Here is a 140,325-nt window from a genome sequence, read left to right as displayed (position 1 = left end):
CACTTGTTCTTATGAGTCAGAGCTATTTATTTTCATGCTTCAGGGCATCGGTTGATCACACCAGCTGAGGTCAGGCAGAAATTCCCCATAGCTCCTGCGAGTGTTTTGCATATTGCAGGGAAGCGCGTTCTCACCAGTGCCTGCAGCCCAGGGCGCCTCTTGTCCTGCCTCCTTCAGCGCCCACCGGTTGCGGGGCCCAGCAGGAACAACATCTCCATCCAGTGGCCACTCGACCCCCCCAGCACAGCACAGAAAACCTCTTTGTGCCCTCCCCAGTTTCACTTCTGCCCACGGAGAGCACACATCCCACACTGTGTCCTGCCCGGAAGGTGCTGAGGCTTTAGGAACCTTTTGGGCACAGCACATCCAGACGAGAAGAGAGACTCTCAGTCCTCCAGGAGGTGAAAACAAACCCAACTCCTTTTGACCCGGAGCACAAGGGAAAACCAGGGGCACCGAAGCTCATTTCGGCAGCCGGTGACTCCGTGGCCTCTGCTGGGAGCAGACACGGATAACTGCTCATTTCCCACCACTTAGTGATTCACAGCTCTAATTGTGTCACCACAGACAACTCTCCCAAAAAACAACATTTGGCCATTAACAGAGGCGAGGAAAAAAAACACAAACAGGCAGCACATGCACGGAAGGGGCAGAGGAATGCGAGAAGGCAGCCAGAAGCACTGGACCGGGGAGAGCAATCCACCTGCCCTGCTCCCTCCCAGCACTAACCAGCCAGCCCGCGGGTAGCTCCAGTAACTCAGGAGCATTTAATAAAGGTCTCGGGAAGAACTAGCCATTGATCTCTGGGCAGCGAGCATGAAATGAACAGGCAGAGGCCAGCACTCACCAAATAAAAGGTTCCCCTCGCACAAACAGCAGCTCTGCTGCTCGTGGAGCAAAACGCATGCACGAAGCAGCTCTGCTCCAGGAATGACAGGGACAAGGGCAGGGATGCTGCCACGATTTGGGGTGGGTGCAGCAGCCCCGGCACAGAGGGATGACAAGGTGCTTCACCCTGCCCCACAAATCCCATGCTTCTGGCTTGAAATGCCTCCTCGAGCTCCGCAACCCAGCTCCCCTCCACCCTTCCTTTCATCAGCACTAAACCAAACTTTTTTTTGTTGTTTTTTTCTTTTCTTTTGTTTCCCCCCAGCTGGCCTCCCAAACCACCTGGCTTTGCCCCCTCACCCCTGCTCAGATGCTCACCAAAAGGCAGGGCTCCTGCAATTCTTGGTCTGTGCTTCGCCGATCCCTGATAGTAATTACAGTGCCGCAGCAGCAGCTCCGTAACTTTAATTATAAGACAATTTCTGTTACCATCCCCGGTTTTGACTCGCTACCCCAGACCCCCCTCCCCTTGCCCACAACCTCTCGGTCACATTTCGGCAGTGAAGTCGTGCAGGTAAGGAGGGGTTTCAACAATTAGGTGTAATGATAATACGGACACAGCTTTCATGCAGACAGATGTCTGAGCACTTCTTCAAGGGCAGGAGCACAAAACCGCTTGCTCTCTCAAGCTTTGACGTTACTTATATCATCAGAAACAGCATCAGGATCATTTTTTGTGGCTTAATTTTGTTTACTTTTCAGACAAATAATGTTATTCCCATCCTCTCCAGAGCTCTGCCATACCCTCCTGCTACAAGAAGGCAAAAACCCTTCATCCCCAAGTCTCAAAATCCCAGCTTTCGCACCCAGATCTGCAGCTCAACTCTCCCGACTTCACCCGGCAAGTCACTTCACCTCTCATCCCCCCACCTGTCACCGGGGATAATATTTTTTCCTGACACGCTTTGTTATCCAGAGATAGAAGATTCTGTAAATGCTGAATTATTATCATCAAATTATAATACTCAGAACATTGTCTCCCTTTGGGATTCACGCTGCAAGGGGAGAGAGCGCAGCGCAGGCACTCAGAGCTGCGATGTGCCGTGCTCAGTTCCCTTAGAGATAGCGGGGATGGATGCTGCTCCCCTGCTTTCTCTCTTCCTCAGCTGTCCTGGAAGAGTCTCTCTCTGACAGGTCTTCTGCCGGAGAGGATTGAACTATATTTGAAAGGTAATTTTGGAGCAAATGGGAACAGAAGTGTCAGAGTTGTCACGAAGAGATTTTTGGAATTTCCTTGCCATTTCAGGGAGCGAGGGAAAATCAGGACATTTGGCATTTCGCTGCTTTCAAAATGGGACGGATCCGGCATGGGACGGATCCTACACCGCTGCCTCCCGCAGGCTGTGGGGCTGGAGGACCCTGCAAAAGCCCTCAAAATGGAGCCAGCCCCCAGAAAGCCCCACACACTTGGGTTCTCTCCTATTTTCACCTTCAGAGATTAAAATAGAGCCTTTCAGCACATAGGATAGCTGGGTACCCTGCCGAGGCTCCCACAGGAGAAGCTGTCGCGCAGCCTCTTCCCAGCCCCACCAGTGGCAGCAGCACCGGCTGGGCGCACGCATCCCCAGACACACCGGTCCCATCGCATCCTTGGGACGTCTCAAAGTCAGAGCACACAAGCACAGAGCCAGCAACCCCCAGGTCTGGTGCGTGCCATGCAAGGCTTTGTGCCCCCTGCACCTCCACCAGACTGCACGTGGGACAGCCCAACGGGGGCAGAACCTTCTGGGACAGCCCACGGAAGGACCGGCACCCACCACCCCATCCCAATCCCACACAACAGGGGTCTTGGCACTGAGCACGGGGCAGGCTTGCTCCTAGAGGTGTCACCACGTCACCAGCTGGCTGGTGGTTTGGCAAAGCAGCATGACCTGCTACACGACGTTGGCTCGCCTCAGCATCTCCAAGCCCCTCCAATGTCACCTCTCCAGAAGTGGAAAGACAGCCAAATCTTCAGATACGGGTAAAGGCTAACAAATCACTAAGCACTGAGAAAAGTCGGGAGAATCAGACTCCCTGGGCAGCACAACCAGCGAGAGAAGGAAGGCGGCAGCCTGCACCTCGCTCGGCTGAGCCCTGGTATCGCCGCTAACACAGCTCATCCCGCGCCTGCCTGCGTCCGTAACTCAGGCCACCAGCCCCAAAAATCTTTCAATCATTTGGTTCATGCCAGGGCTCTCTGGAAGCCCACGCACCCCTCGGCACCATCCTGCCCCTCACCAGCTCAGCCTGGCTCCATCCCTTGTGCTGCTGCTGTCATATCCACTGCTGCTCCCTGGGGATTGTGGCGGCAGGTGATGCAAGACCTTGCATTTAATTGCAGGGGAAAGAAGGAAAAAAATATGCTCAGAGTGATGAAGAACCCCTATCATAAGCCACGTTATTTGTGTCTCTTTTCTGGAGACTTTCAGAGTTTGCTTGGGGTTCGGTTTGTGTTTTGCAATCCAGGTCTGCAGCGTGCACAGAAATAAGTCAGCCACGCGCCCGCGGGCGAGCCATCGATCCACCCATGCACGCCCTGCCAGGACAGCACGGGAGGTGCCCGGCACTGCCACCAGCTGGCCTCGCACACCCAGACAAACACCTCACCTCCTCATCGGCTGCTTGGCGCCCTCCTGCCTACCCTCAACGCGGGGAGCAGGCAGGTACAAACCTCCCCCACAACACAGACCCTTTATTTATCGTGCCAGGATCACTGCTGGACACCTCAGGGAGAGGGGAGGAAATTTAAAAATGAAAATCCCACACCCTTCCAAGCTCTGGGGTTAAACCTGCCCTTCCTGCCATTGCGCTTGCTGGTTTGCTTGCATCAGAAGATGCAGTCAGGGCTTTCCCATGCTCTTTGTGCTCCTCCGCAGACCCCGGGTGCCGATGCCGAGGGCAGCAGCGAGGTTGGCGGGCGCCGTGGGGAGGGAAGCAGCACAAGGGCAACAGTCACAGGAGCTCCTCCGGAGGACGAGCCGTGATTAAATATTTATAGATTTTAATGCATTGATTTGTTAAGTCGGGAAACAGCCCTTTAGGAGTTTGAAGTTGCCTTTCAAGGCAGCTCTTAATCAGCAACGCAGGTGCAGCAAAGAGGAGCTCAGCACGAGGCAGAAGCCACAAGGAAGGAAGGGCTCGGGAGCAGCGGGAGCAGGGCTTTCCCCTCCGCGGCTGGGAGGGGAGCCGGGCAGCTCAGAGAGCCCTGGAAGAGATTTATTTCTCTTTCTAATTAAGTTTCTCCTGACAGGGATTTATATTTGGGCAGCGCTTTTGCAGGAGAAAATTAAGTGATGCTGCTGAAGGAGAAACAAACTCCGGGGGCTGATGCCAGCCACGAAGCGAAGACTCCGCGCCCCTTCCGAAATCAGCACGAACCAAGGGAGGGAGGCTGCTGCCTGCGCCTCTCGCTGCATCCCCAGCCCTAGCCCGGCCCCTGGCCATACTTCGGGGGAAAAAATAAAAACAAAATAAAAGAAAAAGAAAAAGAAAAAAAGTGCCCAAACCAACTCTGCTTCAAAAGCACAAATAACCAAAAGCAGGGGGTGCCCAACCAGAGCTGGCACAGGCAAGGTCAGTGCTGCTGGAAGCGCTGCCAGGGGGGCACGGGGGGCTCCTGCTAGAGGAGGGCACGGTCACAGCTCTGGGCCCCCATCTGCTCCTCGTGGGCATTGAAGCTTCCCCCGCCCAGGCTGGGACGGAGCTCCAGGACCTTGGCATTTGTCCTCTGGAAACGCCTCCCCCACTCCATCGGAGAGTGGCTCATTTATTACGGTGCAGAACCAGACGCACGATGCCCGCCCAGCAAAGCTTCCTGGAATCCAGCCATGGAAAACAGTATTTCCAAGTAAAATGACAGTTTTAATTTTAATTCAGCCAACCAGAGGGTACAAATTAAGCATTACCCCTTTCCTCCCTCCTTTCTTCAGTGAAATTATGTTTTCTGAGAGGAAAACCGTGAGGAAAGCTTTGGACGCTCCTCTCTGGCTGGGAAGCACCAAGCAGTCCCAGGGCTGTCCATACAACATCCCATAGTCCATTGAATCCATTAGCTTACTTATCAATATGAGATTAATTATTCCAGTTCAGCGGGATGTTTAGTTATTTCCTTTACGCTCCAGCTACCACGCTCGGAAGAGCCGCGATGCTCTCGCCTTGCTTCGCTGAATTCGCTGGTCCTGGTGGTCACTTCCAGCTTTTAAGACACTACCAAATGCCTCCTCCGGGCTCACAAACAAAAAGGCAAATACAACGCCTTTCAGGAGAAGCTGCTGATGTCTCTATTAAAAACCGTGTGTTTTCCAGCGAGAGGATCAGGGAGCAGAGCCCTGTCCCTGCAGCCACCTCCCACCCCTCTCCAACGCACCCCAGGGCACTCCAAGAGCCAAAGCTCCCATCGGGGCTGCGCTCGCCTCCTTAGACGTGTAAGTGAAGCACCTGGAGTTTGGGTTCTTGCTGCCAAATTTCAACAGGAAAGGGTGGATGGTGGAAAAAAACAGGAGGGAACGTGCGAACGTGGGGAATACAAACTCGCACACGTTTTGTTCCCGAATCCTCCAAACGTGACTCACTTTGTTCTATTGTGACAAACTGAAACGCCTCTGAGGAGTTCATTTCACGTCTCATCCATTCTCTGAATAATGGGAAAATCCCTCTTTGTTTCTCTAAGATATCAGCACACACTATGCACCACGTATACCCAATTCCATTAGACATAATGGAACGAGATTGTCCCAGAAGTTGTTTTCAATTGCTTGAGTGCATCCTTCATTTAGGGAAACAAGAATATATGAGCTGCTCTGCCCGGGCTGACGTGCGGACGCAATCTTTAAGCTCAAGTCAGGGCCATTTGCTTCCCGGCAGGGCTCTGGGATGGGACGAGGGTTGGTCCTCCCTATTCCCAGCGCCAGAGCTGCCTTCAGCAGGATGCCCAGACATCCTCCTTGGGGAAAACCCCAGCGAGAGGAACTCCAGCCAGCACCCAGCCATGCGTGAAGCTGGAGGGCGAGCCGTGCCACAGCCCAGGGACCCTCCTGCTGAGTTTCAAGCTCGGGTGCTCCTAGCAGGCACTGAAGCCTTGAGATGTTACACTAGGTGCAGTGCAACACCGAGGATGCTGCAAGACACACCAGGGATGCCCCTGATTCCTCAGGCTCCCCCACGTGCCATTACACAGTCCATAATCGCCGACAGCTGCACAGGCAGGGGGCTGGAGGAGAGCAGCACCGAGACCTCAGCGCATAACAAAAAGCCTGCCTATCTGCCAAGGAAAAGTGATCCCCAAGGAAAGCACGTTCTAGCTGGCTGCCTACAATTTGCTTTGACTTCTTGGGACAAAGGAAAGTTTGAAAGCCTGGGAGACGAAGCGGGGCTGCCTTAGAGACACCGCGATAAGACCGCGGTTGACTCCACAGCTGGGGCTCGGTGGGATCACAGCAGACAGTTCAGGTTTTGTTTTTTAATTGGCTGACACCTTGAGATAGCTCTCTTCCCAGCATGAGAGCAAACTGCACCTTAAGCCTCCAGGATGCTCTTCAGCAGCGCATTTGCTTGAAGCCTTCGCGGCACAGGCGCTTAAAGCAAAGCGCACGTCGGAGCCGCGCTGCTGAATGGGACGGATGCTCGCAGAACAAACACACCCGTGTACCTGCTGCGTGCAGCTACCCCCAACCACACTCCACAGCACGGACTTCGAGCATCTCAAGTTTAACCAGTTTTAGATTTTCCCCTTGGAAAAATAGGCGCATGATCGGAGCGCAACCAGAACGACAAAAAAACACACCTCAAAGCACAGAGCCGCTTCCGAGCTGTTCTTCTCCGCTGCACGTTTATTTTCTTTTCAGATTTGCCTCCCCAGCCCCCTAGGGAAGGGGCAGACCAACGCCTGCAGGAGCCAAGTGGAAGCCCAGCAGCGTGGCACAGGGGCTGCGGGGAAAGGAGCAGGGCTGAGCTGGGAGGCAAAGGGTCCCAGGGCAGCCCCCGCGTCCCCTCCTCGTGCCTCTCCCCCTGCTGGAGCTGCCTCCTGCCCAGCCTCTCACCTTGGCCATGGGACGGGGCTCAGCATCTCCTCCCCGCCTGCCCAAAAGCTTATTCCAGCCCTGTCCTCGCCTGCAGATGGATGAGCTCAGGGCCACAGTGAATCATACTTTTTCCCTTGAGCTGGCACCCAGCCCTCCTTCTATAGCTTCTCCTGGCTTGGCTTCAACAGCAATAGGTTTTATTATTATGCCTTGCTGCCCTAATTCTCTCCGCACTCAATTTTCCACTGACATGGTGACCCTCTGCCACGCTGGCTCGCTCCGGGCAGGCAGCGCTGGGTCCCGCGCCCCCTCCAGCACCTGAACTGGAGCAGAGGGGCAGGAGAAGCATCCTCCTGGGGGGGAGGAAGGCTGGGGAGCACCTGAAAGGAGAGAGATACGTGGAAGCTAGTGAAAGCGAGGATACAGAGCAAATGAGCAGTCAGAGGAAGAGAAAGAGGAGAGCCAAAAGCAGCAGAATTTAGACAGGTGGGGTAGGAAAAGCTACGCCAACACACGGCTATAAAATAGATGCGTGGTACCAGCACGAGGCACCGGTCAGGCTATCATTTTTTCACCCCGGTTGAAACTCACAGCTCCAGATGTCACCAGCCCAGCCCCACCTGGCTCCAGCCCCCCCCGATGCCTCGGTGACCTTCCTGTAGCTCCCCTGGGGCACCCGGCAGAGCGGAGACAAGAAAACCTGCCTCAAACCTGCGGTACGGCTTGGGCCACACCGTCCTGCCTGGGCTGCAAGGCAGCTGGAGGGGAGCCTGACAGCTTGCTCCTTCAGGCTCCAACCAGGCACGTCCCAGCCCTGCGTTTGGGGAGGGACCCGGCCCCGCAGCACCTCGCCACGGTGCTGGCAGCTGCCGGGAGCCAGCTCAGCCCCTGGCTGCTCCTGCTCCATCCCACCCTGCTCCATCCCGAACCCGGCTCGCAGGAGGCACACGAATGCTGTAGGGAGCAGCCCCACGGGGGGCGAGAGCAAGGGGACGGTGCCAGCACGGCCGGGGGCTCCGGGAGGAGGAAGAGGAGGATGAGGAGGAGGTGCTGGTTGCAGCTGCCTGCCGAACACAATGCGGAGAGGGAGAATGGCCTATGATTACAATTTGGAGGGCTTCTATGCACTGAAAGGGAACTGATTCAATTGTGCCACAACTCCTGAGAAGCTGTCAGCAATCAAGGCATTCTCCCTGCTACAATCATCGGAGGCAGGGTGCGCACAGAGCAGAAAGAGCGTGGTTTAGGTGATGGCAAGGTAGGGCTGCGAGGCTCATTCTGCAGCTGTAATTTCCTTCCCAGAGCAGATCCATCACAGGAGGCAAGCAGGGAGGCAGGAGGCAGACAGGGGACACGGAGGAGCCCCCGGGTTGCAAAACACTGCCCTGGTGAATGCAGGTAGCACTGAGACCCACCACGCCACTTGCAACCTTGCTGCAAACCTCAGGCCAAAAACATGTTAAAAAAATAATAAAGCAGACAAGGTAGAAACAGCCCCCCAGCTCCCACCCTTCCCTGACACCCGCTATTCCCAGGAGGGGATGAACCTCCGCTGGAGCGTACCCAGAGAGGATGGGGCTGAAGCTGCAGAGCTGACGGGCACCGAACAAAACCGGAGCCTGGCAGAGCCGACCCCAGCAGCACCAGCAGGCTGGGAGCAGCTCAGTGCTGCAACCTTACAAAACTCACTTCACGCATCTGGAAAGCAACCCCAAGATTTCAGCTTTTGTGCCTGCAAGAGACCAGAGCTCGTTGTAAAGCATAACCGTGCCAGAATTGCAAGGGCTCTGCTTTGCTGCTGATGGCAGAATCCACCGGCGTGCTGGGAGCAGAACTGCAAGTGCCGATTATTTCAGAATTTATCACGAGTGCAGCAAAAATGTGACTTTTGCAATTCCGCTCATGTGCGGACCGAAGCCCACACCAGCCTGTGCTCCTCCCAGCGAGGCAACACCCAGGAAACTCTTCCCTCCGCGTCCCATAAACCAGCTCCCAGCCCCGAACGCAGCCTGCACCAGGGCGCTTCTCCCACCACGAACCTGCCGTGCCAGGCACGCATATCCCACCGGCTCCGTGGCTGCAAACCACCCCGCAGGGGCACCAGGAGGAAGGGCAGCACACGCAGCATCGCCTGCACGGGGCCGGCCAGCAGCCAGCCGGGGAGAGGTTTGGGTTTGCACTTGCACCCCAGGAAGAGGAGCCGCTCACCAGTAGCTCAGATGCCCATCGCACAAGGCATCGTCTCCCATTTTTGTAAACACCAGGACTCTCATCCTCAATCACCCATTTGCAGAGCTCCCTGTGAACCTAAGTTGCCTAAAACTAAAAGTTCTGTGATTTTTTTTTTTTTTTTTTAAGCTTCGGGGAACTATCACAGAAGAACACGCAGATCTGCAAACATTGCCTGAAATCAGGAAAATTCATCACGTGCACATGGATAGGTAGGAGCCATCCTATTATCCAAGGAGACTGTAATTACCTCGTTTGCCTGTTAAAAGGACACTGTGACAATATTTAAGTTGGAATGCTTTGGTTATTTGCTAAAAATTATGTGGTAGCAATCAAGTGAAAATTTAAGCTGTAATACAGTCACAGCAATATTGCCAGTAATTTGTGTAACCAATAACAATTATTTTTAATGTATTAGCCAACATACTTAAATATGCTTTTACATATACATCCACACAGATAAAGGTATGAACTTTTCCTATAATGTTTCTCAAATGGCCAGAGCACGTTAGACCATGCAAGTAACAGTGTTGGTGTAAGCAATATGGGGCATTAACCCTTGCTTTTGATTTCTCCTTCTGTAAACCCAAGTTTTTCTACTGTCATCCTACCACAAGCACACACAGGAGGCCACAGCAGCCCTGAACCAAGGCTCTCAGCCAGGAGCATTCATGAGAGCAGTGGCCGGGCAGTCCCATGGGGAAGGACCCAGAGCATGGATTTCCCCTTTTAGGTCTCAGTTTATGGGACCAGGAGGCACCCAGTCTCCTGGGCTGGTGTCACCCCACTCCACCAGGAGGTGGCCCAAGCCAGACCCTACAAGTGGATGCAGAAGACGAAGGCAACCAGGACAGCATGATCCTCCCTTCCCTGCAAGCACCCCCTGGGGTCACTAACTCCTCCACCCTGGGATTACTGAAGGAAATGTCCTGGCTCTTTCATAAAAGGCTGCTCTAGCCCTACTCCTGGGCTTGATCCTGGTTTTGCTGCCCCTTAACATATGGCCCACCCCGTTGCGCAGGGTATGGAGCATCTTTCTTTCCCTAGATAACAATAAAGGAAACAGACGCATACGTTTTTACTTGGCATCTCCCTCAGAAAACACAAAACTGATTACTTATTCCTTGCACTCTGCAGGGCTTAAATCCCAAATTACCTTTGCCAGGCCAGACATGGCAAATAAATCCCTGCTTCTAGAGATGTCCTCGCCATTATCAGAGCGCGATGGGACCAGCATCCCATTGACCCGAGGACACCGGGCGCTCCGGCTGCGACCCCTGGCTCTGTGTCACCGCCTGCCAGCCGACACGTGGCCCGGGAGGGATTAGCCGGATTGCCCGGGGGACGATGAATTTCCCTGCTGCGAGCAGCCTCGGGGAGCACAGGCACCAATATTCAATTTCTCTCTCTGCTGTGGCATTTAACCTGTGGATGGGAGTGCGGGGGTGGGAAGAGAAGGGACGCAGGGGAGGATGGATGTTTTTATTCAAGGCATCCCTCCCCTGTCCTACCCTCTCCGAGAGGTGCGGGAAGAGGCTCGCTTTATTTGTAAAAAGCAGAGAAAAAAGAAGAGCAATATCGCAGCCCCTTGTAGCCTTCTGGCAACTCGAGTACGGGAGAGCCAACACAAAGCAGCTCTGCCAGAAAGGGGCTGCTCCTGAAGGCTCAGGAGCAGGAGAGATTGCAGCAATCACACAGCATGACCCCCTGCCTGGCAGTGGCCTGCTAATTTCATTTTAGGATTTGTGCTTCGTTTTCAGCCTGAATTTATCTAATTGCAGCTTCCAGCTGCTGGATGTGGTCGTGTCTGAGCCTGCGAGGCTGGGGGGCTTTGCTCCAAGCAGCCTTATTTTCCCTCCCCTACACAGAGAGATGGCCAGCTGATGTTAGTTTTCCCAAGCTTTCACAACAGGGAAAGGCCACAGATGTGTGCCTGGAAAACAATCCTCTTCCAAACCATAGGAAAGAAAAAAAAAACCTCCCAACACAGGGCTGGGCTTAGCCATGCATCACACCTGCCTTTCCCTCCGCACACCCGAGGTGGGACCACTGTTTTAAAAGGAAAAAATACAAACAAAAAAGACAACCATGGCCCTGGGAGTGCAGAGCTAAATATCAGACTGCGGGAGGGAAGGAACTTCGTTCACAGTCTAATTGGGGGTCAGCCAATTCGGAAAGCAGCAAAGTACAACCTGAGCAGGTCAAGGCAACACAACTTCCTTAAGGGACTGTGGGAGAGAGGCATGCCGGGCAACCTGGCAGTATTATCTGCAAAAGCAAAGCCTTTAAAATAGATGAAGGTGATTTAGAGGGTCTAATTTCAGCGGATTTTCAGACAGCTTATGATAAAAGTGCTTCATAAAAGATTAAGGAAAATAAATGGCTGCCCAGTAAGGGGCACAGCCAGGCACGGATTACAGCCGGCTAGACGAAAAGAAACAAAGACAATGCCTCCCAAATTGAGCAGAGGTTAGCAGAGGCCAACTGCATTAAAGGAAAGCTTCACAAAACGGAGGGCAAGCTGCAGGTTTGGAGGATCTTGGGGAGCCGTGGCGTGCTGAAGCTGTGGGGTCTGAGCAGCTCCAGCCAGACTCGTTACAGCCCGGGGCAGTCGGAGGGGGAAATCCTGCACAGCACCAGGTGCTGCACGGGCTGTGCACCGCTCCGCTCCTCCAACACCGCTGCTGTGCTCAGGAGAAGGATTTTGGGGAATGGGGGGCGGGGGGGGGTCAGCATCTCGGGGCCCCACCGGAGCTCTGCGCCCCAGGCAGCAGATGCACGGCTCTTGGATCAGCGCCTTCTGAACTGCAACGTCCTCGTAAACAGCCATATATATAAAATACAGCAGTCTGCAGTTTTCAGTGCCACCTCCCCTCCCTACAAGCTGCCCCAGAAGAGAAACATGGCTCATATGGACCCCAAGGGCTGTTTTTCCCCAAAAACTCCCCGAGACGTGCTCCTCTGCCAAACTGGACAGGGGACCCCGGGCACGTGCTTGCCTGCATCCACCAAGCTGCAACGCTGCTGGAGAACACCTGCAGGCAGGACCGTGCATGGAGCTTGCTCTAGAGGCAGCCTCAGAAGCCTCGAAGCAAATATTTGACATATATTTTGGGGAGGTTGCAGGGAGGAGGGGCTGCCAGTTCATGCAAGCAAGTTAAATTGGAGTGAAGCTGCTTCAGTGCTTTTCATTAACAACCCAAGGGGGGAAAAGAATGTAATTCCTAAGTCTGAAGTAAAATGAAAGAAAACACCCTTTTCTTCATGCGAAGCTAACGCAGAGTAAATCAATCAAACTCTGCTCCCCCATGACAGGGGAGGACGCATCATTGCACAGCGCTCATCGCTCCCCCTTGGTGATTTCTCATCTCACCAAAGCCTCTCCCCGCAGTGGCCCGGGGCCACAACAAGCTACACGGCCAGCCTGTCCCGTCCCACCGGCTTCCACACCTTGCAAAACACCCCGAGTGAGGCACTTCCCCTAACAACGCCGAGGAGACGAATCAGTCCTTAGGCTACTTAAGACCTTTTACAGTTTTTTCAGGAACCCAGGAGGGTGCCGCATTAGGAGCCTCCGCGCACCTAATGAGAAGCCGTTCAGCTACAACTTCTCGAGCACTCCAGACAGAAAGCGTCCAGCTTCCCAGGGATTTTTTGGTAGGGAGCACTAATGGCATCAATCAGGAAGCCAGCCGAGCTTCCTACGCCCACCACCGCGTGCTGCTTCCTCGCCAGCCTCTCCAGCAGCACCCAGCAGCGGGAGCGCGCTTCCAACCAGCCCCGAGCCACGCAACCCGCTCCTGCGTGCGGGAACACAGATGGGCATCGAGGTTACCCAGGACAAAGGTGTGTGCATTTAGTCCGAGCACGGACTCGAGAGCCTGGTTTACACCCAGAAGCATCGCCGGGTACCAGCCCTGTGGTGGGGACTGGAAAGAGGCAGTCACTTACTGGATCCAACTGGAAGAGCAGGGGGAAAACCAGTGCTCCACCAGCAGCAGGAGCTCCCCAGCAGCCAGCTCACATGCTCCCTGCTAACGAAGACACAAGTGAAACTTGAAAGGGAACACGTTTGACAGTCTCTCTACATTCCCCCCTCAGCCAGAGCCAGCAGAGCGCATCGGTCAAATAAACGCCTCCATGCGTGTCCAGCAGCCACTCTCTGTGCAAACGTTGCGAGGGAAAGCCCCTTCAAATGGGATTTCTCCCCACTGGGGGGTTTTCCTCCGGTACAAATCTATTTAAAAAGAAGATAAAGTATCTCTAGTTTGACTGAGGTTTTATTCAGAGAAAGCTCTGGCTCAGAAATAATTGCCATTTGCTATAATTGGTGAGATGCAGGAAGGGACTAGATACAAGTGGAGTCTGGTGCAATTTTGGGAGATTTGTTACGCTTAGCTCACTTCTATCAATTTCAGTGGCTCAGACGCTTATGACCTGTTGCTCAGCTTATTGTGAAAATGGCTTTTATTTACTGCACTTCCATTAAAAGATGAAATCCATGCATAGGGCTCACAGGGCAGAAAATCACAGTTTACGTCTCAGCTTATCTCCCTTCAGCGGCCTCAGCTCATTTTCGCCCTGGCTCGCTCCCAGCTGCAATAAAAAAAATATTTCCGAGCAGTGTTTTGAGTAGCCAAGGCCCCTTCCAGCCCACGGGGCAGGTGGCGCATTCAGATTTTAAGGGCACGCTCGGTGCTGCAGCCACTGCGTCAGCCCGGGCTGGGGCTCGGGGTTGCTGAGGGCACCAGCGGTCCTTCTGCAGCAAGTCAGGGGATCTGTCGCTCTTCAGCAGAGATCAGGAGACACGTGCATGTGGGGGAGAGGAAGGGAACTTCAAACAACGCAGAGCTTCTTGAGTCCATGAAAAGCACAGAAAATGCCCTAACTCCTAACGGGGCTGTGCTGCAGCAGTCAGACTCGCCCAAAAGCCCCATTTTTCATGAACCTGCACACTCATTTGTGTTTCCTTTAACTGCAGCAAAGTGAAGATAACCGAGGGGAGCCCTTTCTCTTCCCCCTACCTGCCAAAATGATCAAATCGCTTCCACCTCCCCAGCCAGATCCCCAGCCCTCTCCCGTAACTCAGGAGAGGAGCTCTGCTGGAGGAGGGGGCACAGCAGAGCCCCCAGCCCCACCGCAGTCAGTCGCTGTGGCTCCGCTGAGCCCCTCTGACCTTTCCAGGGCAAGCTGCAGCTGCCAGGCTTGCTAGGAGCTGTGCTCCCAAAGCTCGCTGCTCTGCATGCTGCAAAATCCTGGCACAATGACTTGTAACAGCTAAAAGCCTCAAGCTGCACCTCCAGACTGTGGGGCAGGTCCTTCCTCCGCCACCTCGGTGACACTGCTGTGCTTTTGCTCGCTCTCTCGGTTTTAAAAAGCAAGAACCAAGCTTGGAGCACAGAACAAGACACGCCAAGAAACAGGACACCTTGAAGACGACCACTAGAGCCTCCTTCCTTTGGAAAAACCCAAATGTGGCACGCAGATCCCATCTACAGCAGCCCCTTGTGCAGCCAGCTCCGAGCAGCCTCCAGCTCGCTCCCATCCCAACTCCAACAGCAGAGGACTCCTCCAGGAGGCCACCAAGGAGAAGAGACAAGACCTCACCGTCCTGGCACACGATACACACTTAGATTTGGGAGCACCAGGCACGAGGAGCCCAGGGCTGTCCCGTCCAGCCCAGCAGCCTCAGGAGGAACAACAGAAAAACAGAAACCCCTCGGGTTTTGTGGCCAAGCCTTCAAGGAACAGGAGCGGTGCTATTCCTGGGTGGCAGCGCTGCCGGGGTGTTAACTTTGCTGCTTCAGAAAAAAAGTTGAAGAGCAGCAGGATAAAAAAGCAGATGCAGCCAAAAATGCAAAGAGATCCCTGGAAGCGAAGCACTTGCCAAGCTTCTCCCTAACACTTCAAGACACCCACTCATCCTCCCCAAGGGCCTGTCAGACTCGCATGGCAAAAAATACACGCTCCACTCCCACCCGAACCCAAAAGAAAGGACCCTTAAATAAACCTGGAATCTAGGGCTGGCAGGGAGACCAAGGTGGGGGTGGAAGAGGAATTTTTGGTGTCTATTTTCTAGCGAGGGAATCGCCTGACAGCTCTGCTGCAGAAGGCCAGGGCTCACGGCCCTGCAGCTCACACAGCCCCCTCGGCCTTCGCAATGGGTTGCTTTTACACGCTCCGAGGCTCTGGGTATCTGAGAGCACATAGTGGAAAGCAGAGTTTAATGGTGATAAAAACCCACCGCCACAAGGCAACAGAAAATGCCAAGAAAAGGCACAGACAGGTGCCCACGGATGTCATCTTCTGTCCTGCATCTCAGCGGGCGCGGTGCTGCCCGCGGCAGGAGGCAGTGCACGAGCAGCCGGGCCTGCACCCAAGGGCCCGCAACCCAAATGTGCGAGTGGGGAACCAAGGTTGGGGCCGTGGGGATAGGGGACAGCCTCTAGAGGAGGCAAGGAAGGTCTCCCTGCTGGGACACCCACCAAGCCATCACCCCTTCTATCACCAGTGCTCACATCCAGCCTCCGCCCCCAGCCGGAGGTGGCTGCCTCCAGCCTCCCCCTTCACCCAGATGCTGTCCTCTGGCTAATCTGTTATGCAGATCCCTGCTAAACAGCTGTGAAAAATTTGTTTTCATTTGCCAGCTTTCAGACCCGCTCTAATTGCGACGAGCACGGCTCTGCCCGTCACTGGACAGGATCCCCGGCACGGCAGCCGCAGCTTACAGCCTGGCCCTGCTGATCCCTGGGGATGGCCACAGCGATGCTGGCCAGGGAGGGTTTCAAGAGCTGTCTTCCATGAAAACACTTTATTTTTTTCTTTTAATACGTGTCAGTTTAAGATACTTTCATCTTCCAAGCAGCGTCACAACTCCCCTTCAGCATCTTCACAACAATGCTGCAGTTCCTGCTGCAGACCAGCTTTTCAAACTTACTGCTCACACGTACACCCGGCTTTAAAGCTCAGCGCTGAGGAGTTGTGATGAAACTGGAGCAAGTCGCTCCTTGACTACAGACAACTTCTCCTTTCATCCAGCGCTAATTAACAGGAACATCCCTCCCTTCGTGCAGACCCACGGCCGGCTCTCGGCGTGTCCGTGAGATGCTGTGCAGGTACAGGACGGGGATGCAGGAGCCTTGGGAGCTGCTGCAGGACCCTTCCAGCTGGGTCAGGAGGCACAGATCCCACTGCAGCCTCGTGCCCTGCGGGGAGGCAGCAGCAGACCCCTGTGGTATCTCCATCTATATGTGCCCTGCTAGATGGGGTGGGCATGGGTGGCCCCGGGAGACCACTCTCCCGTTGCAGCCCTTCCTTCAAATGCACCTCGTGCTCTCCATGCAGCTCCCTGAGCCCTGCAAATATCTGAGAGAAGTTGGAAGAAGCAGCAGAGAAGGCTGGGGATAACAGCCCGGCCCCCAGCAGCACAGGGAAGCTGCAGCTCCTTTCCCCAGGGCCTCACGTGCCCTCCAGCTGTGAGTACCATCACAAACAACAAGGCTTTTTTTCAGCTTACACCTTCCCCCACCCAACAAGAGCCCAAGGAGAACATCAATGCCTCCCACTTTGCCCTTGGGTGCCTTCAGAGCAGTTTTATGGAGAGGCGCTTACAGCCAGCAGTGATAAAACCCGTAACCCCGCGCTAACAGCCCGTCCCTGCCTCTGGGGCCGCTGCCAGGTCAGGAGGGATTTCCCCTGCCCTTTCCAGCTCATCCTCCCCCAGCAGGGACCAGGAGCTGCTGTCCCACACCGGCTCTGTCCCGCAGCAATCTGGGACACCTCTCCCCAGGGAGGTGACCCCGGGGCTGTGGGAGCTGTGCCAGGCATTCACGGATAGATTTGCCCCGCTCCCGCTGCAGGGGAGCTTCGCAGACCAAGGGCTGCTGAAAAACTCATTTTAAATAACTCACAGCCCGCCCCAAAGCAGCCCAGAGACCTGCCAAAGAGCTGCAAGCAGGCAAGTGCGGGTTCCCACCAGTGGGGAACATGGTTCTGGGGCGTCAGTTCCGCTGGGAGAGGCCACAGAGAAACACCGAAGGGTGCTCCGCAAAGAGGGCTCTCACCAAGCCCAGCGCTCCTTCAGCGTCCCCCAAACTCCCCACGCCGCTGCCCAGGGCCTGGGCTGCTCAGCTGGGAGGATGCTGCAAGCAGGTTTTTTTTCCCTCCTGTTTTGTGTTTAAGTGGCTCATTGAAACACACTGTAAAACCCTTCACGGGCAAGGAGGGGAAGGTTTTACAACCCTTTAAAGCAAGCTCAAGCAGCAGAGAAAACCTCCCCCGGCACACACGATTTTGGGTTACCCGCGTGGTGTTGAGCAGCGCACACACTTGGGGAGCTGCTCAGGTTCAGGAGGCCACGGGTTTACCCCAAATCCTGGCAGACCCCAAATCCTGTCCAAACCCCAGCTCTCACCCCCGTTTCCTCACGCCGTAGCATACTAAGGAACAGCTTGGCAGCAAAGCTAGCTGCTACAACGGCAGAGTAAAACCCAGAGCGGCAAGAACAGCACATCTGCAGCGCAAACTGCTGCTCCAGCAGGACCCCGAGCTGGCTCCGAGCAGCCCCTACAGGCAGCGGCCCCGACCTCCTCCCCACAGCAGCACCCCATCGGGTAAAGGATTTCCTCCTCCAGCACGGCACAAGGCAGAGGCACGGCGAGGCCGGCCGGGGCGCCCAGCTGCGGAGAGCCAGGGGCAGAAAATGGGAAAGAGCAGCGCTGGGATGTGACGAGATGTAAAGCAACGTACTGAAGTCTGTGTCTTCGAGCAGCTCCAGTTCCCTGAATTATGTTAAAAGGCGATGTTGTGGCTGTTTAATTAAGCACGCTCCCAGTCCCTGTGATTGTGCTTGGGAAAAAAAAAAGGCGAGAAACACATGGCTGTTGAGCCAACACAAGGCGCGCAACTGCAACAACGACAGGAAAAGCGACCACAAACTTCTCCTGCCTTTTTGAAATCCAATCAGTATCAAAGGATGTTGATAGCCACGGGCCAGGAGCTGTGCTGGCAACGCTGCTCCCATCTCAGTGGCCCAAGGAACCACCATGGCACAGCTCAGGGAGGGAGGTGAAGCTGGAGGAGCTGCAGGCGGCAACACCCATGGCTCCTTGGGGATGAGAGTGAGAGGTTTGGAGCTTCCAGCGCAAGAGGAAGAGGAAGAAAAGGCTGCTGCACAGAGGGGACAACGTTCCCCCCCTGCAGCTCCTGCTTCTGGAGGAAGGATGAGCCCTGCTAAAAGCACTGTGGCCAAAGAGCCTCACGCTCTGCTTGCCAGGCTTCAAGCGTGGGCCAGGGGGTGGAGGAAGACAAACCCAAACTGGAATAAACAATTATTTATCCCATTCAAGAGTAAAATACAGATCAACTATTGATAAAAAATTTAAAATAAAAACGTCCCCCACAGCTTTTCCTCAAACCAACCCTACGACAGCACTCGCAGCACCAACCCAGGACAGAGACCACCCTCATTTTGAGGTGCCCTGCTCCATCCCGGGGCACTCACAGCAATCCCATACCCTGATACTACAGAATAACCTCCCCTGCTGGCGTGGTGCCTTTGGCTTCATCGTGCAACCATTGAGAAGCTCAGGGCTGGAGGCACCTCAGCCCCATCTGCACCGCGCAGCCTCCATCCCTGTGCACCAGGACGCCTTTAATGGGAACGAGCTCAGGCGGTTTCTGATTTTACAGTTTGTTTATAGCATAAACTGGAGGAGCTACACAGGATGGGAAAATGCATCCCATAAACAAACTGCTAAACTACGCGGGCTAAGTGTGCACCACTCCAAACAAAAATAGATTCGAGCTAACCTCAGCTTTTCAAGCATATGCCTCTGCTGACAGCTTCATTTAGTGCCACTTATCCCACTTCCAGTTTGGATTTTTGGCCACAGCCACCACCGACGGCAGCATCAGGCTCCCACCGCTGCCCGGGCAGCTCCAGGGAGGCCAGGAGCAGGAGAAAGCAAACCCAGCTCGCAGGAACAGCGCGGGCTGCACCTCCAGCCCCATCTCCCAGGCTGCGAGCAGCAGGCAGCAGCCCAGATGTCCCCAAAGGCTGCAGCACGTGGCCATGGCACTGACAACGGACCCAGAGCTGGTCCCCACGACGTCACTTCAGAAGGGGACACGGTGACAAAAAAAAATGGGGTACAGGCACGTTTGCTGTCTCTATACCCAGAGCTGCCCTGGAGGCAGCCCCGCGCCCGGCAGCTGAACCCTGGCGCCTTGCTCACGGCCAGAAGCGATTTCTCGAGCGCTCCAACTTTATTATCCACTTTCCCGGGGCTGTGCGGAGGGCACGTTCCCCTGTGAAAGCTTTTTCTGCCAAGATCCAGAGCTGTCGAAGCTGCGTGAAAGAAATTCCCACCCACTCCTGCTGCCCCAGGAAGGATATTTCATATTTTTCACCATTTTTGCATAACAAACAGCTACACGGGTTTCCTCTCGCTCCCAGGAAAGTCGGGCTTAGAGGAAAAGAGCAGGCACGGAGCTGGGCTGAGACCAGACTCCACCAAGTTCCCGGGGCGAGGGGGAGCAGGGGGACGGGTCTAGCAGAGATCAGGCCACAGCACTCGCTCACCCCGGCAGGCTGCGGCACACCGCCTTCGTAAAGCTCCTCGGGAATCCTTCAAGATGAAAGGTACACCGCCACACGGAGGTATTATATCCAGGGGCTTTGTTACTGCACACATCTCCTAGCACGGTTTTATTGCCGGAACACAAAGTTCAGCTGAAGCCTGGGGGCTCTCCGGGTGACAAACGCAGCCCTCTGTGCTCCCCCGGCGAGGGATGGAGAAGGCAGGAGCCCCCGGGGAGCACGCAGCACTCAGAGTGCCCAGGCAGCGAGGAGCTGTCTGTGCAGGTGACACCGACACCACCCACCTCAGCCCCTCTCCCTGCCAAAGGCCCCCCTCGGGTCCCCAAGGTGCTGCGATCGGCTCCTCCGTGGTGTCCCCTCCTCTCCAGCTGGACCTACGGCAGAGCCCCCGTCCCCAGCGCCGTCGCTGGGAAGGGCCAGGAGCCCAGGGCTGAGCCTCCCCGAGTGGCACCTGGTGCTGGCATCCCCCAGCAGACCCCGAGCTGCCCTCCCAGCACACCAGGCAGGACGGCTCTGCAGGACATTTGCTGCATTCACATGAGGGCACGACCCTACAAAAGCCCCATACATGCGGAAGAAAACCCAACATGCTGCTTGGGCTCAGGCTGCCCTTCCTGCAGGCTCCTGCCAGCCCCTGGGAGGGAGGGAAGGAGGCGTTTGGAAGCTGAGAAGGAACCGAGATCCTATAAACGAGTCTGTGGGCGTAGCTGGACCCTGGGCTGCCCAGTTAGGATGGGACGGAAGAAATGGAGGGGAACACACACCCACCGACTGCCTTCTGCAACACCTTCCCCACACCACCCTCCCCTGGGCACCTGCCTGCCCACACCTCCCTTCTCATGCCTTAGGGAGATGGAGTGTGTCCATGAATGATGCCACGGGCCTGCTTTCAGAGAAACCCGGGAGGAATTCCCTGGGCAGCTTCCTGGGCAGGAGAGAGTTTAAACCTCTCCAATTTATACAGCAGAGAGCTACAAAGGATGAGAAAGAAGTGTGACAGGGCTAGAAGCAAAAGGGACGCAGCGAGATGTCCCAACCAGCCCCCGAGCTCTCCAGAGACACCACCCGTGCTGAACCAGACCCAGAGAGCCACGGCAGGGGAACTCCAACTCCCTCACCACCAGCCTGCACAAGGCAGCTCTGAGTAACCAACACCAGAACGGGAACAAGCAGCAGACAACTGGTGGGAGCCCCCTGGCCCCCAGAAGCCCACCCCAGTTGGGAAAGGGGGGCCGAGAGCAGACCCCACTCCGGGCACAGGCTGCACAGACCAGTTAATTAGGAGAGCATCAGCTCTTGCCCCAGCCCCTGCCATGCCCCCAGGCAGTGAGAGCACGAGCAGCAGGGCAGGCACAGCACAGGCACATCTGCCCCAGCCCTGCTGCCTGACCCCCCCCTCACAGCACGCCGCTGGCATGGGAGCGGTGAATCAGGAGCTGATGGTACTGAACAGTTGTCTGGAGGCAAAAAATAAAAAATGCTGCTGCCTGTTCCTATTTTTTTGTCACTTGATCCCAAAGTTTAGGGATGATCTGTGCTCCCAGGTACACCACTAGGTCACAGACCCCAAAGGGAGGAATACAGGCTGTGAACGGCCTTGGGACAGGCACAGCCACAGCAGCCACAGACACGCCGCAATGCCAGCTCACGTTATGTGAGCTCCACAGCCACGGGCAGCCCCCAGAGAGCCTGGGAGCCCAGACCCTGCAGCGGATCCCTGAGGAGGGCTCTGGCTGTGGGTGAGGCCACCCCTCCTCTGCTGCCCGCCTGCCCCACAAAGAGATGAGGGAGGGGAAAATCAAAGTGAACCAAAGCCTCAAAGATGCCAGCACAGCTGAGCGCTTGCAAGGATGCCTGTGGGTGCCCAACGTGGACGCACCGGCCTCCTGCATCTCCCCCTTGCTTCACCTCGGGGACCGGCTGCAGCCACAGCCAAGTAGCCCCAGGCTCCATCCCATGGCCAAATGGGACAAAATTTCCAAACGGTGCTGAGAGATGGTCAGCAGCAGAGCTTGGAGCAAACTTCAGCCTCCAGACCCTGCACTGGGGTCTGTGCACTGCTTATTCATCTGCCATTTGCTTTTGGGAGGATCATTTCCCATCCTGCGTTAGTCTTTGGGTCTTTACAGCAAGGGCAGCGCCTCTCCGTAGGCAAATCTCACCGGCACTGCAGAAAGAAAGGTACCAGGCACCAAAATAAGCATCCAGCCCCCACTGCCAGGCTGAAAGCGGACATTCCCCACGCAGCACAGCCCTCCTGCCACCCTCTGCTCCTCCAGCTGGGACACAATTTATGGTTTATTCTCATGCACTGGAAGAGCAGGTGACGGTGCATGGGGGTGCCAGCCCCAGGGGGCTCCCTCGCACCCACAGCGCTCTCCTTCTGGGCGCCCCGGCCCTTGCTCCCTCTCCCTGCCTGGATCACTCCCGTGCACATGCCCGGGAGCAGCACCATCAGCTCGGTAATCTTCCCAAACACAGCAGTTACCAGGTGACTGGGAAATCTCTTTTACTGCTGATGCTGCTAATGGAAAATTTCTCCCCTTTCTCTGCTGCTTTCAAAGCCAGTCTGGTTTCACACAGACTTTTGTCTCGCGCGGAGACAGCAGAGTTGCAGGCACGGAGGGAGGGGCACAAGGCTGGCAGGGAGCAGGTAATGAGAAACGGGGGGGCTCCTGCTTCTGCCTCCCTCCCCGCCAGCCTCCTCTGCCCCAGGCAGAGCCCGGCTCCAGCCCCTATCTGCCCCATCTCACAGCCCCGCCGCCTCCACCACCACAGGGATCCTGCCCTGCTCCCCAGGAGGCACACAGGATGCACTCAGAGGCATGGGGGAGATATCCAAAGGGATTGATGGGCCAAAATTATCTACATGCTGATTTTTTCCCTGCCTGTCTCCTTCCCAGGAAGGAACCAGAGCGCCTTCGCCCAGCCAGTGCAGATGCAGGAAGCCAAGATTGCTGCTTGTCCCCTCTGCATACCTTCCTGCTTCTTCAATACCATTAAGTGTCTCCATGCTGTCTGGACACTGGAAACCTTAACCAAATTAGCGGAGCCCCGAGCAGCAGCACAAGCATTCAATTGTTTTAAGTGGCACCACTTCTTAAGCTGGTTATGCACAAGCAGCATCCATCCCTGCTCGGAGCCGTTGCAGGTAGCGAGCGGGAGCAGCAGGAGGGCTGGACGAGGCTCATCGGTCCCCAGTTCACGTGGCTGCAACCGGAGGAGGGAAACTCCGCCACGAGCTGTGCTGCGGGCATTGCGGATGGGAACAGCACCGCCGATGCAAGGCGTCGCTCAAAGCGTTTCTATTTTCCTCGCTTTTCCTTCCAGCCCCTGCCTCCCCCCCACGCTCTACGAGGCATTTTGGTGTGATGGTAGGTGTTTCTCCAGCCACCTGCGAATGCTAACATATGTGCTGAGGTAGCACGAGATCGATGCCTCCCCGTTCCCACAACAACACCGTCCCATTCTCATCCCATTTCAGCCAGCCCCGCGCTGAGCTCCCGTTACCTGCCCGGCACCAGGGAAGCCCCCGAGTTCAGCCGAGTTTCGCAGCCAGCCAGCACTGTGCATTAGCACCATATGGCTGAGGCATGGCAGAGCCTTGTCCAACAAACAGCCTGGCCTCACAGTTTTAGGACTCAGAAAGGCAAAAGCAGCATGTTTTGGAAGCACTGTTCCTCTGCGCTGTGGCACAGGCTTCCTCGGAGGTCACCCCCTTCCCTGGTCCCCAGCACATGGAGAAATGTGAGCTGCCTGCCTCATTCTGGAAAAAAGTGTATTTATTCCTCCAGCAGGAAAGCAAGAAGGCTCCCTGGCACACCGACATCCCAGGCAATGTGCTCCCCTGGCAGGGGAGGAAGGGGGAGCAGGGGGATCCCCAGCACCAGCCCCGCGGCACCGCTCCAGCCTGCCCGCTGCGCAGCGCAGGCGGCTCTCTCCATAGTTAATCTTCTGTTGCCACTAGCTGGTCAACACGGGTACTCTCGGAAAGCAGCAATTCCCCGAGTACAGCTTCCCGTTCAGCTCAGGCTCCAGTTTTAGCTGGGATTTTCTCCCCTGAACGTACCCGAGATGAAGCAAAACCCCTGCACCCCGCCACGCTGGACGTACTGTGTCTGACCTTGGCTCCGAGGAGGGAAGCGGGCATCCGAGGACTGACCCATTTTAATGAACGCTTTGTGCCCACAGCCCTTCTGGGAGCTGTAAAGCTTGTCTTTCCTTCATCCACAGCGGGCAGACCCTGGGCTCAGGACCCACATCACCGGTACAACCCCAGCTGGGCCATCCCAGCTCTCGGTGCTGCCCTTTCCCCCCAGGGGCCTCGCTCAGCTCCCCAGGCAGCAACAAAGCAGAGCCAGCAGGCACCAGATTTCCCCACAGGACCCATCCCAGCCTCCTGCCAGCCCTGACGGACTCCCAGGCCAGCAGCTTCGCATCCCTGCAGTGCCTGCAGCCCCCCACACCCCATTTGGGGTCCCAGCTCCCCTTTCAGAAGGCTCCTGAGCAGTGCTGGGTCTTTCCCCCACGCCCTCCGACAACTTGTGCAGCCCGGTGCTTGTGGCATGCGTTACTCCTTCCTCTGGCTGTGATGCCACCGCCCTCCCCAGGTTGTCCCCACTGATGCAGACCTGACCCAAACCCCAGGCACTGCAATAAAAGAAAAAAAAGCATTTAATTGACCAAATCTCTGCCCAAGGCACCGTGCAAGTCTTCAAGTCTAGCTGGAGGTGGTTAGCAGAATCCAGAGGTATCCAAACCTCACCCGCCTCTGCTGCACAGACAGGACCCAGTTTTCTGAAGCTGTGCCCTGAAGAGCTGAGCTCTGTCACTTAGGGGAAGCCAGAGCACCACGAGAGCCTCACACTGGGAACGCCGTCCCTTTGCCACCCACACAACCCTGCTCAATACCCCACAGACCAGCTCAAAGCAGGGCAAAAGCACCTGGCAGAGCAGCGCAGCTTAAAAGCACCATCAGAAAGCTCTGATCTCACCAGGGCTCCCAGGCCAACCCTCAGCCTCTCCCCCCAGGCTCTGCAAAACCAGGAGATGTTGACAAAAGCAAGCAGAACCCTGCTCATGTATTTTCAGGGAAAAAAAACACAGTAAATTCAAACAATCTGCAGGGGACTAAGTGTTTTCCATTACTTTAATGCATTCTTATCCTAGCAAGGAAAAGAAGTTCAAGTTCCAAGATGGCTTCAAGAAAAGTTAAGAGGAAAAGAGGAGCAGCAGCACAAAAGCACTGAGTAGATGTGGGAGCTGCACAGCTCCAGGGACCGGGGATAATCGCGCCCAGGCTGCACGCGGAGGGGCCACGGCGAGACACCGGCAATGCAGAGGCACGAGCACCTCTCTGGCAGCCCCAGAAACAAAGCGCTGCAGACACCAGTCAAACAGCATCCATTAAAGCCATTTAGCAGAAGCGTGTAGTAAACTGTTCTTATGTAAGCCACTACCGGCTAAGAGCAGTGGTAAAATTCTCTCTGCCTCTTTCTCTCCCCTCTCTCTATATATATCCGCACACACACACAGACAGAGCTCAGCCAAATTAGCTCTGAAGCTAACTGCTTCGTTCCCTGAATTGCACTTAAAGCAGGCTACGCTGCTTGTGGAGCAGCTATTGTACAGAACACATGGCTGCTGACTAAATCAAGACACATACCTTAGAGAGACCTCATTGTACAAGAATAAAGTCAATGATAGGCTGCACCATTTGCCAGTGTAACACTAGAAGAGTTAGGGGAAAAAAAATACCGCAAAGCATCAGTTGTATCCAAGGTTAAGGAAAGGGCAGGATGCTTTTTCAGGAAAGGGGATGCACAGCAATTCATAATGCACTGGTGGCGAAGTTACATTTGTCATTTCCTGCCATCACCGTGCTTCGCTGTGTAATTTTCAAGTAATGTAATCGTGGGGTAAGGGGAGAAACATCCTTCTTGTCTCCAAAGACAGAGATAAAGGAAGCAAAACGAGGCTTAGGAAGCGCAGACAGCGAGACGCCCTGCTGGAGAGGGGACACTGAACTAACTCGAGCTGCCCACGGGCATTTCAGCTGCAGCTCCCCTGCTGCAGCCGGGGAGGGATGCGAGAAGGAAATTAAGTAAAAGAAGTTTCCCAGCTCCACCGAGGGCAGGAGGCTCCCTCGGTGCCCGCACACCTGCAGCCGGGAGCAGAGCATCTCCAGGCTCCCACCACCCCCTAGTGGGCTCCTACCTGTGGCTTCACCGCGCTGCAGGGGGTGCCCCCAGCCATTTTGGGAAGAGATTTAGGCTCTTGGCAAGGTTTTAGGCTCATCATCCACAATGTGTCACATCTCAGATTGGCATGGAGTAGGAAAAGTTGCCTCCCACCTAGAAGGGCTCCTTTAAAGGCAAGGGATGCAGAGCACTGCACGCACTTGGTACCAGCCACCAACTCAAAGCATCTGTTTCCTCAGCCCATTTTAACTTGATCTGCCCTTAAAAAAATAATCCAGCAGAAGTTTCACATAGCTACAGACAGGGCTCTGGCACCAACCAGCCTTTAGCTACAGATCCCCCATCCTCCTTCAACACCCGGGGGGGACAAGAGGCTCAGGAGCCACACCAGGCAGGGAACTGCTGAGTGGCCACAGGACCACAGACCACCTCCCTCAGCCCCAGTGCTTAAACAAACCCATCGCCAAGAAGCCAGCCAAGGTTTATTTCGTGCTTCCTGGCCTGGAAAGGCTTTCGAGCCCCCCAGAGAGAGCAGGAGGGGCGGGCAGCAGCAGGCTGAGGAGCAGGGGGAGAGGCAGCGCCCGACCTGCTCTCCTCTAGCAGCCACCCCCAGAACAGGATGACCTCGATTTATTCCCAAATAATTTCTCTTCAGAGCCCAGAGGGTCAGCACAAGGACTCGGTACCGCCTGCTTTACTATGCTTTTCTCTTCCTCCCCACCCCCAAAATCCCTCCAGGATGCCCGGCGGAGGTAGCTGGCCTGAGACACAGGTTTAGGAGAGCTCCCTAAGACCTCCTCACCCCCCAAAAGCCAGGAAGCTTTGCTAGCAGCCAGCGCCCGGACTCAAAGGCATTTGGCAGCCTTCATCCCACTGCAAATCAGCATGACCTCAGCTCCTACACAGCTCCCGCAGCTCGGGCCCAGACGTCCACTAACCACGCACAGCACCACACACAAACACACATAAGCATCAGAAATAAGGGCTATCAGAGGTTTTGGCAAAAAGAAGCAACTATTTAAAGCAGTCCCTGCTCGCAAGTCCCTGCAAAGCAATTCCACTGATCTCCCACATGTAACATGATTTTCACCTCCAAGAGCCCATTACGAGGCAGCAGCGGCAGCGCTCGGATTCCCAGCCGCTGCTGAACTTAGAAAAAGATGGAGCAGGAAAAAGAGACAGCAGAAAACTCCAGCATTACTTACTGCCCTAGAACAGTGAGCCTACAAGCCAGCAGGAACCCTCCACAGCACTCACCCTGAAAAGAGTTAAGTGCGAGCGAGGCTCAGTTGCCACTCCAAGAGATGGGAAGAAATGCGACAAATTTGAAATATCAGAGCATCCACAGCAATTCATGAGCTAGACCTCGGGGAAGGACAAGTGTTTTACCTTCTCTGGAGGCAACCCCATGATTAATTTCAGGACCATGATGAAGCCATCCCACCGTGGGCAAAGCTTCCATTTATCTCCTGACCCGCCCGACACCTGCAGGGTAAGGGAACAGGAGGGGACACGCTGGTGTCCTGCACCCAGCGACAGAAACACAGCTCTGCAAGAGATGTGCTGCATATTTAGGAGTGTGTTCGTAACCAACATCCCAGGCAAGTAAAAGAGATTTTTTTAGACGTGGTCTCTTCAGCAGCAGTCAGTCACAGGAACAGGATTTGCTCTACAAGATCATGTCTCAGATCTATCAAGACAAATTTCTCTCCTCTAACTTGAGCTGTTACCTACACTACACGCAGAGGGGTTTCTCTGCCTTCTGATATATTTAGAGCAGCGCGCAATTCACACCCAGTCCCTGAAGAAACTACTCTAATCTGAAAATTCAAGGCACTGAACCATGAAACTTCTTGTTACTTTTAATCACTGTAAGGTAAATGTCATTCCTACTGCATCAGGTCTGATTTTCACTGTTACTGCTTGAAACAGACTACCTGGTTTGTTTGGGATTTTTCTGTTTGACCAACCGTGTCTAAGGAAGCCAAACTGCAAACCAGAGCGCTGAAGATGCTCAGTTCGAGAAGTACCATTAACTTATTTATTACAGGTTATTCGCTGAGGGAAAGCTCTGCTGAAAAGGACCGGGAGATGCAGTCAGTCATTTTCCTGCCCTGGCATATCAGACCCGGGGGGAGCAGCCGGTCACTGCCACGAGGTGCAGGAGCAGACCCGTGGCTGGGTGCCCGCCGGGTCAGCCTGCCCGCAGAGCATCTCGATGTGCCGGCCACACGCAGCACAACCCGCCGGCAGCCTCAGCCGAGCCGCGTTACCGTGCAGCATCTCAGACACAAAGTTCGGCAGGTGCTCAAACGATCCTGGGTTCAGACACCCAAACGCGAGCAAGCCAGGAGATGAAGAGATCAACAAAAAGCCCTCCAGTGATCTGGCACAGCGAACACGCCGCCTTCCACGCAGAATCCTGAGCAGTTCGCCCTGAGGAGCGCCAGGCTGATAACACACAAAAGGCTGGAAGGGACGAGGTGCAGCTGGGGCACCCCATCGACACCGACGGGAGCGGGCATCGGGACCGAAGTACAGCACCAAAATCATTCCTGGTCCCATCCCCCTCCCCGCAAAAGACAAAACGGGGAGAGAAAGTCTGCAGGCATGCTGCGACGGAGCCAAGAACCCGAGTTGTGCATGAAGCAAGAGGGAGCGTTAAGGCAAAGCGTGTCGAAATGTGGGCTCGTACGAGACACACAGTCCCTGCCGTTCGCCCAGCCGCCGTGGTACCTCCTCTAGGGCTCAGCAGATAAGTTGGAGCACGAGAGGCAGCACCCATCACTTCGCAGCCCCAGCACTGAGCCTTCGCTCCCAGCTCTAACCGGCAACGGCGGCAGCGCTCAGGCCCTGCTTAAAAAAAAATAAAAAATCCCCCCCCAGCAGAAAAAAATAATAATAATAATTTAAAACCCGAGCAGGCAGCAAGGACAACGCCAGAAAGCCCTGAAACAGCGCCGGGAAGCCGGGTGCGGGGCAGGAGGAGGAGGATGCCGGGGGAGAAGCCGGGCACGGGGGGCTCCGGGCGGCGCGGGGGCGCTGCGGGGGGCTCGGGGGCAGGTGCGGGGCGGGGGGGCGGCACCTACCGAGGGTGAAGAAGGGCAGCTCGGTGTTGTCCAGGTCGTCCTGCACGGCGACGCGGCCGGGCAGCTCGCTGCGGACGAAGAGCAGCAAGCGGGAGTCGGCGGCGGCAGAAGCGGCGGAGGCGGCGGCGGCGGCGGGCGGGGGGGCACCGCTCCAGCTGATGTCGTTCTCGCGGAGCACCGGCAGCGTGGACACCGTCACCGTCTTCACCCGGCACGGACCGGGGGGCTCCCGAGGCGGGGATGCTGCCGGCGATGCCGCCGCCGAGCCGGGCCCTCCGCCCGGCAGCACCGCCAGCAGCAGCAGCAGCGCGGCGGAGCGGAGGAGAGGCAGCATCCGAGCGGCCATACCGGGCCGGGGCCGGGCACGGGAGATACCGAGGAAGGAGCCGAACGAGCCGAGCCCGGCCGCTCCGAGCCGCCCCTGCCCGCCGCCGCCGCCCGGCTCCGCCTCGGGTCCGCCCCCGGCCCCGCCGCCGCCCCCGCCCCGGCCCCGCTCCGAGGCCCAGCGGGGGCTCGCACGGCCCCGGCACGGCCGCAGGCGGCCCCGCTCTGGGGGCCCGGCCGCCTTCCCCCTGCCTCCGGGGCTGCCGCACGGGGCGCCCGTCCTCCCCCCGGCGTGGGGGGCTCGGGGCTTGGCCGCCCCCCGGCTCTACCTGCGCCTTCTGGGCGGCCCCCGGCCACGCAGGGTGGCTTCCCCCTGCGCTCAGTGCCCGCCACACGCCCCCGGTACCTCTCTCCCGCCGCTGTGACTCCCAGCCCGCTGCCTGCCTCACCCCCTGCTTTGCCCTCGTCCCCCCGGCCCACTGCTCCAGCCAAGTCCTTTCTCCCTGCTGCTGCCCTTCGCGGAGCAGCCCTCGCTTTTTCTACTTCATGAGATCCAGGTTTTCCTTCCACATCTTCCCCCCAGTTCTGGCACTGGGAGCTAAGCTCATTGCCACGCGCACCCGCAGGCTCATCGCTCCTTTCAGGCGATGCCTGGCCGCCATGGCACAGATCTGTGCTTCCTGCGAGCTTTTCCTAGTTACTAGCTTTTTGCAGGTGAACGGGCACCTCCAGGGTCCTGGGCACACGAAGATGGCTCACAACGACAAGCCTGGAGCAGACAAACCGGTGACTTACAGCAAAGATTTCTGACCCAGGCTTTAACAGCCAGCGTTTAAATGGGAGCCCGAGGACTGAGCAGTGCCGAGGCCTGATCGCAGATCCCCACATCCACCCATCACAGGGTGCCCCGGTACCATCCGAGGGCTGGAGCTTGTGCTTGAAGACAAACCAGACGAGCTCCACCACTGCAGTTTTGGCTCATGCCTCGAGCCAACTAGCTCTTGCAGCAGGGAAGCTGGAGGTAGGGGGATTGGCTTGGAGGCAAACCCCATTCCTCCGGGCAGAGGGGACACGGCTGGCCCCAGCCCCGCAGCAGCATGAACTGCTGCCCACAGCGAGCGTGACTAACAGAGACAAGGAGCAGCCCACAGCAGTTGTGTGTCAGTGACTCACAACAACAATTTCCGAGTGACTGCTAATCTACCTGATTTTATTTGTAGATGTACAGACAAAGGAAGATGTCAAAACCCTAACAAAGCACGCTTAATGCTCAGGCTTATATTATTTCCACAAGCTAATTAAGATCAATTCATCATACGCCTATTGAGGCAAAACAGCCTTCTGAGATACCTAGGTCATCAAATGTTAAAACCACAACAAGTGCAGAACTGCGCAGGAGATGAAATGCAGCGAACAAACAGCACGAGCACCGCTCCTGGGGCCAGGCCCCGCTCCAGCTCACAGCCTCGACGAGCCTCAGCCCCCGCAGTCAGCATCCGTGTGCATGCGGGGCGTATTTCCAGCTTCAGGAACGAACAGAAATGAAAAAGTGCTCGCCAGCACACAGGCAAGCCATTACAAAACACTTGCTATGGGACCCCAGCTACCTTGGCTCTGCCTAATTGGGAGGGCCAGCATTTCCAGGAGCACTTGAAATGCAAAATCATGCAATAACGCAGTCATACCTATCAGCTGTTAGGTGGGAAAGCTGTAATCATAGGATGTTCCTTCCCTTTTTTTTTTTTTAAGGGGAAAGGGATAGGTTTGGGCCTGGTTTAGGCTGCTGTCAGTACATGTGCTGATTTCTTTTTCCTAACTTTCAAAATTCTTCTAGGAAAAAAAATCAAAGAAACAGTACTGCATAGGCCCCCCAAAATGACATGATAAAACAGTCTAAAAAGTGATGAAGCACATTTTTTAGAACTGGAAATCCCCCCAGAGTGAATCTATTTCTATTTAAGGCCACAGCCCTGTTACTTCGATCTCCCTGCAGCAGACCCACACACATCCCACACTCAGAGACCTTTCTTTGCTGTTGGCTACAGGAGGATCCCACAACCGGCGATGGGCCAGGGGCTGCCGGCAACCCTTGGGCTGTGAAGGGGGTCCAGGGGTGAGCACTGCTGCCCCGGTAATGGGCAGCCCACGCTGGCGTGCGGGTTTTCCTTCTTAGTCTGCAGTGGGTTTGGCAGAAGTGGGAGGAAAACACCTTTTAGCTGTATCCGGATGTCCTCTGATCTGGTATATGCCGTCAAGCAATGAGCTGAATGGTTTTTAGGGTTTGGAGTAGGAAAGTAAAGGTCAGGAGATAGGCTCAAACACCTGCTTTGCCACTGCCACTTCAGGCAAGCCCTGAGGTAACAGAAATAGAGCTGGGAGGGACCTTTAGGGACTGTCTTGTCTATGTCCCTAACCCAGAGACCCACCCAGGCCTGCCGGTATGTAGGATCTTATTTTGCCTCAGTTCCATGTTGGTAAAGTACCGCCAATAGCCAGCTTCTGACAAGCACACAGATCTCTGCAAGTCCTCCTGCACAAACATGGGCACAGCGATAAGGGAGGACTTGCCTCAGACCGCTACCTTTACACAGGCACATTCAGCTTAAAAGTAGCCTGGATCCATCCCAGTGTAAATGCAAATCCGCTTTCATTTTTGTGAGAAAAGGATTCCACCTGCCTTATGGTTCCAGAGGACCGAGCTAAACACTGCACTGTTTGAAAGCCCCCGGTAATATTTGCGAAGTGAAATATTTTAGTCCTGGTTTATAACGGAGGTAATGGATTTCCATTATCCACCCTGAGCAGCATTCAACAGAAAAGTAAATGGCACGAACAGGGTAAAGCACACTGCAGTGAGAAAGTCCCACCTGCCAGTAGGATATCTGAGGATCGCTTACAGGATTTTGCTTAAGTTGCTAAAATTTTTAGTTCAAGCGTGTGCAAACTGTGGCTTCCCAAGATAACAGCAATGAGGTTTCTCTATCTAAGTGAGGTCCACTTCTGATGTATTCCTGTTCTTCATGGATGCAGCCCTTGCTGCTCAGGGAAGCCAGCAGCAACCCGACCACTGAGTGCACCAGGGCCAAGAATAACAAAAGCTGCCATTCCCAGCAAAAAATCAGGGATGGAAGTTGTCTTAGAGTGAAAACATCACATTGACAAGACCCATCTGGCTCGGGTGCGACGGGGTGGAAGGGGACCTGACAGGCTGTCAGGAGGCTCCAGCTCCGTTCATACCTTGGCTGTGAACCCCTTGTGCAGCGTGGGAACCAGCCCGCTCTGGGTCCACCCTCAGAAAGTCAGCGCTCAGGGGGCTGCATCAGCCCCTGCATAACCCAAATGCAAGGAAATAACGTTGTCATAACAGGAAAAAAGGGATACTGAGCTGCAGAAATCATAGCTGTAACAGTCCCAAACATGGGATTTTCAGCACAAAAAAGCACACTTGCTCTGCCTGAGCTGGGCCTTTCTCCATTGTTTAGCCCACCAGTGGGCTGCTATCCACGGAGCAGCCTCTCGAAGCACATGTCGTGTGCCATGCGAACCGGGAGCCTTGGCTGCACCGAACTGTGCCTGCCTCATGCCTGAGCCTGCCCACACTTTCTGAATTTTTCACCTGAGAGGATTTTAGCAGGAACTTGGGCGCTTTCTTATTTCCAAGCAGAGCAGCTCAGCTCCAGGGCTTGCCCCTTCTGTATGACCATCCCAGGTGGGATTCAGGCAAACCCACGGTTTTGCACCTCTCTGAAGAGCTTTGTGCTGAATTTTGCTAGAAAACGCTTAAAATACCTATACTACCTAGGCATAGGAAGGATGGGGAAGGAAAAGTCATTCTCATTTAAAGGGTCACAGGCAAAGCATTCTTAAACCTTCAGTCCTGTGAGCTGGATTTCTGGACACGCAGAACTAATGCATCTTTTATTGGCTGGCACCGAGGAGGAGGTTATTGCAAAAATATCAATAGCAGCTTTCTGAAGTGGTTTTCAATTGGCTCTATTACCAAATATATGTACGTAGAGCAACAATCATTAAAATGTACTACGTATTTACAATATACAGAACAATTTATGTCTGTAACACCTCAAATCGGGCTGCTAGCAAGTGGAGAAAGTCGGAGGTATGATGTAATCAGAGGTTTATATTTCACTCCGCAAGAGTCACCTCGGCATCAATAACTCCGCTACAGAAGCGAGAAGGATTTTTATATTCTGAAGGAAACACCACAAAATTAATTTTGCTCCCAAGCCGCAGTGTAGAAACACTGGTCTTCAGCCATATGGTACCTGACTGTGGTCTGCGACCACATTGCTCAAGCTGTGCTTTTGTCAGCTCTCACGAGTGAAGCTGAAGACAGTCTGGGTCAGCAATTCGGAGAAATGCCTCCCGGGAGAGCGAGCGAGGGGATGCAGAAAGCGCCCTTTGCAATTCAGTAGGTGACATCCTTGCTTCTGGGTTAATGGTGAGCCAACAGACCCCACGCTGTGCTCAGGGCTGCAGGAGATGTCTTCCTGACACAGCATCAAGCGAGGATCTTCCTGGCCACTTGGCAGATAAGCACCCCGAGGGGACGCTTTGCAGAACAGGGGAGCCAAAGCCAGCAGCCAGGAGCAGCTGAGTTCCCTTTCTCCCCCCCCAAATGCAAGTTGGATGCAGTAATTCATTCAGACCCTTTACTGAAACATCTCCACGCACAGGGGAACCATCCCTAAGCTCCTTTCAGAAGATCCTGGGCTAGTAACAGGGGAGGATTAAGAGGGCTGCACAATTTGCACAGCCAGCAAAGGCTTTGGAGCATTTGGGGCCAAGGTACGGAGCAAACAGCTGCGTTACCAGTAACAGCCCTGACTCCCCCAGGGGCAGGTGCCCATCACCCCAGTGTCAGGGCATTTGCTCCTTTTCCTGCTGGGTTGTACCCCCTTGCACCAGCCCCCCCTTTATAACCCACCCTGCCACGCACTGGGGTTTCAGCCACATGTCCCCAGAAGCACATCCAGCTGCTCCTAGGGCTGGAGCGGTACTGAAAGGGGACCTCGCTGACCCCAAGGCAAGCCCTTACCTCAACACCTGGAGCCAGGCAGGTGCCTCGCTACAAGTCCCCCCTCCAGACAGCCCCATGGCCAGGGGGAGGCAGGGACAGCCTGGCCAGCACCCTTACGGAGCAGGAGAGACCCCAAAAACAACTGGAAAGCAACCAGTTGCTCAGGCCAAAGGCTCAAAGCGAGGCTGTTTTGCTGGGAGGGGGCTGCAGCAGGAATGCTCCACACCGAGGTTCCCCCTCCTTCACTGCCACCCTCAGCACTAACAGCCTCCAGCACAGCTCCCTCCTGCCCGAGATGAAAGAAACTTTAAATGCACGTAACTCTTGCACTCTACTTAATTAATCAGTTTGTGCATTACAAGTGAAACTTCTTTGATGCATGAAATATTAAGGAGCAGCAAAGGGAAGGAGAGGGGCGATGGGGGAGGGAGCAAGGCTTGGCTTTCACTGCCAAGAGATGGATGGGCTGAGGGACAGGGGCTAAACTGCAGAGAGCGCAGCTCCGGCAGGACAGCCTGGCATGATAGATGCCAGCGAGCAAAGGATTTTTCCCTGCACTTCTTGCCTCTCAAGCATATGGTTTTTATTCCATGTTCAAGCCCTCCATGCTCAGCCAGGTCAGCTCACACAGGCGCAGGAAGGGGACAGTGCCTCATTAAACTTTCATGAAAAATAATCTCTGGTTGATTCATTGTTTTTTATCTCACGATGGCTGCAAGAGAGTGAAGCGAAATGCATCTTTGGTAAAAAAAAAAAAAAGACAGCTCCATTCTGGAAAAGCCAGCCTGGCTTTTAGTCAGATGAGGCTCTCCCAGAGGATGGGTGAGTAGTTATCTGTGTTACGGGTCTGCAAGTGCCATTTCCACACCGAACTACAGAGGAGAGAAAGCAGAAATCCGCGCACGTCAGGGTGGATATCACAGCAGCCCTTGATAGCGCACAGTGAGAACTCGGTGCCACAGCGCTGGGTGTACAACAGAGCCACTCTGCTCTTAAAAACAAACAACAAAAGCCCTTTTCTCCCAAAGCACCACACTTGATCAAAGTCACCTGTCAGGTCTGCCCCAGAGTCCAAAGCACAACCCAACATCTTCGCTTTCCATCCTGCTCCTTCGGAGCTCGTCTGAGCGCAGGCTGGGCTCTGAGCAGGGGCTGGCAGAGCAGCCCTGCTGGTCCAGAGCCACCCGGCCCTGCTCAGCACCACAACGCCGGGCAGCCCAAGCCCAGCAGCCAGGTACAGCAGGTCCCTCACAAACAAATGGTGATGGTGCAGTCTGCATTAGCTGGGTAAAGGGTAATAAATGAATAAATGGGTTAATTATATCCACCACAGAATTTAATTATACCATCTCTGTTCACTCTGCTTCAGCCAGAATCTCAATTATAAGTCTTTATTTTCAAGGTTTTACAGCTTGGACATAAAAATTTGCTCTGGGCTCAAACATGACACACAAGGTCTTCTGTTCAGGGACTGCTCCAGATTTTTTTTTTTAACCAATCTTTTTAAAAAAGGTCAGGTTGGGGGACCAGATGGCTCAAGGGGAAGGTAATGAAGATGCAGGGCTTTTCTGAAAGAGGTGGCTGGCTGAATCCAGGCAGCTTCACAGAGCTGAGGCATTATTAAAGTGTGGGTGAAACCACGCTCAACTCACCTGTCCCTGGCAGGTGGAAGCCCTCATTGCCAAATGAACACAGGGCTGCTGCTAATTGGCACCCCCAGCACCCATCAGCAGGGACCAGGGGTTGCAGGGCTGGGGCAAGGCACCCCCCAGCCCCCAGGGAGCCAGGCACAGCAGGGCCACGCAGGGGAAGCTCACACAGCCACAGCCTGCACCAAGAATGTGCTCCAGGGCTGCCAGGTGCAGGCTCACTGCTTCCCCCAGCACCACAAGCATCACACCTGTCCCCACCTCCCCCTCCCAACACCCTGCTCCCAGGGGAGAAGGGCTGCAAAGGGGGGCCCCACATGGCTGGAAAAGCAGAAGGGAAATGAAGTATTGCACTTTTTCTGTTATGGTTTTGAAGGTAATTTAGGACCCACCTCCTGCTTTCTGGAGTTGACAGTATTGAAATCCAGTACTTGTCTCGTTAAATGTGCTCTGAAATATTCTGATCATTCTAAAATGTCAATAGTGTTACAGGAAAAAAAAACAAAACATGTTTACCAGCAGCAGAAGCATCTACAGTCTCAGGTCACATCCTCATTCAATCCAAGGTAATTTTTTTTTTTTTGTTTCCTCATTGAGTTAATTAGTTGATTTGCTTTTCCTGCCCAATGCCAAACCCCCACCTCCCTACACATGGAAGCACTGACTGCCAGCAGGGACCAGCTCTCAGCAGCCTCCCTGCCAAGGCTCCTCACCTGCCTGCACAGGCTGCAGCCACCCCCCCCATCCATCCCCTGCTCTCCCTGCAGCACCAGGGCTGGTCCTCCTGGCTAGGCACTGCCTCCTTTCCCAGGAGCACTGCAGGTGCCTGCTCCTCTTCCACAAGCTTTGGCCACCCTGGCACATCCATGTATTTCACAGAGTCCCCCCACAACCCCAGTGCTGGTCTTCTGCACATGCTATGCGTCTTAAATGCACTTGGTAAACTAGAACAAATCTACCTGGTAAGTCAGACTCCAGTAGAGCTGAAAACATTTACCCAACAGATCACAGCAGCTCCTCTTCTAGCTGGTACATCGGAATTTAACCCTTAGAAAACCCTGACATACATCAGCCAGCCAAGTTACTGCTCAGAAGGCTATGATATATAGCAGGAATTACCGGTAATAAAGGAAAAGATATATGGAATGGATTAATCAAATCATAAATTTCTTAGATCTCCGTGGCAGTCCATAAATCAAACTTGGATCTATGCTTCTGGCCCTCACTCTATAATGTGAAATGTAGATGACCTACATAGTGTTTTTTTGTTTGTTTTTTGTTTTTTTTTGTTGTTTTGTTTTTTGGTTTTTTTAGATGTCCAGTTGGACACACCCTGGGTAAATCAAATGTTTTTTCCCAAAAAGATCACTTCCATGTATTGCAAGCTGCACCACTGAGGATGTGTTTTCTGGAAGGTTAAAAAGAAAGCGTATTCCCCCACCAGGAGCTAAACTGGACCCAGAACACAAATTACTGGGCCAGGATAGCCATGGCACAGCTTGGATCAGCTGTAGCTTTTTGAGACAGGGCTCTATAAGCTCAGATAACCACCCTGGACTACCAGCCACCCAGCCTAGTTTTTTGTTTTGTTTTTTAATTTGACCCTATTTTTATGTGCATAGCAGCTGGAAACCCTGGAGGAGAAAATACTTCTGGGACCCCAGAAATCACCAGCCAGTTCACTGCTGAGGTTACACTCCAACCAGGCTGATTTAAAAGAAACCCCTGACTACAGGGAGCAGAATCTGTCTTGTCGCTTATCCACATTTCCATCAAAAGCTCAGAACCACCCCCGTACACCAAAGGCCTCAGCTATCTCAGACTGACCCTTGCTTTCAGCCCACTTGTTTTTCGCACAGTTCCACAGCTTCTGCACCTATTAACTTCTGCTGTTTTGCTGTGCAGGGAGGAAAGCTCTGATAAGACTTCTGCCATTCCTAACACTCACTCGAGCCCTGTCTCTGACACCAGCCCTTGCCTCTGGACCTCTGCTGCCCCAGTCAAATCTGGATTAACAAGCTTGCATCCTAGCCTGGGAAGGTCTCAGCTGCTTTGGTGTGAGATCTTTGCAAAATAAGAGCAACAGCATGCTCAGAGTGAGCCTGCTCCACAGCTCAAACATCAATGTGTATTTACCAGAGGGAGCAGCAGGCTTTAGAAGTTCGATTTCTTTTTGACTGTCCACGAGAGACATGAAACAAGGAGATTAAACACCAGGAATAAACACCTATAAATAAAACTGACTATTTAAGCCCACAAAAGACAGGACATCTGTCATGAAGGCTCCCACTCTCCTCCAGCCCCAGCACAGCAGTGCTTCTGATTTTGTTTACAGCAGCACAGGACAACATCAGAGCATCCACCTTCCCTTTGAACCTGGCTCTTGCTCTGCCAGGCTCTACAGAGATCCCACTTAGACACCAATTATCAAAGTCCTGCCTTGACCAAGAGACTGCAGCTGTGGATTATTGTTCCCCCACCCTCTTCCTTTTCTTTTCTCTAAAAAAATTAAAAAAGGAAAAAAACACTATAAAAAGAAGCGTGTTTGCTTAAAAAGCCACTGACAAAGCTTAACCTGAGCCCAAGTAGGAGAGGGTTAAAAACTGAGATGCTCTTTAGCTGAATACAGGCAGAGGGGCTGCAGCAGGAGGATACAGGCTTTGTGTCTGGCAGCGGATGCCCTCTGTTGGCATCTTTCAGAAATATGATTAGCAATGCAAGCTGGCTGCTCCGAATCGATGCAATTTGTTCATTGTTTATCCTGGGCCACGTGGAACAGCCCTCGGTGCAGGGCCTGAGCTGCGAGCACAATGTAAATGGCAGCCCCTGCTCCCCCTCGCCAGCAGTGCCCCTGGGCACAGGGGGAATATTTGCACACCCTGTGCAGCACAGCAGTGCAAACAGCACGGGGCAGGGACCCACGGGACTCGGCCTGCTTCTGCACCTGCTCTGGTGGTAGCTGTGGTGAGATGCTCACACCTCGCTTTATCCAGGTGCATGCCCTATTGGCCACAGATGCAGGGCACTGGTTTATGCAGGCAGGGCAGTGGCTTTCTGCAGGGAGAAGCTCTGGCAGCAGCTCCACAAAGAGCACCCGAGGCACAGGGGAGCAAGGGCAGCGCAAGAGGAGAGGCAAGGAGCGATGCACAAACAATGATCTTGCAGCAAGCATCAACAATGAGTTTAGAGACTGGGTTTCTGCTCTAAAACTGCTCCTTCCAAGAACATAAGTAAAAACCAAACCACCTCAACTGCCTTACACAGCTACTGCTGCCACCAGGGCTCGTGCATAGGCCAACAGGCTGAAAAATTGCTCTCCAAGGACCAAGCTCTCTCCTGCTCCATGCAGCCCAATAACCACAGCTGTGCTGGGTCCCCCCCAGCCCTCCCACCTTACCTGAGCAGGGCTGGCTGTCGAGAATCCAGGGCATCAGGGAGTTTCCAGAGGCAGCACTGAAAGCCCATCCAGGAGGGCAGTTGGTGGGGCATGACCCAGAGGAACAGCACAGCCACAAAAGCTCTGGAGACAACCCCACGCACAGACAGAAAGAGGCTCATTGCCCTGGTCTGGGCTTAAATGCAGCCCTGCTATGGCTGGGCCAGATGGGGCTCATTAGGGATCGTAAGGGATCGTTAGGGCTCATTAGGGTTCTCCTGGCCTTAACCGTTTCTCAGGTGCAAACTTTTAGGTAGGTCAGGACTAGAAATGATGTCTCCTGCTGCTGGGCTTTGTCCCAGAAACTGCTAAAAGATACATAAGGAGGGCTCCATCTTCAAAATCCCCTTTAATGGCAGTTCAGAGGTGTAATGCTACTCTTCACCCCACCCCCGAAAGTAGCCTCAATGCAGAACAAGCACAACGTTGTTTGTGATTGATTTGTGGTTATTTTATTGCTAAAGAAAGCAAAAGTAAACTCTGAACCAAAGGAGATCATAAGCAGTAAACGATAATTATTCCAGTTACAGTCTCCCTTGTGCATCTCTCCGAGGAGAGTTTATAACAGATTATATGGTCAGAGTGGATTTACCCTTGAAGGAGATCTAAGTGCCTTTCTCCTGAAATGGGTTGGAATCTTGCTTTAATGGTAGATAAAAAACAAGGTGCAGAGAGGACTTGTCTGCATGTGTGTGGGGAGTCTCGTAAATCCTATTTGGGTATATCAGGGATAATCTAAACAGCTGGTAATAATAAATGTGAATAATCTTAAATAAACCCCGTGAAGCCAATGCAAACATTTAAGTCACTTATTCAAAAGAGGCCATAGCAAGATCTGCCTTAAGAAAGGCACATCAAAGAATATCAAAGTTCCTACATCTGAATACAATCGCACTCCTCCTGCTCCGTGACCCAAATTTAGCCGGTCTCTCAATTTCAAGCAAACACTTCCTAGTCAATCTGGTGTTTAGAGGAGAAGCTGCCAACACCCTGAGTTATGGGGGCATTTGGGTACCCTCTTAAATCAGCTCAAAAACGCAAATGAAATTTTGCGGTGATATTTTATGGCTTCATCTCATCGGTGAACGTACGGCTCAGCGTCCTCCTGAACTGCCGGGCTTCCACAACCCAGCCTGCAACGATCCCAAGCAAAGGATGGGGACAAAGACTTTTAGCTCTGCGCAGAGTTTTCAGACCCCACCTCATCCCCTTGCTTTGTGGGAAGGGTAAATTGACGGCTGTCATCCCTTCACCCGCGTTGGGGGAAGGACTTGGTAATGTCTTCAGCTCATGAATATGTAATCTGCTGAATGCCTGTGCAGTACACTTCTAATTGCCTTTGTTCTTGCAGCAGGAAATTCTCAGAGCATCTTATGAGTTTTTCTTTTGTTCAGTCAATTTTCTGAGTCATTCTTTTAGTTTCCTCAAGGTTTAATGGTAGCTGAAATTCTGTTTCCAATAAGTCCAAACAACCTTAGTTTTATGTGTAAAAGTCTCCTGGCTCTCAAAATAGTCTTAATTTAATTAATTCTTAAAGAATGCCTTTAAACTTGAGCAATCATTAAAGAAGTTATTGTCCTTTTTTCTTAACAACCTTTAGTGAGGTGCCTCTTGACAGATAAGCAATTCCCCAATTAATATAAATATTCCATGCTTCAGCTACTGCTGAAGTAGTAACCGACTGCAGCAGCATCTGACCTTGCCGTGTTGTACATAAAGCATCTCACCAGTCATGTAGCAAATGCAAAGGGGAAGCTATTTTCTGAGCGTCTGTACACAGATGCGCAATACTTGCAACTGCACATCTCAGGAGGAGCTTGTCATTGCAAACGTTCAAGGAATCAACCAAGCTTCACGGCAACAAGAGGAAACACGAGTTGAACAGGAGTAGCTAACATCTTCCAGAGACCTGTTTTCCAGTCCTCTGTTTGTTTTTGTTTGAAGTCTTCAAAGCACTTATAGATAAAATTACTTTCAATAGGAATAATATATCACCTCTTTTGGCTGATTTAAAGTACATATTTTTTTCCTACAGGAAAGAAAAAAAATGAAAGAAGCCTGATTTTTATCGAATGCCTTATGGAACTCATAAAACATTCCTACATTCCTCTTTTTCCTAAATTTCCTGAAAGGTTTATTTTTTTTTTGCAATAAAACTCATGTCTATGCTACACTACTGTCCTATACACTATTTTTTTTTCCTCTTTGCTGAAAAATTCTTGTTAGCTGTTGTGCGTTGACCAAATGGTTTCTGGCTTTACAATCTGTCACTAGTACTGCATTTACAGCTTGCAATTAATGGCTTCGATTAAATATTTTGCACAAAGCTGCATGTTCCAGTAGCCGATCCGTACATATTTTCCAAAACATGGAAAAAAGATAAGTGTATGGAAAATTAAACCAAGTCTGAAGTTATAAAAATGGCCTTTGAGTCTGGATAAATACATACAGTGTTTTATAGCCGAGGATATTATCTCTTTTGATACTGCAGCTTGCCCTTGGGTGACAGGAAGCAGAATCTTTCCTGGATTTCTTTAAATGAGGCTGAAAGCCTTCTTTGGTAAAGTGTGCATATAACATGGGCTGATATTCACTGCAAGTACGTGGGGTATTTTTAAAGTGGTGTGTTTTTTAAGAAAACATATGGTGTTAAAAGCCATTTCTTTTCATCAATATGGATAGGATACCCTTAATTAATGCAGAGACCACCATGCTCTTCTCGCTCTCTTATGGGGGCTGTGAGGCTTGCTGGAAGTTTCCCCCAGCCTGGAGAGGAGAAGGCCCCTGCAGTCCCTAGAGTTAACTGTAGCCACCCACGATGGGTTACATAGTGATGTGCAGGCAGCTGGGATCACAACTTAGACATGGAGCAACCTGACAGATGACCAGAGATGCCAACAGGAGACCAGAGCTCCTTCGGATGAGCGGAGGCTCTTGGTGATATCTCCTGCACATCTCCAGCTGCCCCGTGCCTCCTTCTTTGCTCAAGTAGAGCCGATGTCAGCCGAGCCAGGCTCCTGCTCCACGCTTTCTCCAAGGCACGGGGGCTTGGCAGCCCTCCCAGGACACGAACAAGGGGAGGCCAACTCCCTGCACACCGCTCTGCGCTCGCTTGACGTGAATCACTGTCTGCGGGTTGGCTCTTGGAGCCTGCACGGGGCTGTCTGGCGCAAGGCCTGACAGCAGACCAAAGAGCCCTCTCTCTGCTCCTCTCCTGGGCTTCTGCCCATCTCTGAGTAGCTATTACAAGCTCCTATTTCTCTATCAAATGGCAATTCTGCAAAAGAAAGGAAAGAATTTCTCTCTCCCCAGACACTCATCCAGGAGGGCATCCAGGATGGATCAGCGCTGTGCAGAGTGCTGGAAGCTGTGGGCTTCTCAGTTGAGACTTTGGGGGTCCATTTGGGGTGGTCCAAAAGGACTTTTCCCTGCAAGCTGTTGTCCTCTGTCTGGTGGAGATATTGCTTTGGGGCTTGCTGCAGGAATGTCATCTCTTGTGCCTCTCCACCTGACAGTCATGTGGCAGTCAAGTGTAATAACTCCTTAAAAAAATCAAAAACATCAGCAGGTGAACCCAAGGGCAAGGCTGTTGTTTTCTTTGCCCAAAACTCCCCTTCATTCCCTCCCGGTGCTGCTGAGCGTGCAAATGAGGCTTCTCCTCTTGCCATCTCCATCCAGGTGCCTCCACCACGCACTGGCACCCAACTAAGGCAGTGCACTGCGGGGTTTTGCTCGCTGTGTGCTCTGAATGACAGGCAGAGCCCCCAACGTGCCATCCCAGGGGGCTCCACGCAGCCCCAGCACACACATCGGGCTGGGTCGGGGGTGCTGGGAGGTGCTCAGCTGCCAAGGGAGGGGATCGGCTCAGCCCCCAGCAGAAAGCCGCATGTCACGTCCTGCTGACCGTGGCTCTGTCACTCCTCCCTCCACACGCCTGCACAGGCGGCAGGAGACATTTTGCAAAAGGGAAAATGTTAAATTCATCATTTTCCCAACCTCTCTGCCATGCCTTTGCAGTGCAGCAGCAGAGGCTGGGTGCCACGCAGGGCAGTTTCCATTGATGCAGAGCCTGAGTATATCCTGAGCGCGGCTCGCTTTATTTACACCCACTCACCAGTCCTCAAATAAAGCCAGTGATCTCTTTTTCCAGAGCTCCCTGAGCTTCCAGGCACTGGCTTTGGCTAGAGCTTTCACTTCAATCCAAGATCCAAGCAGAAAAGAAATCACCATGTTTTTCTCTTTCCAAAACTGAGTGTACAGATAAGCCTTCATTCCCCAAACAAATATTCTGCTTTCCTTCTCTTCTAGACTGCTTTTTTCTTTGCAGCCAGTTCCTTCCAGCTCTCATAATTCCCGTTGCTTCCCCCTGATCTCTGTCCAGTTATCGAACCTCCTCCTTCCCATACGATAACCCCTCTGGCCACGGAGCTCCGGTTCAGCATCACCAGTCCCTACGATTGCTGCACAGCTCCTAGATCATCTGCCTTTTTATACAACCTGGGACGATGTTTGTCTTTTCATACAACCTGGATGATGTTTGCCATTTTTGTAGCAGCTTGATAGCACTGGCTCCTGTTCACTTTGTGGAACAGAATAAACCCCAGACCTTTTTCTGTTGAACTGAAGCCCAGCTCGCCTGCGCAGTCCATCATCCCCAGGCATATTACTTTCTGGCTGCCCCAGCTGAATCTCAGCCTCTTCGTTTCTCAGTTCATTTCTCCAGTTCGTCACAGAGGCATTTGAAGAAGAGTGTCCTTGATAAAGCCATAATCACTGAGACTCCTCTCCTGCACACCTTCTAGATACCCGCACGTGGTATATTTGTATCTTTCAATCAGATTTTGCAGAGATTGCAGTTAAATTGATGGGTCTATAGCTCCCCACCTCTGCCCGCTTTCCCAATACTTTTTAAAAGTTAGGTGATTTTTGTCCCTTTTCAGTCTTCTGGTGCTTCCAGAGATAACCCCTAATGACTCTGAGATTGCCGCAGCCGGTTCTGCAAGTATCCATGGCTTAAATTCACCAGGTTTGGAATAATCTTCCCAGAAGGGTTTTCCTCCTTGCTTCTGTCAGTCAGCAGCTGGCTTATCACCAGGAACAGAAGGGATTATATCCCTTGTAAGCATTTTATCCGCTTATCTGTGGATGTTCATTATCTGTCTATCACTCTCTGAATCCTCCAGAGCCCTTGTCCTCCGTGGTTGTTCTGTAGCACTGAGTTCCCCAAGTCGGACCCTTCCACTCTCCTGAATTTCAGTGAAATCAGAGCCAGGCTCTTCTCAAGCTGAAGCATGAGTAGCTATAGTCCCAAGTAGCAACAAGAGAAATTTCGACTAAGTACAAGGAAAAATGTTCACAATGGTTGAAGACAGCCTGGATGAAGCCCTGGAAGCATCCGGAGAGCAGCCCTGAGCAGCCTGACCCAAGTTAGCCCTGCTCTGAGCAAGGCTCAGGACCTCCAGATCTCCCTTCAGCCCATGGTTTTGGAATGAAACATTTGCTTCTGCTGTCACTGGGGTCCCCACTACATCCCTCCTTTTTGGTGTCTCCTTTTCAAGGACCACCAAGGGGAGGGTCAGCTCCTTCCACCTCCTCCAGCAGCCATGTGCAGCATCCAGCGCCGGGCTACAGTGCCCCTGCCGATGTGCTTCTCCATTCAGAAGCCCCCAGCCCTCCCAGGAAACCCCAAGTCTCTTTCTGGCTGCCCATTGTAGGGATAGGTGGGGAGGGATGGGATGGACACAAAATATTCCTGTGAGGATACCAAAGGATAAAACCTCATTCTTTAATTTTTTCTCAACTTTTCCCCAGTGAAGCATAATGACACCCAACCTGAGTGGAGTTTCAGAAAAAAAAAAAAAAAGCTGTTATTTCTCCAACGGTGAAAGCAGACCTTCAAAAAACTATGTTTAGACAAAAGAGAAGAAAAATGGAAGGAAAAATGACAAAATGTTCTTCCAAGAGACCCACCTGCTGTCTCTGCAGGACAGGCTGCCCTCTGCTTTCTGGAGAGTTCGTCTGTGTGTCCAGGCTGGCTACAGCTGTCTGAGCTAAAGCCTCTGTGCAGGCAGGAGTGTGTCAGTAGCCAGCCCCTTTCCACCACCCCAGGGGTACGTCTACAAAACTTCCAGATTTACCCTGACCTGAGACTTCCTTGCCTTAGAAACAGGTGCCCCTATAGGCTTCATCTTTAGGAATGGAGAAAAAAGGACCAAAACGGGGGAGAGGCTCTGTGTGGGTCTGGGCAGAATGTGGATTCTGCAACCTGCAAAGCTGGTTAAAATTTAAAATTCCCCTATTCTGCACCCAAAATGACTGTCAGAGTTTATGACATCGTGTGCCCTCAATAGCACTCACTTGTCGGGTCTCTAGGGGCATGTAAGGGACTCCAATCCCTGCTCTTGAGGCATCCATGTCATGAGTGTGGTTTGACCACCGGGCACTTGAGAGTCCTGGATAATCTCCTCTCCTCACATCTCCTTCCTCTTGTAAGAGGGTTTTACTGCACGAGTCTTGGCCCTGCTAACCCACGCTGTTGGGGCTGGATGCTCTTCAGGAAGGTTTGAGTTTTGAGAAATTGCCTTTAATCGAAAAAAAAAAAAAAGAAAAAAGGAGCATGGGAGAGAAAAGAAAAACACTTTTCTTTGAAAAACTCCAGTCCGGCTCTCTCTGCTGGAGAGGAGCTCCGTCGTACACAATGGAGCCTGCTTTCTCCTCATGTGAACTGCTTTCAGCTTGCTCAACAATAGGAGATCAAAACCCGAGGAAGAAGTGATTTCTAAGTATCTGAGCATCTTAATGGGAAATTCTCCAGCAATTGCTCGGCTACTTTTATCTGCAATTAGATATTAACATTCCAAACCAGAGTATTTTCCAGGCGAAAATGTAAAGTACTACAAAGTCTTGTCATCTAGTTTTGCTATTTCCCTCAGCCCATGCCCAGCATTTTTTTTCTTTTTTTTTTTTTTTTTCTTCCTTATCAGTATGATCAAGGACCTGATGAGGAACACGGGGGAGAGAAATGCCCAGGAAGGGCTGCGAAGGGAGATAATAAGAGGATCTTTGCACTCCAGCGCTACTTGCCTGGCCTCTTATTGACAGAGCCTCCAAGATGCTCAAAGATAGCCTTGCTGCGAGTTGCATTACCTTGAGATTTATTTCAGTGCCACAGAAAAGTGGGGGGAGTGAGGGCAGAGGGAGGGAGGACTGCAAATGTTGCTGTGGGTAGAGTGATTATAACCAGAATTTCTTTTTAATGCAAAAATCTTTAGCCCGACAAAGGATCCATCTCTGGGAGAGGTTTTTCACCACCCAATCCCCCACCCCTTTGCATCAGAGCACTGCAAAATGTACTTGGAAGAGCAGCGAGTTCGTTTTAACCGATAGCATTCAGCGCTTTTTACTGTGCTATTCATCCATATGACAAAGCTGAGAGGGGAGCCCATACTTCTTCCTGACTTTTTATTGCTTTTCAGCCCAGTGGGAACCAGCCGACATGAAAAAAAAGTGGTTTAACCGCAAAATATGTTTAAGCTGCTTTTTTTCTTTTTTTTTTTTCTTTTTTTTTTTTTTTTTTGCATGTCAGGAGGAAGGAAGAGGGGGAGGTGAATAGTGGTGGCAAAACAGTGGCAAAATAGCAGTTATAAAAACGAACCCGAACCCAACCAAAACGTTGGCGCGTCTGTGCCTGTTCCTCTGCATCGGAGGGAAGGCTTGAAGTCGGAGACAGGTGACGGCCTTCCCGTGCTGGGTCCGTCACGTTATGCGACAAGATAAATGACAGGATGGTTTTCGTGTGACTAGGCAGAAGCTGCAGGGAGCTGTGAGGGACACGGAGGGCTGGGGGTCCTGGCACAGGGCCCATGCAGCAGTGCTCACCCTGGGAAATGGCAACCTGCTCTCTGCCCACCGCCTTAGGCTCTCTGAATCTGACTTTTTTTCAAGCCCAGGCCATGGAAGCACATTTGAATGTGCCTGTCTCAGGGTCATGCACTTTGCTTTTCTGAACTCCCAGTAGCTGCCTGTTGTAGGCCTCACCAAGGGAGCTGAAGGAGATCCAGGCCATTCCTTGCTCTGAGACCAAACACCCTTGGAAAGCAGGGAGACTGCACTTCCAGAACTTGGACTTCGTAATTAAGTCCCTGTGAATTTATATTTTATTTTATTTTATTTTATTTTATTTTATTTTATTTTATTTTATTTTATTTTATTTTATTTCTAGAATAAAATAGCCTTTGATTTTCTTTGGAAATGATTTTTTACTTAAACATTTTTTTTTCTAAATTAGAAAAGAAAAAGAACCCTGTGCTTAACAGAACTGTTATCGAAGTATATCACACCAGAATGAAAAGGAAAAATGTAAGAAATAGAAGGGAAACTGTATTTACATGATCCCAAATGTATTATTTATTTATTTATTTGAAACTAACCCTGCTGATTGACCTGAAACACTAACACTTAATTAGCTCTTTGAAAAAATGCTCACATCTCAAAAAAAAAAAAAAGAAAGAAAGAAAAAAGGACGATTTCTGATTTGAGAGTCCTGCTCTGTGAATAAAATGGCGGTGTCTGAGCTGTTGCTGTCACCAGACGGTGCAGGACCCCCGTGTCCCTCTCGGTGCCATTCTGCCCCTGCCTCCAAACACCCAGCTTTAGCCACGCGCAGAAATCACACAGAATCCCAGAATCATCTAGGTTGGAAGAGACCTCCAAGATCACCCAGTCCAACCTCTGACCTAACGCTAACCAGTCCTCCACTAAACCATATCACTAAGTTCAACATCTAAACGTCTCTTAAAGACCTCCAGGGATGGTGACTCAACCACTTACCTGGGCAGCCCGTTCCAATGCCTAACAACCCTTTCAGTAAAGAAGTTCTTCCTAATATCCAACCTAAACCTCCCCTGGCGCAACTTTCGCCCATTCCCCCTTGTCCTGTCACCAGGCACGTGGGAGAACAGACCAACCCCCACCTCGCTACAGCCTCCTTTAAGGTACTTACAGAGAGCGATGAGGTCTCCCCTGAGCCTCCTCTTCTCCAGGCTGAACAAGCCCAGCTCCCTCAGCCACTCCTCGTAAGCCTTGTTCTCCAGACCCCTCACCAGCTTCGTTGCCCTTCTCTGGACACGCTTGAGCACCTCGATGTCCTTCTTGTAGTGAGGGGATCTGCCCCTAGGAGAGGCCTACGGAGGCCTCAGAGCCTTCCACAACAAGCGACCGCTCCCAGGTCCAAACAACACAACTCTCCACCAGCTCCGCTCTCTGCTAGAGAGTCTTTCAAGAGTTTCTTTTTCTCATAACCCCTCCCAATAAAGTGATTCTCTCCAGCTGAGCCCAGCCCGGCTCCGATCTCCCTCGCCTTACCTCCTTCCCCACCGAGGGCCTCCTGGCGTGCAGGCCAGGGGCTGCTGCGTGCAGGCCGTCAGTGCTGCAGCTGCTTGGGTGGACTCAAGGCACTTCAGACTGAAAAGCCACAAAAGATCGTGCTTCTGCCACCGCCAGCTCCTGTAATTTGCAAACTACTATAAGACAGGCTAAAGATGGTAAGAGAAAGGATAGAAGTGTCTACACATGCAGATGCAGGAAGAAAATAAACACCTAGAAATAAATGTATTTCTTATAAAATACAGTGAAGGCATTATCCAAAACCACCTTATTAATTAGTCAGTCCTACTTGGGTACAACGCCCTAGAGGCATGGCAAGGTGACAGTCACAGTCTCACCTGTTCTGAGCCATAAAACATCGAGTCTGCCTGTACCTCGGTATGAGGGGGTCACAAAGGCTCTGCATTTGTTAGCATGAAGCAGGGCACAGAGCACTCCAGGGCTCAGCAGAGGTCGGTTATTGGCCTTAGTCCTCCTCGCTGGCCTGTCCAGCCCTTGCTGCAAGTCCTCCTGCTCCAGACCCACCGGTGCCCAGGCTGGAGGGCATTGAAAGGAAGTGGAGGTCTAGCAGCACCACAAGGTTCCTCCATGCTTGGGTGGTGGCTGGGCAAGAGTGGCTTGTCTGCCGAGTCTGTAGTAAAGAAATGCTTGCCCAGTTTAAACCAAGAGCGCCCTGTGGGCAGAAACCCGTGCAATGCATGCTAGCTGGTGAGATGTCAGGTGAAACGGATAAATGTCTGTGGCTCAGAATATGGGAGAGGCTGGGTAGGGGAAGAAATGTCCTCCCTCGTCCAGCTCAGCAGCCCACAAGCCGGCTCCAGCAGACAGTTCTCGCTTGCTCGGTTTCTTCTCTGGCACAAGTCCAAGTGATCGTTCCCCGAAGCTGTCTGCGAAAATGTTATAGGATTTAATGGGAATGCAGTTGATGGGGTTTTATAGAAAATTAACAGAGTTTATTGGAATCTCATTCAAAAACCCATAGAGTGCAACAGCAGGGGGTGATTTTCTAACAGTCCCAGGGAGAATTAAAGACTCCTCGCAAAGGCTCTTGCTCCCAAGACCTCCTATCCTGTGGCCTCTTTTCCCTAAACCTTCCTACCTCTGAAGAGACCTCGGAACAAGAGGTTGTTTCCCAAAAAGCCATTTCAATTCAGTTCCAGCAATGAGACCTCATCTGCCTTCGTTAAACATGAGCAGCTGAAGCGTGAGGAGAGATGGTCTTTGTGTGTCACCACAGGTTCCTACTGTGGCTTGGTACTTTGGGGCTTACAGAAAGTTTTCATCCTGATTCAGGAAAACAGCAAAAAATCATGCTGAGGAATTTCAGCCAGAAAAGACTTTCAAGATTTTTTTTTTCTTTCTAATAAACCGATGCTCTGTGGGTGAGTTGATTGGAGTGCCCTGGGGCTCCTGTCCCGACGTGTGTGACCCACCAGACGGCTTCAGACCTCCTAAAGGAGCGTGCCCTGCCTTGTAAAGCTGTCACCAAAGTCTGGAGGCCCTGAAGGTGGTTGTTGAGGAGTTTGGCAGTTTCCATCAAGGAATGGTCTGTTTTGGCAAAAATTTTGCAAAATTCTGCTAGCATTTTCCAGGGATTTCCTTTTTCTCCTCTTGGTTCCCTACCCCTTGTAACAGCAGCCTGCGGGATGGGTGTCCAGCTTCCCACCATGAGAGGGGGTTAGGCCGGGACAGGCCATTTCCCACAGCTCCATTTCTTTTCCTTGTCAGTCTTTGGAAAGTCATATGGTTCCTGCTCACTTGAAGAAATACTATTCTTCCTTCTTTTCCACTTTAGATCACTGAAATGAGAAGTGAGCCCATCTTTTCCTCTCTCCTGGCTGCCTGGCTGCCCAGCCACTCTTTTTAATATTTAAGCAGTGCATGGAGTTTCCTGATTTTCACCTCCAAGTCACTGATTTTCAGGTCACGATTTGCAGGACACTGATTCCCAAGCCAGGCATCAATACGCACCCACTGGACTTTTTTTCTGGATGTCTTCCTGTGAGCATTTCTCCCAGGACTTTGCAGAGACTGACGCTCAATAGTAAATGCTAAAAAATTATCCTGTGTAGTAAAATGAGGTATGAGGCAGCAAACATGGAAAAACGTTTGGACACAACCTTGCTGCTAGAGACATTTGAATAACCAAAGGGGCTGTTTTGGGGAAGACAGGTTATTTCTGAAAGATAACTTCCTAATGGCACAGCGTCCCTCCAGCCACGCTGCTGTCTTCCATTAGCATCCAGGAGGGGAGATCTCATCCAAGGCCTGCAGCTGAGAGGGAGTTATTGATTTGTTTATTTTGTACGGCCATCGAAAAGCATTTGGTTCTTGTTAAACCGGTGCTGTGGCAGCCTTGGTGGGGAGGGGGGTTGTGGCCAGTGCCAGTCTGGACAGGGCTGCTCCGTTTTGCATTCCACAATTGCAGCAACCCGATTAGAGAGATATTGCCCTCGATGCAGGTGTGGAGGGAGGGCTGCTGGGTTTATGAGTGATGCTGAGTGACTGCGCCTCTTGCTGACAGCCAGGAGCATTGCTCTCTGCCCAGCGCTGCCAAAAAGCCGGCCGCAGTACAAGCAAGAGCCTCCTGGGGTACTCCATCTTTGTGGGGAAAAAAATAGCACCCTTCCCTCCCCGAGGTTGGAGAACAACAATAAATGAAGAGTAAATTGTTCAGAGATGATCTATTTTCGCTCGGAAACCTGCTCAGAAACTTTCTTCCTAATGCCTTTTCCCCAGTGCAGGCAGCGCTGCTCCAGCCTGCTTCCTAATGACCAGCATTAGTTTGCATTAGATGGATTTGTGATGATTTCTTTCTGCCTGGCTGCTAAGCCTGCAAGCAATTCAAATGAAGTTCAGCTCCCCGTGCCCCATCTGGCAGCAGCAGATCCCCCATCTACGTGTGCTGCCTTCTCAGCTGCTCTCCCTCTCCCACATCCAGCAGTGGGCTGAGCTGCCTGAGCTTTGCAGGCCCACGGAGCTTCGCGGACACATGCTGGGGCTCATTGCAGCCCAGCCCCAGCCATTTCCAGCGACTTGCTCTCGGATGCACAATGGGAACTTGGTGGAGGAGGGCAGAGGAGGAGGAAATTGGTATTCGAGTGCTCTGCGCAGCGGCTGGCCTGAGCAGCAGCAGCGGGAAGCGGCGGTGCTGTGGCTCCCTGCTGGAAGTGGGGCCGAGGAGGGAGAGGTGCTCCAGCCCTGGCCCCCACCATCTCGGTCTCTCTTGCCCCTCGTTGATGTTATCACCTGGACTGAGGCAGAACAGGTCAGTATGGTTCCTGCTAATTCCTTTTGGGATGCCAATAGCAGAGGGACCATGGCTACGTGGGGGAAAACAAGGCATGTTATCACGTTTACCGAGTGGTTAGCTCCCAAGTTAAAATCCTAACTCAGAAACTGCGCTGTTCTGAAGACATTTGCCCATAAGGGACAACATCAGGGTTCATCCTGACCACCCACCACAGTGTTCTGTCACCACCAGGATCTTAAAACATGCCAGGTAATGCAGATTTCAAATCATCCTTTCTTTTTTCTGGCAGTGGAGAGAAGGCCGGAGGGTCTGGGAGAGAAATGGCATCAGCTGGGTGTCCTCAGTGCTCCTTTGGAAATGTTTGGTTTCTGCACCCTTGAGGTGACTCCCAGCGGCTGTCAGACACCCCTGAAGACCGAAGATGGCATAAAGCACGGCAGAGAAGTGCCACGTCAGAGCAGCAGTGATTCCTCTTTCTTCCCGTTCCCCCTCCTCATCTTTGGCTCTAGGCTAATGACACCGCCAGGTACTGAGCGATGGAGAATTGAGCCTGTTGTTTTTACAGCGAAAATGACTGAAAAGTGCCTGCTGGGTCACATAAACCTGTCAAAAGAACAGCTGGGGCTTCCTGAGAGACGGATAATAGTTAAGAAACCTGAAATTCTGAGAAGAGGGGATTATGAATCATCAGCAGTATTTACAGTGCAAGCCCCTGTTCCCTGTTTTTTCCCCTTGTTTCTCTCTCCTTTCCCCATGGCAGGTAAATAAGCCAAGCCCAAAGCACGGCTCTGATGGAGCTCAGACACTTTGACCATCCAAACTGGATGTGTCTGGGGGTCCCCCCACGCTGTGCAATGAAGCCCATGGTCTAGCAAAGCGAAGGCATGTGGGGCTGAAACCAGAACATCTGGGCAGCTGCGCTTGAGCCACGCAAGCCTGAACGCTATTTAATCTTTTTTTTTAGAGTGTTATTAGAGCTCAGATGGTGCGGAGACCTACTGGGGCTGTTGCGCGTGGGGTTAAAGGCTGGCTGAGCTTTTGCAGCCATGCACATGAAGCTGAGAGCAAAGCTCCCCCCTTCGAGGGCTCATCAGCACCATGTCTCCCTGGGGGGGTGCCTGCAGAGACAGGGATGTGGATGTGTGGCTGCCAGGAGAGAGCAGCAGGTCCCTGGACGGGAGCGGGGGCTGCGATGTGGGGAGGGGAACACGCAGGGAGGGGGAAAAAGCATGCGGTGGTTGGTGCTGGGCAGGTGCCAAGTGGAAATGTAAGAGCAGATCAAACACAGCCGGGTTAATGAGAGTGCCATTCCCTGGGCCTCTCCGAAGTGGGGAGAGCAGGGACGGGCTGGACGGCAGGCACTGAATGATATTCTGTAATTAGCTGGCAAATAGAATATGATATTTAGTGTAATTGCTCGGAAGAACATCTCGCAGCCCTGCTCCATGCATTACGCGCTGAGCGCTGCATCCCAGCTGCCACAGCAACTTTGCTTCCCTTTGTTTCCCCTTGCCTGTCATTTCTAATCACATCGTTCCCAAATTTGATTGCATCATCTCTGAGCTTTAGTTGCTAGGGTAACACCACAAAGTCATTATGTGCAGGAGATGAGGATGCAGCCCCCTTGGAGGACCGGTCATTTGACCACCCCCGTGTGCCCCCCAGCCCGGATTCCTTTGGCTATCCCTTTTAAAGCAGATCCCACCGAGTAAAAACTGGTGAGAGGCCAGTCAGTGACTTCTGTGGGAGCAGGAACAACATGGGGAACAACCATCTGAACATGAGACAAAAAGACCCGAATAAATTGAGCAACTCAACATGGGAAGAGGGGCCAACAGCAAAATCACGCTGATTTTTAAAGCATGGGGCTAAGGCGATGACCACTGCACCAACTGCCCAGCCCAGACCTCCTTGGGGCTTTTTGCTTGTGTGAAGGCAGACAGCCCCGTGGTCTGTGTGGGGTTTGTGGAGGCCAGGGCAGAACATGCAGCGAGCAGAGGTACGAATGAGCGACATAGGTTGGCTCGGCTGAGTCCAGGTGTGTATTCGTGATGCTGCTACGTCTCTGCAGCAAGACGGGGAGGTGATGGCACACCAAAACCGTCCTGACACAAGTGATGGTAGCGGTGAAGACGTCATGGAAGAGGTTTCAACAAGGGCTACCAGAGTGCAGTGTGTGCTGGTAGGCAGAGCAGCCCCCAGCTCCATCCCTTCTTATTGCTATTGATCCCTGGGCTAGGAAGGTGCAACCAGTACGTGGCCATGGGTGCGTGCTGCTGCCCAAAGCTTGCTCTCGGTGCATAGCCCACGGGTGGGAGGTGTGCAGGGAGCACGGTGGCTCCGATAGAGCTGATCTGACCCCACAATAAGCCCTGGGTGCAGCAGGGCTTGCCATCACCCCCTGCCCGACAACATTTCAAACCCTTTCTCCCCCACCATGGGCTGCAGTCCTGCCCAGCAGCGTCTCCAGCCCATCAGCCACCTCCATCCCTGCCTTCCTCTCTCCCTGCCTGCACCAAGGGCCATCCCTGCGGCAGTTGGCTCCTTGCTTTTCCACCCCACCACCTCCCCGCTGCCTGCGAGCCAGGACAGGGAGCTCCCAGCCCCCAACAGCGCAAGGCAGGGAGATGAAAGATATTGTTTTTCAGGTGGAATAGCTTCCAAAACGGTACATTTGCAGTCAAAGTGCTGTTTGGAATGCATATGAACCACTGCCTGCAGCAATAAGAAACAAAGACATTAAAGTTTAGATAGCAGTGTTTTTATTTTTAACCAAATGAGTCAGTCTCCCCTCTAGCTCCGAGCAGGGGAGAGAGAAACTTGGGCACGGTGAGTTCAGAGCGCTTTAACCCCATTGGGATCCTGCTGCGGGGAAAGTTCAAGCAGCCTGCTCGGTTTAATTGTGTCTGGAAAAGGTATTTAAACCAAAGTTGCCGCTTTGATAGTGCTTCGGTTGGGTGGATTTTTTTTGTTCGTTTCCCCAGATTTATTTATTTATTTACTTACTTTGAAATAAGATCTATCTTTCCCTGTTTTTCTTACTGTGTCCCTATTCTGAGTCTGTTTTGCCCGTCACGATAACTGTTGAGCGATCTCCCCATCCTTATCTCAACCCTTGAGCCCTTTGCATCATATTTTCTCCCCCTTCCCTTTGAGGAGGGGGAATGAAAGAGCGGCTGTGGCTGAGCTCAGCCACCCACCCGAGTAAAACCGCCCCACCACATGTGCATGGCTCCTTTTCTCTTCTGCACCACAGCCCCGTCTATTCCTCCAGCAGCTTCTCTCTCCATCCCAGCCCATTTCCAAGGTTCCTATCCCCGTAGCATCTACAAGATGAAGCATTCAGCTGTTCAAAAATGCCTGGGCTCTTGCCTTGACCTCCTTCTCTGAGAGCATGGCTCCCACCGTGGCACAAAGCTCAGCACTCCCACCCCAGACAAGCTTAATTCAGAGCGAAGGCTTATGTCCTCATGCTGGATCAGGCAGTGAGGGCTCGGCAACTTGCAGGGAAAAAAAAGCCTCAAATAGATGGAAAATTACAAAATTACATCACTACCTCTATTTATTGGTTTTCTATGCCATATGGAAATTTATGTAAATATTCAAAGGAGAAACAGGCCCTGGAGCTCTGGTGAGTTCGCCAATGTGCCACCAGTGCTTGAAATGTTGGCCATTGTTGATGCTTTAGGAGAACAGAGTGAGCGAAATGAATTCTGGCTCCAAGAGTTGTCCAGAGACATGGCTTCATTTTTTTTTCCAACACAATGCCTACTGTTCTCATGAAAAAAACATCCCGGAGTCCCCCAGCTGCTCCAGTGAGAGCTGGCTGCTCAGCCCGATCCCAACCAGTGCTCAGCACGTGGGTTTGACTATGGAGCAGGGATTTTTTGCAAGCATTTTCCCTTCCCCAAAGCTTACAGAGGAAGGTGTGGATTTGCAGAGAAGCTGTGCACGGGCAGGTGGGGTCTCATGGTATCCGGAGCAGTGTGTCCACGCGGGGCTTTTACCATGGGACAAAGGGGACAAAAGCTGCTTTGAGCAGGTGATGGGGGACTGGGGCTCTCTGCTCCCCAGAGGTGTAAGGTGTGATCCCACACGTGATCCTCGAATGACACGGAGGCTTTCTGAGAGTGGAGGCGGAGGTGGAGGGGGAAGCCTGCCAGCCAATATGTGCTACGGCCATCTCCGTCTGTTTCTTACGGGGTGATATAACCTGCTCCTCCCTGGAACATCTGGGGAAATAGGAAATGTCACCGTGAGCGATGTCCCCATTATCTGAGCTGAATGGAGCTGGACTGGACCAAAGGTTCATAGCCAAAGTGTAAAGTCGTGTGGGCTTTATACACATATATACATGTATATATATATATAAATATATGTGTAAATGTGTATGTATGTCTAACTTATATCCATTTAGCTGTAAAAAGTGGTCCACTTATAGAATCTCATCTTCCTTTCATTTTCTTTGTTTCCTTTTTCTAAGACTCAGCATTCTTTTTTTTATTGCATGGGGAAATCTTTATTTTATTATTTTATTTTTAATTATTTGGCACAGCTTTGGAAGGAAAGCTGGGATTTGCAGAACACACGGAGAAGTCTGAGCAAAGTTTTCCTGGAATAATAATAATAATAATAATAACAAGCTATTCCCGTGAAATAAAGCTGGAAAAAAACTCCCAGCTATGCAATTTCCTTGCTTGTTAATAATTACTGGAAGTTCAAACATTTTTGACATAAACATTACCACTGGTGCTTTGAATGTGCGTAATGCTTTATATGTGCTAAGTGTTATTATTATTTCAAAAGACTTATGTCTTGAGTAAATTATAATTTGGGTAATTGCATTCTGCCAACCAGAACCCATCCTGCAGCTTCACTGGAGTGTGGAAGCTGCCTTTGCTCCCTGGCCTGCCCCGCTATGCTGTGCCGCGGTGTGTGATTAAACATCTGCTCCCTGCTCCCGGCGGGAGCGAGGATGCGTTTCAGGGGCAGGGTCAGAGCTGGTGAGGTAACACCACTCGAGAGAGGTGCTCACGGCAGGGAAAGCGAGAGAGGTGAGGCCACAGCTGATGGAGGAGGTGGAAAAGGATTTGCTTTTCCATGCGTGCTCGCTGCTTTGGGAATTCAAGCCAGTGTTGTGCTGAGCTAGCTCAGAGTTTCAGAAGAAACCCTAGATTTAGTGTGACCAGCTAACACACCCCCAAGGTGCCCATCCCTCCCCAACGAAGTCAGTACTAGCACAGTGATGTAAGGCAGGTATATTCAAGGTGGTCGTGGTTTGCTGGCCCTCTGTTGGCAGTGCTCTTGCCCAAGCCTTTCCGGTGTTTGGATGATGGGCTCTGTAACACCGTGGGAGGACGGTGATTCGTGGCTATGCCTGCCCGGTAGGTGCACTCAGAGGTGTGCTCCATTCGGTGGGGCACTGGTCAGAAATGAGCACAGGACTTGTGGTAGGGGTCCAAAATGGTTTCACCCCGACAAGGAGGAAAGGTGGTGGTAGGTGTAGACCAGATCAAGCTCCAAGTCAGATTTGGCTGAGTCATTTTGGGGAAATGGTGCCGTTAACCCTTAAAACACTTTGAACCTGGTCTATAGGGCCACTTCTTGCTTGCCTTTGCCCTCTCCTAGCTCTGCAGCGGGCTCTGTTTCTGGCAGAGACAAAACACTGAGCACCCGGTGGTATGTCTGAAGGACCCCCTGAAGTGCCTGCGGACCGGTGCAGCAGGTGTAAAAACAGGCAGAAAAGCCTCCATTGGGCAAGATTTCTTTCCCCAGGGTTATTTCACTTGTGGTATGCATGGAAAGAGCAAGTTCCCACTTCAGTCGACAGCTCTTAGGAGGGGTCTGGTGTTTGGCAAATGCTGAGGCACCTCCTGCTTCTCCAGTGGTGTTCAGCAGAAATGATGGGTGCTGCTCAGCACTGCGCTGTGAACCCTGAGCTCTCCTAAACAGGGAGATTAAGGAAAGGGGAACAACGACGAGTTTGTCCTTTAGCTCTGAGTAGGATGGGAACAGGAGCAGGTAGGTGGAGAATGGAATTGGGTGCTTGGTTTTTATTTTTACCAGTCACTGGGGTCCAGAACTGGAGCTGTAAGAGAGACACAATTCCCCTGATAAAAGCACGAGAATTGGCCCTCAAGGACTCCGCAGTGGGGTAGGACTAATATGAGTCATCAGTCATGGCAGTGAATAGGGACATTAACATACTTTTGACTAGCATGTGCTAGCATGAATGCAAACTAGAATGAATCTGACAAGTGCACGAGTCATCGAGCCTCCCGTTCTCCAATGCGCCGCCAGCCTGCGTACCTCAGCAGCTCTGACGTGGCAGATTTCTTCTTTGTATGCAGAGAGTATGTGCAGAAAGTGTGCCCTGCGTGCATTGGCCTCACCGGCGAGGAGTTTGTTGCAGAGCTCATTGCCTCACGGGCAGTGGGCATTATTCCAGCTTCTGCGGGTTTTTAGCCACTGGGCATCCGGACAGCATGGATCTGCAAGGGCGACGAGTCTGGGTGCACAGACCTCACTGCATCAGTGCTGTGGGGCAGATCCGGGCATTTGGACCTTTTGTTGTTGCTACTCCAAGTGAGTGAGCAGCCAAAAAAATCAACCAAAGTCCTCAAATGCACCCCAGATGAAGTTCTCAGGTGGAAGCAAATGGCACACCTCACCATTCCCAAAAATATGGCATCCCTAGAATGAACCTGTCTCAGGGTGTAAATTAGCTGGTGCGATATTGTGTTGGTGGATGTCGTTGAAAGCCTATGGAACCATGAATAAATAAGGAAATATGGGCAATAGACCCACAAAGAAGCATCCCGAGACCTGACTTGTTAAGCCTTGTTCCGAACATGTCTCTTTTGGAGTTTATGTCTGTAACTAGAAATTCAATTTCTCTGCTTTTAACCAAAAATTTGATTTTCAGAAAACATGTGAAACAAAGCAGAAAATGATGATATAAAAAAAAATGAGAGGAAGGGTGGGGAAGCCTACTGGCATGAAAAGAAAATCTTCATTTTCCTGTCTGTGTTTTTGCCCTTTTAGTCTTTGGGAGTAACAGTTAGTGCTGGTAAATTCAGCATTTTTTCGGGATAGGAAATAGGAACTCACCATACACACAGAAACTTGTTATTTTATACCTTGCTGCCAGCATGGATCTTAATCAACCAGAAAAACTCAAAATGACAAACAAACAAGAGACAGCTTTGCTATCTGAGGTTCATTAGCTCCTAGCGACCTTTTAAATCTGCAAGAAGCCAAAGAGAAATGTTCAGAAAATGGGAGGGCTCTCAAGTCATTTTCCCAATAATTTCCACCCATTCTGCAGTTCCCCCCTCATAACAAGTGGCACTTCTTGGTTGTTTCCCCAAGGTTTGCATTTATCCGAGCAAACGTAGAGTGGAGCTTTGACCCACCATCCATAAGGGGCTGGGAGGCAGTCTCCCTGGAGGAACGAAGCCTGCTTTGTGTCTCACAAGGTTATTTCAAGCTGACTCTCAAGGGTATCATTGTCCTCATGTGCAAAGCTGGAAATGTGAGCAAGGGGCAGCCAGATTCATGCTTGGCACAAACGCACACCGGGGAGCCATCAGTGCCGTGCGCTGCGCAGGGTTGGGTGCAGGTTCATGGGGAGGAGCTGACAGCCAGCGCAGAGCTGGGCTCGGGGATGCAGCCAGCAGTGCGAAAGGCAAGGTGAGAGCCCAGTGTGGATGACGCACTCTTTGGCATGCAGAGTGAGCCCTGGGCCATGGGAACCAGTGAGCAGAAAGCACTGAAGGGGTCGGTTCATGGACACAGGCAGGCCAGCCATCAGGTTGCTTCTCCACGGCAGGTGCCCAGGGCTGGCTCCTCAGCAGCTGGGAACAGCCCTCACCTTAGGTCTATGTGAGGCTAACCCTCTGCACCTCCCCCTGGAATTTTCTTCCATGGGGGATGTCACGATGTTAGGCTTTCTTGCTTAACTGGAACGGAGGCAGTGGATGGACATCTTCATGCAGCAAAACATTGCCCTCTCATCAGTTCTCTCCAGCTTGAGATATCACGGTCTCCAGCTAGAACAATGACAAGAGGAACATTGCCGAAGTGGAAAGGGCCGTTTTAACTTCCCCTGAGGCCATGTTGTATGATCCCAGAAAGTGCTGCTCTGTCGTGATCATAGCAGAAGAGCCACTGGTTGTAGGTGGAGAACAGAGCAAGGCAGACAAAGCATCAGAGACGGATGAGACATTCAGAGGAGTCAAAACAAGTGGCCCTAAATGCAGCTGGGGAGATGTTTTCTGTGTTTTACTGATGTTATTTAATGAAAGAAAAAAAAATGAAAAAAAAAAAAAGACTTTTCAAAGAAGAGATATAAGACGTGACCCATGTATTTACAAGACCATAGTCCTCTTTGACAACCTCCGCGAACTCCCTCCGTTGAGGAAAGATGAAGAACTTTTGAAAAGAAAGAGAAACTAGAAGATAGAAGCACAGACTAGAGAATGGAAATTCCCTTTCCTCCTCCCAGAAGAGAGCTTGCAGTGGGACTGTCCTCTCAGCCTGATGGCAGCTCCTGGTGCCCTCACTGGGAGTTACTGGGACCAGCGTGGCTGCAACCCAGTCTCATTCTGGCACGGAGGTCCACTGGCAGCATGGAGGAAGAGGAGCCCAGCAATGAATAGTGATGAAGCTAGAAGAGGTCTACATCACACAGGAGCAGCTGGGAAGGATAATTTGCCATCTGTGCTAAGTGGTTTCACCCCAGTGCTGTCGGTCACACCAGAATGCAGAATCGCAGAGACCTCATATTTATTGTGGGGAGGGGAGGAAAAGCAGGGGGAGAAACCATCTGTGGGAGAGAAAATGGTCAGCACGTGTCCTTGGAGAGTCACATCCAGAGGGGTCTGAGCTCGAAAGCACCTGGCATATATCTGGCACCTGTGACACTGCAACAGAGATGCTGAAAGCAGCTGCACGAAGCACATGGCTCAGGCTGTGAGGGGACAGCAGGTAGAGGCTGATGGTGTCAGGGATTTGGGAAGGAGCAGGAGTGCTGGCTGTGCTTTGCTCCCAGAGCTAGAGGGTGGGGGTTCTCCGGGCAGGGCCCTCTAGTGCCCTGCCTTCTCCTGCTGCTTTGTGGTGCGGGTCATTGCTGTAGGAAGGAGGAGAGGAAGGATTCAGGGGCTGGGAGGTAAGGGTAAGGAGTGGGCAGATTGCTGAAAGGTGTGTTGTAGCTGGAAAGGAAAAGGGTGCATGAAGCCAGCTCCTGTGTCCCACCACAAAGTGGTTCAGGCTTCTGCTGTGCTAGGTGCTGTCTGAGGTCTGGATGAGGCTGGATGAGGTCTCGGGGAATGGACTCCAGTTCATGTTCATCCGTCACTGCCGTTTGTACAGGCTTTCTTGAGTACTCACTGGATAATTGCTTTCAGTTCAGTTAATTCAAACACGGAGAATAAAGTAGAATCTGCTTTCAGAGTCCCTTGTATGTCTTTGTGATGCGATGCTCTGTAAAGTTGCCTGTAAATTCATGTGGGAAGCCCTAATGGTCTTTAATTTTTAGGCCCAGCATTCAGGGCCTCCCTTCATTAACCTCCCAGCCTGGATGATCGGTGAGCAGAGGACCTTACAGACAGAAGTTAACGCACTATGAAGCATCGGGGGCAGGATCTTTGACAGGGCACACCACCTTTTTCTCCCAGCAGTCTGACAGCACTGCAGCCCTGTAACAAACCAGAGAAGGAACTGAGAAGCGTCGATAGGCTTCTTCTCTCCCAGACTGTTAATTCAAACCTGGCTCTAGGCCATTAGTGTTTTCACACTATTACCTTCTAATGGCTTCTTGCTGCTGGCTCAGCTCTGACTTGGTAAGTCACAGCTGTGTGCATTGTCAGCTCTAGCCTCCCAGTTAGCCTCTTGCTGGGAACCTCAGTCAAGATTATGACTTGTGTCCGTGCTACGGAAATAGCCCGCGTGCGGCAGCTGCTCTCCAAAGCTGCTCCTTCCAGCACTCACCCAACAGGTGTCATCAGCCGCTTCCCTGCCGCCGTGGATGGCATCAGCTGCTCCAACAGAAGGTGTGCTTGTAGCCCGCACCCCCTCGCTGAGTTCTCTGGGTCACACAGGCTGCTGATGAACCTGTGACAGATTTTGGTAACCGTGCTCCATCTTTTAGCTCGGATGCTGGAAACTTGCAGTACAGAGGCTTGCAATACGTTGGCAGTAGTCAGAGCTGCAGTTTTATCTCCGCATTTCACATCCTGCTGGGTGGGAAGAAGCACCTTGAAGACTTCACTGCGATGTGATGAACGTGGCCAACAGTTGTCGGGTCAGATACAGGAGTGTTGCTGACAGAGATGTCATGAGAAAGCTGCATTTCCAAGTTTTTAATCTAGTTCAAACATGTACGAATGCAGGGAAATCCCATGGCCTCTTAGACCAGAGGTCAAACTATTATTTTTTTTTTTAGCCTTAGGACCAATGGTTCCATGAGGAGGTCACATCAAGGAGCTAAGTAGGGCAGTAGGATGCAGCCAGGACCAGCTACGTGAGAATGGATAAGCATCAGTGTTACGGCAACATACAGTGGGCTTCAGGCCTATCTGTAGGACAGGTGGGTAAGGACTCAGCCCTTCTGTCTCCTTCCTATGCTTATTCTGAGGATAAAACAGGAGGTTTCAATGTGCAGGCCCAGCTAACTAGCATGAAATTCATTTAAAATTCAAAAACTAAATTGGAAAAAAATAGGCCCTAAGAGTTCCATGGAAAATCAATTACTCAGCATGTGAAGGTGATGCCGAGAACATAGCCCCACAAAAATGGCAAAATTCCATGCAATTTTTATCTATTCTTCCTGCAAGTTCCCTCCCAAGCCTATTGATATTTTAAGAGATGGATGAGTTTCTTTCTCTAGTTTTAGATATGCTTATTAGAGCTGGAGGGTGGAGACACCAAGAAAGAAAAGCCCAGTAAAAACACAATGTAAATAAGGTGATATTACTGTGTGAATTACTCATTATATTTTGTTTAGAGCCATTGTTGGCTGGAATGGCTCTGAGATTGAATTGTGCTGCAGAGCCCTAGCTGATTTTACCCACACTCATTCATGGTCGGGGACTGAATTGGAGCTGGCGAGGAGGAAAGTGTGGATGGAGGAGGGGAGCCAGTTGGGGAGGTGGGGATCTGCAAATAATTTCTTCCTATGCAGAAACTTTCATCAGACAGATGAAGAAACCACATTAAAAATTACACTTTTGGCTTAATAAAGCCAAACTGACCTGATGCATGCATGTCTAGGTGGCCAGCTTTGGGGAGCGTGAGACCGTCTTGCTGTCCTCAATCATATCTTCTCCCCTGGAATGAGCATTTGTGGTGGAGGAGCTCAACGTGTGTTTGTGACTAGGAAGGGCGAGATGCTGTGCAGCTGTTAATAGCACTGACTCTCCTCTGCTTTCAGTCAATACTGCTCTGAGATGGGTTTGAACCTGTGACCGAGGAGCAAACAGCTCATCAATCTCCCCTGTCCGCACCTCCATCCCCTGATGTCCTGGTGGAGCTGCAGTGAGGGGCAAAAGGCTAAGGGCATCCCCACAGCATCCCCACCGACGTCTCGCTTTCCTCAGAGCATGCTGCCAGCTCTCTTGGCTTTGCACATTTGGGAGATGAGGCTTTCACATTGTCCACCCGCTGCTGGCTGGAGGATGCGCAGTGGTGTGAAGGAGAGAGCATTTGGCAAGGTCACTGTAGGGCATGGGGACACTGGGGTACCAGTGACTCCAGGGAGTCTGATAAGGGAGAACGAGGGCATGGTGGGGATGGGAAGAAATAAGGGCTAATGTCAGCCTTTGTGGCCTCTCCCCAAGGAAACACCTTCACAGAGGTGGGGGAAAGAAGGGAATATTTTTTCATAAGGAGGGGCACAAAGGGGCCAAAACATCCTGCTGTAGCTCCTGTGAGGACTTGTGCAGCTGCGTGGTGTCAGTGAGGGTTCACATTGGCTTATCGGGGCCGTCTCACCATGGCCATGTTGCCTACACAAGGTGGCAATCGCTGGCAGGGCATGGTGAGACCTGTGGCTGAGAGGTGGGGAAGGGTAGGTAAGAAGACACAGAGCTGCTTTGTGTTAACATCCGTGTGTCCTCGTTCTGTCATTCTTTGCTACAGGGTTTGGGGTTTTGCCTCCTTGTTCCCCTTTGCACCAAGGCAATATCCCTGGGCATACTCTGCTCTCAGTTCCTCTGCCTGGGTCTTTGGGTTGGCTGCCTGGGGGCACAGTGGGCACAGGACAGGGTGCTGCTAACCCAGGGTAGGGGTTTGCTGTGCGATCTGATATGGCCTGGCCTTGGAAGAGCTGCCACCTGTGAAAGGGGACAGGGAGAGGATTTCCTGCCTCCCCTTTCCTTAAACTATCTCTCATCTGAATACAGTGGGGGAATTAGAAGGGGATTATCTACCAGCAGGAGAGGTGTGATTCATTTCTGCCACTGTCCGCATGTCAGGTTTGATTTTAATTTCAGATAATGTCAAGGCTAGATTAAAGTCCTATCATCTAGGTGGGAAAAAAGACCCATCCTTCCCACCCATCTCACTGAGACACCAGGACGGTCACTCCCAAACCTCTCTTCTCTCCTTCTGCACTCATTTGGGTCTGGGCACACAGCTAAGGCTCCTGCATGGGAACATAGGACATCCCCCCAGCACAGGACTTCCCCCCAGCACAGGACTTCCCCCCAGTACAGGACATCCACCCCAGTGCCAGCAGAGCCCCCTGTCCTCCACGTGTCACCCCCAGGATGCTCGTGTGGTGCCAGGGTGCTTTGTCTAGGGATAGAGAATGGGGCTGGGAGGCACAGTTTATGGAAACTCAGGAAATGAACTTCCAGTGCAGGAGAGTGTGCAAAAAGCAGGGAAAGGTGAGGGGTGGCTGGCCTGACCCGTAAAGAAGCTCAGGTAGAGGTCCCTGTTACGGCTGTCTGTTCCCAGGTCCCCTTTCTGGGATGCCTGCAGAGTACAAAAGGGTTATTGTCTTGGGGAGAGGTTATTCCTGGCTCTGCCAGGAATGGAAAATTAGAAAATGGAAATGAGGGATGTCACTTAGGATGGCACCATCAAAAGAAAGAGGCCTTTAAATTAGATACCTATATCTGTGCTTAACAGCTAATGAGAAGCAGCATGCAGGGAGGATGTTTCACCTCTCTTGGAAGTGGGTGCCTTGGTGGTTAAATATTATTCCTCCCTCGGCCTCTCCCTTGCACGTGCTGGGTCAGAGGCAGCTCTGCTGAGCTCCAAGAGCTGGCTCAGACTCGTGCTCCTGCTGGTTGTGGCTACTGGGGTTTGCAGATCCCTGCTCTGGTTTCCTCTCCTGCTTAAAGTGGTCTACAGAAGCGGAGCTGGTTTGCTGGAATAAAGATGCTGTCGCACGCCTTGAGATTTGTGGATGGGAGGAGTGGAAGCGCCTGGTTATGTCTTCTTCCCTGAGCGAAAGCAGACACAGGTAGTTCCTGCTTCTGCTCATCCAACATTTAAAGCAAAGTGCTTCTGACAAACAAAGGGGAAGATGGACTTTATTAAAAATAAACAAATCTCTTGAGATCTGATCATGCACCGATAACTCCTCCTGGCGTGTACTAGGATTTCATTCTATTTCTTGGTTATTGCAGACAGCGGCGATGAAGAAATGCTGCTCTGATACTGATACAAAAGGCCTGCCGCCGAGCGGCGTGTGTGCAGGTGGATGGGTGATCCTGATGTTTATCGTGGCAATTAATTTGCTGGTGGACTCTTTTCATTACAGCTGGATTGAATCAGTGACAGAGTCAAGCCAAGCAACGAGCTGGGTTTTCCCATTGAAAAATATATATATATTGGAAATATGATTAAAAAATAATTAAAATAAAGGGGCGGACAGCATCCCGAAGGGTGCTCAGCATGTCTCTTCGTCCCCTTGTTCAGTCTCTCCATCCTTCCCAGCTGAAATTCAGCTCTGCTCAGCAGCTGTCCCAGCTGTGCTGCGTGCACCCTCGTGAGCCCCAGCCTGGAGCAGGGCACTGCCTGCGGGAGGTGGCCGGGCTGGCTCTTGGCTTTGCCTCTTGCATCAGTCGGTTCTCCTCTAAATGCCTCAGGACACAACGCAGAGATAACTCTTCCTGCCCCCTTGGAGATGTGGAGTGGCAGAGAGCTGATATCATCACTCCATCATCTGCGTTTAACGAAATTCACTTTTCAGAAATGTAAATCATTTGCCTTTTGGTGATTTTACCACGTCTGCACTGAGTTGTTAACATAGAATACTTTTAAGAAAGATCCATTCTGCTTCACCAGGTATCAGTGCACACCGTGACTTCCTTGTCGTGTTGTGACAACACTGGACAACTTCTGGGGAGCAGCTCTCCTGCCCCAGGTGGTTTGAAGAGCCATGATGCAGAGATGAGTGTTGCGAATCAGCTCAAATTGGTTTCATCCTGCCCAGCTGGTGTGAGATTTGCATACTCCAATTCAGGCTTGCAAAGAAACCTGGACTCCAGCTCAACGTTTTTCTATGTTCACCATGCTCAGCCCTTGTGTACCAGCAAACTCATACCCCTCTGCTCAGCTCTGCGATGCCGGCTGCATCCCCATGGGAGCAGGAGGTCCAGCCAGCCCTGCAGGCAGAGGATGTGGGTTGTTTCTGCTGGAGGTATGGTCCATGTCCCCAAGCTACGAATACATACAAGATTTTAGGGATTACCAGGGTGTGACATGCTGGGGAGACCTAAAGCCTGGGTTGGGAAACAGCTGGGGATGGCCACTTGGATGCCTCACTTTGCTGGAGAGAAGCTGGGCCTGCCTCAGGCTGGCACTGGCTGTGCATCTGGGCATGAGTGGGTCCAGGCTAAAACTCTACAAGGTGTTGGGCATCATATGTGAAAATGTGCACGTCGGCAGAGCCCTAAGCACAGATTCCCTTCATGTCCTGCAACACATGCAGCAAGTGACTGGGCACGGCACCACAGCTGGTGCTGCTGGAGTCTGTTTGGGGCTCCAGAAATCTGGACACATCCCTTCAAACTGAGGTCCTTGGGGATACCCCTGTGAGATGGCACTGATAGGGGCTCAGAAACACCCGGTAATGCGTCAAGAGCTGGTCAAGTGCCTGGGATGCACAGCTTGGGCAAGGAGGAGAGCCATGTGGGAGCTGAGATAGTCCAGTGATGAGCAAAAGCTGCCACGGGACAATGCCATATATCTCATTTTAGTGTTTACAATAAAACCCACGTGTATCATAAATCTGGCAGCTCTCAGGGAGACAAAACTAACCCAAACAAACCCCTGCTTTGTTTGCATTTAAACCCAGCTTTGGTCCTCGAACAAAACCATTCTGTCTCATGGAAACAACGGGGGGAAACTGAGGCACAGAGAAGCCCCCGCCTCCCAGCTTCCATTATCATCAACTTGCACAGCTGCGAGAGCAGCGATACACACAGGAGCACTGGGAAATGTTCCTATTGATCGGAAATGAATAATTATCACCCGCTCCCTGTTCCAGGGCCTCGCGGTGAGCGGAAGAGCGGAAGCACTAAGCGGGATTAATAACTACTTTTCATTACTTTTAATGCAAACTATTGATTTTAAAGTGTTGTAGGGTATGACAGTTTATTACAATAAGACAATAAAACAGACTATATGAAATAATTGAGAATAATCTCTTCCCTTTTCCTGCACGACGCGAGGACATTATGTTCTGTGCATGTGGAGACATTTATGGCAAACTCTATCCAGCAATGGCAGCTTAAGCACTCTATAAAACAGCACTTTGGAGCTGGAGTATTATAAATAATAGGCAATAAAACTGGTAAATGGGGCTTTAATTTGATTCCATTATGTCACCGAATGACAGCAAGGCGGGGGCAGAGCAGCGAGGGGACGCGGCGCCGCGCCGGGTTGGGGAGCGCCGGGTGCGCGGCGGCGGAGCGGGACGCGGCGGTGCCAGCGGGTCAGGTCGTGCCAAACCCCAGCCCAGGCGTGGGCTCAATCCTGGCAGAGTCCACGCAGGGCCCCTCAGCGCTGCCAGCACGGGAGGTGACAGCAGGAACACCTCTGTCACAATATTCAAGGCCCGCAGAGGATGTTCCGGTACCATCGTGCCAGGCACTACCCAAGTGTTTAGGTGCCACCCCAAATCCCCCATGCTGCTGCTTGTCCCCAGCTCCCGGAGATCTCCTTTTCCACGTTTTCTTCCCCAGGCTGGCTGCCAGCCAGCAGCGAAGCCTGGAAGAATCTTCTGTGTACCATCACCGCTTCCCCCCCCGCAGACGTGGGGACACCCCGGGCAGCGGGATGGCGGCCAGGGGACAGCCCCAGACCCCAGGGTGCTGGCGCAGAGCTCCCGGCTCCCTGAGGGTGCTGAGAAGAAGCCGCCGCTGGCTGATGGCCTTGCAGGGCCCAGTGAGATGTGAAATGAGCCGGGTGTCTCAGCCCAGTGGTTCCCACTTCAGAGCTGTTCCTGCTAATTGGGTCCCTCCTTGTCAAGGCTGTGGATTGAATGCACCAGGCAGACCCTGAGCCAAGCGTGAGGGGCTGAGGAAGCCCTGGGGACATCCCGGTGCCACGGTGCATGGTTTCCAGCCCATCACATACCCAGCTCTTGTGCTGTCCGCACACCCTCAGCCCCTGGGTGCTGCCTAAAAACACCTCCAGCAAGAGGGGCTCAAAGGCTTCGGTACAGGAACACACCTAGGCAGGGGCTGAGCTTGTTGCATGGATGTTTCCTCTCCTCTCCCTCAGGTCTTAGCAACCCCAGAAGTGCCAGAAGGCCCTGGGAAAAAGAAGGGGGAGTTCACTCTGCTCCTGTGGGGTAACCCTGTGCCCAGAGCATGAAATGAGGCTGGGCAGGGCCTCCACGGACCTCCACGGCCCAGTGGGATGACATTAAATAGCAGTGTGCTGGCCCAGGTAACGTGAAATTGGAAAGGGCTGGAAGGGAGTGAAGGGCCAGAACATCACAACAGGTGGGGTGGCCACATCTGGCCCCAAATCACCCACACGGGCTGGGCACTGGGGTGCTGGGAGCTGCATTTTGCTGCCCCATGGGGCTTCTTCTCCCCCCTCCGCACCACAAAACAGGATGTCTCCCAGAGCCGTCTGCAGAGGCCCCAGCACCCATCATTATTATTTTCCTTCATTATTGTTGTGAGGATTTTTGCAAAGCGGGGGAAAAGTGGGTCAATGGCACTTCATTTTGTTTTCAGTTCCAAAAACCCAGCTCTTCCCAGATTCTTCTATAGAGAGTCTCAGTGTCTCTGGGGCTTTTCTAGCCTCTTGCCTAAGCATATAATCAGGCAGGACTGTGTTTTAGAGAGGGGATTATGCACACAATAGAGCAGAGGAGCCCCATCGGAGCTATTCCAATCTATTAGGAACTGCACTCTACCCAAAATAAACAACACAAGGAAAAAAACAAACTGCACTAACTTGTGTGCACGTGCTGTGCTGGCAGGGAGGAGGTCTGGGCTCGGGGTTTTAACAAGCTCTTCTTTTCAGTCCCTGCATCAGGATGTCCCTCGCCCGCTGCCTTGAATGCTGAAGAAGTTGCAGGAGTGAGCATCAGCCATGGGAAGAAGTGGCCATGCCCACTGCTGAGTGCCCGCGACCGCTAGCTCAGTACAGAGCTCTGAGCTGGAGGAGATAGACTTTTTCTCAACCAGGAGAGAAAAAGCTGCTGCTAGGACCCATCCTAGGAAAAAGATTGCAGGGAGCGAGGGGATGCTGGAGGTGGGAGAGACCTGTGGAAACAGGAGAGAGGCGCCGCAACCTGCGCTGGGTGCAGAGCGCAGGTCCCCCTGCTGCAGCTCCAGGGGTCTGCAGGAAAGGGGAGCGGGAGCGGGTGGCTGGGAGCAAACAACAGCAAACAACAACCCTGCTCTATTAGACCCAAGCATCCTAATATTACCAGGAGCCATGCATTTGCCTGCTCCATGGGGGTGCTCATGAAAAATAACCATTTGGAGGCATTCAGGCGCTGTGAGAGCTGCTGATGAAAAAACACCCCACGCAGATCTCTTTCTCCAGCTTTCCGTTTTATTTGTTTTCTTCGTGAACCCAAAGAAGAGTTACAGCAGGGATACAGCTTTCTTCACACCCTTTCTTACTTACTCTAGTAAGTCCACCAGGAAATGAAGAGCGGCATGCCCTGACCACACAAGCTCCTGCACACACAGCTGCAGCTTTTAATTTCAATGCGAGGGTAAATTGGCTTCATCTCATCATGGGAAGGCTCATTTTAAGCCCAGAAACAGCTCTCCACACTTTTTCCCTCCTAGGGTGCACCCGGAGGAAAACAAGCAGTCATCTGTAATCACATGGCTAATGAGGGATATTGATTAATGAGGCAGAGGGAGGCAGGGCCAGGCACAGCCCGTACGGGGCAGGAAGGGGCTGAGCACAGCCCCTTAGGGGTGTTTGGTGAGGTGGGAGACTGCAAGGGGAGAGGGCATTCCAGGAGATGCTGCCAGCCCCTGTATTTGAGGAATCAAGCTGAGAAGGCAGTGAGAAGGAGGTGTGAACATTTTTCTGCTTGCCTGGGGAAGAGTTTGGAGATGGGAAGCTGGGCCAGTGCGGACAAAGGGATGTTTCTGCATTTGCTGCCTCTCTCCCCCTGCGTGCTGCCTCCAGGCCACCCGAGCTGAACGCTCACAGCTTGCACTGAAGTGTTGGAGAACTGAAAGGGCCTGAGGCTGTGCTGGCTGGTCCCTGGCATCTTGCATTTCAAATGCCCTCAAAATGATGGATTTGATGCTTCCTCTTTTATTTATCACATTTAAAGCATTTTTGCCAGGGGGGGTAGCTCAAGAGAAGACACAGCTTATTTTCCTGAGGATCCCAGGGGCTGGGCTCTCTCACAGCTGCCTGCAAAGCAAAAGACAGGCGCCCACCAGCAGCCAGGCGTGCAGCAATCTGCCCTCCTGGGGGGCAGAGAGGGGCCAGGGGCAAGGCAGGGAGGAAAGGTCCACCTGGCTCAGGAGCAGGAGGCGGCAGCCAGCAGGGAGTCATTTGCAGAGCTTTCCTCCTGGCCGCTGGGCAGTGATTATCGATGCCACGCAGCTGTAAATGTTCTCTCGGCGGCCGGGACCTGGGAGCGGAGAGTGCGGCTCAGCTGAGTGTGTTATTGGATTAGCAGCTGATTAGAGCTGTTAAGAGTCCACTCTTGAATAATCAACATGGTGCTTTTTGGCTGCTGTGCGGCGGTGGGAGGGGGAAGGAGGCAGAACAGCTAGGCTGGCTGCTGTTGGTTTGTGGCTAAGCCCTGGGCACTGCTGTCAGCAAGCCCTGCTCAGCGGGCAGACGTGGTGCCCACCTTCCCCAGGTCCAGGCTTTGAAAGCTCAGCACTGATGGGATGTGGGGTTGCAGGGGGACCCCTTCTTTCCCTGACATATATTTCAGGCCATAATGTTTCCTACCAGCAGGGTTAGGATCTGAAGCTTCTTATCCCTATGGGAAGACAACCGTGCAGCTTGATGGTGTGCTGATACTTGTGGTGGGCTCGATCCATTGTGAACCCGGGTAAGAATGTACTGCACTGTAGACTGCGTCTGTCTGCTTGTGGTGCTGGAGAAGGGAAGTCAAGTGGAGGAGGTCCGGGTCTCATAGGGAGATGGAGGAGCTGAGTCCCTCTACTGGGCTAACACAACGGGTGGAGGTGGTGTGGGCACCTTGGGGTCCCACAGCTTGCAAAAGGGGACTCCCTGGGCAGGGTGAAAAGGGCAGGGGCACTCTTCTGGTGAAGAGTTCTTCTAAGCGCCAGTGAGATCAAAGCTCCCTTAGCAGGGGCTTACAGTGTTGTGCTTTAGTGTATTCCTATAGAGACCAGGCAAGGCAGAGGCTGAAGGGTGAATCTGAGCTAGCAAGGCTAGGCTGGGAATGCTTTAAATGAAGAAGGCACAGCATTCTCTGTCCTTTGCTTCTCCTCCAGACTGACACCCAGCAGCATGTGGGTGAAGAACAGATAAAAAGCAGTGTGCCTCCTGGCCCTCCTCTTTCTCTTTCCCCTCATTATAAATTTTTAAGGTTGTTTTGGCCTGTTATTCAGCCACAACTTCGCCTGGAGAAGTTTCCTACAGCCACCTTGCGGCAGGAGCCGTCCTGCTCTCCTTTGATGTGTCGGTCTGCTCCCCGGAGCTGAGTCTTCCTGGTGCTCCCTGGTCTGGAGAGCTCAATTCACCACCAGCTTCACACACCCTGCTTTTCCCCTCAGTCACAGTGCTCTTGTTCCCACTAAAATCAATGGCATGGCAACTGTGTGAGCGAGGGGAGAATTTGATATTACAAGGAATAACAAATCACAGGCATATCAAGTGTGCCCTGATATCCAAGGGCACTGAGCGGCAAGGACCAAGGAGATCCCTTGCTCGCTCTCTCTCCCTCTGCCTGTCTCTGAGGATCAGCATTCTCCTTCCAGAGACCTGTAGGGGTCACAGTTGGATTGTACAACAGGCTGTGAGCACGTCCTTGGGAAAGGAAACCATTTCTGCTGAAGTATCAACCAGAAAGCCAGCAGGAGGCCCAGTGCCCTCTGCCCACAGGCCACTGCCTCAAACCCCTCTCAGAAGCGGGCTCCAACCCATCCTCTGCCTCTTTCTGCCACTAAGGCCCAGATGTCTCCCATGGGATGTATTTCTTAGCTTCAACATAGTGAAACCAAATGTGTTCCAGGCTGGAAAGAGCCACTCTCAAGTCCATGCACAGGAGGGTGCGAGGAACCAAGACTTTATTGGGACATTTCTATAATGGAGAGCGAAGAGGAGAGGTGATGCTTTAGATAACATGATTTATACCTGCACAGTGCTATCGAGGGAAGGGAGAGGGACCTAATTAGTAACTTAGTAACTTGGAACCTAATTAAAGAGGCTCAAGTGAAGACTTCTGTCTGTGTCCAGGTTTCTTGTTCGTGTGAGTATTGGTGGACCATCAAGGTTGGTGCGAAGGGGCTTTGCTTCCCGTTTGTCTAACCTGATCTTACTTAAAACCAGGTAGTACAAACCTCAAAAATCAAAATCCAGGTGGTGGAATTTGAAGAACTTCAGGATATGGGCAGACGTCCACTGAAGTGAAATGGATGTGGCAGCTCTTGAAACCCTGACCTGGTTTCCTCTGGGATCATTGCTCGTCTCTGCAGTTCCCTCATGGGGCTGTGCACATCCATCTTAGCTTCCAGATTCAGAGCCTCCCGTAACAGAGAAGTCACGGGACATGTGCAAGACCAGGCAGCAGTGTGCTAGAGGTATGGCCTGTGCCTGGACAGACTCCTAATCCCCACGTGAAAGCAGATGACTCAGCAGGGTTTTTCTGCCATGATTGCACCAGTCTGGTCTTTCTTCCTTCCACTGGGTAGCAGAAAGTCTTCTTCAGGTGAGCCTGACCCAGTCTCCATCATAAGGAGCAGCCCAGAAACAGCATCACTTGTCTTCATTCTCCAAGGTCCTTGTGGACACACACCCACAAGAACTCTCCAGTCACTGTCAGAGATCCCTTCCCATGCCTGCACTGCACCACAAATTAGGAGCTGGCCATGACGCTCACAAGGATGGACCCGTTCCACTGTGTGATAATTAAATTGCCTGTAATTATGTTCTTGACAAGTGAAATACAGGCAGTAAATGATCCTAACATTCTTTGCTCCCTCCCTCTTCCCAAGACTCCCCCAGCTGCCCCTCCCCTCTAAATGCTGAATTATTTTACAGTTGATAGTTCCTTAGATTTGCCGACCTTTAAAAGCTGAACACTACATGCCTGTTGAATTTTAATCAATTTATTTTTTTCAACTGGAAATGTCAGACTTCTGTACGGAATTACTTGGTGCCGGCTGATGTGACAAAGACTCAAAGTTCAGCATCTGAAGCCGCGGAGGAGCAGAGAGTTGCGTGCATTAGCACAGATAATTTGCAGGATGTGAAAATGAGAGCAGGAGTGAGGGAGCATATATTTTTCATTAGCTTTGGTTTAGAGGGTTCGGGGACCTGCATTTATTTCATCCAGTGAACTCTGGCCTCATTAAATCCAGACCGTGGTTGGTAATGACTGGAAGTAAGAAGCTGTGGAGGCCACTAAAGGGCAGAAGGCAAAGTGAGTTCTTTGCTGGAGCACGGAGAGAACCTCGGTGTATGCGGTGACAGGGGGGGAGCACCAGCCTCTGCTGTGTCTGCTCCATGGTACCGAGCACAAGAAGGTGCCAGTTGCCCCAGCCATCCACCACCCTGCACTGGTGCAGTTCATTAAGGCACGTTATACCACCTGCTTCACGCTGCTCCAGAAGACCTGAAGAGCCCAGCAAAACTTCCACTTGCAGTGTAGCTTTCCCAGCCCAAGTGAGAGGTTGATTAAACTTCTCAGTAGCATTGAGCTTGGCCGGCATTGCCCAGAAGGATTAAGCATTCCCCAACTGGAGCAAAGCCCATCCAGAAAGATGGGAAGAGGTTTACTTGCAAATACAGACCTGCAGACTGATTCCTCCTGGGCCGTGAGCACACACCAGTGAGGAACCCTGCTGTCCTTACAGGGATTTGCTGGCCTTCACTGTGACTTTGGCATTGTATTTGTGAACAGTGGCTACAGCCAGGGCAATGCTGGGAGCTGCCCTGCCTCCTTTCTGAGCAGGAATTTCTCTGTGGTCAGTGGCTAGGTAGCTCCACGTTAGTCCTGTCCTGCATCACCTTCTTCCCTACTCTGAGTCGTTTGAAGCAAAAGTTATCATCTTCTGTTTTTCTTGTATCAGCGGCCTCTGGTGTTTCCCTGTAGCGCTGTAGTCTGTTCTAATCCTGGGCCGTGACAGCCTACAAACAAGTTTCTGTCCTATTAAAATTTAATTCCTTCTTTGGAATAGAGACTTCTCATCGCACAGAACCAGATGGATAAATGTTTGCTAAGGTGACAAGGATTGAGTATATTTAATCTTCTTCCTTCTCTTTAAAAAACTGTGCCCAGTGTCGCCTCTTGGCACAGGTACCTTAAAATCAATAATGAACCTTGCAAGTGGATCTGTGATAAAATATGGTCTATCCTTCTCCATTGAACTGTAATAAGCATCTTTTTCAAAACCGTGCATGCGCCTACATGCAGCAAGAATAATGTGGTGGCTGCGTAGGTTCAAGGAAAGTTCCAGTGCTTTGGTCTTCCTGGAGACTTAGTAAGTTGAGGTACACCTCAAATCCAAGTATTTTTCTAGGGTTACAGACTGCATTTAGTAAGAGATGTAACTTCTGAAAACTTGTCAATGGAAAGGGCAATGCTTTGTGTGTTCTGGTCCTACATCCTCTCTAAAGCTTTGCAGCTGTCCAAGGCCATGGTCAAGGATCCTTTGGTCTGAGACAACACCGCAGACCTTTTGTTATGCTCTCATTTTCCTGAAGTGGGTTCTAATTGGAAAATACTCAAGGATTGACATCAATTCTTTCTGGGGCAAATAAGCCAGGTTAGATGAGTTCCCAACTGGGAGAAGCCTAACGGGCAGGGAGATGCAAAACTGAGTCATGGTGCTGAGATGCATGGGGCTGCCACCAGGAGAGTACAGACTCCCTGATTTACACCAGCCTTGCTCTGAAGGAGGCTGAGGCAAAGGCTTGTATCTGTGTTTTCCATGTCTTAGGTGGCTGTGCTAATTACCATTATATTGACTCATCTGAGGGAGCATGTTTCTTGGGCTCTTCAGCCATTGAAATTTTGAAATTTCATTTTTGCTCTGAGGAAGATGGAAAATTCCTTTGGAATTCTAAGTTTTGCAAGCAAGGGAATCATGGAATCGTTCCTACTGTGTAGCTACTTTTTTTTTTTTTTTTTTTTTTTTAGTTTGCAGGTCCTTCTCCAACTCTCCCATTTGAGAAGTCCTTAGAGAAAACTGAGTGTATGGAAAGCAGCCCAGGCTTACTAACTCTTCATCAGTATTCCCTTTAAAGAAGGCAAATGTTATTATCCCCTTTGCCAAAAGGGAGTGTGAACACATCTGCTCCTCCACCCACCCTCTTGGCACCCCCTCCCAATGCAAACTCCCACAGCTCACCCTCTGTCACAGCTCGACAGCCCATTACAAATGGCAGTGTTTAAGCAAGGTCTTGCTCTTCGTTTATAGCCCTCTCAGTCACTCCGATGGGTTCCTTCCCTGGCCTTTCGCAGCCTCTGTTTGCTGCAGGTTAAGAAAATGTCAAGCTCATTTGGAAGTTCATTGCCCCTCCTCGCTTTGCTGCAGCCATTAGTGGTCCTCTCCTGGCTGCAGGAGGCTGACATTTACATCGCAGGCTAGGGTGGGAATAATTGCAGTTAAGTCGGACTTTGTTAATCACCAGTTATGTCCACCTTCAGAAATCAGCTCAGGTGGCCCGAGCTTATTTTCTTCATTTCCCCTCTCTCACACTCTCATCTCCCTGTCTATCCCTGCCTGATCCTCTGCCCTCCCACCCCATCTCCGCTTATTTATTGACTGTGGTGGTAAAGTGTCACCCAATTAAAGACAGAAAAGAAGAAGAAGAAGAAGAATTTTGGAGACAAGGTCGGATTTGTGTGAATTTACTTCTCTTTGTACATGATCATCCCTTCCAACTCTTCCCATCCCTTTTGAACCCACTGGGGAAAAGCCAAAGGCAGAGCTAGCGATGAAGAGGGTTGGAGTATGCAATCAGTCCTGCTCGTGCTGGAGATCCTTGGGCACTCTGGTCTTCGGGGGTGAGGTAACTTCAGGAAAGAAAGCAGGTGCTGCCCGTTGCATTTTTCCTAATCCAAACACAGCATTGAGCCAGAAAAGGGAGCTGGCATTTCCTGCTACTGGTGAGTCTCATGCACGCGGTGCTGTTTGACAAAGGGATGGATTAGGTGACCTCTGCAAGTCCTGTTCATCCCCAATTTTCTGTGATGCTGCAAGGGTGACATTTAAGGATGAGATCAAGTCTGGAAACAGTGGCTTCTGTGAGGCTCTACTAATCACAAGCTTCATTCAGATTTGAAAATGAGTTTTGACCAGGGCTATTGATTTCCCTTCTTGCTTTGCTTTTTCGATGTGTATGCATATGTGTGTGTTTGCAATTTTAACCTGAAAGACTGGAAGGCACCACTCCCCCCCTCTTCCTGACTTCTGTGCACCCCCCCTTTGAAGCCCCAGTAAGGGACTTCATTAAAAAAAAGCAGACTGCAGCAGTCAGGAAGTGAACGGGAGGAGAAGTAAGAAGAACTGATGAGGACAGCAAGTGTTTGAAAGCTGAAGAAGAAGGGGAGGAGCTGTGCCAGATGTTGCCAGCTGTTGCTCGGTGCGTGGGTGTCACACCAGCCCACCCCAACGAGAAGAACAAGCCCACAAATCAAGGCATTGTGCTATGGCCTTGCTGCTGTCCTTCCCTATTTTAGCTGACACCTCGCCCCAACCCTCTTTTTGTCCTGCTCTCGTAGTCTTTGTTCAGCAACATCACTCCTGGGTGCTCTGCTCTGTGCTCTGGCCCTCACAGTGGTGTCTGATCGCTGTCAGCCAGCTGTTAACAAATGGGAAAGGGGAGTGGGGGAAACTGATCTTTATTCATATGACTGAAGTCCTCTAAACACATGAAATCAATCCAGCCTGTGTGTTTTGCGTATATATATAGAAAAAAAATCTGCTCATTTCATAGTCTCCCTTTTCCCTTCTTAAAATTTGCTCGTTTTCCTGGAGTGACACTTTGCTCTGTCATCAGAAAGGGAGTGCTGACGTGTAATCCTCCTCCTCTATGTCACATTGCTCCCTGCGTACATTTGTCTTCTGCTGGCACCCAGAAGGTTTTCTCTGAGGTGTCAGGATTTTCTGAAGCTCCCCTAGGCAGAAGCAACTTGACCACAACTCAATGGGCAAATCATGCCAAAAATCACATCAGTCCCTTCCGTGCCTTCCTTTCCTTTCTCTCCCATTTGAACAAAGAATTTTAGTGATGGCGTAAAAAGGAATCATTTGTATAGCCAGAAATAAAAAGTCGGTTGTTCATCTAACCCTAGATCTACTCCTTATTTAAATTCATTATGCCATCTTTATTCCTCTGATCACCTACTATTTCTCCCCAGGACCTTCACCTTATTCTGTGTCTAACACTTATGCCTTTTGAGAGTGGACTAGTGAAATGCAACGTAGGAGACTGATGTCTGGAGTACAGTCACTTCATTTTGTGCAGAAGATGATCTTTTCTCTTTTTATCTCTGCTGGTTCCTCCATGACCCCTCTGCCCCAATCTCTATTCCCACTCCTTCTCCCAAAAGTCAGGAGAAGAAAATGAAAGCTCCTCTGTCCCTGCAGCTAGAAAGGTGTGCCCCTCTGACCGCAAGCTCTCCTGCAACCTTTCCACCGCATGTAAATTTTTATAGCATATCAATAAAAGGATCTTGAGGCCAAATGGAAATCGAGCAGCTGCCTGAACTGCTTCAGGGCAAGGAAACCAAAGAGTTTTATTATTATTATTATTATTATATTAAACATTCATATGAATGACCCAATCAATTTCAAGCCTCTTTGTTCTGTAACCCTTCCCAGGAATCCTGGTGCTCCAGCCATGGGACCAGCAGCTCTGCCCTGGGTGCTGCAAGCACCGCTCCTCACCCTTGGGTCCCTCCTCTCCCCCTGGGGTTGTCATTTTGGGGAAAGACCAGGGAAAGGAGCAAGTGGCTCACCAGAGGGCTTCTCTTCAGCCCACGCAAAGCAGACTGAGCCCATCTGAGTGCTGCTGTGTCTAATATTGGCTTTGCATAATGTGATTAATTGATGGCTTTTCAGAGTGTGTAACTAGCACTGGACTGGAGTTCGGTGCATTTCCATTTCGAAGACTCTAGCTGGAGACCCTCAGCTTCATTGTAGTGATCAATATTCTGACCAGAGCAAGGATGAGCCAGCTGCACACCTCTTGCAAAGCCACATGGGCCATGCCTCATCTTTATTCTCCTTCTTAGTTCCTTGACCGTTCACCCCTCCAGCAGCAATCAGCCTCTCTGGCCCTGTCATTATCCTTGCTGTAATGATGAAATAATAGCTTGCTGCTTCGAGCTTGCCATCAGGATTGTCCTGAGTGCAGATGGCCTGCGATGCCATCCAGGCAAGGGACCTTGCCAGGGGATGTATGTGCTGGCTGCAAGAGCATCTGCAGTTTCAGTGGTCCAGCTCAGAAGTCCTTCCTCAACGGGGTTTCTGCACAGACTTCGGGGGCAGAGCTGCAAGCAGGCTGGGCTTCGGATGCCATGTGTATCTGCAAGGGTGCAGACCCATTCCTTCCCTCATTACCTCATTGAAAAACATCACCCTGAATGTGTTTAGTGAGTTCTTTTGATGGGGTGTCCGATTCTCGTAGGGAACCAGTCTCGTTTTGGTCTCAAGCATGGTCTCTTGCCCGAGGAAAAACTACTTTTCCTCTCTGTGTATCTCTTCACCTCTTTTACTATTATATTTTATTATTATTATTATTATATTTTTATTATATTTCATTTTTATATTTTTATTTTTACATATTATATATATATAATTTTATATTATTTTATTATTATTTTTGGCTGCCTTGACATCGCTGACTGCAAACTTCATAACACTAAGGTTACACAGCACTTGGCATGAAGAGACGCCATGGTCCTACCTGAGCAGCGTGAGTGCCTGGATGGAGGAGCCGGAGGAGCTGGAGGAGCCGGGTGTTGCAGAGCATCACACACTGCCCTCCGTGCTGAGTGAAGCCTTTCTTCAGAGTTCAGCATCTGGAGGGACTTCGTTTCCACCTGTTTCCAAGCTCCTAAGAGCTAGCATCCATTGCAAAATTCAGACCAACTTCGCTGCCCATCCGCCTCTTGTTTATTTGTTATTTTAATCTTCCTCCCTGGTCTACAGTGTGAAGAGAAAGGGCTGATTGACAGCTTAACTGTTTCAAATCAATAGAAAGAGCACTCGGAGATTAAAGCAATTTAAACAAGGTGTTTATGTGGTTTGGAGCTAAAACTGCACTTGAAGGAAACAAGCAGAGGAGACGAAGGAAGTGGGTCAGCCAGGAGACACATGGAAGCTGTCTGGGCAGAGGTAAGATTACAACAATAGGCTGGGATGGCTTTTTCATCAGCAAGAGATCGCTGCTTTCCATAAAGGAGGCCTAATCTCAAAATTGCTTTAGCCTCCGACTGATTGTTCCATCAATTTAAACACGCTGGCCCTGCCCCTCTTCCTACCCCCACGCTCTCTAATCTCTGGTGCCTCTCTCTCTCTCATTTTCCCTCATCCCCACTTGTTGAAATGGGGCTGTAGAGACAAACCCCCTCCCAGTGAACACCTAAAAGAGGTCCCCTGGCTACGTTTGGTTTGCTGGGCTGGAGAATAGAGGCGAAGCCCCAGCAGCACTGCGGCTGGAGCCTGGAGCTGATGAAGTACCTCAGGGGCAACTCTGAAGCGTTCACAAAGATCCCATTACATTTTTAATCAATGCAAAGGCCCTGTCCCCTTGCTAAATTACTTGATCTCCTCCCTTTCCCAGGCTTTTAGGTAATTGCTGTAGATGAGCACTACTTCATATCAAGGATAGCTGAGCCAGGGCTATTGATCAATCCAAACGTGCTGTTGGCATGGTTTAGAAGAGCTTTACTAACCTACCCCAGGGGCAGATCAGGTTTTTGAGTCAAATCAGGCGAGTTTCATGTTCTTTCTATTTTACATAGCCCTAATGAGGTGGTAATTCAACCCCTCCTTCCCTAGACGCCCACTGTACTATGGCAATAATTTGCCCTGGGACTTGCCAATTGTTCTCCAGTGACCGCAGAAGACATTGAGACAATTGTTTTATGCCAAGTGCTTGAGCTCTGGCCAGCTGAAGTTAGAGGGGGGGGCAGTGTGCCACCCAGGAGGGGGCAGCTCTCCCCGTGCCAGCTGAGCATCTGACCCCACTGGGAAGCAATCCTGAAGAAGAGGCACGGACAAACCGCACCAGAGGTGGAGTCCGAGAGAGAGCAGGTGCATGGGGAAGCAGGTGCATGGGACTGGAAGATGTGGTTTGTCTGTTTCAATAATTACCATATTAAAATTTCCTATAAATATGCAGTGTAGGTCAACAAAGACCCCCGGCCTCCAGTCCAAACACGAAGGTTGTCAGCAGCTAAGGGATGTCCTTTAGGGGCCACCACAGAAGGTAAGGAGCCCTCAGACCATCTATATGACAACCAGACCCTGCCATAGAGTCATTGCTGATTTCAATCAGTCTCAGGGAGGCAATGTCAGGTCCCAGTTCTTCAGCAAGGAGCTGAGAGCAGAGTGGGTGGTAAATTACTGTTTACTCTCCATGTCACCAGAAACATGCAGCGGGATCCTGCCTCTCCGGCTTTACAAGAAGAGCATCAAGTGGAAACACCTGCTCCTTTGGTGGGGGAACCGAGTGTGTTTCGAAGGCCATCCGCAGCGTCGATGTACCCTATTTCTAAGTGTTTATTATTTTCTTGGTGATAAGTGTCCAGCTGACATAGTAATTCACGTGGTGCCTCAAGAGCTGTCACAGCTCCGTGCAATTAGAGTGTGCTGCACAAAGGCACGCTCCATCTTCCTCGGCGACGTGGTGCTTGCAGGGATGCTGAGTGCCGCTGGGTTCATCAGCTTAATGTCAAGCCTTTCAGCTCTCCTGCCTGGTGCACTGGGAGCTGCTCACCCCAGCCCACAGCTGGTACCGCTCCTGGGCTCCCCAGGGAGCAGGTGTGGGGCCGTGTAGCTCAGATCCCAGGTCACTGGACGTGGGTGCAAGAATTCAGGTTTGTCCTGCCACAGAGAGATCAGCTTTACTCTTTTGTGAGTCCAGCTGCTGATCTCCACGACAGGGATCATCATAATTACTTGCCTTAGCATTGTTTGTATTTTTTTTTTTTAATGAAACTCCTGCCTGGTGTTTGACCCATATCTTTGGAAACGGACAGCTTGCTCTGGGGAAGGCCTGGTGGCCTGTGTGTGGAGGGGCAGGGCTTTGGGTGATGGTTAATTATAAGGAGCTTTGTTTAACAGCGAGGCTAGAGACCTGAGTGAGGTGTCGGCTGCCACGCAGAGCCCAGAGAAACCCAGGCACTGTCAGGGATTCACGAGTTGTGAACAGCCTTAGCACGGCCTGTCTCCGGTGGATGGTGTCCAGCTGAAGCTGTGCCAGCTGGGGCTGGGCTCCTGCCATCAGGTCCTGTCCTGCAGCCCCTGCGAGCTGCACGGATGGGGTTCGGCTGGGGGCCCCGGGGTGCACACGTACAGCTCATGGGATCAGCCTGACAAGGGGACTGTGACTGCAGATCTGCTCATCCGCAGTGGCAGGCACGGAGAGCTGGGAGGAAGTGCTATCCAAATCCACCTAGGAGAGCACGAGATATGCTCCAGAAAAGCTGGCTTTGACCCGACACCTTGCTTTTCATTTCCTGGCAGGTGTCAGCCAGGGCTGCTCAGGGGAGCTTTGCAGGGAGGCAGTGAACATTTGGGATTAATTCGGTATCAGGAAAAGCTTCTGCACAACCACCAGCCTCCCGTGGGCTACTCTCTCTGCAACGGGCTGGGAAGCTTGCTGGAAACGGGGTGAGAAAATCGTGAGATTTGAGGCTTTCATTCCTCCCCTCTCCTCTGTGCATGCTGGGTCCGTGCCATCCCTCCCTGCCCACCCCGGAGCTGGTGCACATGCATCACCTGCCAGCTGACAGACTCAGCAGTGACAGATTATCTAAGCTGGAGTAAGGCCATTTGGACCCCGGGAAACTGGTGAGGCTTGCAGAAGAGTGCAACGGCCGGCAGCAGGAGAGCGGAGCGGAGAGCTGAGCTTTCCTCTTGTGGCCCGAGAGGAGCCAGAAGCAGGAAGGGGCTGTGTTACTCCAGGTCCTCAGCTGGCTCCTCCTGCCACTCTTTTGGGCAGCTCGTAGGCTAAACTCTCACCTAAGCCCAGAAAATGCTCTCCAGCAAATGTCCAATCCCAAGCATCCACCTGTGTGCATAAGCAGTGGGGTGGCACTGCAAGTTGTCAGCCCTGCAGGGGAGGAAAAAACTCACGGCGCTCCATTGTGGTACCGTGAGCCCCTTTCCCCACATCCAGCATGCCAAAAGGCTGTTGTGTGGAGAAGGGGAAGCTGTAGGGAGATGCAAGTTGGATGTGATGTGACCGAGAGCCATGAGAGCAGAGCAAGGTCAGCTGTCACCTCCTCGTGCAGTATCAGCGGGTGCGTTTGCATTGCCAGCCAATGCTCGGTGCCAGTCTGCACCAGCTGAGCACTTGAGCCATGAGTTTTGTGTGCTGGTGGCATACAAAATGCTCCGCGTTTCACTGTCTTTAGCTTGTAGAAAGAAAAAGGATTGTACTGGAGCTATAGGAAGGATGTCTTAATCAAACATGCTGGATAAATACTGTGCCTTATTTATTAGGCTTTAATTCTCCACCAAATTAGAACCTGACTAAAACATGAATCTATTCTGCAGTTCTTCACATCACACAGAAAACAATGCCAATTTAAATCCCCATTAATTCAATTTTTGAAGGTAAAGGCAAGTGGAAAAGGCACTGAGTTCCCCCATGTCCTTAGGAACGTGACAAACCCAGCTGCCTCCCTTTGGCTGCTGGGGAGGAAGGTGAAGCTCAGCACCTGGGAGCACAGATGAACCATGAACTAGGGGAGGTGGAGGTACATCACCTAAGGAAGTGTCCCAGTGGATCACAGTGTGTGCTTGCCACATCCATGACATCCTTCCTAGACTCAGGAGGCCCTTCTATGATGGTCTTCCTCACGTGTATGTGAGGAGCTATTAGTGTAGAGAGTAGGGGCATGGCATTGGATGTCAAACGCCACGGTTCTCCCAGGGAAAAAGGAAACTGTGCGAAGGGACCTCCAGATTTCCAAGCTTATCTGATCTCATGGGTCTGTGAACATCTAGAGGATGAAATGACCTGTGTGGAGGCCTCTGGCTGCTCCTCATGCTGTTTGCCTCCACAGAAATACAGTTGCCTCCATCCTGCTTTTAGGAAGCTCACTAAATGTTGTCTGACATGGCAGTGACCACCCCTGGGAAAAGTGCCCTGCTGGATAGCCATCACTTGTCTCTCAAACCATGAGGCCCAGTCTTCAATGTCAACTGCAAAAGAGCCTCTACGAAGACGAAATACCAGCCGCAGAGCACCAAGTGCCACCAAAACCACATTCACTCCCTTCTTGTGTCTCCTGGCGTGATCCCCACCAGGGACGGAGGGAACCTGCTGGTGGGGGACGCAGTGGCTGCTGCATTTCAGGGTGCGGGCAGAATCCTGTCAACTAACACTACAGTGGGCTCTCAGATCCTGCAGGGAAGCATAATGTTGTTCAGTAATCTGAACGAGACCATGTTCATTGCTGTGCCTCACTGCACCAGCAAACAGCTGCATACATTACGGCGTCTGCTAGCAGGCAATTCCAGGGGTAATAGCAGTAACCCAGTCTAATATAACTCCCTGGTACTGTGAAAGGTGATGGGAGAAGATTGGGAAATTTCTTTCCTAAGGCTGTTCTTTCTCTGCATTCTGAAGTTGGAGATTTCTGTTCCCCCATTCACACGTATAATGACATGCTCTTAATGGCTGTAAAATTACTGAGCTCTTTTTTAACTCTGGCTCCAGCATATCACTCTCTGACCTCCCGCAGTACTGAATTACATGAGCTGACTACACAGGACACCAGGTGTGTGTTTTTTTTTCTTTTTCTTTTAACCTGCATTAAATTTACCTAACCATTAATCTAATGGAATAACACCATAGTTTTCATATTATGGGATAAGGCAAGGAGAGCAAGAAATTGCTTTTCACTATACTTCTTATAATTCTGAAATACTCCTGCCATTAACATTCCTCCCCAGGCTAAGTATCCTCTGAGAATTCTGGCCACACGGGGTGGTCATAGACAAACCCCATTTAGGCCTTCAATAGCCTTTGTTTCCCTTCAATTTTTTAATCTCAATTAAACGTTGACATCTTCCCCAGTGCGAAATGACCCAAAACATACAGTGGTACAGTCTAAGTACATCCAGGCTAAATTTGGCTGGACTTTTTCCTCAACAGCTGGGAGCCATGGGCAGTGGCTCTTCACCTAATGCAAATGATTTAAATCCCAATTCCCATCGCTCAAATTTCTTTCCCTTCCCTGAAGTAGTAGCGTTGTACTGTGACTGTCCAGTCAATATGCCCATGTCTTTAGGAATGTTTGAAGGTCCCCTTGCTATCATAATATTGATGATCTAATGTGGTCCAGTCAATAAAGTTTTCTTTGGGATGAAAACATTGCTGGACTACCTTCACAAGCCAAGAGCCCAGGTTGTTTCATCACTCCAGAGTATCAAAACCAGAACTCCCAATTGGTTTCAGCAAGCAAAAAATGACCCCATCCTTTTGTTGGAAAGACTGTTGGAAAGACTTTTCCTGACATAATTTTAATCAAATTTGATGTTTCCATTTGTTCATCATCATGTTCCTGGGGTGCTACAATCTTTGCTGATCCCAGCTTCTCATATCCCATCCCTTGATCTCTTCCCCTCTGGCCACTGCTCTGCCTCAGATCAGCAAACACCCCCCTTCGACACAATCAGATCTCAGAAAATCTTTTTTTTGAATCGGGAAGTCCAGAATGGTTGCTACAACAATATAACCCTGCAACTACAGAGATTCTCGGAGTGATCTTGAAAGGCAGGAGAGCATCATTAGCCATGTTTCACAGGTGGCAGGCACAGGGAAGGGAAGTGATTTATTTGAAGTTGTACCTCAGGGCTGAAGTACAGGCAGGAAAAGATCCCAGGAGTTCTGACTTTTAGTTCCATTACAGAGTGTAAGTGGAAACCAACCGAGTGCTTGCAAGCTTCTCCAGGTACAAGAAAGGCCAAGGCTGCTCCAGCAGACCTGGCTGGCTGCCAGCTGGAGAAAGAAGCACATATGGGGTCCAGCTAAAATAAATGAAGTCCTCTCGTGGGAGTTTCAAACTTAATCGGCTGTTTTATGACCAAGTAAGGCAGCAAAAATCTCTGGCCACATCTCTTCCTTACAGCTGAGCAGGCTGTGAAGTCCAAAGCAAGGCCCATAAACACCGCTTGTGCCTCCAGAAACCCTCTTTCTGGTTTGTGCTCAGCAAATCCTGCGTGAGATTGGCCTTTCTGCGTTTTGGTATGAATTCATCTTAGTGGCATTGGCAAGGGAAACCACAAAGATGAGATTTGTTGGGGCTGCAGGCCTTCTGCGAAGGTAAACGCAAACATATTTTCTCAACACTCACCCTGCATCCACCTTCCACCTCTGTGCAGTCAGCTCCAGCACCAAAAGCGAGCCTCTCTAGGTACCTACACACCAGGCAGGCTTTGAGAAGCACTATCAAGAAACCTGCTGTCCCCTAGCAGCTGTGACCATGAACAAGAGACATTCCCACAGCTTCCTTCTTTTTGCCCATATCTCCCCATATTTTTCAGCACCAGCATCACTGATTTTCTTTCTTTTATTTGATGTCTTGTTTCTCTTTCAATCTCCCTTTTTTCCCTCTCTTTTACACTCTTCCCCCCACCCCTGGGCTAAGCCATAACACCACTTTGCCAAGGCAGTTTGGCAAGCTGTACAGTCGGAATAAGTTGGAGTCAAGGAACCTGAGCTGTTTTTCAGTACTGATGTAATTATAGCCCTTGGGGAACTCGGCTGAGAGTCAGAGCCCATCTCTGAGCAGAGCAGCTGCTCCAGTGCAGGGCAAAGCTGGAAGTACCAAGGTGGATGTCCAACATGGGTGACGATATGGTGAGGATAAGATCTGGAAAAACAGCAAGCAGGATACAGAATATCTCCCTGGAGCAAGTTGCTCCAATAATTGTGCCTCAGCCCTTGCTTAATGCAGAGCCCAGTGGCCTATATTTGCAAAAGCTGGTGGCAAAAGGGACGAGAAAGCTCTGGGTATTTCAGAGCAGTCACAAACTTTCACGATAAGAGACATGCAGAGAGGTAAGGGAATGCGTGCACAGCGGCGGGCTGTGTAACACCAGAAGGCACTACAATACTGACTAGAAGAAAGCAGATATCCAACATGCAACCCCCACAGGGATCTGTCTACGCTTCCAGCATAATGATTGCTCAGAGTCAGTGCTCTTGTCACTAGCCTGGCAGATAACCTCTTGCCATCCTCCCTTCTAGTATGCCTTAGCTGCAGGCAGGATGTGACCCTTGCGGTGCAGACACACTGTACTTACACTGGCCAGTGCTTGGCAAGCAGGTACCAGGACGCAGCTCCTACTATAAAAATCTGACTGAAGACAGGCTTCTGACTGGCAAGGAAGAAATGCCCTTCTTCTTTTTCCTTTCACCATTTTCAGGGCTGCAAGCAGCAAATCAAACCTTTCCCTAAGTGCAGAAGTGCAGCCTGCAGAGTTTGGTGATAGAGAGGGCAGAGCAGGGCCCTGCTCCTGCGGAGTGTTTCTAGCAGTTTGTTTCTCGCTTGTTGTTCTGAAAATGCCTTGAGCTTTTTGTTCTTTCACTGTTGCTGAAGGTGGCAGACAAGCCAGCACTGTTGTTCTGCCAAGGGAGAGGAATAGAAATAAAAATAATAACCATGTGCCTTCACCGTGGCTTGGAGTCATGGGAGGGAGTACAGATTAAAGGGGGACCTGGGACCTGGTCTGCTGCCACCCCATCCGAGTTCAGAGGACTTTGTAACATTTTAAATACCAAATACAGCTTCAAGTAGTCTGATGAAGCCTGATATTTCCCCGTCAAATACCCAGGATAACACGAGCCAAAGCCCTCCCTCTGCACAGGTCTGGGTTGTATTTGTAAACAGGCAATCAGCTGGTGTTCCTCATCTCTTCAGAGTCCCTAACCCAGGATATCGCATGCAGACCTCCCTTCACCTGGCAACACAGACACCTACAGCAGAGTGAGCTATTCTGACTTCTGTAGACATCGGAGAGAAACAGATACCTCTGGTGTGCAATTCATCCCGTGCTGAAGCCTGACAGAGGTGAAATGAATCGTGCCCTTGATGTGCCCCTTTTCTCCTTGGCCTGGAGAGGCAGCCTGGTGCGATGCAGGCAGACAAACAGCACGGTGGGCATCCAGATGGCAGAGGGGAGGCTCTCTGGGCATCCCAAGGGAGACATCCCAGAATGAAGGCAACCAAAAAGGCTTATTTGGGAACCTTTACCCGCATTTGTACACACAGTCAAGGCCGTTCCCCAGCTGTTTAGCTATTAAACCACACTCGTGGTGCAGGCTCCCAGCGCATCCTCCTTTCCCTGGGGAGAGGCCATGCCTCGCGTGGTGCCCGCAGGTGGCCTGGGCTCCAGGTCCCCTCCACCCCAGCCCCACAGGGACCTGGTCAGGAACACCTGGCTGCTCTTCTGCTGGCCTCATGATGGAGCCAGAGCAGCGTGAGGACGTGGCACCGGGTGCCAGGGGAGCCTACCTGCCAGGGAAGGGGCGTGAGCGTCTGTGCAGCTCACTGTAATTTCTCTAATGGCTTTCTTTGGCTTGATAGATATTGAAGAAAGCTTGTTGCCGGGGCAATTTCCATGGAGAGATAATAAGAGATCATTTTCAAGTGAGCGAAACTTTAATGGCACATTGTGGTAATGAGGCAGCAAGGAGAGTAATGACCGGAGACCTCAGAGTGCGAGCACATCACGAGAAGGGGGAGGACTCGGAGTTCACTGCTCGAGGCAGACATTTGAGGCCTGATCTTTGTCCCCTTGAAGTCAGGCTGGAGTTTTGCTGCTAGCTACAGGGAGAACAAAATTAAGATGTACATGCTGGTAAAGGGGTTGGGTGGCTCCACAGAGATGCAGGAAGACCCCGGTAAGGCTCGGGCACCAAACACTCCAGCCTCCTCCTTCTGCAGAAGAGAGGCTGAAACAAAAGCTGGGGGAGAGCTGGATAATCCCACGCACAATTCTGTGCTTCCCTTCTGAAACCAACAGGAAATATTTTAACCTGTATGTGTTAAGAGGCTGTGTTCCTGGATGAGAGGAAAGGCTGTATATCAGAGGGCAAAGATGCCATCTGTTTTAAGCTCTGGACATCTCCAGAAATCTGCAGGAAGCAGGTCTGAAATTCAGGAGTGGTAGTGCTGGAGGGTTGGTGAGCAGAGATTTCGTGTTCTTTTCCTTGTCAGGTCTGAATATCAGATAAACCTGAGAAGATTTGCCCAGGAACTGACATGCAGAAGAGTGTGGATGTCCTGCCTCCACCTGAAGGCAGGAAGGTGTTTCATATCTCCCATGAATTCCCTGAATTCATCTCTGCAACGTGGTTTTGGCCTTCCTCTTGAGGAGGTCCCTCCATCAGCTACTTCCTAAGGGCAGCCAGAGCAAGTTGTTGTTTACCTCCCCTCCAAAGAAGTCGGGTGAAGGGTCTGCTTCCCTCCAGCCTCGTTAACAGTTGTTTCATTAATCACAGCTTTCTCTTCAAAACCAGAGACAATCTGTCCAATTAACATTAAAGCTCTGGCAGTCGCCTGCGACGCGGGGAACTTTGCAAGCAGCACTTTGACAACCGTCGCTAATAAGTCTAAAATTTCAAAAGCTGCTCACAAACAAAACAGCCCGGTCGCACCTCGTTAAAGCCCTGTGCCGCCTGTTTTCATGAGCAGCAGAGCCAGCCTCCTCTCTACCCGCTTTTATGCTGGATCTCAGCAGAGCCCAGGTCCCAAAATACTTCTCCTGCAGACCTCTGTCCACCACATCCCAGGGTTAACTGGGCAAATCCCTTCTCCTGCAGTGTGCCCCCCACCAGGCTTTAACACTGGACCACGCCTGGAACAACTCAGCTCCTACAACACGGAGCTGTAGGTCAGAAAGAATCAGCAAGCTGAAGTGTTGGTCCAGCAGAAAGGACCATTAGTAAGAGCTTGTAGGGGTCATGCCATGCGAGAAGAGAAGAATAGAAGTAGTAAGTTGTGGAGAAGAAGTTATCCAGTTAACTAGAAGCCTCTTAGTCTAACCTTGGCTCAAGATTTCAAAGTGAATTTTGAAGGAAAGAGCAATTAAATACCTGGAGATAAAGAGGAAATGAGATAAGATGCAACATGAGTTTACAAAATGCAGATTGTGTCAGACGAACACGATAGCTTTGTTTTGATAAGATACTTGATTTTCTAGACAAAGGAAATGCTGCCGATCTCCTTTATCTAGACTTCAGTAAGGTATCTGATAGGTGCCATGTGGGAAATTATTACTGAAGCTGGAGGAAATGAGGATTAGTAAACTGTAAGGTGAGGTGCAACCCTCTGGAGGGAATTTACTAGAAGAGTTTCTCACAGAACACCTTTGGAACTGATCTTCTTTTCTTCTTGTGTATCATCTCGGCAATGAGAGCACAATCCTGAAGCTGAAATCCCCCAGTGACACAGAACTGGAAGTTTTGTTGATGCAGAGGAAAATGAGAACACAAGTCTGTAAGAACTAAATGACCTTGAGAATAAGAATAACAGAAATGAGACAGAAAGCAAAAAGTTTGAGATGACAGGCCATGAATCTGAGGACTTGCAATAGCCTCAGATATAATACAGAAGATGGTGAGCAGCAAATGATCAAGGAGAAGATCTGTGTGCTCTAAGTGGCTGCAGACTAACTGAGACGTCAGCCACAGAAAGGCAAACGATATCCTCGGATGTATCAGAAGGGGTATTTCAGCAAATAAAGGTTAAAAATGATGTCACTGACTGTGGGTCTTGGTTTTTAAGGTCAAGATAAGCTTAACCTTGCAGGAATGCAGAGGAAGGCTCGAAGCTGATCTAGAAATGGAAAGCAGATCACAGAGAGGGGAGCAGAAGAGTCACGAAGAGCATGTTTAATTCAGTAAAACAGAGGTTGATACGGGTGAAGCTCCAGAGAGGTATAGGAGCTCTGTGAGCTGAGGGGATAATGGTGCTGAGGCACCCATGGCAGGAGCATGGTCAGACGAGAACTAGGAAAGAAGGTTCCCTGCCTGCTGGTGGAAGCTGCAGGGACAAAAGGAAAAGTTTTGGGGTCTGAGCTTTTCCTTTCACACCTGCAATGACAAGGAGTGGCCTTGCCAGCCCAGGAGGTCCCTGACACTCGAGTGTTCCCAGGCAGGGCACTTCTCCCTTGAGTTCTTCCCAGTACTCTGGCCAGCTTTCTCAGTGCTGATGCCCCTGCCAGTCCCTTCAGGCTCCTGCCAGAAAGCCAGTACATCAATGTGAGAAACTGAAGTTACGATTGCAGCCCATGTGGGAACATCTCAGCTCTAACGCAGCCAGGTCAGGTAACAAAATCAGGGAAAACAGATCAGCAAGAGAGTTAACATGGTGTAAGAACCCGAGCTATCTGACCGGGCTCTTGGTCCTGCTTGCTATCCTGCACTATCATATTTTTACTCCTTTGGTTAGCATTTCTTTCTTCCTAACTTACATCAATGTATTAGACATACACATCTCCATTTTGCTGACTAAGGATGCCTAAAGATGTTAAGCTGCCATTTGGAATCAGGTTTGCTGATACAATTTGTGCCGAGCATGTTTTCCCTCCTGTCTGTTGCTCCTGCATTAGACTCATTTTAACCAGCACTTTTTTTTTTCTTTTGCTTTATATTTGCCTCATTTTCAGGCCTTTTGTGAAACTGGGACAAGTGCTTTCTGATGAACCAGCTATAGATTTGAGGACCTTGCTGAGAAGGCTATTTACTGGGTGGGTATGAACTGGGCTTAAATTTAAAGGAACCATTAATGCCTTGTCTGGCACGGGGCTATCACACGTGTCACAGCTTTGATTATTGCTGCCTGCCATGCTGGGAGGTCAATGTGAGATGAATGAAGATTGGGAAACAGTCAGATTTGAGCAATCAAGGTGATATACCCTTGGAAGGGGGTGGGAGGGAGAGAGGGGAAGGCTTTGGTGATCTGGCAGGGTTTCTGCTCAGCTTTGGACCAGCAGCACACGTTATAATTTCATGTAGAAGCTGGCATTCTTCATGTTTCAGATTTTTTTTTATAAAGTTTTGTCCCCTAGTGTGATTTTTGCATTAGCAGTAGCCAGACATTGGGGAATCTGCAGGGCCCTAGGGAAGGAAGAAGCAGGAGCTGTGCATTCAGGGTTGTCAGTGACTTGTTGCCTCTTAAAAAATGCCAACACACCAGTCTGCAGTGGAGTGGGCGACTGCATTGTGCTGTGGACATGGGCTCTACCTGTCCGTCTGTACCATCGCTATAACATGCGTGCTGGAGCAGCTTGTCCGTTTGATGTACATGATGTATGTTAGGAACTTGGCTAAACTATAGTTGTCATTGTTATTTTCCTTCTGTGCAGATCCTGGCTCTTCAGACCCAAGTTCTTTACACACACAGCACAGGAGGGAGGCTGGTGTTCAGGATTTGGCCTGGGGGATGATGGTTTAGCCTCAGAGGGGATGGAGATGAGCAGTTAGGGCAGCAAGTGACACCTGTGCTCCTGTGCTACCTCTCCTCAATCCACTCTTGCCATCCACCCTAAGAAATGCCATAATCCCTGATTGTCAGAGCAGGAAACTGAGGCGCAGGGATTGAAAGCAATGGGCCCAAAGTCAAGGTTTACAGCTGTGAAAAGTATTCAGGAGTTTTTAGCATGTAATACTTTATTCAACATGATGTGAGAGTCAGGCTATCCAAGCGCAGTGTCTGAATGACAGGAGCATCCTTCCCCTGCCCTGCCCGAGGTGTCCCCGGCCAGCACACAGCTCAGTGACTTGTATCACCCCTCCTGGCCCTGCCAGCTCAGGACACCTCCTTAGAGAGGGTCTATATGGGGAAGACACCTCTGCTAAGGACCAAGTCCTCTTTCAGACACGTATGTAGAGTGTCAGGCTTAATTTCCCCATCTGCGCTGAGCCCCCTCCCTTCCTGTGGGATCACCACTTTGGCAGGTTGACGGTGAACCTCTGAGTGTCAGTATTTGTTCCTTCCAGAAAAGGTCAATGCCCAGCACTTCTGGGCAATGGCACCACGACCTTTTCAAAGCATGGACAGATGGAAGTGGCTCTGTGGAGAAAGGCCAGGGCAGGAGGGCAGCTGGCAGCCTTTCTAGAAGTCTATTTAAGTGGCAGAACATAAAAGTCTCCCAAACCCACACACATTTGCGCACATTTTAGGTGTAATTTTGGATGTCTTGGTTTCAGGATGAGACACAAAAGTCTTTGCTAACTGTCTGAACCCAGTGAAATGCCTATCTCACTACCCCACATGTTTAGAGAGAGGTTCAGGCCCAAACACACAGCTGAATTGGGCCCAGATCTGGAGCTGTTCCAGAGATGAAGAGAACAGACAAAGCAGATCCAACGCCCTCAAAAGCACACAGTTGGGGAAAATTGCCTTACTGGCCAAATGAGATAAAGCGCGGAGTAAGTTTAATTTCTGTGTTACATTCTTGTTAATAACAATATCTAATTAAGGCATCTGGTGACAAGTTAATGGGCAGAAAAGGAAAAAAATCAAGCAGGCTTTATTGAATTTTTCTTTCAACTCCAGCTCTCTGGATCTGAATGAATCCATCATCGGAGACAGCCTTGTGTGTCTGAGTCTGCCTTCATCCCAGTAGTGTAAGTTGTAGCTTTATTGTCTAGGATCTACCCCTTAAAATTAAACTCGTCATTCTTATGAAGATGATTGCTGGAAGGGGAGATTAACCTTTACGACGTGATGATGGAAGTTGTTGTTCATTTCAAGAGCCCATGAATATTACTGGGTGTAATGAAAACATGCAACAAGATCCCTGTCCCTGCCTAGGAACTTTATGTGTTCCTAAATAAAAGATGGGTGATTTATCAATAGCTGAGCAGTTAGTTTTGTTTGTTATGTGCTGCACATTCCCTTTTCTCCTCTTCCCTCTGGCTTGAGAAAGAGACAACTGGATTGTCCACAGCCTCTTGCAGAGGAAAAGCCCTTTGGTCTTTTCTTCTTGTTACCCTTTAATATGGCTAACATCAAGGCTGCGCATATCAATATTGCGAGCTCTGGCCCCTCGGATTGTGTCTACACCACAACCCAAAGGTTTACCACTGGCTGCTGCAGACAGACCAGAGTTAGCAGCGTGCTCAGGGAGGGAAGCAATGTTTCCAGGACAGTTCACCCATGGCAAACCTTAACCCTCGCAAATATTGTTTGAGTCCAGGAAGGACACAAATGCAGCCCTGACTAAACAGTCCTGTGTAAAATGACACTAAGTTGGTTTTGAGCTCCTCTGCATGTGATTGATCTCCTGTAACAGGACACGTGCAATTAACTGACAGCTCTGCTATTAATAAATATTCCTGAGAGTATGGATAAAATGAATTGGGGTCTCTGTGGATTATCGCCTTTCTCCATCTGACACTTCTTTAGATGAATGACATGGAACAAAAATCTTAAGAGTATATAATTGACTGTGTATTAGGGTTTATGAAGAGATTCCTACAATAAATGTCATGTTCCACCTGACGGAGTAGCTGTTATGTGAACATGCCAAAGTACCACTTTCCTTGCTATGATCTTTGTTCTCACTTGCTTTCTCTGCATTAGCTTAAAATCTCCTTCAGCCAATGCCACTGAATGCAGCCTGAATAATGATTTGAGTGGAAAATAAGGACGGGAATAAAGAATGAGATGAACACTTACTGTCAGAGGCCTCAAATTGAGCACCAAAGCAAAAGGAGGCCCTCTGTTCCAGAGGCAGAGAGTTTCTGCTGCTTCCACTAGCAACAGCTTCTCTGGAAACCAGGAATACTGATTTATGTCCTGTTGGAAATGGAGGACTCGGGCACAGCTGTGCCAGGTATTGTCAAGCCTCTGCTCCAAAGGGGCTGGCTAGATCAGGAGGATGAAGCACTGGAAAGAAATGAAGGCACCAAATGATAGGAAGTACTGAGGGGTCTCTGAGACTGTCCTGCACCAGTGGGAGAGGAGAAGATTTGCTTTCACACTCCTCAGGGTCATGTTGTGTGTCTCTGGGTGCTCTGACCTCTGACAGAGATGTTTGCTGCTCTCAACTACATGTTACTAACATATTTTCATTCTGATCAATTGAAGTCCTGTTGGGATTTAGGAGTGTTGGGGTGCTCTCATTAAAGGAAAGGTTCAGCTTACAAGCAGGTTTCTGCCCTGTAGGCTGGGAGCAGGGTTAATAACACAGGCACAAACCCTCCCCCTGGCCCAGCAGTGGCTGGTGGAGATACAGGCAGCCTGCCTACACCTGCCTGTGGATGTGAATCCTGAGATGGTTTGCAAAAGGACACTGCCTTTGCAGCAGCAGCCAGCTCTTGTGTCCTTTCATGTCCAACAGCAAGGAGGAAACTGTCTGTGCATCCCAGCCCTCCCTCCCCATCGTCAGCCCAGCCTTTTTTTCCATTGCTGCCCAGGATCTTTACATCCTATCTTCTTTCTCTGACCTCTTTTTCTGTCCTCCTTCCCCCACCATCATCCACGTGTCTCACACTCAAGCCTCTCACAGCTTGCATGCGGTGGGGCTGAGGGATGCTCTGTCACCTTCTGCCCTTCCACGCCCCCCCCTGCCCTACTCCCCACTGATCTCTTGCAGAAGACAGGTAACCTCGGCCAGAAAGACAGATGCCACAGTCCCGTTCCCCTTTTCAGCAGCTCCTTCCCCTCGCTTCTTTCTGATGGAAATCGTGGGCAAGAAAAATCTATTATTACTCTCCAAATCATATCAAATATTTATCAGGGTAATTCTCTAGTTATCACCACCGATTGCAAGCCTTAGTCACGTAGTAAATCTTGTTAGTGTCATCTCTGGGAACGTGTCTCGTCTGTCTCCTCAGCCGAGTGCTGCATAAACCAGGTTGCCCCGGGGGAACTTGGCTTATGGGGAAGGCAGTGGAGAAGGAGGAGGCGCAGGCGATCAGAGATGGTCACAGACTTCCCAAATCCCCTTGCTCCCAGGATGTGAGATGGGGGCTGGTCAGGATGGGGCTAAGGGGAGAGCAGGCAGGTTGCACGTGGGAAGGGGAGGTCTTCTGGGTCACGGCAGCTGATGCCTCCCTGATGTGCCAGGTCTCTGGTGCTAAGGCTAGTGGCTCAGTTACGTGATTATTCCTTTGGTTTGAAGCAGCACTGCCCTGGGGGTTCTGTAAGTCAGGGCAACCTTGATATCTCTGCTAGCCATGCCAAGGACTCTCCCCTTCCACCTGCTGCATAAAGGACTAGCAAACGCAGACACTCTAGCTGGGCTTTTTTTGTTGTTGTTGTTGGCACCAAAATGTTTCCAGATTGTACCTATTTTTAAACTCTTTATTGGGTCAGATCTGGACAGCTTGGAGACTTCATCTCTTCCCTCTTTCTACCCCTGTGCACATAACTTATTGCTGCAAAGGGAAGAAAAGAGCAGCAAATTTCCTCTGCCAGAACCAATCAATCTGGCACCTGTCATCAGCATCAGAGCAGCTATAAAATATTTAATTTCTTAATGATGAATTGGCAGATTGTTTAAAAAAGACAACAAGGAAACAAAGAAAAGGAAACAGACACTCACAATCTGCAGTCACTCTCTCTGCCAGGCTAAGCCTTTGGAGCTGATAGCAGAAATGTTTTTCCACCCAAACTACCTGACAGTGCTGCCTATTAATAAAGCCCTACTGGCTGTTTTGGGGATGTTCCTGCTCATACAGTCACGGGACCCTTGACTTGCTATCCCAGAGTCCCACTACCAATTCCTGATGAGACTCAGTCTTCAAAGGAGCCTCTTTCCATAAAATAGAAAAAAACAAAATCCTCAGTGGAACAGATCTTTCCTCCCTCATGTGCTGTTACACCAGTATAAATAAAGGAGTGACCAGGCTGGGTCCAGAGCACAAGCCAAGTATTCTGTCTCCAGTAGTGACCAACAGAGGATGCTTTAGGAAATGTACAGGAATAGGTCAATCATACAGTGCTATTTCTCTAGCAGCCTCCAGCAATCTACAGTCCAGGGAGATCTTTGTGGTTTCTAGCTCCAACTGGAATTTTCTTCCACAAACTTGCCTAGTCATTTTTTTAAAAACTCATGAAAACTTTCAGCATCCATAAAATCTTCACTCAAAAAGTCCCATGGTTCTCCTGTATGAAGCTGTACATCTTATTTTGTTTTCAGCATATCACCTACTAATTTAACTCGATGTTCCCAGATTTTGCATTAAAGAGACAGTGAAAAATCATTCTCTCTTCACCTCCCATCCCTTGGACATGTTTGGCTCACAAAACAGGGAGCAGCACAGAGATGTCTGGGCTAACAGAGATCAGAACTGGGAAGTTTGCAGTAGATAGGCTGATTTCCCAAGGAATGGCAGCTGGAGTGTACCCAAAGATACCTTCTGCCTCTGATACCCCCAGCTGTGAGCTTGGAGGGGAGCCTGAGTGCGTACCCATATTATGGTACCCATATATTTCTCTTTGCAAAGTTGGAAAATGATGGTGGTGGCAGTCTGATGCAGCTGCTCTGGAAAGGGCATGGCACAGAAACCAAGCTCCTCCGCTGAAGTTATATGAATTACTTACAGAACTTAAAAAATACATCCCTGTCCCCACATCAATTTATTCCCATTCCTCTTGCACCTGAGTAAATCCTCTAAATACACAGGCAAGCAAACTGCCTGGCCAAAAACCTCCTTTTACTGTAGCCTGTTCTAGTGGGCTTTATTGCAAACATAGTGATATTTGTTTTGATGGTTTTCTTTGTTTGATTAACTTTCTAAGTCCTGTTCTTGAAACATTTTAATTACAAGAATCACAAGGTTTCACTAAAGTAAATACAGACTTTTAGCCATCATATATGTGAAAAAAAAAAAACCTCCAAAGAGTTCTAAAGGCTCACAAAAAAAAAAAAAATCTGAAAAAATCTGAAACCCTGAAGAAAAGAAAAGGAAGCGAGCATTTATCATGGTTTATTATTTTTAAGTTGGTCTCATGATTTGAAGTGGTGACGCTCCGCAGTGGCGTGACCGAACCTACACTATTCATCTGGACTGGGGGAACACGCTGGGAAGTTTGGCAGACGCAAGTGGGTGGCTGGCAGCTTGCATGCGGAGCCTTCGTGCTTCCTCCTCTGCCTCTCCTTGCAGTGGGTGGGGAGCAAGGGCTCCGGCAGGCATCCACGGTGGGATTGAACATTTGTAGTTGGGTGGCAATGTCCAGTAGGTAGCACGGGACATGCAACTTCTTAGCTAAAAAAGCTCAATTCACCAAGAGATTTCTGGCACAGCCTTCAAGCTCTGTCTGCTCCAGTGGTTTGTTTCAGCCCTCCTGCAGACATCCTGTGTAAATATGCTAAACAAAAGCTCCCACTTGTAGGGGAAGGGCTTAACCTGCTTTCAAGAGGGGTCAGTGCAATTAAGAGCAGAGCCCGTCGTCGTTGCCAGGAGCTGGTCTGTGATGGCAAACTGCTGCTTCAGACCTCCCCCATCCCTGCTGGCATGGGTTTGCTCTAGGGCAAAGCAGGGTTTCCCCCAGCTCCCGTGCAAAGTCTCTGAACCACAGAAGGATGTTTTCCTATGCACCAAAGCACATTGCTCTCCTAAGGGCTGGTTGCTTTGGCACAGGGATAAGATGAAATCAAAGGCCTCTACTTTTGTGTCAGACAGCTCTTTTCCCCATTAACTCTAGATCTGTCTTCTACAGATGGTGTTTAAAGAGAAGTTTGCTCCATTGATCCTGCCTAATATCTCTTTGAATGTTTTGAATGGAAAACATCCCCTTATCTCTAATCAAAGCTGTGTTTTTATCTGCCTCTGGGCCAAAACACTGCAACAAGCTTGGCCCTTACAGGAGGACTGGATGCTGAGCAGAGACGGGCTGCCTGCTGCCCTTCCAGGCATGGGGACAACCTGAAAACCAGCCTGTTCCCGCTGTGCCACCGGCTGCAGGCTTTTTGGGTATGCAAGGGGTAATTAGAAAGCAGCAATCCAGCAACTTTTACTAGGTGGTAGCTGATTGCAGCACAGTAAGTCTGAAGAGGAATCTCTTTCCCATCTACTAAAATAGACACCACCGCCAGCAAAAAATTGGGAAGTGTGACTCAAAGCGGGGGAAGGAAGAGGGATAGGGCTGATGGGTAGCTAGACACCCACATCAGGAGAGCATCTAAGCAAAACTGCTTGCATCCTACTGTTGTCAACGTGATTTCAAATTAAGCATATGCTTAAGTAGAGAAGGTACCGAGAGAATAGTTAGTCGTAGGAAGTTTTTGGCTTGCAGCAGTAGAGGACACATTAAGAGTGTTCTTGGGATGGACAGTCTCAGTACGCTTTCTACCACAGTGCTTTTCTATCAAGCTTTAGCAAAGACCATGAGGTTAAATAGACCCTGCCTTTCTTTCCGTCTTATTGCCCAGAATCGGCCCTGAGGACTGGCCTGAGGGCATCCCTTGCCCTTGACTCCTTGCCAGGAGTGCCTAGCAGGAAACCTTCCTCCAGATGGAGCAGGCTAGGAGAGGTAATGAAATGCAAAGAGGAAAGAAATGAAAACATATGGATATCTCTAATTTTGCTTATGTTTTTGATGTCATTTAGGCCACCATAAAATGCAAGGAAAATATTATGATTCCACTCTAATAACTTTTTACATCCATTTGCACTGGCATAAATTTCCTCTGAGTAGAATTTTTGTCAAAATCTAGTTTAGGCAGATTCTTTATTTTATTGTTTGATTGAAAAGAACCTGCTTTCTCCCAAATATATTTTTTTCATTAAAAAGTAATAACGGAACATGGCTAGCCAAAGCCATGTATTATAGTGAATGTAGAGATCTATAGTGTTTGAGAAAAACAGGAATATTGGGCACTGAGGTAGACACATTTCCAGAGCTATTTATAACAGTTTCAGCTTAAATACTTTGGTTCTTTGTTAGCTTTCTTAAGAAATCAAAATTTCTGTGGAAAAGCTTTGACAGGAGGGTTTTGGCTGAGTTTCTCCAAGGGAACACTGTCCCCTCCAGCTCTCTACTGCCATCCCATTTCAGCTCTCCGCTTCTCCACTGGGTTTTATAAAACTAAGCGCTGGCTCATGCTTGTGGTGGGTGGTGAATCACACCTTTACCTCCTTGCTTCCCGGGGAAATTTGGCTGAGGCCGCAGCAGATACACAGTCTGAAAAAAAAAAACACAGCTTACCAGAGAAAGCAAATTCCCTCCCGTTTGCCTTGGATGGCAAACTTTATCACTTCCAGGGATTTTATCAAGATGCCTGGAGTCACAAAGCGGCCAGTTTGCGAGTCATACAAAATGGCTGGCACTGGAGGCAGGGGCTGAAAGCAGGGGAAGGAATGGGATGAATTTCCCTGGCCTCTCCGGGGTTGCAACTTGCTTCCAGAGGACCTGTGTAGGTACAAACTCCTGTGCTGCAACCCATGCTGGGGACAGGGACGTGGCCCCAGGGCCTGCAGTGCCCGAGGTGGGCAGGGAACACAGAGCTGGGCCTGCGCAGCACAGGGCTGAGAACTGCCACCACGGGCTTGCACAGGCCGGCCTGCGGCAGGCTGTCATTTTGGGGCGGTGAAAGCCACCGTGACTAACCCAGCCCGGATGGGAGCTGGCTGGGGAGGGAGGTAGGGCTGGCAATGTGCCAAAAGTCCCCCCCACCCAACCCCAAAGTTTTCAAGTTCCTGCTGTCCAGCCTGCAGCACAAGGGGCAAGCAAATGTAACGCCCTCCCTCGGGAGGCCACGGCCCAAGGGTTCGCTTGCTGTGAGGGAAGCGAAGGCAAGGAGACCACAGCGGGGCAGGCCAGCACTTCGGTAGGGAGGCCTGCTGTGTGACTGCCAGGTTGCGGGGGCGAGGAGAAAGCAGGGCCAGGACCTTTGGCAGGTATGGTACGAGTGGCCCCGCATCCCTGGGGACTGGGCTGCGGTGAAGAAGGGGGGCAGCCCCTCAGGGTGGGCACCACCAGACCCCGGCGCCCCTTGTCTGAGGGGCGGTTGGGGGTGTTTGTCACAGACGGCTGGAGCAAGCAGGAGGGCGAGGGTGTGCCCCTTTCCCAGGGAGACAAACAGCCATATGGTGTTTAAAATGCCCTCTGCTCTCAGGTTTCTCCCCATGTCACCCCAAAGCCCAAGGCCCGGCTCTTACTGCCCCTTGTACCCCGCTGCAGGGTGCTCTGGAGTGGGGACGCTCCAGGGGCCGAGCTCCTCTGTCACACTGACAGTAGCCCCTATCCCCATGTAACACCAGGCCTTATTTTCCTCCTTTTCCCCACAGAAAAGCTATTTCAGGCCATGGTTATTATAGCAGTTGGTTTTATAACCCAGATCCCAGCATGGCTAGCCAGCGGTGTGTACCCCATTGCTTATCTTGTCTGCTGTCAGGCTGCTTCATTTTCCTCACCTCTGGTGATTTATTTTGTTTTGTTTTGGTATTTTATATTTTATTTTATATTTTATTTTATTTTATTTTATTTTATTTTATTTTATTTTATTTTATTTTATTTTATTTTATTTTTATTCTATTTTACTTTATTTTATTTTATTTTACTCTATTTTACTCTATTTTATTTTTCTTTTTCCTGTGAGTGCAAGAGCCAGAAACAAAGGCAGTGAAGCCAGGAGTGCCCTTTGCTGCCACTGTGCCTGTCCCTGCAGTGAAGCTGATCAATGTGTCTGCTTTTTGGCCCCAAGCACAGGTCTGGACCTGGCTGCAGCCTGCTGTGTGGGGCACAAGGAGCTGTGAAAGGCTTTTCCTCTCTTCTCTCTCCAGTCCTCTCCTTCTGGTCTGTCTTCCCAGGAACTTAGCTGGGACAGTCTCTGCCCCAGGACGTGGTGTGGACTGGCAGGCAGAGAGCTGTGAGGGCGCTGGAGGGTGAACTGGGGCCTTGTGGTGTGCACATCATCCCCTCTGCTTGCATCAGCCATGTCAGGCTGCGCTGCAGGCAGGGGAGATGTGGGAAGGCATGTGCATACCCCGGGGCTCTGAGAGCCAGCCTCTCGCCCTGGGCCTGACAGTTCGTGTGGATCCTTCCTCTTCCTCCTGCCCTGCAGGGCTTGTGCCTGGAGCACTTGGGTTAGCTCATTTTTCCCATGCAGCAGTTCGTATTTTTCCTTGCACAGTAAGTTGGGTCTTGGTTAGGCTCCAGGGCCTGTCTGTGCATCTTGCTGCTGTTCTAAGGCTTGGGGGTGGGGGGGGGGGTGGGGGATGGGGGTGGGGGCGGGAAAGAAAGCTGCAGAGAGCAGTGTGAATTGCTAAAGCTTTGGGCTGGCAAACTGACATCAGATCAATGGGAGAAAACATGAGGGCTGAAGGAGGGTTGCGTTTGGAATTGTGCCCTGGAGGGGAACGGGAAGGAGCAGTGACAGCAATATCCATGTGGGGAGACAGGACCCATGCCGGCCACAGAGGGATGCAAAGTGGTCTGGTTCCACAGAGACAAGGCTGCAGCACCCCAAGGTGCCTTTTCCGAGCGAGAAGGCAGACCAGAGCAAGCTAAACACAGAGATGCCAGTGGCCCCAGTGCTGCCAGCCATGTGCTCTGCCCTACCCATACTGTGCACAGCTCCTCCATCCCCGGCTCTGCTGCTGGATGTCCTCTTCCCAGGTCCCCTGAGGTGGCCGGACACCATGCTGTGCGTGTTGCTTGCTGCTGCCGTCACTGATCGGGGCACTTTGCAGCTCTCACCCTAGGTGCTGTCAAAGCATCATGATGCCATTTGCTGGCGTTGTTAATGAGCACTCTCTCCCATGGACTCGCTTAACAGCGTGGCACAGTGCCCGCTGACAGCGGCTGAGGACCTGCCACAGCTGGAAAAGGGCTTTTTAAGCAGAGAGATGGCCCTGCTGGGACATCTCTAGGGTGGGGAATTTTCCAGGCGAAAAAGGGGGGTAAAATCCCCATTTCCCACTCCACGCTTCTTTTGCTGGTAGTTCCTTTGCTATTCCCCTCTGAGATCTTGGTAGCCTTGTGAGATGTTGGGCTGATTTCAGGCCCGTGCTGAAGGGCACTGAGATTGCTGAAACATTTGGTCTGGAGCTTTCACCCACACTTCAGCACTGCACCCAGGCTCTGTAGCACAGCCATGCTGGGGCTCAGAGACCTCCCTGGGAACGGGAGCAGGTCCTGTCTGCCTCCCTCCTCCCCAGCCCCATGCAATTCTCCGTAGGTTTTCTGTACAGCCCCTGAAAAGTAATGCAAAGACAGCAGCAGAAAAATGAAGCCCAAGTTGATGTAGGGTGGATGTGGCTGCTCTCCTGTCCCTGTGCATGGATGACTGCAGGGAACGAGAGCCTGTTTGGGGTGGGTGCACTGCACTGGTGAGGTGTGCCCTGCAAAATCCCCAGTTAATGCATCTGGGGGTCCTCCAAGTCCCTCCTTCCCCACTTTACAAAGTCCTCCCTTTAAGGTCACCTGAAGCAGTGGCAAGCTGAAGTAAGGCTGTGGCAGCTGTGGCACCTCCTGGTCTCAGGCTGAGCTCCGACGCAGCCATTGAGCTGACTTTCTGCAGCACGTGGAACGGTTGCACAGTGTTGGTCCACAGAGCATCCCGGCGCAGGGCTCTCCTGTGAACACTTCTTGGTGCCCACGCACATGTGGAGGTGGTGGCCACAGGCCATCCTGCTCCTGGGCGGTCAGTGCTGGGAGCTGGGATGTGCCACCCCCAGGGACACCCAGGGTTTTGCTCACAGGTTCCTCTGCCTCCTTGGCCTCTGTGAGTTTTGGCACACAGGAGGTGCTGCAGTGCATACCTGAAGCACATGATGGCACTGCAGGAGCGCAAAACAGCCTCGGCCTCTTCTGCAGCTCAGCTGGGCTTTTAACCCCTCCGAGGAGGCAAAGCTACTGCAAGTGCGGTGGCTTTCCAGGGACCAGGTGAGGAGGGGGGTTTGGGGGGCGATGGTGCCCACTGCTGTCCCCAGCTAGGGCAAAGCCTTGCACCCGAGCTGCTGGCTGCCTCCATGGCATCGCCCATCTCCCTGGGACAAGAGGAGCTGAGTGCGTGCGGCGCTGCGTCGTGGGCCTGAGCACATTTGTGAGCTGGCACCTCCCAAAATGCAGGGTGGATTTGTGCAGTGGCTCCTCACAGCTGTACAGGGGGTAGTCCCTGGTCTTGGCATGCCTGAGGCCATTCCCCCTCTCTGCGGAGACCCACCTAAATCTTCCCCAGAGAGACCAGCTGTGCTTGACCAGGTGGCAAGACAGATGTAGGGCTAATTTGGGCAGCAGCACCTGTACGCCAGCATGCACCAAATGCATTCACCCGGGTGCACTGAGGAGCACTGCCCCGGCCCTCAGCTCGCTCAGATCCTGTCGCTGCCACGTCTGGCTTCGCCTCCTGAGCTGACGCAGGCAGAGAGATGGTCTTCAGATACGCGCTGGTCGGAAGCGAGCCCCGGTGCAGGTCTTGCATGATAATATCCTGCTGGCTGGCACCTGGGGCTTGGAAGAGGGCGAGCGCATTTGTTAGTTTGCTGGCTCCTGAAGCGACTGATCCTCTAGCCAAAAACCGGGGAGAGCTGCAGAGACGAACAGAAAGGCTGCAACAGCATTTCCATGTAGCACATGCTTTTTTCCTGAAATAATCCCTGCAGGAGAGAAACTCTGCTTAAAATATTTGGATGTGACAATCGTGGTAGTTAGCTGTTCTTTGTAGATGAACTGAAAATGTATAAATGCAGCAAGTTCTGCCCAAATTATTGCCAGATTGTGTAGGTATGTGAAAGTGTGATCTTCATAGAGGTTGGCTTGAATTATGTGGTGGACACAAGGTGGATGGCTCTGCTTTTCCTCCTGTTGTCATCCCCATAGGAAAAAGTTCTCTTTAGGACTTCTCCATAAGTAACAAGACATACGTCCATGAGAGAAAGCACAAAATCAGGAGCAGAGGAGAAAAACACTCTTCCAAGTAAGGAGAGGGGTGGAGGGGCTTGGTTTCTGCAGCTTGTGTCCATCTCTCTGGATGGAGCACTCTTTGCTTGATATCTCCCTGTTTTAAATGCAGCTGATTGATTTTCTTTCTCATTCTCCTTTTGTGCCTGTTTATTTTAATAAAGATAGATTTTTTTTTGAAACCTGAAGCAAAATGTTCCACTGTCTCCACCCACCCCCCTGGCACTAAGCGCTGATGGGTATTTCAGTGGTTATAATTTGATTTCTGCCTCTCCTGCTGGGCTGATGTGAGAGAAACAACATTTAGAGAAGTAGATTTAAAAAAAAAAAAATTAGGAGCAGGGGAGGCAGAGGCTGGGAGTGGTGTGGGAAGAGGGAAAGAGAATCAGTGAGAATGCACTCTCGTTTTCTAGGCCATTTTTTTTTTCAAGTTTGCAATCTCTGATGGACAAAAATCCCAGTATAGCTCAACTAATCAATCGCTCTCTGAAGAATAGAAAATGCCTCATCTCTTTAGGTATTTTTGTGTTATTCTTGGCCTGCTGCAGTGACTCATCGGAGCTGCTCTGTGCCAACGATTTCGGGCTTGTAGCCCCTTTGAGAGGTAGAGAATTCTGGTAATTCCGTTTTGCAAGTGGAGAAGCTGAGGCAGGGAGCAGTAAATCGGTTCCTTCCCCTTCAGATCATGTGTGTGGCGAGGGCAGTGTGTGGAGCAGGCGTTAAGGGCTGATTTCTGACCCTGTGATTCAATCAGCACACATAATCCAGATGCAGTTTCCGCAGCGCTCAGCTCTTTACACTTAGACAAAACGAGGTTTTCACTAGTGCTTAGCAGTCAGCCCATCTCCAGCGATAATATTGAGCAGCAGATTTTTAAAAGAACTCAGCAACTCCTCAACTCCTGGAGTTTCTTAGGGAAAAGCTCCTGCTTTTAGCTAACAGGAATGGTTTTTTCTTTGCCAAAAATCTGACCCTTCATTTCTAGGCACAGAATTAAAAACTCGATCATCATTTTTTTTCTAGTTTTAAAACAGGAGCATCTTTCTTTTCCTTTTTTTTTCTTGATTTTTCTGGTTTCTAGGGACATGATTAGTGATTGCTTGTGTGCATATCTGAAGTTAATAGCTTTTCTAAATATTTTTTCCTCCTCTAAAATACATATCGAGATTGTCTGCAGCAGTTTGCATTTCCTGCTGTGGAGACAAATACCTTAATTAGAATGGAAAGCAGGAAAAAAAAATCACACAGAAAAAGAAAACATCTCTGTGAAAAGAAACCTGAAAGGCTTGAGAGAAGTAGAAACGGGCAAATGAAGCCTCCTGGCAGGCAGGAGGCATCTTGCAGAAACAAGGGTGTATGCACACAGGCTTTGGGGGCTGTTTTGCAGAGGGGGTACTGCTGGAAGCCGGGCTGGGTGCAGAAGCTGTTGCCTTTCTGTCAGGCAGTAAGAGCTGTTCTCAAACTGCTCATTCTCAGCCTCCTGCAGCTCCTGCTCTGATCTGTCTGCAGGGCTTGGTGTCAGCGATCGTGTCTTGAGAACAGGAGGGACAGGGGATGTTCTTTTGCCATCGTAACTGCCTTGGACATGGGTTTTTCCTTCACTTTAGAGTGAAGGCTTACATAAATCCTATGTGGTTGCTGTAGTTCGTTATGGGACTCTTTGTACCTGCTGGTCCTCCCTTGGCTTCAGCATGCACTGGGGAAACCACAGCAGAAGAAAGCAGCAAGAGATGCCTATATACCAGGCTGGTTTTAACTCTGAGGACAAATGAGAGGGATGGGAAGCTGCAAGTACAAAATTGTTGCTCAGACCTGCAGATTTGCTCCTTGAGTCTAGTTAGAGGTGAAAGTACTGCATGTAGTTTCGACTGCAAAGTTTGACAGAGCAGGAGAAAAGGTGACCATATTTATAACCGAGAGCACCGTGTAAGTCTGCAACGTTTGCCTGCAGGGAAATGGGGTGAGAGACCTCTTGCCTTCCTTATATTTTTAAGCAAAAGCATCAGCCTGCAAAGGGCACACATTCAGCCCACTCCCACCTCCACAGTAGGTCTGCAGCCAGAAAAGATGAGCTAGCTCTCTCCACACCCCTGTCTTAAGGTCTTTCTGGGAAACACTCCCAATCTCCTTCCCCTAACAGGCATCCATCCACCCAAAAAAAAGACCCTGCTGTCCCAAAGCACAGCAGGCTGCCAGGGCTTGCTATTTACGGCCAGCTCTGATGTACTTCACGTGCTGCCTGTAGCTGGGGGACCACCCAGACCTCCTTGACATCGTCCAGGAGAGCAGCAGCTGCCAGCCCCGGGTTTCAGAGGGCAGCCTTGCTCCAGGTGAGTGGCAGCCAGCAGAAGGGTCTGCTTGGTTGGATTAATCAGCCTTGCAAAGGTCTTTTTCCAGGCCAGGGGATGGGGGGAAGAAGGTGGACTGAGAGCATCGCAGACTGCTTCCCTGCTGCTGAGCTCGGATTTGTATCCAGCTCATTGAGGATAATTAGATGATCACCATCAGATGGGTAAGCTGAGCGCTCACTTTCTGCACCATCCCTCCAAGAGAGGAGCACATTATTCCTGTTTTTCACCAGCCCGAACCAGCAATTGTCTATGTGAGCTGCGGTGCTGTCCCTATATAATTAAGGCTGTCAGTCAAACCCAGACACCTAAACACTACAAACTCCACAGCATAGGAGGATTGATCACAGGACTTTATTGGCAGTCAAAGCAGCACTTTGTGGGCTCTCTTTTCCTTTGTCAGTGGAACAAACTGTGGGGCCGTGAGAAGGGAACACCCCTGGGAAGGTGGTTAGGTGCTTCCACCACCTGCTTACTGGGCACGCAGCTGTGATGCCAGATCCTGTGCAGGCGGAGGGATGAGCTGCACTGATCCTGATCAGTGTTTGCAGGGGCCTTGAGGCCAGCAGGCAGAGCATGGGGAGCACCAGTGCTGTGTGGACAGAGGCACAGCGTCGGAAAGTCTAGGCTTACGGGACAGGCACGCAGCCTGCCTGTCTCTGCAGAAGTGCCAGATGAAAGCTCCTCAGCCCCGTCTGACTGATGTTGTCTCTACTTTTTTGCAGGGTGTGCATGGAGACAGCATGAATGCCAGATCTGTAGCGGGAAGACTTGTCCTTGCCCTTTTTCAGTGGAAAAGGCTGGTGATATTGTTGTGCGTGGGTAAGAAAACCTCAATCCGTGCTGAACCTTGCTGTTTCCCAGCCATCACTCACCGCTGTGTCCCCCTGCCCTATGCCTTGCAGGGCTGGGACTGTATAGAGGGAGGGTCCCCTCCTGGCCATGGATGTCTTCACTGGAGAGACCCCCAAAATGGAATAAGCCAGAAGATAGCAGGGAAGGAGACACATTTCCATAAATCCAACAAACACTGCCCCGTGTCCCCACAGACTGAGATGAGGGGGATCTGTGGACTTAAATGCATTCCCAGTGCATAGGGATCAGCAACAGGAGCACAGGCACCGGTCGTGGTGCCCTGCTTTCACTGCACATAGCTCCATCGCTTGTATTCCCAAATGCTGAGCCTTGTCCTGCAAACGGCCCCGCCACGTGCAGCTCCCCCTGCAACAGCTCTGCTCTCCTGTGCATGAACCTTCCACTCATATTTGTCACTAGCAAACTTGTTTTTTTCCAAGAGATTTTTTAGGTGTGCCTGTTTTGGGTGAATTTTATCAAGTCATCTTGGATGTCTCAGGGGGTGTGGTGAGCAGAAAAGCATCTGAAAGGTGACTTTTTTCCCAAAGTACAGAAATCCTTCTGTTGTTTTGCACAAGTGTAGAACAGCTAGGTGTTAACTTCATGAATTCTCCCCTGTATTAATATTTGTTAATATTTAAAAACGTCAGAGCAAGGCAAGCCTCCCGTCTGGTACGTGTGCAGAGGGCTGCGGGAGGCTAAAGCAGGGTTAACATGCTTCTGTGATAATCGAATGAGATTCCTGGGACAGAGGGGAGGTCTAGCAGTCACCCTCTGATAAATGCCACTGCAGTCTTTGCAGGATTAGGGTCCAGAGGTGGGTGTTTGCCTGCATTGTGTGTTTGTGTGTAGCAACCCAGAAATTAATCGGCTGATGAAAGCCTCGATGTGGTATGTGCAGGAGGTCCAGGAGAGACCCACTGGTACAATGTCTGTACGAGTGTATGTAACTGCTTGTGATCTCGCTCCAAGAGAATGAAAACCAATTCTAATTTCATACCGTCATTGAAAGGCCAGTTGTTTGTCACAGAAAAAAATCACTGCAGCTTAATGGCCAAGATGCGACCATTGTCATTTTCATAAAAAAGAAAGAGCCATCATAATGTAACGACTATTTTGTTGTACGATGTGGGAAGTGCTGAGGAAAGTCAAATTAAAAGTCTTTATCTCCAATCTGAGTGGCCTCTTTACTAATGGTTAATAAACAAACAAAACACAAAGAAACAGCAAAAACAACTAATGCTGGAAAATGCCAGCACCAGCACACCAGCAGCTCCATGAAGCCAGCAGGTGGAGCTGGGCACTCTGATGGGCTGGGTGAGGGGACAGACCTCTGGGCCTCTCCTAAATCAGGGGCAAATCCTTCCCCTTCCTCAGCTCCATAGAGCTGCGGCAGTGTCTGAAGTGTCAATTCCCTCACATTTCCTGCTTTGGGTCATGCCACTAGAAAGGTGCACATGATGGAGAAGTCTTTCCCTGCAGCATCCACATGCAGGGCAAGCATGAGTCCCAAATTCATCCAGGGGAAGCCAAGCTTGTGCTCTGAATCAGCACAGTGCCTTGCTTAAGGTGAAGAGCAGCTCAGACAGGCTGTGGTCCATGTTACTAAACTGCTCTCAGCTAATCTTTTGTCTGGCATGGACCTGCTGATTTCAGCACTGGAAGCAGCCCTGGTTGGGACTGGAGGATTTCTCCTGCGTGTGCATTTCTTCTTACTGCTGTGAGCCTTTGCTCTCCTCAGCTTGCTGGATTTTGTACCCAAGCATCATGGTGTGAGTTGTGGCTGCATTGTGCTGCCTGTCTGGGGCATAATGGATTGCTTTGTGCAGCAGGAGCTGCTTCAATGTGCTCGTGGTCCTCGGGTTCACTACCAGAAGGCCCATTAATTCTTGCTAGCAAGGGCCTAAATCAAATGCAGCCACTTGGAGGCTCCAAACTCTGAAACAGGGTCTGGTCTGCTCAGCTGCAGGTCTGATGGCTGCAGGGACTCAGGAGATGCTGTTGTGGGGGGAGAGGTCCCGTGGGCTGCACGGTGGGCTGGTTGTAGCTGTCGTGCTGTGGCTGTGCAGCTGATCTACCTGTGTCTGCCTCTCCTTCTGCAGGTCTGTGCATGAAGGAGCTGTACTATGTGATGAACACACTTGAAAGTCATGTTGGGTAAGTTAACTTCTTCCATTTTCTGACCTCAGTGCTGCTGTGGTCTGGGGTAACTGTGGGACACAGTTCTTTATTGTGGAAAGTAGCTGCCAGGGTAAAACCTGGGCTAAGAAACAGCTCCCCCAGTAAGGTTTGAATCCTTGGGGACTTGGAGGACTGTGTTCTGCCTGGAAGGACAGGGCAGATGGAAAAGTAGCAGGATGAAACAACATTGGTGAGCCTGGAGATAGCTTAGCTAGACCACAGCAGGGATTCCCCAGTGTTGGTGGTCACCGCTGGAGGAACTTGTGGCTGTCCCACAGTGCTCTTTGTTGTGTGCCTCCATGTGGAGTAAAGAACAAGGCTCACCTGAGGCCAACGATTTCCTAAAACTCAAGCTGCTCAAGGCCGTGCGCAGCTTGACTTAACTTTGGCATTATTATTTGGCAGATGTCTTTTTCCATCTAAATTCCTGTGTGTTTCTGTTGAGCAGACAAGGAGGCCTTTACCTGCTCTTTGGAGGGGGCCTGTTCATGGACAGCAGTGGTCAGGAGCTGGGAGATGGAACAACATGGTCAGGAGCTCAAAACCCTCCATTTGTAGACATCTTTAAGAGACCTCCTGAACTACCACTGGTTCTCAGGCCACAATCTAAGGTTTGAGAGCCTTCAGGAAGGGCTGGTAGGAAATTAACCTTGTTTCTTTTACAGGAGGCATGTTGGTGCTTGCCAGAGACGCTTCATGTGGAGAAAGCCTTTTCTTGGGAGGTTTGTTAGCTGTATCTCATTTGTGTGGGGAATTTTGATGAGAGATCAGTCAGTGTCTCGGTGGCTACTGCTTGGTGGAGACTGGCACTCTGGGGTTTGTGTGCAGATATGCAGGAAGGAAATAGAACTAAACTCAGCTAACTCTTGCACAATTGCACCTTGGCCCCATAACAAGTGAGTCAACAGGCCAGCAGGATGATGCAATGCAGAAAGTGTGAGTAAAATGTCCAACCAGAGAGGAAGAGGTGCGAGCTGTTAAATTGGTCAGTGTGCAGTCAGGCTTTGTCATGGGCGTTTTGAGCTTTGTCATGAAGTGAATGAGTAAATGAAATTGGGAACGTAACTGGAATTCTCTCCCTCTCTTCTCTGGATAAACAATGAAACAATGAGTAAGCATTCCTCAAACTAGTACAGAGAGAGGAATGACTGAAAAAAGAGAGAAGCTGGGGGGGCAGAACTGGAGAGGAAATGAAATTTTTCTGTCGCTGCTGCTCAGAAGATGGGTTAGAAACAGCGAGCAATAGGGACTGGATTTTAAAAATGTTGGTCATTTCTGGGAAGTACTTCAGGACAGTTCAGCAGCTTTCCAAAGCTCTTCATTATTCAGCCTGCTTCAGCTGCCCTAGTCCTTGTGTCTGACACTGCTGTGACTGCTCCACTTGTCCATGAACTGCTGCGTCTCTGATTCTCTCTTGTTAGGTCCGAATCTCACTGGAAGCCTTTCTTGACCAGCAAATCCTTATACTCGCTCATGGACAGGCCTTTTAGACAGAAGGCTGAAGAAGTTCTGTGGTTCCATGAACTTCCTTTTGGGCTGCAGAGTTCAGGTATTGCAGTGCTCTGCCCTCAGTGTTGTGGATGGACACGGTGTGGCTGGAGATCCTCCCTCTCCCTGGCAGCCTCGAGTGCTGCAGAGGAGATAGAAATACTGGGTGCCAGCGTGCACCAGGGTCAATCTGGGCTGACTGGATGGGGTGCCTTTGAGAAAAGGTCGTAGTCCATCATAGTAGTCATGAAAGAAGGAGAGCAGTGCTTTAACTACAGGCTCTAGCTGTGCAGGGAGGGATGGGAAGTGGAAAGCTGAGAGAAATGCTCTTGTGGGTAGAGTAGGAGCCACTGCAGAAGTTATTAAATGCCATTGGAAAGAGGATACTGAGTGGGCTGGTACCTGTTGCCTTATTCAGTGTGAGGTACTACAGACCAGCTTCAATTGCTGGTAGTGCTGATCATAACGTGCATGTCCTTCATGTGGCAAAAATGCCTAGTGTGGACAGTGTTGGGCAGATGGAGGTGACGAGCAGTGTTTAAGTAGGCTGTCCCATGTAAACTGTCCTGGCATTTTACATGGGAACGAAACCCCAAAAGAAAAAGGAGAGTTAGCCTGTTGTCAGTGGTGGGGCCACGATTTTCCCCTGAAGATGACTCTTCAACTTCTTCTCTTCTAGTTCTCTCTGCTTTTAGCACATTGCAGCTTCTTCCAGAGCAGGAGTTGCCTGGATCCTTTGGCCGGTACGATGGCTGGGCTGGAGATGGGTGTTGGGGGAGCAGGTCTGTCGGAGAAGTGATAGATGGGTTGAGAGCCCTGGTTTCTGCAGCTTTTCGAAGTTCTCTCTCTTAGTGCTCAACTTCACAGTCCTTTCTGCCTCTCACTCCTGCTACTCTTCATCTCCTCTCTCAGTAGGCTTCTCTTTCTCTCCCTTTTAAATGTACCCTTTCAAGCAGTTCTTCTACTGATGAACTTAAGCTGCTAGCTCCCAGCTCCCTCCCTTTAACTTCTGTCATACCCTGAGTTCTGTTCTCAGTGTTGCCCTGTCCCATCTATTTTCTCTTGCTTTAAATCCATCCCAAGCATGACAGACTGGAAAGCTGGGTGAATCCCTCAGTTCTGCCTGCCCACATTCAGGGGGAGCTGGAAGCAAAGTAAGCTGTCCGTGGCAGCTCTTGGCAAGCACTTTCACTTGGGTCCTTCTTTCCTCTAGTTAATTAGATGAATTTTTCTGTGATGTCTCGTTCTCCCTCTCCCCAGTGCACTGCATGCCACAAGCAGAGGTCCACCCTCATAGTTACTGGTCTACTGGGTAAACCCCAGCATACCAGCTATCTGGTGTAGATACACTGTCTGACTAGAAACAGCCAGAGTCCTACTAGTCAGGGATTCTCTCCTCTGATGTCACCCCAGGAGTTACTTGAGGACATCAAAAAGGCCCTCAGGGTTGCTGATTTAACCTGGTGGAGATGCTAGTCAGAGGATTTTATCTCTTGCAATCTATTCTTCTGACAGCTTATGGTGCCAAAGGTGCATTGTGGTTGGCAATGGCTACTCCATCCATGGACAGCGCTTTGGGAATTTGATTGACTCTCACCATGTTATCATCAGGTACTGAATCCTTACTAAAACCTTAACAATTAAGCAGAGCTTGAGGACTGATATCATATATGTAACTTTCTTGCCTGGGAAACATTTAGGGTCCAGCAGCTCAGGTAATCAAATAACTTTTTTTGAGTTTATGGCTAAGCACAGACACCGCAGGAGCCAGAAACTGTACTGCTAACTCACAGGTGTTGTACCTGGGACTGGACGGCCACCTCCAGCTCAGTGCAGTCGTAGGAAATCCCAATCTTTGTCTGCATTGCAACTTTACATGCAGATTTAGTCTGTCTTAAGCAAATCATTTAATGTGTTTCATGTCCCTATCTGAAAAATAGTGGTTGCTTGCCATTGCCATCTTTTTCTTGCAAAGGAGGAACTATTGGGATGTGTGGTGGGGAGGCCCATTCTGTGCAACCAGACTGCTGGGTTGGGCCATAATGTGTGGTGGTGCCTCACGTGCGTTCATATGGCCAGTCTGGCATCTGACAGCACACAGCTGCATCCATGGTTGGGAACAGGCGATAATGAAATTGGACCAATCCTGCCCTTCTGGCTTTGATTCTCAGATTAAATGATGCTCCAGTAAAAGAGTACAAGAAAGATGTGGGTGAGAGAACCAGCATCCGTCTCTTCTTCCCTGAATCTGCTCTGCCCAACCCTTTAGAAAACAATGACAATGATACGCTGATGGTGTTTGTCCCATTCAAGCCTCTGGATTTCCTCTGGCTGAGGGAAGTGTTGCTGAAAACAAGGAACAAGGTGAGAAGTCTTTAATGAGGGGAGGTTGAAACAAGGTTATTTGTAGTGACATATTCAATAGCTCTAATAATCATGTATCTTTCAAATATTTAATGAGCTGCACAAGGCACCTGAGACCTAATTTTTCACTAATTAGAAAGACCCCAGTCACAGCTAGATTGCATATGGGTGCATTGGAATGAGTGGAAAAGACCAGGAGATAACTTTGTTCCTCCAAATTCTCAGTCCTCTGAGCATCGAGCCAGAGCAACAGACCACAGCTAACTTTCTCCTGGCATGGTCTGGTGTCCATGGACGTGCCATAAAGACCTCTCTGCCTTTCTCCTACAGACAAAGGTGGGATTTTGGCGGCAGCCCCCCCAGCAGTGGAATGGGAACATCTCTCAGCTACGTATTCTCAACCCATATGTCACCTACGAAGCAACGTACAAACTGCTGCAGCTGAATGCATCAAGTAGGGTATGATATCATGCTGGAGAGCAAACAGATGACCGTCAGTGTTCCGTGTCTTCCCTAATACCTTACTGCTTCAGCGCCACACAAGGGGAAGGAAAACCTAGTCACTGGGTCAGCCAGTCCCTTCCCCTAGTAAATGCAGTCTTTCCCTATAGCATGGTGTTTCAAGTTTTGAGCCCTGTTTGTACAAGGAAAAGGAAGACTTTTCCCCACCTGTCACAACTGTGCAGCATTACTCTAATTCCAATCTGCCCGGTAATCCCTTGCCATTTTGCATACAAGTGACTCTTCAGAGTTGAATTTCTGGCCATAGTTGTAGACCTCAGGATACCTGCTTCTCTAGCGACTAGCAGCTTTGTCATACAAGGCCTTTCATACATGTTCCTTTGCTTTCCCTGTCTAGACCATTACTGATAATTAGCTAGCATAAAATGTGAGGAATTTTGGTTGGCTTTCCTTAAAACATTCAGTTCTTACAGATCTCTGGCCTGAGGCTGGCTGTTATGCCCACTGCTTCTGGAACACAAATTTCCCCTTCGCTGCACGATGGAGGATTACTTCATTAATGAATCTAATGATACTTTGTCTTCAGTCCTGATGATCTTTGTGATGGTGCTGTGGAATCTTTAATTAACTTTAAGCCTGCTGGGCACCACCAGGATGTTTATAATCTGCAACAAATGCAGGAGAAGCTTGAAGGTCTGGTGTGGTGAAATAACCTTGTCCAAGGTCGTGCGCTGACTCTTGGCTGGGCTGAGATTAGAGACCAAGTCTCCTGACTGCTGAAGCAATGCTGCAAAAAAGTACATTTCCCTGTTAAACTGTTAGGAAAGTGCAAAGTGGGACAATCCAGATGAGGGGTGCTAAGTGCTAGGGTGAGCTTGGGGAACCAGGCAGCGTGTTCAGCTGCTCACAGGCGTGGTGGCTGTTCTGCACAGCCACAAGGCTTTTAATGTCGCGGTTTGTACATGGTCATGTTAGGTTTATGTGAGCAGAGGGCAGTTTTGTAGCACACAGGCCAGGGACGGGAATTTAATGCATGGATTAGAAGTGAGGTTTCACACGAGGGCCCCCAGCAGGGAACACACACACAGAGGCACATGGAAAAGAAAGAGATGCAGGGACTTTGTCCAGGCTCTGTAACGGATGTGGCCTTATTAAAAAGTGTGCTGATTCCTTCCATCCAAAAGCTTTTTGATTTCCATGGAGCTCCGTGTTTTATCATTTCAGAGGTTTTACACTCCTGAGCCCTTATCTTCTGCAGCACCTTCTCAAAAGATGTTCCTTGTTTGAGTTCGGGGAGTGTTGTCCAGGCATTTGTCCTACTTCATTTACGTATTTTCTTGCTACGTGGAGTATGTGGAAACTATTGGTCCCAGCTGAAAAGGTGTTGCTAGTATCGGTTTTGTAATAGTATGAGTTTGAAATGCTAAACAGATGTTCTCTCTTTTCCCTTCCCAGAGATATGCCACCACGGGAATCATTGCTTTGAACTTAGCCCTCCATATATGCCAGGAGGTCAATATTGCAGGCTTTGGTTACCCCGGCAACCATGACAATACTACACCAATACATTATTACAATACAGGTCGCTCACGGAAAGAAGAGGTAGAAAATGCTTCCCCTTCAAACTGAGGTGTTCTCCATAGGGAAGCCTGCTGGCAAAAGCCGGGACTAAAGGAGCTGTGAGCTCTGGTAGCTGTCACTGGTGTTTCTTGTGGAAATTCCTGCTGGGGCATCCTGGGGAACATGCTTTGTTCCCAGAGAGCAGCTTGAGAACAGATGCTGGCTCCTTTGTGGTGCCTGTCATCTGGCCTAGTTCGGGGAGGAGGGTCCTGTGCAGTGAAAGTCCTGCAGGGGGCTGCATGTTGGGTCAGGCAGGATCCAGTGCATTTTGAGGTGGATGAGAGGCACTGTAAGGAATAATCAGTAACTTTGGCTCTCTTGTCCTTGCAGCTCATTCAGCATAATCTCACAGCTGAGAGGAACTGGCTGCTGAAGATGATTGAGTGGGGAGTGATTGCTGACCTAGCCAGCCCTGCCTTTCAGGCCCAGAACCACTGAGAGAAGGCCATGATGCTTGCTGTCCCCATCCAGACAACCCTGGTGATCCCAGCTGGACTTTACCTTTGTTCCAGGTTGTTTTGAGCATGTGACAGCGTGTCCTGTCCCACATGGGATGGGAGTTGAATCCTCCAAATTCAGAGCACTTGCGCTTTCCTCTGTTGGCCTCTGGCTTCCACTGCTGTCTGCTGCACTGGAGGATGAGCAGTATTACACAACCCTTCTTCCTTGAGTAATCTCTTCCTGGTTTGTAAACAGTTATCCTTTGCTCACCAGGTTATTTGTGAAAAGCACCAGACTGAGACGCTAAGCTGGTCTGCAGCCCCTGAGAAGGGGAGTGGTGAGAGCGCAGTGCCTACCTTGAGATTTCAAACTGCTTCCTACACAGATTGGAGTGAGAGAGAGTCATACCTACCCATCACTATGGAAAAGGACTGAACACTCAGAAATTTCAGTATCTCGCTGATTGTTGGCAAATGTTAATGTCTGCAGGAGTTGTTTCTTTTATTGTTCTGTTTGAGAATAAATGCACTTCTGGTTTCAAGGGGTTGGCACTGTCTTGTGGGAGGGATATTCCTCATGCAGACAGGTGAGAACTACCTTAGAATTGCCTCTGAGATCTTTTTATTGCTCCATGACCCCATGCAGTCTCCTTTTTTTTTTCCCTCCCAGCATTCTGACCCGAGCTTTGCATGTCTCTTCCAGTTTGTTCTGAGCATGGAGCCACCCTGCCAAGTCTACTTTGTGTGCTAAAGAGCTTCCACATTTAAGAAACACCCTTAAGAACTCACCTATTTGTGGCTGGCTCAACTCCACATCTCACAGGTGGTTAGAGTCTGCGGTGAGATGGTCTCATGACCACCTCTGTGGCCACATCTTCTCACCCTCTACGGCTTCCTTCCAGGAAGCAGCTATGTCATATTTCCCATTCTTTACTGCTTTCTTTTTGGCCTTTTATCACTGTGGGATAACCTCAGTTGATGCTTTACCAAAATGTTGCCTCTACCTGGAGAAAGAACCTACAGCATGATGTTAAACTGATGGCGATGTTGCTAGGACCCCTTTGTTGCAGCCTCTTCAGCCAGGTGCTCACTGAGAAGAAGGTTCCTTCTGCATAGCTGTTTAAAGACAAGCTCTAAGAGTGGGGTTGGTTCAACTTAGATCAAGCTGTACGTGTCTTACAGCAGCAGCATTTGGGGTGTGGGAGCATTATAACTGCTAACTATTTCTATAGGAAATGAAGCTTCTGCTTTCCTTCCCATTTCCTTCCTCCCCCTGCTTTCACTGTGCTCAGGCTTTCAGGGTACTTCCCATGCTATTCTTGGCACTTCTTTTCCTGGGCAACTTATCTTTCAGTATCTCAGGCGTCTCTCCTGAAGGCTTTTGATAATGTCTTTTCATGATCTGCAAAGAGTTAATCTCCTTCATGTTGTTCCTGCTGCTATTGCCTTTTGTCCAGCTTGGTTCCTGCTCCACTAGAGCTGAAATGGTTTTGCCCTGGTCAGTGCATGCAGTTCTTGGCCAAAGAAATGCTGACAAATATCCCCCAAAGCTGCTTTGCCCCAGGAGCCTGGTGGAGGAACAGGAGGCCCCAGTCCAGCTCAGTTTGAGGAAGGTCACCTGAAGGCTAAAAGGGGAAGACCTGGTCTTGCACGTGCAGACAGAACTGAACTGATCTTGGGAGGAGAAAGCTGTTTCAGTAAGTTCCTCTTCATTGGCTAAACACTGGCTTCGGGTTATGGTCTGCATGCAAGTAAGTCTTTACTGTCTACTTAGCACATAATAGCCACACAGATTCTGCTTTGTTCCAAAAATACAGTGTTCCTACATGGATACAAATACGTATGTGGATCTGGCTCAAGCAGTGTTTCAGAAGTTACTGCTTTGTAAGCAAAGGCAGTGGGCTCTCAACTATGTGGATAATTAATACTCTGTGTTCTTCTCCTGTTGGAGTAAAATGGCATAAAAATTTTAATGTCTGAAAGCTGATGTATAAGGCATGCTACCAGCTAACCCCAGGAGGTAGCTTACATTTTCTCTCGAGGTAACTCACACAAGAACTTTGCCACAGCTTGCAGGAGCTGCGTCTGCACTTTCCGACGCAGTCATTGCAACATTTTCCTGTCATGTAGTGGCAAGTCATGGTAGTGAAACCATAAACACGAGGCTCAAGAGTCTTAGTGCTGGTCACTGCCTGTGGCAGTGCTCTTCGTGCTTGCAGCAAGCAGGTCTGTTACACGCATTTTTGCTCTTGTGTCTAAGAGCTGCCTGGTTTTCCCTCAAAACAGGGTTCTGTAATCTCTCCAGGTGACTACGGTTCATTAGAGCTGCCTCTTGATCAGTCTTTCACGGAGTGTTAGGAGAGGTTTTGTTTTTAACCGTGCTCCGGCAGTGGCACTGAACACCCAAATCTACCTGTCTTGTGTCCAGTTTAGAAAGCCTGAGATCTGCAGTCCTCCATGTCCTACCCACATTTCGTGCCTGGCAGTCCGAATAAATCCACGCCCTACCACAGACTCATTATTACCAAGAGAACTGGGGAAAAGGAGGTGAAATAAGAAGGATAAAGCAAAGCCACTGTAATACAAAACATATGTAAATTAGGCTACTGGACACCGTAATAAGGATGTAATGAAGGGGGAAAGAAAAGGAAAATGAGTCCTATTGTTGCTAGAGTAGCAAAAGCCAGCACCCTCCTCAGGGCTGCAGAAAGGCAATTATACTGCTTCCCAGCACGGTGCATTTCATGCCAAGGCACTGTGAACATCCTCTTGTCAGTGGTGACAGTGAATCCCCGGCTCTGTGGCCAGCTGAGGAGTGACCATGGTTCATCCGAGGCAGAAGGGCAGGGAGCTGCGGGGCTGCGTGGTGCCAGCCTGCCTCTCCCACAGGACAAGGGAGCTCCCCCATCACGCGCTGCCTGCCCACCAGCACTTGGCGAGCAAATCCAGATGTCTCCACCATCCGTGTGAAATCCGTGTGAAACCGTTTAGACTAAACACTGACTTCAGTAAAATGTAGGGCTCCTATATGACCTGACGTAGTCCATATGGAGTACCTGCCACAGATAGTGACTGCCTTGACACTGATTAATCACTTCCTCTAGTCGTATATTCGTCCCTGAACACCTGACACAGTTCTTCCCTAATAGCTTTTGCATAGTTCTGGAGTATTCATATGACCTTGGCTTTGGGGAATAACCCATCTGATGACACACATTACCTACTTCCATGTAGGCTCGGATGCTTTTGATCAAACTAACTTGGACAGTAGCTTTTGGATTTGTTTCTTTCCCTTGTGTACACTCCTACCTGTCCTTTTCTACAGTGGGAAAGAGCTCAGCTGTGCTGATTGTGCTTTGTTTTGAGTGGCACCATTTGCAGTTGGCTGGGGCTTGGTCAGTGCTACATAGCTTGTGCAGACTGGCTCTGATTCTACCTTCATGTGCTTACCTGCCACTTAGAGACACAGGCACAACAAGCAATCTGCATTACTGATTCTCTGTGCTTCAAAACTAGCAGTTTCTATGATGTGATTAGATGTAATGATGTAAATGATCTGTAACTAGAGTCATTCATTGCTCAACAGACAGCGGCGAAGCTTTCTTAACACCCCAAACTCAATGCAGAGTTTCTCCCTCAATCTGAACAGTTATCTTCTCCAATGCTACAAGATCCAGAAGCAAAGGCAAGAGGTCTGAGCTTCCATCAGATGTGAAATGATTACACCCACTTCACATGGCAGAGCTTCACAGGTGAGAGTTACAGGCATCAAGGCAGTGTAATGAGGACCCTTTCTGATGACATCAGTTTCTCAGCTTCTCCACCAGCCCAGGCACAGCGGGAGGATCAGCACCGTCACTATACAGCGTCTGCCAGGTCGGCCGGGGACTGCTGTGTGAGGCGGTGACTCACCATTTCCAGGAAGCAACGTGTTTGTGATATTTGCAGCAAGAGCATCTTAAAGCCATTTTCAGATATTTTTTTTTTCATTGTGATTTATAAAAATTGTTTTTCCCAGCAGAATAGCTGGGAAAATTCAACATGCTGTTACTTTTTTGAGACATTTTCTTTTCCTATTTACTCAGACAACCTTTCAGGCTTGGACAGATGACTCAGCTGCGAAGTAAAAGGAGGGACCACGTGTCAGCTGAACCTTAAGCATTCAGTAACTGTCTATGCACCCTGAACCTAGATCCCAGCTGCAACATGATGAGATTTAAGCTTAATTCACCCCAAGTGACTGCTAAGCTGAGCTGTATTAACTGATACACTGCTAGTTAGGAAGGCACATATGGCCAGTGCTGCGACCCATCTGAAAGCAATACAGCATCGGGTGGTACGGCGTGCCTGACCTTCTCAACTATGTTTGGAAGTTCTCCTGGTGCTCCCCATCTCTAGCTCTGCAAATACTGTGTTGTGTAAGTACCAGCATTTCATGGATGCTCTCACCTATCTGATCCCTGACTCACAGCCAAATAGTTATTACACATGGTCCTTTCACTCAAAATAAAACCTGCTTTGCTCATTCTTGAAACAGTTCTTGCTATGTTCCTCAACCCCCATTTGCAGATAGACTTGGGGACCTGTTTAGCCTGACTGCTGAGCCAAGTACAGCCTCTCTTGTGGGCAATAGTCGTTGATCTACATGTGATACTGGGTTAGACGTGACCTCGAAATCACCATAGATACAGACTGCCCTATTTGTTCTCATGGCTGGGACATTATGCAGCTACGTTTGCTCCAGCTAACCTCATAGTGAACAAACACTGAAGTTCTCTGTCTGCCTTTGCCTCCTTAGCAAGTTGCTGGGTTGGTTTGCAGATGTTCGTATATTGTCTACACACCAGTTCTCTCAATGAAATGTATGCAGGATGTCAGCAGTTGTCTTGTCCAAGAGTTTATCTAACTTTTGTGTTCAGCTGGAGTTCCTTTTTTTTTTTTTTCTTTTTTTTGGGGTTTAAATATATGCAATAGTACAACACGTTTTGTCAGTACAACTATGTTGTGGCCATCTTATGCTGGGTAATACTTTGCTTCAGATGACAGGGGTTGCGTATATGCTGTCTGCTGTTGTGTTACTTATATTATAATAATGTTCAGGAGAACAAAGATTATCCTGGCAGGTGTTTTTAGAAACACTGAGATTTCTGTAACACCTCCTTCCTGAAAGATCTTTGATGATCCTACTAGAAAATTGCCAGCACAGTGAATCATGTTATATTTTAGATGTTATTCTTGTCACTTTAAAGGATTCCAAATAATACTTTTGTTTCTTGTGAACTGAAAGAGGCAATTACAGAGACATTATGGCTTTCTACAGTCATTGCACATTGTATGCAAGCTGAAGAATATGAAGTTAACTGGCATTGACTTTCTAAACTGGTGGCTGGGTTTGATTTGCTAGCTTGCAAGTTTTCAGCCTGTGCCCCATCTCTTGCAATTTCTGTAGGATTTGTCCTTGAACCAATGATGATATGCATTGTGAAACTGTCCCCTGTGATAAAAGCAGCACGTTCTTTGAATGTCCTTCAAGTTGTACTTTCCACTTGACTCCTAAGCATGGCTGTTGGATGGATTTTGTGACGCTCCCAAACTCTCCAACATCTTCAGTGAGTCTCCATTGACATGGTAATTTCTAGAGCATACTTCAGGCTCATCTCAGCTTTAGATAAAAATTAAATGTGGATTGCTTCATTCTGCATATTGAATACTAAAGGACATGCTCATTTGTCCTTTCTGCAGACACATGATGCTCTGCCAATTTCCTTAATCCAGGCACAGAAGCAGTCAGCAATTGTTTCCATTCACTTTTGATTCCGTCTGTAAAAGGAAATACCTGCAATCACAAGAGGCTTTTCAGAACAAGGATTTTGTAGAACTTGCCCAATTTCAACAAACTTTTTGTCTGCTGGCTTAATGGGCGCTATCTGGCTGCACATCAGGGTGTCAGTTTTAGCTTCCATTGTGCTGATGTGTTTTTTATCACAGAGACCATCCATTATTTTAGGATTTCCCCATCCCTCAGTGGCCCTCTACTGACCTTGCCAAAGAAGTCCTGTGTCCATCCCCCCTCCCTGAGATTTTATCTTTTTCTCTGTAAGTGGATTGCTCACTGGCCTGGTGTTTCAGTTTATATTTACTATCAACATTCACAGACTTTCATGTGTAGTCGCTCCCTGTTCCATCTACTTCTAGACTAGTATCCTATCCTCATCTCCCATTTTTGCCGTTTTTCTGTGTTAATGATATTCCACAACCCTACAGCTAGATCCCCGGTAACAACTCTTATTTATCTACAGAAAGACATGAGTAGATACAATAAAACACCACCATTTATCAGAGTAAATGAAGGCAAGGAGCTTTATTAGAAAGCTCACAGCTGAATTAAATTGGTATTACCAACACTTGGCTTTTTCAAAGCCTCCCCCAGAAACAACAGCTGTGTCTGCACTGTGAGTTAAGGATGGTGTTGAGATGGCCCTCCACATGGATTTTGTAGCAAGGCTTCAAACCCCAACCCCAGCTCTCCCAGCTTGTCCCAGCCAAGGGCAGGGGTGCAGGGTGCCCAGCACGGCACTGCGGGCTGAGCAGTGTCTGGGGCTCCGACTGCTGCGTGGTCGGATCTCCTCTGCTCGCCCCTCGTACATGGCCCCGTGCAGCCTTTCCCTGCGATGATGCGATACTGAGGCCCAGTAAATCCTAAGTGTGTGTTCATGAGATCTCAGCCTTAGCTAAACCAGTAACATAATAGTTACTGGGCTCAGGAAAATATTTGCCCAAGGTGAGCACTTGCCCTGGGAGCATGGCAGGGGGATGAATGCAGAGACTCATTTGCTCTACACAGTGCATTCACATTATGGGATGTGAAACCTGGCCTTCTGGAAATTCGACTCACAATTTCACAAAAGTTTCCCTTTTTTTTCCACCAATTTAGCCTGAGCTAATCTGAGGTAATCGAGTCAAGTGACACACTGGTACAACACATATTGCTCTTTAATTTCTAGTCCAAATTACACCTTTTGTTACTTCCTTTTTTTCTTCCTTTTTTAAACACAGAGTTGCAAGAAGCACAAGTCACTCCAAGCATGTCTAGAAACTGGGCAGTCACCAGTTTCACTTCCCCTTGTTCTCTGCAGCTCGCAGTGACATGCGGTGAGAAGCAGGAGCGGTGGGAGGCAGCGCTCAGCATTTCAGGAGGTTTCTCGCTCCAGGTCCTTGCGTGACACCCTTGGTGCTTTCTTCTGCACGCCTGGCCTCCTGAAGATGCCCAGGAGAGCAGCTCTCCTCCCGTGGACGTTCGGGGAGCTGCTGCGGCTGGCGCTCATCCTGTCGCAGCTGGCAGTCTGCCTCCTCAGTCCCTGTTTGGAGGTACGTGATCTCTGCATGAGCACGAAATCCTTCTGCTTCTCTGGTGCAACTTTCCCCTCTGCTTGGGAGATTTGTGCATCAGATCTGTCGTGTGTTAGTTTTCTTACAGAAGCTCATCTTTCTTCCAAGGCTGTTACCAAGGCAATTGAAATATTTGAAGTAAACGCTGGTCTCAAAAACACCTGAGAACCAGAACAAGCAGCACGAATCATTTCTTCTTCTTGGCTTTCTGCACCTCTGAGGTTACTACACTACAGCTAAACTAATAGATTATGTGTCCCTTCAGGAAGAGATCCAAGCCTTGTCTAAAAATTCTGCAAATTATGATATTTTAGCCTGATTTGTGCTGTAGAGTGACTTCACCGGTACCCCAAATACCTGGCACTGATGAACTGCCTTTTGCAAACTTTACTTATTACTCACAGACTAATTTCTGTTAGAGCTGCCTGCTTCTCTGCAATGTGTCAAAGCTGAGCACTGATCCGGGGCACACCATACATCCCCTGAGTTTGTTTCGCTGGCTCTTTCAGAGGTTGCTGCTGGTTCATCCATAGCCTCAAGGAACACTGTCCTGTGGTTTTGCACCTGCTTCAATCAGCAAGAAATGTAGCTCTTCCTGGGGAGCAGGACTGTTTCTACCAGAGGTGGGAGAGATGCTTAGGATATATGAGATTATTTCCTGAAGCTCAGGGCAGCTCATTTAGAACTGAACTTCAAAATTCACTTAGAAATGAACTATGTGGTAGTCGCTCTGCTCCTGCTTTCCTGACAGTATAATTTTCTGACATTTTGTGAAGAGTGGGTGTTGACTGTGAATGGATCTGCCACTGTTACAGGTCATCCCTAGCAAAGCTTTCAGATGCATGGGGCTGAACATCTCTGGAGTTCCCCCTGAAGTCCCAAACACCACCCAGGAGCTGGACCTCAGCTTCAACAATCTGAAATCACTGAGCTCAAATTATTTTTCATCAGTCCCTGAACTGCAGCTTCTGGATCTTTCAAGGTAATGAGCCTTTTTTATGTGGTTACTGGTCAATCTGACTTCACCAGCTGGGTCTCAACAGTTCCAGATTTTGGGGTCTTGTTGATTTTGGCTGTTTATTGTTTTGGTCTTGACTTTATCCCTCTGTCTGTCTCTCTGCACATGCCCATGGCAATGAAGTACAGCTTTTAGTCCAGTTACTGAGGGCACACTCTCTCAGAGCTGGGCTTGTCAGTCTGATCTTGTAGGACACGATGTGAGAGGGAGGAGGATGTTTTACTTCTTTCTGAACAAGAAAAATGCCAGACTTTTCACTGTTACAAAAACTCCAAAGTGGAACATGGAACATCTTGGATCTTGGGGAAACTGTTTTTCTAATCACATCTAAAAAAAAAAAAAAATTACATTCATTTTCTAAAAGGTTGTTTTAAAATATCAACATATCTCTTTTCCTTTCTACTCACATATCTGGGGGAGGAGATGAGGGAGGCTTATTAGCAAATTTGAATTGATGTATAATTTCCATTGACTTGAGACAATAGTTTCTACGAGTAAATTGTTTCACTGAAAAATGTCACTCAGTCCCATCACAGTTACAGCTCTGAAGTAGCTGAGTGGCAGAGCAGGTTTGCTGTAAGGCACTGACTGGGTTGTAAAGCTCATTCTGCTTGAGTTCGTTACAGAATGGGTTTGGGTCTCAAACTTGGGTCTTCTTGTGTGAAACCACCTTTAGGCAGCCACACTCCTCTTCACTCTCCATTTTCTCTTTTAGAACCAACATGACCAGGGGTCTGTTCCCTCTCAGATATCAGCAAAACTGCTGGGTTGTGAGCTTTGCAACTGCTGCATCAGTCCTGTGCCGGGGGACTGCCCAGCTGTTGCTGAGAGAGTCTGGAAGCTGTGAGAGTGCAAGATGTAAAGGAGTCCTCTATCTGGTTGGCTCTGCCATCCATGATGAGCATCAGAGCCTTACTTTGGCCTAAAAAGAAAACTAAAATGCTTCTGTCCTGCCGCCTGCCTGAATTTTGGCCATGGCTCCAGGTCTCTTGCTTTGCAACTGAAATTCAGATTTAGGATGAGGAGGAGAGAGAAGTTCTCCTGCTATGGGAGGGTTCCTTTTGCATGGCTGGTTAATGGTGCGCCTTCCTGGGAAATGACTGTGTTCACCTGCAGATTGAGGAAGGAGGGGCTGGGTTCAGGAGCACAGCAAAACCAAGCTAAGCCCCAGCAAGATGTTGAGTCTGAGAACATTGCATTAGCACTTAGTGCAGTAGTGTTAGTGAACGTAGAGTAAAAGAGTACGTTTATTCATTCATCTACACTTATCCTCTTTTCTTGCCCACCAGGTGCCACATCCATACAATAGAAGATAACTCTTTTGTGGATCTTCATGAACTTTCCACCTTAATTTTAACTGCCAATTCCCTCCGGTACCTGGGGTCAGCAACCTTCTATGGTTTAACATCTCTGAAAAAACTAGTATTGGTGGAAACCAACATATCCTCTCTGACTGACCTACCAATTGGACACTTGCATACCCTACAGGAGCTGAATTTGGGCCACAACAACATTGCTTCATTGAAGCTCCCCAATTATTTTTCCAACCTGACCTCTCTCAGGCACCTGAGCTTTTTCTCCAATAAGATTACGTATATCTCCAAAGGAGACCTTGATGCCCTGTGTGAAGCAAACAGGCTCAACCTCACTTTGGTGCTCTCTCTGAATAATATAAAATACATCCAGCCGGGGTCCTTTGCAAAGATTCATCTTGGTGAACTAGTTCTGAGGTCCTCTTTTGAGAACTTCCATGACATGCACACTTCTCTTCATGGCCTGGCAGGGCTACAGGTCAACAGACTAATAGTTGGAGAATTCAGGGACAATCAGAAACTGGAAGATTTTCAGAATGGACTCTTGAGTGGACTCTGCCAGGTACAGATGCAGGAGTTTGTCTTAATCTGTTTCAGGAATTTTGAGAATAACACGGACACCCTTTTTAACTGTATAGGCAACGTCTCCAGTATTCGGCTGGTGAACGTCAATCTTGAAGAGCTGTCAGAGGTTCCTATGTTTCCTCAAGTGAAACATCTGGAATGCAAGAAATGCAAGTTTAAGGAAGTGCCTGCTGTGAAGCTGTCCCTCTTTAAGGAGCTGAGAGTGCTTCGTATTACCCAGAGCAAACACCTTAATAGCTTCCGGCAGAAATTTAAGAATCTAACTTACCTGGAGGTCATAGATTTGAGTGAGAATCGGCTCTCCTTCACTTCATGCTGTTCTCCTCAGTTTCCTGGGTCTGCAAACTTGAGACACTTGAACCTAAGCTTCAATTCTGACATCAGTTTGACTGGAGACTTCACCAATGTGAAGAATCTCTTATACTTGGACCTTCAGCACACAAAGTTAGACGACCATGGCACCTACCCTGTCTTTCTATCCCTTCAGAAACTCATTTACCTTGATATTTCCTATACCAAAACTCATGTTAAATCCGATCATGTATTTCATGGCCTGAACTCTCTGCAAGTGCTCAAGATGGCAGGCAACTCCTTTGAGAACAATAAATTGTCCAATAACTTCAAAAACTTGAGCCACCTCCACACCTTGGATATTTCAAATTGCAAATTAGTACAGGTGGATCAAAGCACATTTAATGCTCTCTCTGAACTAAAAGAGCTGAACATCAGCAACAATAAGCTCCTGACCTTTGATCCTGTAGTCTACAAGCCACTCCAAGCTCTCACAGCCCTGGATTTCAGCCACAACCAGCTGAGTGTCCTGTTGGACTCAGCCCTGGAAATCCTGCCTGCTAGTCTGGTCTACCTAGATCTCTCTCACAACTTGTTTGAATGCTCGTGCAGTTACCTGAACTTTATGAAATGGATCAAAGAAAAGGAGGACCTGCTGCAGAACAAGCATTTAATGGTATGCCACACACCTGCATATGTGAAGAACTTGAGCCTGTCAAGCTTCTACATGTCCTCCTGCCGTCCCAACCCAAGCACAGTGGCATGCTCAGTGGTCATATTGCTTGCTGCAGTGGTGTTCATATTCCTGATTTACAAGTACTACTTCCAGCTCTACTACATCTTGGTGCTGCTCAGTGGATGTAAACACTCTGCAGAAAGGGGACCCACCTATGATGCCTTTGTTATCCACTCCAGCAAAGACCAAGAATGGGTGATAAAAGAGCTGGTTGAACCCTTAGAAGGAGGAAAACCTCCCTTCCAACTTTGTCTTTACTACAGGGATTTCCTACCAGGGGTACCCATTGTCACCAACATCATCCAAGAAGGTTTTCTAAGTAGCAGAAATGTCATTGCAGTCATCTCCACCAACTTTCTGGAGAGTAAGTGGTGTAGCTTTGAGTTTGACATTGCCCAGTCCTGGCAGCTGGTTGAAGACAAGGCTGGAATCATCATGATTGTACTCGAAGAAGTGAATAAGACCTTGCTGAGGCAGAAGCTGGGGCTGTCCCGATACCTCAGGAGGAACACCTACCTAGAGTGGAAAGACAAGGAGATAAGCAAGCATATCTTCTGGAGGCAGCTCACAGGAGTCCTGCTACAGGGCAAAAAATGGAATCACGAGGAGGAAAAGCTCATGTGAAGAGAAAGATCACTTCTGTCTTGTCTCCCATCCTGGCCTTGGCTGATGATGGCTGGCGCTCAGAAGCTGGCTCTTCTGTGGCTGTTCAGAGCTGGAGGAGGTGGATGGAGGCACTGTAAAAGCACTACAGAAACATCCATGAGCCCTTCCTCATGGGAACTTGCAAGCTAAGGAGTGACAGCAGCTAGAAGAGCTGCAGATGCCTGAGCTCTGTGATTGTCTGTAGCTGTCAGCTGAAGCTGGTCCAGCAATTCTCGCAGTCTCATAGGCTGGAGAATGGATGTAAGAATGGATGGATCTTACCACCATTTGTCTGCCTCTGAAAGAGGATTTGGGTCCAGGGGACACTCAGTGGAACTTCAGGGTCTGTCACTTTGAGTGGACCCAGGACTTCCTGGGGAGAGCAAAGGAACAGGAAAGAGAAACAAGGTTTGGATCCTGAAAATACTGAATCATGCTTCCTAGGAAGGCTTGCCCAGGGGAAAATCCCTACAGAGGGAAATGGGCTGCCCTACAGCCACAGACCATCTGGCAACCACTCGGTAAAGCTGAGCAGTTATGTCATCAATGTGTGTAGGGGTTGTTAGTGGTGGGAAATTTCCCCAAAATGTTTGATTAAATTTTATTTGTACCAAGACCAAATATTGAAACCCCCAGATATTTCCATGACCTGCAACTCTTATTTATGTCCAGACTATGTAGCATTTGGGGGAGTGGTTTGGGATTTTTGTGTGGGGTCTGAAGGTTAGTGGGACCAGAAGAAGCTGCAGAAATGCTTAAAATCTTTAAAGTCAAGATATTTCTTTGCCACGGCTGCTTCTCCTGGTCCAACGTTTCTTTAGAGCCAGACAATTGTAGAATAAGCTTTTCTACCATATGTACCAGCCTTAATTCACTGGTGTAAGGTGCCAGAGGAGTCTCCAGCCCATGGGATGAAATGGGCCTTAGATATGGTCAGACCTAGCCACGAGCCCCTCTTCCTTCCCCCACCACCCTATGGCATCCTCTGGTCCCGTAGGGCATCTGAAGGGTTTGGCTGCTGCAGTAACGGGTCGGAGGCCGGAAGGGAGAGTTTTGCTTTTGTTTCACTGAGAACGTGCCTGGCATTTCCCAGGGAGAAGAGAAAGAGGTGAAAAGCCTGGGTTAGCTAAACTAAATGTATCCCAGCACTACCCTGAATAAAGGGAGGGGAACTCTAAATGCCATTCAGTCATATTGCTGAGAACTCTATTGATGTGTTGAATATTGAATGCTGCTGGAGTATTGGTCTCTATTTACAGAAGGCTTTGGTTGGGATTAATCACTGAATTAGTCTAGTTTTAAACTTGCAAATCCTTCTATAATCAATGACGTTCTACAGAGGTAAAACAGAAGCAATTGAGTGGTGAATCAGATCTGATATTTATTCAGAAGGGCCTGATCCATCTCACTTTTCTCAGCACCAGCCAGCAACATTGCCATGGAAGCCAGTGATAGGCGAGACTGACTTCAGACACTATTTGCAAAAAAGGGAGAGCTAATTTCAGGGTTCATGCTGGCAAAAGCCGAATCACAGTCCCCACTCCATGAGCTCTGTCAGCCGTAGATCGGGATAACGCTACCAAAAAACCTACAGCCCTCTCTAAGGTCTTTTGTGACCCATGAGGCAAAGCTTTAATAAAACTAAGCTGGATGCTGCGTTTGCTTGCCCAGATGGCTTGTTCTGCATCTGCTGAGCATTGTTGCAGCCATATCGGAAGCACGATGCTCCTTGCCTCTGCCATGACCACGGTGCCCAGAGCAGCACCCCAGATCCTCACCCAGAGCAGGGTTTGGGGTCTGGTGGGAGCCCACCTGGGGCAGGCAAAGGCACAGGAGACGTGGGCACAGCTCAAGGTTCCCTGCATCGAGGCCACAGGAGAGCACGGAGGACAAAGCAAATATTAGCCCATACCTCAGCAGCCACAAGTTAAATTGGAAAACGAATGAGGGAAAATGAAATGGGGTGGGAGTTACTGCTCCTGAATTGAGCAGCACGGAAGTGACATTTCTCCCTCGCTCTTTCTCTCTGCGGCTCCTCTGCAAACAATTCAGTGTATATGTATTTCTGGCACAAAGCACAGCCTCCTATGATTCTTGATTGTAATTATAATAATGGGTTTCAGAAAGTCTGCAAGTGGTTCTGGGCATTATAATAAGGGTTTAGGACAGTATTGTTTAAAAAGCGAGTGTTTGTTGAATATCAAAGCAACTTCAGGAGGAGAGCAGGGGTGATGATGAGAGGAGGCTCCCACCTGTACAGTTTAAGCAGAAACCAGTCGCTTGTCATCCTTGTCCTCTTCACACACGCTCAGAGTCTCCGCAGCAGAGGCAGATATGTGAATTGCCCCGGGCCTTCCTGCCACCCAAGACAAAGCACAAAGCCATCACAGCTCCTGGAAGGTGTGAGGGGAGGGAGGTGGTGAGACAGAGACTGGAGCATTCAGAAAGTGAGGGAAATGGATGATGTTCATCCTCTGCGAGCCCAGTCAACACCATTCCTCTTTCCCTCGATGCATTTAGATATTTCCCTTAGCCTTAGCAGTAGCTGGTGCTTTGAAGATACAAGCTGATTTATTTTATTGTCAAGACCTGCATAAGAAGCAGGATTTTTTTTTTTTTTCTGCAAGGCACAATGCTCAGCAGGACAGGCTGGCTGAGGACACGAACACCCCTCGATGGGACCTGGGTGCCAGGCAGGACTGTGTGCTGCAGTTTTCCACCTGTGCAGCCACAGGCTTTGCTGGGTGAGATGCTCCCAACCCTCCCTCTGCCCAGCCTGACCTGGCAGTGACTGTCTGCCACCAAAAGTACTCCGTGGTTTATGAGCTGAGGAGGGAAAAGGCTGTGAACAATTGTGTTTTCAAGGCTGTGAACAATTGTATTTTCACTATCTAGCAGGGAAAAATTAGATTTGGTTTTAGAAGACTCAGAACAACTTTCTTTTCCCACTAAAAGAAGAGCAAATCCTCCTCTCAAACCAAAACAGTGCTAGGTCAAAGAAAAAATATTGTAGATCACACACGTATATATTTGCCCTCGTTATAGGAAGCAAATTTCCAAAAGAACACTCATGTCTCCAAACATGTTGGTATGCATTTTTGTTTGAAAGTGTTCACTGTGCAGCAGGTAGCTTTAATATTATTATTTACTCATGTGGGTGAATAAATGAGCAAGCAACCAAACATCCGTGCAGGTCTGCATTCATCTCTCATGTAAATAGCAGAGCATGTTCCAGTTATTAAAGCATCTATGTGGCCCAGGTCATAAAAACAGATGGAGATGAAGCTCCAAAGGGCTGTTGCAGCCAAGATAATTTCATCTCATCTGTAACAGGGATGTGCCCTGATTTCAATATGTGCTTAATTTGACCCAAGCGAAGCGCCAGTACAGACGGAGCTCCGGTCCTACTTGTGTGGCAGAGATTGATGTCTCCGAGGAAGGCATCACGATGTGCCAGCATCATCGCTAAGATGTAGTTTGCAGCGAGGGCTCTGAACTGAGCAAACCCTTGTTAGCATGATTGTATTTGTGGTCTCCACACTGTAGCAGGGACATTATGTAAAAATGGAAAAGAGAGCCACTGGCATTTCTGCCTGCCTGGCTCTGGCTGGCTGCAGGAACAGCACTGCATGAAGACTCCCTTGGCCTCCCCAAGTATTAGCACAGATTTCTAGTGTCAGTTTAAAAAAACACACACAACACAACAAGAAAAAGCAGCTGGTTTCTCTGGACTGACTGATATTTGACAAGAACAGGTTGAAACTTTTCTGGAAGAGTGCTTGTCCTTTGGGAAATGCTATTTTGTAGGTGGTTTATGTAATTTAATGAGGTAGTGCAGAGAATCTATGGAACAGAAATAGTCATAGCAGGGTTTCTGGCTCAGTATTGCATGGGGTTGTAATCTTGGAACAGTCACTTCCCATGGGAACAGCGATTTTAACAATGTTTTGGAGAGGTTGGAAAAAAAAGATTTCCAAAAAAAAGTTAAGTTGCTCCATAACATCACTTTTTAAAATGCTGGTTTAGTCTCAGGCTGTTGTGTGTCACAATAAATTTTAGTTCTGAAATTTCTTTCAATTTGTATAATCTGACTAACCTTCCAAAACAAAAGCAAAATACAAAAATGCTTCCACCTACACAAAATTAAAAAACACAAAACTCATGATTTTTCAGCTTTGTACCGTGCTGAGAAGCAGAACTTTTTACAAAACGGAAATTCCACCTCCATGAGAGCTCGTATGCTGACCTTCTGAAAGTTAAACCTTCACCTGGCTGTATCACGTATGTCGTATGGGCCATAAAAAAACCACTGACAAATCCCCAGAATGAATTTCGCTAAGTGCTTTTTGCAAAACATCTCAAGTAAGTGCAGGCAATCAATATGAACTGCCTGAGACTGCGAGCAGTTGAACAGGGTGGGAAAGAAACAATTCCTTAACAAGTTGTTCTTTGCCGTCGCAGCTCAGGCGAAGAGCTGGGACAAGTGACGGCAAGGCACGATTTGCAGAATGTCTGCAAAGGGGTGCTGACCTTCCTCAACACCAAGGCTGTGCAGAGGGCAAAGTCACCGAGCAGCCAGCCCCGATCTCCCCGCGCTGCTGCATGCAGAGAGGGAAACATCGTGTAATTGGGTGCAGCTCTGGCAAAAGCCTTTAAAAACAAGAGAAAATAATAGAGGGAATAGGAAAGGGCTTGGTGCAGCATCTCAGGGAAGGTGGCTGCATATTAGCAGCTCAGTCGCTGGAGGTGGCTTAGCCCCAGGGTTTCCAGCACTGACAGCCTAAAGCACCTCGAAAGCAGAAGCTCTGCAGTAAGCCTGTTTTTAGGTGCCCCCTTTATGCGTAATAGTGATAGGAAAATGATGTGAAATCAGTGCCTCTGAGAAGCTGGTTTTCAGTCAAGTTTTTGCATACTGGTGCCTATTCGGAGAGTGACTAAGGCAGCAGTGTTGTGCTCTGCATTGCTCCTGAGAGGTGAGTGTGCTCAGTTCAGCAAGTCCTGCCGGGGGAAGCCCAGGCTTGGGACCTCTGAGATCCTCACCCTGCAGCTGCCATGCTACAGAGCCTGGTTTGCCCTCTCAAAATGTCAGCATGGGACATCCAGAATGGAAATCTCATTTTAATGATCCTCTTCATGTCTTCCCTGTATGGGCACCTCCCAGAGGCTCCCACCCACGTAGGGGAGAGGGGCTGAGGCATCATTTAAATATATTTAAAAGCAGCTGGTACTGTGGCCTTGAAATCTGTTATGTGCATGCCTTCACGTGTTCATTGGGGGAACCCTAAACCTGTTCTGCAATGCTTCCTACAACTTTGGTCTGCAAAAAGTGTGATTTGAGCTATTACTCTCACTCGGTGCCATTTCAGACAAGCATGACTGCACTTCCCTCAACCAGTTTTCTTGCATTGCATTGTTTCCCCCTGAAGCCTCCCTTTTTAGCAGACGAAACATCTGCACCTGAAAGCATGTCTGTATTTACTGGCTGCCCAGATCACATCCGTGGGCCCCTTCAGCCTTAGCAACGGTATTAAAGTCTCCTGGCCTTGCGGCAGCCCTGTGGCCCACAATATAGGGTGGGTGCTGGTTTGGGACCTGGGTCTGTGCCGGAGGGATGGAGATGCGCATCCCATGGGTGATGCCAGCCTTGTTCTGCTGGTGAGCAGGGCCAGGTGGTTGGAGAGCTCTTGGTGGGGAGGAGAGGGTTGGAAGGGGATGAAAGCAGAGCCTCGGCCATGGCTGCAGCTCAGGTGTGTGGCGGGGAGGCAGCGCACGGCCCCACACTTCCCAAAACCTCTGTTCTAAGGCATTAAGGGCGGTGGGGCAGCTCCTCAGCTGAAGCAAAGCTCACCCCCTCTAAGTTTTGGGGCTGTATCCCTCCAGCCAGAGGGTTTCGGATACTGCAGGCAGCTCAGCGATAAGAGAAGGCTGGTGTCTCAAGTGCTGTGTAAATAACAATGGGGTATTGTTAGGCAAAAAAGATTTAATTGCAGCCTACACTCCCAGAGAGGATAAAACAGACTTTTCTCAAGATCTAATCTCCAGTGTTTATCTCTTCTTTTCCCTTTCTCTCATCCTTTTCCTCTCCTCCATGTTTCTGTTTGCTCTCTTTCAGCTACCAGTGAGTGACCGAAATATGTGAAAGAAGGGCGGTTGGGAGGGGTCTTCTTTTTTTTAACTTTTTTTAAACAGTCTTTAAATCCTTTGGAGTGCCTGGGCCAGCACGAAGGATTAGCAGTAATTCCCCTGCCATTGCTTGCCTTTGACAATTCATTCCTCCCAGATCCCCTGGACCCGCTGCTGAATGCATTAACCGGGGGATGCGCTGGGCCCAAGCAGGGCCTGCTGTGATCCCCGCCTGCCGCAGGTGCTGCCGAGTGCCCCAACATGAGAAGTGCTGCCTGCTGTATCCCCCCTGCCTTGTTCTCTCTGTTCGTTAAGTTAATGAGTTCATTAAGATGTCCCTGTGCGGTGGGATTTACAGAGCAGGAGCACCCGGGTAGGTGCGACCCGGACCAGGGCCTACAAAAACCCCACTTTCTGCTCCTCAGCCCCATTTCCACCATCCTGGGGTTTCTGGGGTGCTCCATGGCTCTCTCCCCCTGCCAGCAAACATGTGCCTGGAGCAAGATCCTTCCAACCACTTTCCTGTCACCAGTTCTCCTCACAGACGCTTACATTTGGCTTTCTTAATGGGAAATAAGTGCAGTGACAGTGACGAAAGAAAGCAGCGTTTGGTCCCCCAGGACGCTCCATGCAGTTGTGCCCTCCAGTTAAAGCCCTTCCTGCCAACGTAGCTCTTTCTGCCATCCCCTCTCTGACTCTGTATAGAAATAAGCTGCTAATAAGAAAACCCAGGGTCTTCCCCCTCTCTGCTCCTCGTCCTTCTGACCTGCACAGACCCAGCAAGTCTGGGTTCCCCTCAGCAGCCCGGTGCTGCGCCGGGCCAGCCCCATGCCACGCTCCGCTGGTCCCCAAACCTCAGCAGCTGTGGCAGGGGGGTGGCATGAATCGGCACAGCCTCAGGCAGAAACTGCACGAGCTGGGCATGTTAGAGCTGGGCATGTTAGCACAGGACAGGGACACCCTTCAGGAGCTGCCCCAGGGGCCCCGCTTTCTCCTTCCCTGGGAGTTTGGGGCTATGAGGGGGGGCGAAGCTGCTGGGAGTGGAGCTACAGCCAGACCTGGGGAGCTGCTTACCCTCTGTGATAGCTGCTTCTCATGGAAAAATTGAATGTTTTATAAAGAGCCTCATGAAAGCAAAGCATATCATGATTTTGGTGTGAGGAGACGGCGAGCGAGATAGGAGCATCCCCTTAGATTTTCCTGCCAGAGGTTATTTACCTTCAGGAAGCTGCTGAATAAAAGATACAAAAATACAGCAGAAAGTAGTATTATTTTCTCCTTTCAAAGCATGATGGGAGGCATAAAAAAAACATTGTAAGGGGTATCTTTGAGTGTTGCCAGCCTGGGTTTGTCAGGGCAGAGTTTTCATGGAGCGCTCTCCGGGTGACCCAGTTTCTGAGACACAGGCACAGACACACTCGCATTCACGCACACACGCTGCAAGCCGCAATCCACAACTTTAATAACTGTGTGACATACAAAGGAGATTTTGATGCAAAGTGGAGCTGGCAGAGAAGTGGAAGGAAGTATCTGTTTTTTTTTTCCTTTATTTATTTATTTTTTTCCTTCAGTGCCACACCAGGATTGCAGTCAAGGTAGTTTCAACCTTCAGCAAGGACTGATGTTATTGTGGGTTCTACTTTTAATGACATTTAACAAGAAGTGGTAGCTCAGGGGGAGGGGAAACAAGGGTTTTCTTTTCTTTTCAGGAGGAATTTACTAGGGCTGTCAGGATTAAATGCATGAAGCGAATGCATATGGGGCTGCAAAGAGGGTTTAATAGCTTCGCTGCTGGTATTTGCCAGCCCTGCCGTACATCTGATTTAATATCTGTCTGTGCGGAGGTGTGTGTCTAAGGGTAGGTCCCAGCACCGTGGTCATGCCAGGGTGACTTTGCTGTCATCTATGGTTTTCTGGCTGTGGGTAAGGTATGGGCAACATGGGGCTGTGGGTATAGTTATGCAGTCAGTAATCTGTGTTTGCTTCTGAGAACTTCCCTTCGGGGGTGAGGCTGTGACTGCTCGAGTCCAGGTGACGAACATCACCTTTGCCACCATGATTTTGATCTACGGGGCTCTGCAGTGAGCTGGCAAATATTCACCTGAGTAGCTTCGCCGGGCCCCCAGGGCAAGTGCTGGCTGGAGGGGTGCTCCAAGCTGAACGGGAATGGGTCTGGGCAGCCCCAAATGCTCACATCCTTCCCAAGGTCATGCCAGGCTTCTGGATCGAAGGCAAGCACACTCCACCCAGGCTGATTCCCGCTGTCTTCTTCCCTGTATTTAAAGCAAAGCATAGAGCCTATTTACTTTAATATTGCAGGAAACGTCTAAAAATTAAACATCCTGATAAAATCTGGGATATAAGAAGGGGCTGTACATCAGAGAGGGAGGAACAACAGGACAACACCCAAAGAAGATGAATGCTGGGCCAGAAGGACAGCTCAGGATTCCCCCAGGGTTTGTTTGTGGCAGACTGAGTCCTTGGAGTGGTCTTTTGGCTTGGATCTCCATCAGAAAATATTCTTTAACCATAAATAAGCTGGTGATGCCTTGTGTACCTCAAGGGTGCTGTAGGTGGCTAGACTCAAACTTCTGAAAACACAGCAACGGAGAAATAGGGACGACAGCACTACTGCAGAGCTACCGCAGCCCTGCCTGTATGAGCCTGCACAAGCCAGCAGGCATGGCTTGGTGGAGACAGTGCCAAATAAAGAGGAAAAAAGGAGAAGGAGCTATGGCCTGTGCTGTGTGGTGGCGGTGCAATTCCCACCTGCACTTCTGCCACTGAACCTTAGCAGATGGTGGGCACGGTTGCTGGACCAGGCTGGGAGACCTTGTCAGAACCCCCCCACGTCTCGAGGCTCCCAGGAGGAGAAGATCCAGGTGCTGAGGCTCCAGGGGGGCCCTGTGCTCCCAGGGACTGTCAGCAGTTTTGTGAAGGGACCTGGCAGGAGGGGCAGAGCCTGTCCACTGGGAACAGCTGCCGGCTCCCTGCGATGCAGCCAGCTAGAGAAAACAAGCACTCAAGCCAAGCAGGTCGCACACCTTGAGCAGGCCAGTGGTGACTTGCTGTATGGAGAAATGTGGTGGTTCTGACTAATATGGGGGAAAACCGTGTGTCTTACAGCATGGGGAATTTCTAACAGGCCAGCACGTTGCTAAAAGAGAGGAAGAAACACCTCTCGGTGGTGAGCGCTGAGCTGTGTGGTGCATGGTGGGATGTGTGCGCTGGGGACCACAGCCTCGAGCCCCAGCTTTCCTGCCCAGCCCCAGGGGGACAGTGGGGACACCTCTGTCACCCCCTCCTCCAGCAGCACCCACCTGGCCAGCACTGCTGGAGCCGAGCTCAGAGCAGATGCTCGGGTCCAACACACGGGCTGCTCTCCTCCGGCATGGCGCGATGGGCTGGGGATAGTTGCGCGCGTCGTTGCTGCTCTTTGCATCTGATATCCAAACACAGCGTGGGGAAATGACAGCAATATGTGCTCCCCTGACACCCAGGGAATATAGTGATATTGCTGTGAAAATGAGGCTGCTGCCGCGCAGCTAAACTCTGAACCCTTCCCTCTGTGAGAGAGCTATGATTAGAATCTCATCTCGCTCTGTATTGCACAGCACCTGCAGAAGAAAATCCCACCCAGTGACACGCAACTATTTTTAAAGGCCTGTTTCTAGCGGGCTGGGAGATGGGGCTGGTGAGAATCCTGCTGGTGCCATGGATTGCTTTCAAACTCCTTGTAGAAGACAGAGCTAGACTTGGGGAATGCGGCTGAAAAAGGAAGCAACAGAATTATTTTGCCAAGCCTGAAACTTGAGCCAGCTCTTCGCCTGCAAAGCTGAATTTCAGCAACTCCTGTGTCTGCTTTTTTTTTTTTCCGCTTCTCTGTGCTTAAGTCAGTGAGATGCCTCCAGCTGTTGGAAACTCGTGCTTTGGCTGCAAAAGGGATGCCAGGGCTTGTTCCACGGGCAATGTGGGCAGGAAGGGGGTCCTGGAGCAGCTCCGCTCTCCTGCCCAGGGCTCTGCATTGGGCCGGCTGAGAAAGAGGTGGGAAAACCACAGCAAACGGACAGAGAAGGCAACAAGGCTCAAAGAGTCATGCCCTTGAGAAGTGAGACATGATGACCTTGAGTTTGGGGCATTTTGTAGGAGAACAAATCCACCAGCAATGGAGAGGGAGGACGTGTGCAGGCGGTGTAGGCCAAAGCCCCCTTCCCACTTGGTATGCTGCTCATGGACAGAGCTTTATGCTATTCAAACATAATTCTCTCTCCCTCTCCTAATGCAACCAGAGAAGTGCATTACATTTATCTTAATAAAACACATCATCCTGCGAGCAGTGGAACAGGAAGCCTGCTTTCCTACGGTCGTCTCCCATGTGGGGTCTCTGGTGTTGGATAGGGTGGCTGAGCCCCTAACACAGCCTGGGAATGGGGTGAGAAGTGGGAGGATGATGGGAAGAATTGCTAATTTGAGTCCACCCTTCCTTGCGAAGTACGCTAGAACTTTATTCCTCTAAGACCTCTATTCTTTCATCACCTCTGATCGCAGGCCAGCAGGTTTAGAAAACTTTTATGCAGTTCCTGTGGGCCAGCTAGCCCAATCCCATAAGCCTGGTTTCCTTGGGAAACTGCCTTAAAAAGTAAACAGAGCTGACCTGGAATCCCTGCAAATTATTTGACATTATATCCCCCAGACTTTGACCCACATACCTGTGCTTTTCAGGGCTGACATTTATCACCAGGACCGTGGTGGAGATTTGCAATAACCCAAGAATGGGTCCTGCTTAGCGTGTGCCATTGGCCATACAGTCTGCAGATTGAGCACGCAGCATTAAATAGATGTACCCAGCCACAAAACCACTTCCCATTTTGTATAATACAGGCCAACAGAGATTTGAAAAATGTTCCATTTCTGTATAGAAAGACTATTTTTAAAATTGAACAGTAAGTTAGTCCTCTATTGACTTTCAATTTCCATCCTCTTACATTTCCATAGCAACTCTGGCCATTTATACATTTATCTTTGTATTTAACTTTCCTCTTTCATATCATTTCAAGTGGACTCGAGTGCTGTGAAAGGGTTAAACTGGCCTCTGAAATATCTCTCCTTTTTTAAGCAATTACTTGAAAATACACATATATATTTTAGGCTAAATTGCCAAGTTTGTGGTTTAATGAAAACTGTCTCTGGAATATTTGCCCTGAAGAATCCTTCAGGGTGATAACACGAACAAGTCACAACCTCTCTCCTCTCACCCTGCCTTCTATTATTACTGTGTTCAAAATTTTCATACAGCATCTAAACTTGCTGTGATAGCTGTGACAGTCAAATAGCTGGTTATCGGGTAGGCTTGCACTTTGGTAATTCTGTTTCTTTTTTTTTTCCTCTTTAAAAAAAAATTTGCATGTGTATTTGGGAACAGTGAGAAAGCAAGTGTGCTTCACAACTTTCTGTGCTTCTGGGCTCAGGGCAGAGATGTGGAGTTCACTGTGTCCTCAGCTCAGGGCTGGGTTCCCACCAGGCAGCTGCAGGGTGTGTGATGGGGGCGCAGTAACCCCTGGGAGACCTTGCACCTTAGGCAGGTGCCGTAAGGCCAAGTGGATAGCCACAGGTAAAATGGTGAACCTCCATGCACCGGTCATGTCAGTGACACTGGAGCCCCGCTGA

General features: G+C 50.2%; 3 protein-coding genes and 2 long non-coding RNA genes across 25 annotated transcripts in view; 3 read left to right on the top strand and 2 right to left on the bottom strand.

Moving 5' to 3' along the window:
- Positions 1 to 40,630, bottom strand: part of ASTN2 (astrotactin 2) — a 341,061-nt gene extending 300,431 nt beyond the window's left edge. The window contains exon 1 of one of the 5 annotated variants that reach the window (XM_080561615.1): positions 39,417 to 40,630. In XM_080561615.1, coding sequence (XP_080417741.1) covers positions 39,417 to 39,450 — 34 coding nt within the window. In that variant the 5' untranslated portion in view covers positions 39,451 to 40,630. Of the gene's footprint in view, positions 1 to 29,008; positions 29,461 to 39,416 lie in introns of those variants that run through there. The other 4 variants (XM_080561613.1, XM_080561618.1, XM_080561614.1 and 1 more) reach the window with 4 other exon arrangements.
- A 28,985-nt stretch (positions 40,631 to 69,615) lies between these two features.
- Positions 69,616 to 82,609, top strand: LOC308180593. Of its 2 annotated transcripts, none has more exons than XR_013941048.1 (3): positions 69,616 to 70,600; positions 71,509 to 71,605; positions 79,620 to 82,609. It is a non-coding gene; the product is annotated as an uncharacterized lncRNA (long non-coding RNA). The 2 variants fall into 2 exon arrangements; XR_013941049.1 differs by lacking the exon at positions 79,620 to 82,609 and adding an exon at positions 73,072 to 74,926 and having other exon boundaries at positions 69,634 to 70,600.
- Positions 82,610 to 97,776: 15,167 nt separating this feature from the next.
- On the bottom strand, positions 97,777 to 103,430 carry LOC308180363. The gene is made up of 2 exons (XR_013940909.1): positions 103,322 to 103,430; positions 97,777 to 100,078 (listed from the first exon to the last, which is right to left on the bottom strand). It is a non-coding gene; the product is annotated as an uncharacterized lncRNA (long non-coding RNA).
- LOC308180362 (CMP-N-acetylneuraminate-beta-galactosamide-alpha-2,3-sialyltransferase 4-like) lies at positions 100,067 to 118,363 on the top strand. Of its 14 annotated transcripts, XM_080561835.1 has the most exons (13): positions 103,744 to 103,783; positions 104,720 to 104,816; positions 107,874 to 107,970; positions 110,106 to 110,160; positions 110,633 to 110,713; positions 110,850 to 110,906; positions 111,606 to 111,733; positions 112,352 to 112,415; positions 113,188 to 113,283; positions 113,844 to 114,036; positions 114,367 to 114,495; positions 115,954 to 116,100; positions 116,449 to 118,359. In XM_080561835.1, the coding sequence occupies exons 3-13, from the start codon at positions 107,892 to 107,894 to the stop codon at positions 116,554 to 116,556; spliced, it is 1,137 nt and encodes a 378-aa protein (XP_080417961.1). In that variant the 5' UTR covers positions 103,744 to 103,783; positions 104,720 to 104,816; positions 107,874 to 107,891; the 3' UTR covers positions 116,557 to 118,359. The 14 variants fall into 14 exon arrangements, 13 of the variants coding, with proteins under 13 accessions (XP_080417951.1, XP_080417960.1, XP_080417958.1 ...); XR_013940908.1 differs by lacking the exons at positions 103,744 to 103,783; positions 104,720 to 104,816 and adding an exon at positions 100,067 to 102,028 and having other exon boundaries at positions 115,954 to 116,187; positions 116,449 to 118,363; XM_080561825.1 differs by lacking the exons at positions 103,744 to 103,783; positions 104,720 to 104,816 and adding an exon at positions 100,067 to 102,028 and having other exon boundaries at positions 116,449 to 118,360.
- A 1,220-nt stretch (positions 118,364 to 119,583) lies between these two features.
- Positions 119,584 to 136,909, top strand: TLR4 (toll like receptor 4). 3 transcript variants are annotated; one of them, XM_080561389.1, is made up of 4 exons: positions 119,584 to 120,976; positions 123,695 to 123,926; positions 124,763 to 124,929; positions 126,255 to 136,909. In XM_080561389.1, the coding sequence occupies exons 2-4, from the start codon at positions 123,822 to 123,824 to the stop codon at positions 128,512 to 128,514; spliced, it is 2,532 nt and encodes an 843-aa protein (XP_080417515.1). In that variant the 5' UTR covers positions 119,584 to 120,976; positions 123,695 to 123,821; the 3' UTR covers positions 128,515 to 136,909. The 3 variants fall into 3 exon arrangements, with proteins under 3 accessions (XP_080417515.1, XP_080417514.1, XP_080417513.1); XM_080561388.1 differs by having other exon boundaries at positions 119,584 to 122,167; XM_080561387.1 differs by having other exon boundaries at positions 119,584 to 122,186.
- Positions 136,910 to 140,325: the final 3,416 nt, after the last annotated feature.

This window comes from Anser brachyrhynchus (genome assembly GCF_964034855.1).
Source record: "Anser brachyrhynchus genome assembly, chromosome: 19".
NCBI classification, from domain to species: domain Eukaryota; kingdom Metazoa; phylum Chordata; class Aves; order Anseriformes; family Anatidae; genus Anser; species Anser brachyrhynchus.
The sequence above is the reverse complement of the archived record's forward strand: the minus strand, read 5'-3'. Positions and strand labels throughout refer to the sequence as shown.

What these genes read in the sequence shown, in the direction of transcription:
- LOC308180362 (XM_080561825.1), top strand. Translation starts at nt 101,861, where the DNA reads ATGTGGGAAGGCATGTGCATACCCCGGGGCTCTGAGAGCCAGCCTCTC. An exon ending in TTCGTATTTTTCCTTGCACA is followed by an intron (nt 102,029 to 107,873) that starts GTAAGTTGGGTC and finishes ACTTTTTTGCAG; the next exon opens with GGTGTGCATGGAGACAGCAT. An exon ending in TGCTGAAAACAAGGAACAAG is followed by an intron (nt 114,037 to 114,366) that starts GTGAGAAGTCTT and finishes TTTCTCCTACAG; the next exon opens with ACAAAGGTGGGATTTTGGCG.
- TLR4 (XM_080561389.1), top strand. Translation starts at nt 123,822, where the DNA reads ATGCCCAGGAGAGCAGCTCTCCTCCCGTGGACGTTCGGGGAGCTGCTG. An exon ending in TCCTCAGTCCCTGTTTGGAG is followed by an intron (nt 123,927 to 124,762) that starts GTACGTGATCTC and finishes CCACTGTTACAG; the next exon opens with GTCATCCCTAGCAAAGCTTT. An exon ending in CAGCTTCTGGATCTTTCAAG is followed by an intron (nt 124,930 to 126,254) that starts GTAATGAGCCTT and finishes CTTGCCCACCAG; the next exon opens with GTGCCACATCCATACAATAG.